General features: G+C 48.0%; 3 protein-coding genes across 44 annotated transcripts in view; 1 reads left to right on the top strand and 2 right to left on the bottom strand.

Annotated features, from left to right (window-relative positions):
- The first annotated feature begins 19610 nt into the window (after positions 1-19610).
- Chrac1 (chromatin accessibility complex subunit 1) lies at positions 19611-22999 on the top strand. The gene is given in 3 exon segments (NM_001134880.1): positions 19611-19769; positions 21780-21906; positions 22451-22999. Coding segments are annotated over 3 exon segments (387 nt in total). The 5' UTR covers positions 19611-19622; the 3' UTR covers positions 22564-22999.
- A 1757-nt stretch (positions 23000-24756) lies between these two features.
- On the bottom strand, positions 24757-111013 carry Ago2 (argonaute RISC catalytic component 2). Its single transcript, NM_001408918.2, is given in 19 exon segments — positions 24757-35824; positions 35974-36173; positions 37237-37338; positions 40342-40476; positions 42280-42474; positions 44735-44825; positions 48287-48446; positions 49999-50183; positions 52092-52225; positions 52889-53011; positions 53141-53260; positions 54159-54306; positions 55322-55409; positions 55817-55951; positions 57161-57297; positions 59325-59506; positions 64154-64274; positions 72927-73122; positions 110846-111013. Coding segments are annotated over 19 exon segments (2583 nt in total). The 5' UTR covers positions 110868-111013; the 3' UTR covers positions 24757-35715.
- A 21575-nt stretch (positions 111014-132588) lies between these two features.
- Positions 132589-144179, bottom strand: part of Ptk2 (protein tyrosine kinase 2) — a 214759-nt gene continuing 203168 nt past the window's right edge. For 41 of the 42 annotated variants that reach the window (XR_015623825.1, XR_015623828.1, XR_015623815.1 and 38 more), the window contains 3 exons: positions 139900-140055; positions 138495-138575; positions 132818-133743 (listed from right to left, as the gene is read on the bottom strand). Coding sequence is in view for 24 of the 42 variants with exons in the window: in XM_087555867.1 (XP_087411993.1) it covers positions 133531-133743; positions 138495-138575; positions 139900-140055 (450 nt within the window). In the remaining 18 variants the exon portion in view is untranslated. 42 annotated transcript variants of the gene reach the window in all.

Raw genomic sequence — 144179 nt, forward strand, 5'->3', positions numbered from 1 at the left:
ACCAAGCTGGCCTCAAACTCACAAAGATCCTCTTGCCTCTGTCTTCTCAGTGCCAGGGTTAAAGGCACGTGCCAACACACCCAACCTTCATTACTTTCTTGTAGGTATCTTCTCTTTTCTTCCTCTTCTGTGTCTTACTGACCTTTTCCCACCCCAGTATCCCATTACTTAGGGGCCCTCTGGAGGCATGGACTTAGTCACGTACATAGGCTGGCTCTGATTTTTTTTTTTTTTCCATTCTTACCCGAACATCTGGTTGAGAGGAGGGGCAGTGTCCTGAAAGCCACGACAAGCAGGCACCAGCTGCCTATCTGTCCCTAAGGCACTCTTCACCTGGAAAGTGGACCATCCCACTTTATAAACACAGCACTTTCACCTTGTATTCACACCAGTTCCCAAAAGAGTATTGAATAGAGGCGGAAGCTTTGACGACACCTATTTCTTTTAACGAGCCTGCGATGCCACATGACTGAGCGGTTTAAACTGGTATTTCCTGATCCATTCTGGAGGCTAAAAGTGGGTGGGCAGGATACCAGCAAAGTGAGATTGTCCGAAGGCACTTACTTTAACTGAAATGTACCCTTGCCATGGAGATTGTCCGCCTTTGATACATGTAGAATTTCTATAGCAATTTGATGGCATTGTTGAAGAACTGCTGGGTCTTAATTCTGCATAAGGATATCATTTACAATATGCAAAAGTAAGGCAGGACTTGTTACTAGGAACCACAAAGACCAATTCTTATTGTGTTTTATGAAGAAATGCTTAAATACATGCATCTATTTCCCCTACAGAAAAGACCTTGAAAGTTTAGTACACCATTGTAGTAAGTAATATTAAATTCTTTGTCCACACTGACACCGAATACAAGAAAAAAGCTGGGGTTGGGGATTTAGCTCAGTGGTAGAGAGCTTGCCTAGCAAGCGCAAAGCCCTGGGTTCGGTCCTCAGCTCTGGAAAAAAAAAAGAAAAAAGAAAAGAAAAGTTAAAAAAGAAAAGAAAAAAGCTGCCCCAAAGGCCTATATGTTAATTCTTACCATGAGGTACTGAGGGGGTGGAAACGTCACAACAGCGATTAGAGGTGGTTCCTTTAGGAGATCATTCGGATTAAGATCCTTGAGGTGATTAGGATTTAATACTGGTGACATTATTAGAAGAAGAGAAGAAGACAGACAGACAGACAGACACAGAAACAAGCACACTCCCAATACAGTATGGCGCTCTACACCACATGGAATGCTGCCAGCAAAGCCATCGCCAGATGGAGCCCCTTGACCTTGTCCCCTACTGTACTTAAGACAAACCTCTGTTCTCACAGTTTATCCATGCCTGGGTATTATGCCAGTAGCACAGCTGAAGCACTGATAGGACCCTTCTCTGGGTTCCAGACTGCTAACTTCTTGTGTCTTCCTAATGGACTGACTCAGCTCCCTCTCTTGCCTCTTTGAAGAATACTAATCCCACCAGTGAGGTCAGAGCCCTTCTGAACTCATCCCAGAGGGAATTAGTCTCAACATGGGAGTTCGAGGAGAACATGTTCAGGCCATAACAAGCTTTATCAGAAAATTCTGCAGTAGCCTGGGGATGTCGCTCAGTGGAGCAGTCCTAGACCCTGTCTGGGAAGAAGATAAGTGTGCAAAGAAAGAAGAAAAAAAAAACAAGAAAAGAGACAGACAGATGGCTCGGCTTATTTAAAAACAAACATCAAAATAAAATAAACTTTCACTGAGCCAGATGACTTGATCCCAGAACACACACAGGGAAAAACTGATTCCGGGAAACTATCCTCTGATCTCCATTCAGGCTTCAGGGCATATGTGTGCCCACACACACATTCACACCTTACACACTCAATAAGAATAATAAACTGTGTTTTAAAAAAAGACAAGAAAAGGCAGAATCAAACTGCATTCCTTCAATGTCACCATCTACTAAATGAGGGTGATTGCTCCAAAAGGCTCTTATTGGGACTAAACAAACTAAAACATAAGAAATCAATTTGATACAAAGGCAGATTCAGGCACACACACCCTATATAACTCCATAATAAGGTGACAATATATCTTCATTTGTCTGGGACAATCTCAGATTATCCTAGCTAAAGGTTTTCTGCTCAGATGATGGGATCACCTCATGCTGGATAAAAACTGTCAGCTCTCTGGGCTTCTGTCTCCCACTTGACCACATTCCCACCTCTCAGCTGGGCTTTCTAGTGCATAGGTTGAGGAGAGGAGAGTCTATTTAACTACCGCATTCATTCAACATTACCAAGTTTACCCTTGGTTAAATTTTCACAACTCTTCCCTCAAAATACTGCAGTGATGGGCAGGGGAGACGGCTCCCTTTCACAGGCATGAAGACCTAAGTTGGATTTGGCACCCTCATGAAAAATAGGCATGACAGAGTGTGTCTGTAATCTCAGCACTGGGGAGTCGGACACAGGAGGATCCCTGGGGCTAATGAGCTGAGTAACTTCCCCAAACTACACTGATGAAGTCAAGATTCACGAAGAGATCCAAAACATTAAGGTGGAGGAAGATTGTGAAAGACACAAAAGATTGACCTCTGGCCTCTACATACAGAAGCACCCACATAAACGCAACCACACATTATACTGCAGGCACACATAACATAGTGGTGAGGTTATCATTTATTGAACTCTCCTATCTGATTGTGTGCAATGAATGAGCTTCTCATTAAGCTCACTGTGTCCCAGCAAGGCAGGTTATTCTAGTTAAATACTCTTTATGACTTTTCTTCCGTATGGAGTATACTCTTTCTGACCCTTCTTCAGTGTGGAGTAACTGAGAAATAGCATATAGGAATAAGACTTTAAATTACACTGGTTTTATTGTCAATATGTTGGGTGGAAAGAAGCCACAGTTTTTAGTTTGATTTACTAACTCCTTCTTTAAGATTATTCAGACTCCAGTATAGCCCTTAAACTCCCTTAAAGTCCTTGACTCCCTTAAAGTCAACACTTAGCAGGCCCCAAAGGGGATAGGAACTCCACAGGAAGACCAACAGAGTCAACTAACCTAGACCCTTGGAGCTCTCAGAGACGGCACCAACAACCAAAGACCATACACGGACTGGACCTGGGCCTCCCTGCATCTATAGCAGATGTGCAGTTCAGTCTTCATGTGGGTCCTGAACAACTGGAGGAGGGACTATCCCAAAAGCTGTTGCCTGTCTGTGGGATATGTTCTCGCTGGGCAGCCTTGTCTGGCCTCAGAGAGGATGCACCTAGCCCCACAGAAACTTGAAGTGCCAGGGTAGGAGGAAAGGGGGTTGGCAGAAACCTGCTCAGAGAAGGGGAAGAAGAATGGACGGATTGTGGGAGGGGGTAGCCCAGAGGGGGGCAGTGGGATGTAAAGTGATTTTTTAAAGCCAACACTTAGTATCTGGATAAATAGTTGAGTGGTTAAGAGCACATACTGCTCTAGCAGAGGACCACAGTTCTGGGCCCAGCACTCATCAGGTGTGTCACAACTGTAACCACAGCCATAGAGAAGCTAACTTCCTGACTTCTGTGGCACCGGCGCTCAATGTGAACATACTGGTATGAAAACAATAGTCAATGCCTAAGAGGGATAATTTGGGGACAGGGCTCTCACGTAGCCCAAGTTAGCTTGAAACTTACTAAGTAATCCAGAGTGACCTTGATCTTTTGAGGTTTTTGCCTCCACCTCCCAGATTCAGAATTAAAGGTATATGGGAATCGAACCAAAGACTATATGTATGCTAACCAAGCGTCTACCAACTGAGCCCCACATACAGCCAAAGTCTTGGAATTTAACCCCAAAGTTAGTAGATCTAAACTCATTTCAAACTTCTCAGTGCCTCTGAGAGACAGCTCTACTGCCCAGGTGGATGTAAAGTGAAAGAAAAGGGCTCAATAGTAAATTAGCAGCAAGTTGGGTTGCTATGCAGATCTGGAGTTATGCAACTGCCGAGTTCAGAGGTGGAACCACCTGAAAGGTCCCTGGAGGAATGTATCCCCGTTTGCAAAACACTATCACATCAGACTTGAGAAGAGAGGGCAACACTGATGTGTCAGCCAAAGCATGGGCTCCTGGGGAAACAGGGTCGAAATCACAAAGCTGGTGTCACTCAATCCATTCCTTGAATGAACAGAATGAATGAGTGAATGAATGAAAGGCTATGTGCTACGAATCCCTATGCCAGGCACCAGCCGGCCAATCAACGACTTCACCTGCAGCACCGCCCCCAAAACCACACACCCCTCGCCACTGTCAGAGTTCCCTCCGACTGCTTGCAAACTCCGGAGTAGTGGATTACACACGCCTTTCTGAGTCTGCGCATGCTCTGCGGTGCCTAGGGGGAACAGATTTAAAAACGATTGGACGGGGGAAGGCAAGCTCCGCCCGACTCCGCCCACCCTGGCTTAGGTCCTATCCGCAGCCTAAGGCTCGCCTTTCCCAGCACCTCCCCATCTCCCGCCGCGCCCTGAGGCAGAACCTATCGTCAATCAGGTTGAGAAAAGAGAGGGCGTGGACAGGAAGTGACGCACGAGCGCCAACGGAAGGCGGGCGGCCGGAGCTTGTTGCCCTGGGAACTGAGCTCTCGACTACGTCAAATTCGCGTCATAGGTCGGTGGGCCTTGTACATTTTACGCATGCGCGGCCACATATGCGAGCGCGGGAAGAACACTAATTTAGGCCAAAAATGGGTTCAGGGTCGCCTGTAAAAGCAGCCCAGGTTCGGGGAAAAAGGTGAGGTGTCTGGCCTGGAGCTGCTCAGCCACCCAGAAGGTGGTGTAGGTGTCTCTGTGAAGTATCAAACATTTTTTTTTCCTTTTCAGACAGGAGCCTGTGTAGCCCTGGCTGGGCTTGAACTCCCTAATTAGCTGAGGGTGACCTTGAACTCCTGATCCCCAGTTTCCACCTGCGTGCTGAGACCACAGGCTTATATCATCATATGGCTTATATCCTATGCTGAGGATCAAACCCAGGACCTCATGAGCCTTAGCCAATCCCTCTTATCGATAGAGCTGCAGCCTCATCCCTTCCTGAGTTTGTATTCAAAACTCAGCTGTGCTGGAACGCTTCATTCTGGGTAACTTGAATGAATATGTGTTCACAGCCATTCACTCCTGTTTGCGTCAAAAGAAAAGAAAACATTGTTTTCTTTTTGTTTGTTTGTTTTGTTTTTTTAACCATGCCTTGAAGCAAGGTGTGGTAGTGCAAGCCTTTAATTCCAGCACTCTAGAGGCAGAGGCAGTTGGTTCTCTGAGTTCAAGGCTAGCCTGATCTACAGGATGATTTCCAGTACAGTCAGAATGACAGGAAACTGTCTCAACCAAAAACCTCCTTGATCATTGACCTGCCTAAAGTCGTATAAAAAGAATAGTTTTTCATTCCCAAAGAGATTGTTAATTTTGGGAAATACCTTGGAAACAATGTGTGCTTTCCAACTGTAATAAAATTGGTGTGAATTGTCAACAAAACAATTTTTCTCTTTTACCTAATTTATCATTCTCTTGGTATAACTGCCATGTTGTAGAAGCAACAGATTTTTGAGTTAATACAAAATAACCTTTTCACACACAGGAACTGTCAAATTATAGAATTTGTTAGTTAACCTTAGTATTACATTTGTGCTAAGGTTTTTTAACAAAGCAGAGTGCTCACTTGTAGAACCAGAAGTCTTGTCAAAATGTTATAATCCAATTTTTAAAATGGAATTTTACATCTTAGGGGAAAATATTAAAAAGTATTAGAAAATTTAAAAAAAAATCTTATTAAGGATTAATGGTAAGATCTGCAATTCCACATGTGACCACCAGATGTCAGAAGGTGCTAGCAGCCGTACTAAGAAAACAAGACATCTGGGTTGAATTAGGATCTAATTGCCTCAAATTGTCTCTGAAACCCAGGGTTTTGTCAGTCTGTCGGGGAGCCTGGGTCAGGGAGTTCTGGGCACATTCTGAGTAGACAAGCCGAGGAGGAACTCAGATTTAACTGAATTGGCAGTGGTTTAGTTCTTGAATAGTGATTCAAGATTCAGGTTATATTGGGCACAGTGGTACACGCTTTAATCTAGAACTATGGAGGCAGAGGCTTGCCAGTCTCTGTGAGTACAAGGGTAGCCTGGACTACCTAGAATCCACTATCACAAAAAGAAATACACTCAACTTTTTAATTACATTACTTTAAATTACATTGTATATCAAATGTCACATATATTAATATATAGTTGTATATTTATATATAACATATAATTAATATAATTGGAAATACATGCTGTATATGTGTGAAGTTATTGCCTCATGATTAGAATACTGATCTGTATACTCCCTATCTTAAATATTAAAACATTAAATTAAATTTTTCCTTTTTAGTTTTTTTCCTTATTTATTCATGTGTATGTGGGTGTGTCTGTGATATCTTTACAGCCACACAGCATGATCCTAACTCAGAGAACTGGCAGGCAGGTACCAGGAAAATGGCTCTCTGCTTAAAGTACCTGCCACACAAGTGTGAACACTGAGTTAGGATCCTGAGACACCATATAATGTGTTACAGGTGGGTGGCCAGCATGTAATGCCAGTCTCAGAAGCAAAAGCAAGGGATTCCTTGAGAAAGTTGCCTAGCAAGACTGGGTCTGGGAGCTGGGCTGTGGACTTCAACGAGGGACCCTGCTTCAACAAAGATGGCAGAAGAGGATCAAGGAAGATTCCTAACATCCACCTCAGGCCTCCACATGCACATGTAAGAATGTGTGACACATTTCCACACAGATACACATAGACATGCAACCCAGCCACATGCAAAGACATGGAGACCACAGCAGATACACATGGAAAAAGGAAAATATCTCAATTAAGGGACTGGAGAGATGGTTCCGTTGATCAAGTCTTTGCCCCGTGAGCATGAAGAGCTAAGTTAGATCCCAGGACTCACATGAAAAGCAGTCATGGCCTTGTGCACTGGAGAAGTAAAAGTGGAAGGATTCCGGGTATGCCCAGCCAGCTGGTCTAGCCAAAAGAGTAAACTAACCAAGCCAGCTGAGTCAGTCAGTGGGTTATCTCCAGAGAGGGAATGAGGATTAAAAAGAAAAAAGACCATTAGACAACATTGTAGCATGACCCCAGCCAGTTCTGAGGCTGAAGTGGATTTATTATTTTCCCAGTCTGCTTTTACACCATTTTAAATACTTGCAAATAATGTCAGGTCTAGGTTAAGGAACAAACAAGGCACTAAACACAAAGAGTCAAGGAACAAACAAGACACTTAAAGTCCCACAATCATTGTATCTAGGGGCTTTTCAGGAGGACCAAGAGATCTGAGCCTACTTCCCTGTCCCGGCCCAATGTCAAATTCCTGCCAAGTTTCTAGAAGCTGCCCCCAAAGCTCTCCACAGTAAACCCCTGGTCTCGAAACATAAGCTGAGGGTCATCTTCTGACCCCCATATGCAAACACACACACACACACACACACACACACACACACTCACACACACACACTCACACACACACACACACACAACAGAACATGTCACACATACATACAAATATACACATGTGTTTAATAAACACATCTTAAAACTTCCTGGCTCAGCAGGTAAAGGTGTTCGTTGCCAAGCCTAAAGACCTGAGTTCAATCCCCAGGACCCACATGGTAAGAGAGAACTAACTCACATAAGTTGTCTTCTGACCACCTCTGGGCACCTATGTGCATATAAATAAAATGTAATGAAAGCCTTTTTTGTTGTCGTTGACTAGTTCTGGGGTCTGAGGCTGAACTCGATGATGGACTACTACTGGCTGAGCACATAGGAGGCCCTGGGGTCTTCCCCAGTACCACAAAACAAACGAAAACAACCTTAACAGTTCAGTGCTGAGGGTAGGGCATAATGAGAGAGGCTTTGGACAGACTGTAATGAGGTCTGATCTACCTCTCAACTAGCTCTTTTTTTTTTTTTTTAACATCCCGCTCACTGCCCCCTTCCTGGTCATCGCCATCCCCTTCCCCCATTCCCGCTCCTCTTCTCCTCTGAACATCCCCCCATAGCCCCTCCACCTGCCCCCCAGAACTTCAAGTCTCTGGGAGGTTAGGTGCTTCCTCTCCCACTGAGGCCAGACAAAACAGCCCAGCAGAGTACATATCCCACAGACACGAAATCGTTTTCTGAGATAGCCCCTGCTCCAGTTTTTGGGACCTCCATGAAGATGGAGCTGTACATCTGGACATACGTGCAGGGAGGCCTAGGTCTAGCTCGTGGATGTTCTTTGGCTGGTGGTTCAGTCTCTGAGAGCTCCAAGGGTCCAGGTTAGTGGACTCTGCTGGTCTTCCAGTGGAGTTCCTATCCCCTTCGGGGCTGCAATCCTGTTCTTCCACAAGAGTCCCCAAGCTCCACCCACTGTTTGGCTGTGGGTGTCTGAGTCAGCTCCTGGGTGGAGCCTCTCGGAGGACAACTTGCTCCTGTCTGCAAGCATAACAGAGTATCAATAGTGTCAGGAATTGGCGCCTGCGCATGGGATGGGTCTCTAGTTGGGGCGGTTATTGGTTGGCCTTCTATCAGTCTGCTCCATCCTCCGTGCCTGCATTTCTTGTAGACAGGATAAATTCTGGGTTCAAAGTTTTGTGGGTGAGGTGGTGTCTCTATCGCTCCCTTGTGATTCCTGTCTGGCTGCAAGGGGACAGCCTCTTCAGGTTCCATATCCCCAATGCTGTGAGTCACGGCTAAGGTCACCCCATTGATTCTTGGGCTCCTCCCCTTCCCCAGGTCTCTGACTTGTCCTGGAGATGCCCCCCCACCTCATCACCCCCATCAGTTGTGGATTTCCATTCATTTTTATGGCCATCTAGCCAAACACAAAATAGTATACCTTCTTCTCAGCACCTCATGGATCCTTCTCCACCATTGATCAACTAGCTCTTGTCACTGGCTTCCAGCCTTGTTAGTCTTACTCCACACCGGTTTATAAAGAATTCCATTCTCAGTCTTGAAGGAAGGCCCTCCTCTTTCCTGCCTCAGAGGGGAAAAAAAATCAACCTTTAATGTCTCTTTTTTGTTATTTTTCATCAACTGACCCTCCCCATGCACGGTTCTAATTTGATTTTTATTGCTATGATAAACATCATGACCAAAAGCAACCTGGGAGGAAAAGATTTATTTATTTCAGCTTCCCTGTTAACCATCTATCCTTGAGGGAAACCAGGAATTTGAAGCAGAAACTGAAGAAGAGACCAGAATGGATTGTAGGCAGGCTCAGGTTTATCTGGCTTTGTTGTGCAGAGACATCGGCCTGTAATAATACTCCCCACAGTGGGTTGGGCTCTCCTACATCAATTAGAAAGCAAGCAAATGCCCTACACACATGCCCATGGCCAATCTGCCGGAGGCAGTTCCTCACATGAGGCTTCTATGGTTTACCAAGCTGAGAACCAAAATGATCTATTAAACCCTCATACTCACTCTTCTTGGGAATACCAATGCCCAGAGTTTGGGATTCACTTGGATCTCTTCCCCTAATGCAATCCTCCTGGAGAAGGTATCCTTGCTCTTTGGAGATGTGCCAGAATGTTTCTTTAACAATATAAAATCCAAAGCTAGGTAACTCTCAACCCTCTTCTGTGCATTAAAATTGAAAATACTGACCTTGCCAAGTGTTGGCAAAGATATGGAGAAACCGGGCTTTGGACTCACTGCCGAGGGAGAAGAAACTACTACAGACAGTTTAGGATAAGGTTCGGCAAAATTTTCCATCCCCCATGACCCAACCCCACCACATATATGCCCACACTAATTCCCACTTGGGTGTTTATTAGGGGAAAAAATATGGTTAAATGTTCATAGTAACCAGTCATAATGGCCACCAACAGGGGGGAAAGGCAAAAACAAACAAATGTTCAACAGGAAAATGGGACTACTACACAGCCAGAAAAAAGGACAAGTCACAGACATAGTCTATGATGTAGAAGACTCTCGGATGTCTAGTGAAGGCAGTCTGACAGGAAGAGATGACAAGTCCGTTGGTTTGATGCTCTAGAGAAGACAGTGCTAATCTACACTGACAGACAGGACAGGTGTGCCCTGGGCCCAGGTTAAACGCTCACAGGAAAGGAAAATAGACATTTGGTGGGAGGTGGGGGGCCTAGTAGGAATGTCCACATCTTTTTTTGATGTCTACACTGATGTACATGTTTGTCCAGCATCTCTGAGACACTTAAAATGAGCACATTTTGTTACATGGAATAACCCGTTCTGACTGGGTATGGTGGCTCCTACCTAGAATTCCAATATGCAGAGCTTGATCCTGGGAATCCTGAATTCAAGACAAGCCTGGGCTGCATATCAACAAGCAATATGTTCAGGGAATTACTGTGATCAAGCCCTTGCCCAACCTTTTCAAGACCCTTGGTGTGAGCTTGAGTACCACAAACAAAAGCCTACAGAATGGTGTCATCTATACCTGCCCATCTGTTCCTGTAAGCAGATACCTCTACCCTTGCTCCATTAGCCACTACAGATAGGAGTGAGATTGCTGGCCAAGATCTCCACTCCCACCTGGGACCCCAGAAGTGGGGAGGCTGAGGCAGAAGAATTGCAGTCTGGGACGGGGAAAATAACTCAGTCAAGAGTGTTGGTCATACGCACTTGGGAACCTGAGTTTGATCCCCAGAACCATAGACATCTGTGATATTAGACCTGGGAAGACAGACAGGAGGATCTTTGAACTTGCTAGCTAAGCTGGGCTGACTGAATTCAGACCTTGTCTCAAAAATAAGGAGTAGAGAAATTGAAGAAAGCAGCTGATGTTGACCCACCAGGTTGAACACACATGTTCAGAGGCACACATGAAAAGCTGAATCTAAAAAAGACTTCTACCAAGCAATCACCAACATGATCCCACCAACATGATCAGCCACCACCACTGAAAGAAGACATTTGTCAAGGGATTCCAGTGCAGCACTGTAGTGGCTATTCCTGGTTGTCAACTTGACTCTATCTGGAATGAACTACAGTCCAGAATTGGAAGGCTCACCTTTGATCCTGATCTTGAGGTGGGGAGACACAAGTTTCTGACCTGGATCTTGGTATGGAGATCTTGAGACAAAGTGCCTATGAATCCTAGGAGCTAAAGGTGAGGAGATTTCTGAGTTCAAGCTCACTTGGGACAAAGCAAGTCCCAGATCCAGGTGTGGTGGTACACACCTCTAATCTGGGACACACCTTCTGCTGGAGACTTATATAAGGACATTGAAAGAAGAAAGAGTATCTCTTTTTCACCTGCCTGCCTGAACCACTGGACTTCCATTCACAGCTGCTGCTGATCACTGTTGGGGAGTTGGACTACAGACTGTAAGTCATGAACCAACTCTTACTGTATAGAGACTACCCATAAGTTCTGTGACGCTGGAGAACCCTGACTAAAATAAGTAGCATATACTTTTAAATTCCTGTATGCATTCTTTTTTTCCATTTGTTTGTGGATTTGTTAGTTTGTTTTTGAGAGAGATTCCTGAAAATCATCCAGGTAGGTCTTGAACTCCTGTGCTCAGGGGGTCATCTGTCCTTAGCCTCCTGAGCATTAGAGCTACAAGCAGCACCACCACACCCACCTAGTAAGAATGGTGGCAGAATGTGTCATGTCTGTGGTTTCAAACTCTATTATACAGCAACAATAACCATAAAGATAAGTGATAAAGAAAAACAGCCTAGCCAAATGTGATGGCTTCTGTCTATAATCTCAGCCCTAAAGAGGCTGAGGCAGGAGGATTGCCAATAATTCAAGGTAAGTTTAGGCTACACAGTGAGACCCTAACTTCCAAAAACTAACTAACTAACTAACTAACTAACTAACTAACTAACTAAATAGATACATTTTATTTTAAAAGCAACACTTTAATTCTTTTTTTTTTTTTTTTTGGTTCTTTTTTTCGGAGCTGGGGACCGAACCCAGGGCCTTGCGCTTCCTAGGTAAGCGCTCTACCACTGAGCTAAATCCCCAGTCCCAACACTTTAATTCTTAATGGGCACCGAACACTATGGGCACGGAACATTTTAGTTATATTCTGATGATGGTGTTCCAGAGATCTTATACATAACCTGGTCAGGTTTCAAACTGGCCTTTGTTGTTGCTGTTGTTGTTGTTGGTGGTGGTGGTGGTGGTGGTGGTGGTGGTGGTGGTGGTGGTGGTGGTGGTGGTGGTTTTATTTTTCAAGACATGGTTTCTCTGCGTAGCCCTGGCTGTCCTGGAACTCACTATGTAGACTAGAGTGGCCTTGAACCTAGAGAGCCATCTGCCTCTGCCTCTGCCTCCAAGTTCTTGGATTAAAGGCATGCACTACCACCCAACCAGGCTTCAAACTCTTCATGTGACTGAAGATGACCTAGAATGTCTAATCTTCCTGCTTCTACCTCTAGGGCCTTCATACGCTTTAGAAGTTAATATTTGTTTTTATTTTGTGTATGTGTTCATGTCTGAGTGCACATGTGTGCAGGGGGAGTTTAGGTAAAAGCCAAAGGTCAATATTGTGTGTTCATGGCTTTGTCTTATTTCTCTTTTGTTCTGTTTTGGTTTTGTTGTTTTGAGACAAAGTCTTGCTACATAGTTATGGTGGTTTGAATGAAAATACCCCACAAAAGGCACATGTATTAGAATGTTTAGTCACCACTGAGTGTAACTATTTGAAAATTAAAGATTAAGGATTAAAGAATTAAGAGATGTAACTTTGCCAGATAGTTATGTTGGTGGTGGTTCATGCCTTTAATCTCAGCACTTGGGAGGCAGAGGCAGGTGGATGTCTGTGAGTTCCAAGACAGCCTGGTGTACAGAGGGACTTCCAGGACAACCAAAGCTATATAGAGAAACCCTTTCTCAAAAACAAAAGAAAACAAGACCAAAAAACCACACAAACAAGAGATTTGGTCTTGTCAGTGGGAGCAGACACTTTTCAGTTTTGAAAAATCCCACACCAAGCCCAGTTTCTCCTCCCCCTTTCCCTCTCCCCCCCACCCTCTCCCCCTGCCTCTTCCCCTCTACTACCTGTTGGTTAAACTGTAAAGCCCTCAACTACTCCATAGCATCATGCTTGCATGCTTCCCACCATGATCTTGTTGTACTAATCTTCTAACACTGTGAGTAAGTCTCCAATTAAATGCTTTCTCTTTTGAGTTGCCTTGGTTATGGTGTCTCCTCCCTACAATGGGACAGTGACTAAGACAGCCTTAGCTGGGATCTGCATGCAATTCACTATATAGACCAGGCTGACCTCAAACAGAGAGATCAGCTTGCCCCTGATAAAAGGCATGTTTAGCGCTCTCTCTGTCTCTGTCTCTGTCTCTGTCCTCTGTCTCTCTGTCTCTGTCTCTGTCTCTGTCTCTGTCTCTGTCTCTGTCTCTCTCTCTCTCTCTCTCTCTCTCTCTCTCTCTCTGTGTGTGTGTGTGTGTGTGCTCAACTTTGTGGGTCCTGGGGTCTAACTCAGATCGCCAGGCTTTTTGGAGAGCACCTTTACCCACTGATCTATTTGCCAGGCCTCCTATTTGAGGTTTTTGAGTCTGGGTCTCATACAACCCACTCTGGCCTGGAACTCCTTATGTATCTAAAAATGACCTCGAGTTGACCCACCTGCCTCTACTGTCCTAGAAGCAGAGACTGCAGGCCTACATCACCACGCCCATGTGTTCTCAGTGGACTGAGAGAACATACCGAAAACTCTCAAAAGTTACATCTTCATGTTTAATTCATTGCTTATAAATGCTGAAATCTCTAGCAGCTGTTGAAGTTAAAAACATTAACTTACTTGAACACATAGTTTTGAGACTTTCTAACAAGTTTCATTGTCAGTGATGTCAAACCAACCTTCATGTACTGGACCTTCAGTGTTGGTTAGGGTGGCACAGGAGTGAAGAAGGGCCTTGTCGGTATTTCACATGCATGTGCATGTATAGGATTACAAATTCCATTTTAATAAGTGAATAACTTTTAGACAAATAAAAGGGTGTTTTTTGAGGCAAGGTCTTAAGTCTTGGCACCCATTATGTAGACAATAGAGATCCCTCTGCCTTCTTGGTTCTAGAATTAAAGGCAGGTGTGTGCCCCCATGCCTGGAAATATACCAGTTTTGCATATTTGTAATATTCTGATCAGTAATCTTTTAAATTTTTTTAATTTATTTATTTTGTTTATATGTGTGTAAGTTTGTGCGTGTCATGGTGGTTATGGAGGACAAAGGACAACTTGTGGGACTTAGTTCTCCTGCCACTAAGTGAGATCCAAGAATCAGAATGTTGTCCTCAGGCTTGGTGTCAAACACCTATACATGCTGAACCCTCCTGCAGGCTTGGGATGGTTAGTTTTGATTGACAACTACTTGATTACTTGTTAGAGAAGCTCACCTCTGAGTATGTGTGTTTGTGTTACCAGAGATTAGATCTGCCCTGATCCGTGCTTTAATCCACTGAGAGACTGAAAATGTGAACAGGCTGTTAGGAGGTGGTGGAATCATGGGAGGTGGGGCTGGCTAGAGAAAGCTATGCTCAATCCCCTTCCTGACACCACTCTGTCTTTCCTGACCACCATAGGGTGAAAAACTCAACTCCACCACATGCTCTCAGGGCCACGATGGTCACCTTCAGCACAGGCAGGGACAATCCAACCAACAAGGGTCTAGGAATAAATGTAAACCAAAATAAGTTCTTTTTCAAACTGTTTCAGGTATTTGTCACAGACACAAAATGTCTTGGCAGACATACACACACATGGAATTGTCCAAGGACAAAAGACAAATAGTTCCATTAATTACAAACAAGTCCCAGACCAAGGCACAGGCAAGGAGAGTCCCAGAGCATCAGAGGGGCTGAGACCTCATCAGTAGGAGAAAGCTTGTCTTCAGTGTTTCATTGGTGGAAAAGAAGCCAACTTTGTTTAGAGGGAAGTTCCTGTTTGGGGAAGCAAAGACACAGAGACTGGCTCAGTGGCTACCTTTCTGTTTCTCCAAGGACAACTAAAAGCAGGCCTGGACACTCAGTACAGAGCCATATCAGCCTAGGAACAAGGAACAGGGATGTAGGAAAGGGGTGAGACCCACAAGAAGTACCTGTGGGGCAGGGGAGATACTCAGTGGGTAAAGAGTCTGCCATGCAAGCTCGAAGAACTGAGTTCAATCCCCAGGACCCACTTTAAAGCCAGTTGTGACAGCTTACACCTGAAGAGGCAAACACAGACAGGTCTCTGGAATTCTGTCAGCCAGCCTAAGTGAACCAGTGAGCTACAAGTTCATAAAGAGGCAGTTTCAAAGAATAAAGTAGAGAGTGACAGAAGACACCTGATGCTTAGATTGACAAGGTCCCATGCACACACATGCATGTGTACCTACACCCATACATCACAGTCATACAACACACATACACAAATAAATAAAAATAGATGAGCTCAGTCTAACTCCCGGATGTACCTGCTCCTGGTTAGAAGAGCTCAGAGTCTCTGGAACTCATGATAAATATCCGAGCCATGTGGGTCCCACAGTCCTTGCCACACTCAGCTCTGTCACTATCCAGAAGGGTCAAGGATGCCAGAGACAGGTGTCCAGGGCTAATTCACAAAAGTATATAAAGAGCATCTCAGATTTTTCTTTTGTTTTATTTTTGGTTTTTCCAAGCAGGGTTTCTCTGTGTAGCCCTAGCTGTCCTTGAGCTCACTTTGGAGCCTATATTGTCTTGAACTCCGGGATCTACCTACCTCTGCCTCTCAAGTGCTGGGATTTTCAAGGCATGCAACACAAATCTCAGGTTTACGAAAAGCAGAAGTCAAAGCATGGTGGTCTCACTGCTCTGTGACCCTAGGCGCACGGTGCAGGCCAGTGTTCTGTTACTCCAGAGGCTGGAGGAATCGGCTGAGCCTAGGAGGTCCAACCAACCTCAGCAGCATAGCCAGACCTTGTCTCAGGTCTTAACTAGGGGTTCTGTTGCTGTGGCAAAAAGCACCATGACCAAAAGCAACTCAGAGAGGAAAGGGCTTAGCCTCATTCCCATTACCACACCACAGTCTATCATCAAAGGGAGCCAGGGAAGGAGTTTAAAATAGGAACCTGGAGTCAGGAGCAGAAGCCATGGCGGAATACTGCTCCCAGGCTTGTTCTTCATACCTTTCTCTGCCTTTTATTCTTACAGGATCATCTAGCCCACCAGCCAGGGCCCTAGCACATCATCAATCAAGAAAATGCACCACAGGCTAGCCCTCAGGCCAATCTGTTTGGGGCATTTCATCAGCTGAGATTCTCACTTCCCAAGTGAGTGGGAAGCTCAGTGGTCAGGCTTAAAGGGTTTCCATAACTGCATTCTCTCAGGTTTTTCCTTCCTAGCTGCAGGGAGGTCACTCTCCTGAGCTAGTTGACTTTCACTCAGTTACTGGGACAACTACAGTGACCAAGAGCAACTTAGGGGAGGAAAGGGTCTGTTTCAGTTCTACAGCCCACTTTGGAGGGATGTCAGGGCAGGAACTCAAGCAGGAACCGTGAAGGAACACTGCTCATCGGCTCCCTTGCAGATCCAGGCTTAGCTAGCCTTCTTAGGTAACCGCCCAGGGAAAGGTGTTTTCCACAGTGGGGCAAGCCTTTCTATATCCATTATCAAATATTTCCATATATACACATAGACCATATGTTCTGGAAACCCCTCCATTGAAATCCCCTTCTCTGGTGACTGCAGGCTGTGCTAAGCTGACCGTTAAAACTAAGGTTATTGCAACCATAAGCTGTGAATTCAGCCTATGTTCCATGAATGTAACAGGCAGGACTGAAGGTAAATGACCTGCAACCCCTTCAGAATGGAAGCCCCAGAAGAAAAGACACTCTGGGCCAGCAGAAGCTTGACCTGACAGTTCAAAGTCTCTCCAGTGCAGTCAGAAGCCAGGCTGTTCCACAAGCAGTGTGGCTACCATCCCTACTGCAAATAGCCACTATGGCTGTCTTGTTTTCAGCAGACACTCCCTCTAATGACTGGAGATAACTCGAGGACCCGTTTTGCTGTGTCATGCTGCCACTGAAGTCATCTCTAGGTACCAATGCATCGGTTCAGAAAACTAGCCTCTAGATCCACTCAGTTTGGTTTGCAGCGCAAAGCCACAATAAGCACAGCTGTCTCCATAAATGTGTATTTAGGAGCACACTCTTAAACATGCTCGGTTGTAGCTGAAAGGTACATCAGCACAAGAATCTGCCCCTGAAGGTACCCGATTGCCTTGCTTAGTTACCAATACACACATGGAGGGAGGGGACTTACAACCAAACACTGCCTTCAAGAGTGTGGAGAAATAAGATCAAGAGGAAGGTGGGACACCACTCAGGAGTGAAGATGCTGCCTGGAGGTAAAGGCAGCTGCTTTGCCCTTGGCCTGGAGCCAAGAGCCAACTGCTCCCACTCTGAGTGTCTACTTAGTTGCTATCCCTAACTGGGCCCTCTGCAGGACCACCCAATGCCAGCATCTTCTAGCAAAGCAGGTAACCACGTATCCTCCTCCTTTCTCACTGCAGTCACATGTGCTGCTCTTGGTGACATAACTAGGCTGTCAGAAGCTCCCAAGTGTAGCCAGTGCTTAGGTGAGTCATTTGGAGGGTCAGAAATTAATGGGCAAACACTTCTTGGGAGTGAGAAGACTGAACTCTCTCTGGGCTCTTCACAATGCAGGGAAGTTAGCCCCTATGATGGTTAAGATTGTCAACCTGACAGAATCTAGAACCTAGTATCCTAGTTACTTATCTGCAGAGAGAATATCTTGCATATAGTATGGATGTATCACCTGCCAATTAAAAAAATGTATGGCCTATGGTTTAGGTGGGAAATAGAGGTAGGACATCTGACAGAGAGAAAGGATTCTGGAAGAGAGCCAGGTGGGAGATTTCGAGGGGAAGATATGATGAGATGAATGATACCTGAGCACAGGTAGCCAGCCACAGGCAGAATAAATGGGATGTTTTAAGTTATATCTAGTTAGAGAAGAGCCTAGCTATATGGTCAAGGTATTTGTTGTCTGAGTCAAGGTATATTATGAGTCTGAGTGTTATTTCTGGGAGCATGGGGCTAGGAGGAAGAACCAAGGCTTAACTTTACATTAACGTTTACATTAACATTAAATTTACATTAACATTAACATTACTAGAGCACAACCAAACGGAATCAAAGTTTGATACCATCAGTGGAAGAGAAGCATTCCAGTGTTCAGATGGGTGTGTGTCTGTGTGCCAACCCTCCCACTCATGCTGGGGAGGGAGTGGGGTTAGTGGCACCCCAGCTTCCTAAAACAGACCTTTTCTTGTCTGCCTCACTTGTGTGACAGGTAGCAAGTAAGAGACAGACAAAACTCATCTTGTTCTAGTGGCTTTCCTTTGCTTCAGATCTGAGAACAAATACCACTTTTCAGAGGCCAGCCTATCACACAGGATGACACTTCCCATTGGAAATGATATTCTTTCTCAGTACATCTGGGTGAACATAGTCTTGAAGGCAGGCAGCATGGCTACCTTGCTCACTGACTGTGCCTCTTTAAGCCTGACACTAACACTGAGCATGCGTTCTACATCTATGGTCTTAACCAACCTGAGATACAAAGTATCCAGGAAGAGAAATCGTCCCTGCTGATTGGACATGTAGAAATCTCTTATCACTGTTCCCTAACAGTCCAGCAACTATTCAGATGACATTCACAAAGTACTTATCAAGGGTACCCAGATGTAGGCCTTATATGAGAATGTGCCTAGGCTCTATGCAGCTACCTTATGCATTTAAAACACTTAAGCATGTACAATTTCAGTATGTGTGGGGATCTTAGAACCAATCCCCCATAGATACCGGGGGACAGTTGTATTTTATTATTGGACTAGGATACACTATGGTAAAGAAAGCTGAAACCAAATGTGATCCAACCTCTAACATTCTGCCAGCCTCCAACTATATTTAGTGCCAATTTACGAGTTTTTGACCTCTTCAGACTGCATTAACTTTATTTTCCCAAGTTCACTCCACGAATTTCATGTAGGTAGAATTTCAGTCTGGTAGTGTCATCTGCCATGGTGTCCCACTTTCTGATATTCTTCGACACTGCCCTCTGGACCACTACTTGATAGGATGTTTCTAATCGTCTTCATTCTACCTTGTCTCTGCATTCTATTCCTTAAGACACGGTCCATCTTCTTCAACAAGAGCTTGTGGGGCTAAACTGGCCTAGAACTCTTGGTGATTCTTTTGGTTTTGTGGTGGGACTACAGAAGACTCAAGGACCATTTAGTTCACCTGTCTGCTTAAGAGGTTAATCCCCATAAGCTTCAAGACATGGGTAGGGTTGCCTTTTCTCCCTATTCCCCTGGCCAAACTGTTTGACAATAAGAGTGTGGCTCATGCTTGCTGGCTCCCTCCAGAACATGACCTCATAAGACATTTCTTTTATTTTTTTCAGCTTTTGAAAGGACAGGTCTGTGCAGCTCGGGTCTTCCCGAAGTACTAAGACGCTTGAAAGCGCTTCTTCCGGGAGATTGCCGCAGCGTTTCCGAGGGGTTTTTCCTGGGCGCTGTCTCCCAGGCTTTCAGGCCACCGCGCTACACGGAGTCTGCGCAGGCGCGGCCGCGCGGGGCATCACGGGCCGCCCGGACGCGGAAGATGGCGGACTCGGTCGTGGGTAAGGACAAGTGCGGGGAACAGCGGCTCGTGTCGCTGCCCCTGTCCCGCATCCGAGTCATCATGAAGAGCTCTCCTGAGGTGTCGAGCATCAACCAGGAGGCACTAGTGCTCACGGCCAAGGCCACGGTGAGCGGCCAGCGGGGCGACGAGAGGGGCGGGCACGGGCACCAACCGCCCCTTGGGCTCCGCACACTCCTAGCCTTTGGTTGCCCTGCGGGAGCCGGGAGTCTTGGTCTCTCCCTGCGCCTGCGCATTACACACCCACTCTCCCGTGGTCTTAGCTCCGCCCACTGCGCCGCTCCCGCTGTCCTTTGCGCTGCTTTTGCTCTGCATCACTTCGCTCCCAGCGTTCTCTGCGTTCCGCCTACCGCGTCACTCCCGCCCTGCTTGGCACGCGTGAGGAGCTAAGTGCGGCTGCGCGAGTTGACCAGTGAGGAGGGCGTACTGTCTACTTCTTTTCTGTCGCTGACTTCCCGCAGAGTGATGCGAGGGTTCTCGAAGCATCCAGGACAGCTTGCAAGGATGTCTAGGGCTCTTCAGCCCTCAGGACTCTGGAGGTAGTCAGGTTTTAAGCAGACAACCGCTGGTCACAAGTTAGACTCTAGAGACAAATTATAACTGCACACCCCCCTCCAAACACATCACTTTGTTTCCTTATTTTTATATTTCAAGTCAGCTCTCAGTATTTCTCCTTACCTTGGAACCCTGTAGGCCAGGATTACCTCAAACTCAATCTGCTTGCCTCAGCCTACCAAGTGCTGCTGGAACCATACTCTGCTACCCTGGTCTTGGCCCTTCTGAGTACTGGGATGAGAATTTCCTGACACCACTCCTGGTTTAAAGTTTGGTCTTGTTTGTGGTAGACCGAGAACCTTACTGTTCTGAGACCCGACATGATTACTGTCTCTACATTCTTTTCCAGTCTCTGCTTCTAGAACATCAGTGCGTAGTATCTTTTACAATATTTTATAATATTGTAAAATTGTAATATTGTAAAATATTACAAAAGAAATACAAATCTTGTGACTACAACTGTCAACCTTAAGTTAGAGCCTGACAAAATACAGTTCCCCAGTTTCCTTGCATTGGTCCTCCAAAGCCAAATACAATGTTAGGATAACAGCCCCTTTTAGACAGTGGTGCATATTTACACGTAAACTGTACATGTCTCATTTCTAAGTCATCTCAGGATCATGGGATCAGGATTATTTGTGTGGTGCTGGGATTCACATTCTTTTGTAGGATTCTAGTGTTAGGACCTAAGCACTATGCAGACAGTTCTCTGATCACTTATTAGCTGAAATAATACTAAACCTTGGGGAAGGCTCAGTTTTACTTTCTGAGCATTGGGATCTCGTTAGTTCCACACCTAGAAGGTACTTGGGCAAAATGAGATGTCACCTTTCAGCCTGAGGTTGTTGGTTTTTATTATAGTTGTGAGTGAACAACTGACAAGGGATTCAAGTAGGCTGAAAATGTGTTCCTAAGACAGATAGGTGGCAGCTCACATCTGTAATAAAATCCTTTGCAAGCCAGATATAATTTGGTTGGTTGGTTTTCCTTTTATGGAGACATGGTTTCTCTGTGTAGCTCTGAGTGTCCTGGCACTCTGTAGACTAGGTTAGCCTTGAACACAGAGATAGGTCTGCCACTGCCCCTCAAGTGCTGGGATTAAAGGTATGTGCCACCATGCTCAGATAACGTTTTTGAGTGGTCTTTTACTCCGTTTTGTGTAGGCTGGTAACACCTCCTTATAACCCCTCCCCCATCCTTTTCAGACAACAGCTCGTGTAGCCCAGGCTGGCCTTGAACTTGATATATAGCCAGAGCTGCCTTTGATTTCCTGTGCCTCCTACCTCTGCCTAAATGCTGATAAGTATATACCACAGCACCCCCCAAAACCACTTGTAAAATATTTTTCATATTTTTACAGTCATTTGTAAATATTTATATTATACACTTCAGCTCAGCTGGGAAATGCCTGCTGCTTCCTGACTGACACTCTTGCTTCCTTTCTGATTTCATGTTTCTGTCTCCTGTAAATTAATTCCCTGTCATTTAATTGAGGAACCAAGATAATGTGAAGTATTAATGGAATTTTAAGGTTGTAAACTGTGTGATTTCTTGTTGGTTTAGGAGCTCTTTGTTCAGTATCTAGCCACCTGTTCCTACAGACACGGCAGTGGCAAAGCCAAGAAAGCGCTGACATACAGTGACTTAGCCAGCGCTGCCGAGGATTCAGAGACACTTCAGTTTCTCGCAGGTACTTAATCTTTGGGACATTCTGGTTAAAAAACAAAGAACCCTTGTAGTGGGCTATTCTCCCCTCTATTGTTCTGCTCGGTGCCTCGGTTTATCTGATCTGGCACAGGGAGTTGTTACCAGCCTCCATTTGAGCCCACTAAGAAGCCAACAGTACACAGAAGGTGCATCCATGGCCAAGCAGACTCACTGAGAGCTGGCTGCTTGTCCTGTTCCCCTGCACCCCAAACAAAGCAGCGGGTGCATGCAGCCATGGGTCAGACTCTGACTAGAAAGAGCTTCAGTCTAGCCCAGGGGCCAGTTTAGCCTCTCAGCTAGCTTGAACAGTGTTCACAAAATCAGGCCATAGAAACATGTTTACCAGTGTGGAATGCCCAGGAAACAATGCCCATTTCTGTTATTCTTCACCTAGAAGCACACCTGGATTTCATCTTGTTTAGAAGGTTGTCTAGGGTTAAAGGTGGAAATAATACATTGTAAAACTTGAATCATTGTAGTCATAGTTTACCATAACCAATTATTGACACCGTTTTTCCACTTTTAAGATATATTACCAAAGAAGATTTTAGCTAGTAAGTACCTGAAAATGCTCAAAGAGAAGAGGGAGGAAGAGGACGATGATGACGATGGTAGCGACCTTGGTGAAGTGCCGGCTTAGGCCAGCAAGAAGAGCTCTCAGCGAGTCCCGTGAGCACACACAAGGACACACTAGCAGCTGCGAAGTGGAGGGACTGCAGCGTTGTCTCAGACTTGCAACTTGTTGCATTCGCTCTTTCATTGGGAAGGACTAGACAGCAGCCTCCTCCACAGGCCCTTCAGTCACCTCGTCTCCCACTAGGAGAGTCCTGGGCAGATGGCACTGCTCTGGCTTTGGGTACAGCAGCACATACCACTGATCACACTGAACTTGCAGGAAGACCCAGGAAGCTCCATGTCAGCTGCATAGTCTTGTGGACAGACACTCTGTTCTCACAAACAGCTGCATGCATACTGTGCTGCCTTTGATTTTCTTTTTAAAAATGGACTATGCAGTTTTATTGTATGGAGATTTGCTCTTCTTTTTCCATTAAAGGTCTGTATGTATTTTACAGTAACATGCTTTATTGAAGTGGTTTTCAGTTCTTTGACATTTCACGGCGAGCATCTGGCTGGGATGCGATGCAGGTAGAATATGTGCTTAGTACGCACATGACCCTGGGACTGCTCTCAGCACCACAGCAAACAGCAGCAACAATAAGTAGCTGCCTCATCTCCTGAGAAGAGCCCCGGCTCATCCATCAATCACATGCAGTTGAAGCAGCCGTCCTCAGTGTGTCTTAAGAGTTCCTATAGCTGTGATGAGACACCATGACCAAAAAGCAAGTTGGGGAGAAAGAGGTTTACTCAGTTTGCACTCCCACATCAATGTTCATCACCAAACCAAGTCAGGACAGGAACTCAAACAGGGCAGTAAACTGGAGGCAGGAGCTGACGCAGAGGCCACATGTGTATCTATGTATATGCTTCTTACTGGCTTGCTCAGTCTGTTTTCTAAGAGAACCTAGAGCCACAAACCACATTGGGCTTGGCCCTGCCCCACTGATCACTAATTGAGAAAATGGCTTACCTCTGGATCTCATGGAAGAAGAAGTTCATCAACTGAGGCTCCTTCTCTTGCTTGAATCAAACTGACACAACCAGCCAGTTCACTGTGTAAGGGTATTAGACAAGCTGGGCATTGGGGACATTTCTCATTTTTTGTCTTATATATATCCAGTAGAATCATCTTATGGCCTATAAAACTAGACAAACAGTTTTATTTTTGTGTTTTAGTCTTGCTGTATAGAACCCTTGCTGGCCTGGTACTTGTGATCCTGCCTCAGCTTCCCCAAATAATCAGGGATAAGGGCGTGCCAGTCCTGTTGGCTGTTAATTTGTAGTTTGTTACAAATCAATACACGGACCACCCGTGGGTAGTATTTCCATGCTACCCATAGTTAATCTCTGCCCCTTACCTGCTAAGGACCACTATTTTCTCTCTCCCCTCTTCACTGGCTCACCCTGTAAGCCCTAGCTGGCCTAGAACTCTTTGTAGACCAGCTGGACTGGCTTTGAATTCAGAGATCTCCCACTCTGCCTCTGAGTGCTAGGATTAAAGGCAGCAAAATCCTCTCTGCCTACTTTGCTACATCTGTTTTTTAAAATGAGCCACTTCAAAATCCACTTTTTGGTGTACAGATTTGGTCATGTGCAATCACGTGACCACTATTAAGAACAGTTCTAGCACCCTCTTGAAAAATCTCTTGCCATCATCTCCATCCCTCCCCATGTTACCCTGGCAACCAGTGAACTGCCCTCTGCTCTGTTCACCCAGTCTCTTTCTACGGGGACAAAGCATTGCGGCTGTGATCACAGGTTTGACAGGACTTTTCTGCCATCTTGTTCCATTCATCTTAGGGACTCTCAGTTGCCTGGGCATTCTCAGCCGACCTCTCCATCTCTCCAGCACCATCTGCACACTTCTCTCTCAGGCACACGGGTCAAAATCAGTCTGGAGAGAGGCCTCCACGGACTGGAGAGCTATCTATACATTGTTTACCCTGCTCAGGAGAGAGCAGGCAAACAAATGAATCGGAACTCAGTTCTCACACCTCACACCACAATGTTCTGTCTGTGGGGCTCATCCACCACAAGTCCTTGGGTGGTGTAGAGCTCTAGGAGCCAGTCATCCTCCTTAGGGCACAGCCCTGGGCTCTGCAGAACAGGACCCACCCCCTGGGGAAGGTACACTGCCAGGAAACTGGACTCTGCCTGTACATTTGACAGCACTCTCCGGGGGACAGTGAATAACTGGACACCTTCAGAATAGGCAGCTGTAAATACAAGGAATTTTATTTTATTTCTTGCTGACATACTATGCGGCAAAACAAATCGACACCATACAAAATAACTTTATAAAATATCATTCACATCATATATCAGATTTACAGCATTCTGTGCATGTTAAGGGGCTACATGAGGTGGGAGGAAAAAAAAAAACACTATTCCAAACCTTTAGTGTTAGTTTATACACACAGTAAGAACAACAACATAAGTAGCTGTTAGGTTTCCCATGGATTTATTGCAAAAATAGTGCAAACTATTTAACCTAGGAAGCTGTGAAAACAGACTAGAAAGGACCCAGCTAAGCTTAATCAGGACAGGAGACGTGCAGTGTCTGAGCATCCGGCTTTCTTCACCAGCTGAGCTGTCCTGTCCATGCAGACTGCCCGACCAGGTCAGTGTGGCTGAGTGCTGAGAGAGAAAGCTGCGAAGGCCGCCACCTCCAGGCCAGGCTGCCAGTGTCTTTAGGGTCATGCTACTTCCTCAATGGACATCCATGAGGTCTGTGTGTAAAAATTAAGATGCCACAACTTTGCAATGGAGGTACCCACCCTTAGGTGATATGGAGAAGGGAATCGAAGCAGCATGAACACAAAAGATCTCAATGGCACGGCCCGCTGAGAAGCGAAGTACCCTTTTCCTCAGGTATGCTTGGGGAAAGATTCCTAATGGAGGATGACCTTTAGAACCACATACTGTAGGGGCGAGAAAACAAGGATACTAACTTTTTAGGTTTTTCTTCCAACAGACTACTAGGGTCCAAAAAGCATAATACCGGAACAAAATAAAGTAAAACATAACGATACATAGAAAAGCAAAACAAAACAAAACTAAAAAATCCAAATGCAGCACGCGCAGGTCTTGACTTGAGGTACCCATGTAATTTCATCACCTGCCCAAAGTACACGTTAGGTTAAAAGAAAATGCTTCCGGCAAGCCAGTTGTAGGGCATTGATTACAGAGAAAGTGCAACAGCTCTGAGCTTCATATTCATATGCAGCATACTAGAGGGGGATTTATTCTATAAAATATAGCTTAAGTGTCAACCTGATGGAAGGTTAAAAAAACAAAAACAAAACCCACACACATCTATAACTAGAATCATCTCTTTTTTTCTTGTTTTCCTTTTTTGAGATCCTACAAAGGGAAGGGGTGGGGAGCAGAGAAAGGAGGGGGCAGGGCTCCCCAGATCACCTTTTGGAGGTCTACCACCAAGTACAGTTGGTTCTCTCCTAAAATCCAGAGATCTCTTCAAAAGACTAAAACTATATACTACAGGAAAGACCCCTAAAACTTTGATCTCTTATTGGTATAAAATCAAATTCATAAAACTCCAAAATATTATGTTGCCTCCAAAGAATTATGGCAGAAAAGGCTGCCGTAGTAGGAAAAGTTGTAAACGGCCAACTATAAAGGCATGAAAAGCCATCCATCTCCGATCTATTTCCTTACCAGTCAGACCTCGGGCTGCCGCAGAACACGCATCCTCCCCGCCTCTGGCCTGGCCTCCAGACAGCCTCGAGCTTGCCCCCGCCTCTGCTCCTGGCGTTAAGCACCTTCACCGTGCAAACCAGGAGATGGGCTCGACAACAGTCCATTTGCTGTTTATGAAAGAAAGTCTTATAGAAAACATGCCAAAGAAGAGAGACACAGGCAGCTGAAAGAGCACAAAGTACTTGGGGGTCCGTTTTCGGGGTTGCCCCTTCAAATGGCACAGAAATAAAGTGACAGCTGTGAATACATGCACAAACCAGCTGGGGTCTGGGATGTGACATTTGCTCTAGGACACATTTCCCCGGTTCCCAGAGAGGGCAGGTTAGGATCCCAGCGCACTGTAGCAGTTGGATGGAATACTTGTGTGGTCAGTTGGGCTCCCCATTTGCAAGAGAAAATGACTATTCTGAATCTTGAAAATGCATTAGGGTTAACAGAAAAGGCACAAAATAAATAAAAATTATTAAAGAAACGGAAATGATGTTTTCAAGTTTCATGTGGAGTTAGTTATGTCCCACTGTTTGGTTACTTTTTCCAATTTAATTTGACAGACTTACTTAATAGCACCCAACTATTTAACTGAGGTAGATCCACATTGTAAAGAAAGCTGGGTCCCCTCTATTTTACCTCAAGATTGAAGATGCTTTTACCCAAACACAACTCTGTTGTAATCTATGCAGAAGCAATGGCAGCTGGCAGTAACTGCAGAGAGCTTGGCCGATGAGCAGGGTGGCGAAAGCTATGCCCCAACTGTGCTCGCAGCAGTCGAGGCTCATCTCAGAGCAGAGAGGAATCAGACATTTGAAGATAAGCCTGCAAAGGTCTCCAGATAGACTGCCACAGAAACGCACAGGATTGGTTTCATCAAGCCACCTGGGAGAGCTCAGGCGAGAGGGAGAGTAAATAACCCTGGTAACGGCCCCTTTTCACTCCACTCTTCACTCCCCACTCTTCACTCCGGAGGGAACACGTTAGAGTTAGGGTTGAGCATCTTGACAGTTGAAACTCTGTTTTGTTTGTTTGTTTGTTTTTTGCATACTCTGAAATGCACAAATTCACTATCTGATTAAGGCTTAGTTTCAGGCGACATCACTACTGGTATTGTGCAAGGCCTGCGCATCCTCACGACTCAGACTGGTATCAAACCAAAGACAATGACATGAAGCCTCAGAATTGGGTTTAGCAGATACTATAATTTTATAATTAATTATACAATCCATGTAGCAAATGAAAAATTATACAGATGGGCCAAGGGTTATAAATAATAGTTTACACAGAAACTGTCAATTTACAACACAGCACTGTGTGGTTTCTAAACCGCAAGCACAAGACGTCATCACACAGATCCACTGCACAGGTACAGACAGGTCCATGACATACAGAGTACCACCTGAAACAGGCCTTGGTAGCCGCTCCACTTCTCAGAAAGTAGCAAATGGTAAATGGATGGAATACATTTTGGTTCAAAATGTCTTCTGAAACGTTTGAGTGTGGGAGGAAATTAAGACTGGGGTAGGAGCCACTGGGGAACTTCTGAATTCATTTTTGGTTCTTTCTCAATTATTTTATAAAAATAAAATAAAACTAGAAAATTTGATAAAACCAAGGGTTAAAACCCCTCAAAATACATATTAGGCAGGCAATCTGAAGTGGAACGGGAGGTAAGAGGGTCGAGATTCGGGGCTATGGTCTCTTCCTGTATTTATGAGGCAGTAGCTGAATTGTTGCACAGAAACTTACAATTATTCTCTTACATTTTTTTAAATACTCACTTGCCTCTACAATTATAAAACATGAATTCATAACGTTATCAACTATACTGAAATTCCCTCTCTCAAACTCATGACTCAGATTTTAATTTAATGCTGAATTGTACCCTCTTGGAGTTTAATCACATAGGTCTATTTGGCTTTGAAGAGGAACCAAATTTGCTAAATGTGTTATCCGTCTGCAGTCTGCACAGGCAACGGCCTTTTCTATGCAATTAAAAAAAAAAAAAAAAAACAGAAAAACCAGACTGGACTACTTCCCCTGTTGAAACCAACCAAAGCAATGGCTTGACAGGGAGGAAGGATTTTATTAGACTAGGCACCATCCCTGACTTGAGAAGGTCAGAGATGAAAGTCACACCATGGGCACGTCAAAGCTGGAGTCCTATGTTTTCGGTGTAAGCGACACCACACCCAAGCGAGCAGTCTCCCCCAGTGTCATAGGACAGAGTAAGTAACAATGGAGTAACAACAACAGAAAAGCACTCCAAAACATTAGGACCAAGTAGCACCTTAGGCCCGAGGACTTCACACTCGATTCACAAAGACATGATTCCAATTCCCTCTAAGTCTACTTCCACTAGAACACACGGTCTCGCTGAGGGGCAGCAAACACAAGGCCAGCAAGTAGCCTTTGCCAGTGCCTGACCAAACCCCAGCAGAGGTGCAACTGCACTTCAGGGCACAGAGAACCCAGGATAGGACTGTGTTTCCACAGCCGCAGGCTACAAGGTGGCATCACAGTCTGCAAGAAAGAGTGAGGGCTCGCGGAGCTTCTAGGTAGGGTCACCTAACAACCAGCCCAGCATGATTCTGAAGGGACACCGAAAACAGACTTTCAAGAGGAAGGGCGGGCTGAGGCCACCTGCTGTGCAGGATGTGTCACAACCTGGAGTGGCCATTACAACCTGTACAGTTTCTGCTTTCTGTCCCGTTTGAGTACTCACTCTGCTGATGGCTGCTGTGGGTGCTCTTGTGACCTCACTGATGTCCCAGAGCTTGAAGATGCAGGAGAACTGAATGAAAAGGGCCTCCGCCACCTACTGGCTGGTGGCACAGGGAAGAGATACGGTCCTTAAAGATGCTTTACCTCTAAATGAATTCAAATAAAGGCAGCTCTAAGCAAAGCAGGAGCTCGTTCAGCCTTTTAGCCCTCAGGAATGGAGAAACTAGAACTGCCAGGCCTTTGGAAGGTTTCAGTGTTCTCACTTCCACCAGTAGAAAGAAGTGTTAGCTGAACACTGCAGTGGCCAGGGCTCCTGCTGGTTTGGTATCCTTCACAAGCCTCTTGAGTGGGGAGGCTGCCTGCCTCTGTGCTGGTGCCCTGAGGCTGTGGCTTACACCACCACACCTGGGTGTCACCCTAAGCATAACATATGTAGCACCCTTTGCTTCCTGGGATTTTCAAATCCCAGCCAAATCAGAGTCCTAAGTAACCCTCCATGCCTCCGGTTCTCCACACAGAGAAATATATGTGAGGGATTCTAGGGGTACTGAGCTGTCCAAGTCGAAAGAATGGAAGATGTCAACCCCCACCCACGCAATACTACAACGGGGTGGGGGTTAGGGCACAGAGATAACCTAGAGAAGAGTGCCCTGCCCTGCCCAGCCAGTACCCAGGCACCTGCCTCATGACACGGTCCATCTGCCCCTCAGGCTTCCCTAACCCAACTAATGGAGGGATCTAGGATCGTATGCTGACTTCCCAAGGAAACTTTAGGAGGAGGGAGCCCGAGGGGATACAGGTGGAACCATGGTGTAAAAGGATGACCTTCTGGACAGCAAAGTGGACAACCACAGGACAGCTGGTCAGAGGCGGTGGGTCCCCATGACAAATCTGTTAAGTTAGACCTGCACTGCCAAGACTAGAGGGAACTTCTCCTCAAGCAGAGTCCACTGCTCCTTCCAAACGGAGCACGGAGCCTTCCGTCCTTCACTTTCACAAGGGTCCCAAGGTCAGCTATGCCTGCGCTATCTGAATCCATGAATCCATGCAACTGCTTAAATACATTATCTGCACAAGAGTCGGTGTTTAAGCACCTTTATGAGTTTATAGTGTATAAAAAGGGAGGAGAGAGCAGGGAAGCCACTTTCAATCCATTCATAAGCAAAGCAGGGTTAAAGATGCCTTCTTACATTATTAAATAGGAAAGCAAAACCAGGCAGGAACAGACTATCCCCAGGCTCAGCCACGGGTGGCTCTGCACAGCCACGCCCACCAGCGTGGAGGGTGTGTGCTCCCCATGCAGAGAAGCCCCCTCCACCAGCCTCTTGGATGCTAGAATCTTGTAGCTGGGTGGTGCTGAGGAGTCCCTGGTCAGTGGCAGCAGAGCCGCCGCCCCAGGTCACAGTATGGCACACACGTTTTCAAGCCGGAACCGAACAGAGGCGTTCACAACTCAGTTTATTCAGGCGATATTTTGGCTATATTCAGTGTGGATAGCGATGATGCTTCAGAGCAAACACAAATCTATGAGAAGTCAGAGGTAGCTTTTATGCATCTGTCTAAAAGGTTTTAGAAACCACCTTCTGTAGTGATTTGGCTAAGCCGATACATTCAACTTGAGACAAATAAAATGGCTGAACAAATCCAAAGACACAAGGTGAGGGCTCTGCAATGGCACTGACACTCATACTCTCACACTCACACACACTCACAACACTCACCTCTCTCTCTCTCTCTCTCTCTCTCTCTCTCTCTCTCTCTCTCGGTGGTTTGAGTGTGATAATTCCTTTTGTTTCAGACACTGGGTACCCTGACCACAGACAGTTCATGTGGGGCTAAACAGAACACGTACTTCGATCCCAGCAGGCTCACAAGGCATGAAGGGCTGCACTAGGCTTCAGGTCTCCCATGGATGGACCACAAATGACAGTCTGACAAAGCAGTGATCACAGCTTTAAGTTGAAGGCTGGCCCACGAATGCTGCAATGGCCTGTTAACACCGACTGGGCTATTCATATGCTGTCCAAGCTCACAAAGACCACACAGAACGAGATTGACATGCTTTGGGGGGCAGGCCTTGCAGATCACAAGAAAATTAAATTAAACAGACCAAAGTGTCACAAAGACTCCTAACTAATATGTTAGTTAACATTCAAGCCTTCAGGTCTCGAAGAGCATGCTGTCCTGTATAGAGGGGGAGAACTTCTGGTCAGAGTGTGAGACAAGGCTAGCCCACAATGCTCGAGAGAATAGAGCCCAGTCCGCACACTCTAGCATATTAATACTGAAATGTGTGTTGGGAATCGCAGAAGTGAGGCAATGTCCCACATCTACATCACTCTTGCCACTGTGAATCTGTTTACAATCACTTCAAATGAGTACAGCAGATAGGGAGTTGGACACAAGAAAGAAAACTGTCAACACTCAGTGCAACTTACAGGAGTCAGCATGCTTACAACAGGGCGCTCATGACAAGAGTTGCATGTGCTCTGTCTATAGTGAGCCAGCCAGCATGGGTACTGCAGGGAAGGGCTTAGAACATAAACAAATGTCTGTATTCACAAGTGAGGCGTATGAACACCAAGGAGTGTCGCGTCTACTCGGGCACATTCCTTATCCCATGGGTGTGAAAGATGAGTCAGGGAGAGGTCACAGAAAGGTTGCTTATGGCTTGTCTGGGGCCACCGGATTGTCCACTGTCTGCGTAGCAAAATGCCCATGGAAAAAATCCTTGTAACAACCCAAGAGGTCAGGGCTACGCTAAAGGACCCTGAAGGCTCCTGTGACTGACCAGTGCTACCACCACAGGGACGACCAAGAGAAGCCACCCAGCCCTAAGGCCTCCTGGACACTCAGGGGTCCCCAGCTGCATGACTCGGGGGCTGGTCTACCCTTAACACATTGTATCAAATATAGAATTTGATTGAAAAACTGCTTGTAAAAATAAAATTCAAATCACCCTGCAGATCAATGCAAAAGCATACTGCTGCATCTATAGGAAAAACAATTCATCCAGAAAAACTACATCTGTGGCTTCCAAAAATAAAGCATTAGCAAGCCTGAAGGTAAACATTGGGTCATTTATAAAAGTGGGGGGAAATAGTCTCTACCATGTCCATCAGGTACCACATGCATTGGGATAGCCAGTCAGCTAAGTCAAACCAGAGCAGGAGAGGAAAAAAAAAATAAATACAACATTTGCATTTAAAAACAACAAAATACAAGACAACGGAAAGAAAAAAACCCAAAAACCCACCCAACCCCACTGCAGGGGCTGTCTTTCTATCAAGCGCTCAGTAACAGGTAAACATCAGGAATACAGGTGTTGGGCCAGCTGCAGACAGCACGGAGCTAGCAGTCACCCCACTGGCAGTGCCCTGTGGCCTGGAGGCCAGCAAGCGGGTGGGTGTGAGGAGTGGCCAAGAGGCCAAATCTGGAGAAGGCAGAGCAGACCCAAAGTGGTATCAAGTGTGCATGTGAGGATTTCCCCAAATGGGAGAATGAAGCCAAAACCAAACAGCCGCTCTCCAGAAGTACAGGTGTGCTCGGTTTCAGAATCAGTGGGGACTAGGACAATCTAGGCTTATAACACGCAGTGACGAGGGTAGGAGTTTTGCTAGTATCACTAAGGGCTAATCTACAGAATGGGGCCTCGATGTCTCCCTAGAGTTTCCCATCGCTTCATCAGCATGGGGGGAGAAGGGAGGGGACACGACCTGCTGCATGGTGTACACAGTGGTAAAGGAATGGAAGTCATGATGGGTTTTTAAGAGTGAGTATCTTACATTGTACTAGGAAGAGTGCCACTGTGAGAGAGTCTAATTGGGTAGCCTCTCTTAAAGAGACAGGCACGTCCTAGTTTTCCTTCCAAATGGATACAGAGCACAACAACATAATCACATTCAGTTTGCTTAAAGCAAGGCACACCTTACTTAACAGTGGGGTTGGGAACACAGCTAGCACGTGGGCAGTCTTCAAACTTGGCCAGGTGTCACCTCAGGAGATAACGGCACCTGTCACCAGTCTTGGGTACAGGTGCGGCAAAAAAAAAAAAAAAAAAAAAAAAAGCTGGCGCCTGCAGAAGGTAGCTGAACTGCTACCACACTGAGGTCTCACACGGTCTCAGAACGAATGGTGATAATAAGGGGAGGGCAGAAGTTGGGGGAACAATTATTTACCTGAGAAACTGGAACTATAGCCATTCACAAGCTCTGCGCCATCAGACACGTGGACGATGTGCATCTAACTCAATTAGGACATTTGGTCTGGGGGTACATTTCATATTAAAAGTGTCACAAGTAAGCATGGGCTACTACAGAAAGTCCTTTCTGCAAGTACTTTGGCCCATCAGAAAAGAAAACTTATCCTTCAAGATGATCAAAACAAAACTTCCAGCTCAGATTTTCCCCCCAGCCCACAAGTGTTCCTCCGTGTGAGAGCTCTCATAGGGCTTCCTTCCTGTTCCCCTGGCATCATGGGGGACGGCCTAAGAAAGCCCACAGAGCCATGGTGGTGGGTGGGTGGGGGTGGCCTCAAACACAGATACCCAGCTGGCTGCAAGGGCCAGGTCCAAGAAGCTGGCAGCAGGCCTGAGACTCTGCACTCTAAAAACTCACTTGCATGACTAAGATCCCGTGGCAAGGGGCTGAAGCCACACCTTAGGAACCCATGGTTCTAAGAATGGCTGAAAACCATCTCAGATTCTAAAAGTTCACTAGTTTAACCAGTTCTCCAGCCTGACCATGTTAGGTGAGCTGAGTGTTTTTATATCCTTTCGGAAACAGTTTGAGAAAGTGCCACTTGCCAATGGGATAGCAGGCAGTCCCAGTGCTTCTTAGACTAGGGGTCTGTCACTTTAAAAGATTTCTAAAGACACAGCAAGAAGAGACTACTGTCATTAGTAAGACACCCACATGCATACACAGACGCACACCTGCTGAGGGCGTGACTTCCCAGGTGACTGCGCCCGCCCTTCCCACCAGCCCCAGTGCAGACGGGTGAAGGGGTAAAGGTGGTACTGTGTCCTCTAGCATGAGGTGCCACAGCTGGGGGAGAGGGTGGGCACCCTCCCCCCACCGCAGGGTCAGAGGTAAATGACGCAGAGCTGGGGGATGAGGGCCGTCAGCAGGGGCAGAAAAAACCCACAGAGCACAAAGCAGCACAGAAGAGAAGGCTCGTCTCCTTCCGGGAACTTGTCTGTGGAACGGACCGGATGCTCACGCAGCTTCGGTACAAGCACAAAAAGCCCCACAGGACACATACTCAGAGGTGGCTGCTGCCATTTGCAGAGCCACTCGTAGTGGCCCCTCAGTTCAATGGTCTCTAGGCTGGCAAACCCACATTGGGGCCCAGAAGCAAGCCACACCCAGAGCAAGTCCGTGCCTTCCCTGCTGGCCTTGCCCACCGTCAGCTCCTCGGCATGTTCCAGTCCTACCTGCCAATCCCATGCCGGCAGAGCCACTGTGAGCAGCTCTCTCTCCACTTCAGTGCATAGATCCTATGAAACCCACCTTCCATAACTGCACATAGCTGAGAGCAGTGCACGCTTACGTGAACTTGTTTCCCAGCCATGGGAGAATAAATAAATTCCACTTGTGCTTCATCAGCTGAGCGACACACACGGACGAGGCAGGGAGGACGGCAGATTACTGGCAAGCACACTGTCCTTCCCAGAGGTACAGGCTACACAGTCCACACTGGGGGTGGGGAGGGAAGAAGGAGGCATCGCTGTTACGTGAAGCCAGGTGCATATTCCTCTACTTAAGCACTAAAAGCCACAAGAGGTGGACTGTCTCCAGGCTCCACAGCTCCTGGTACGTGAAGCAGGTCACAAGAAGCGCCCCTCGTCAACAAAAGGGAAACAGCATCTACCTACCACATTAATACTGCAAACCAGATACATATATTCTTCTCTTACATTAAAGACATAACAGTGAAAAAGGATTGTACTGTATCTATCACCACAGACCCGTATTCTTTAGAAACTTTGGAAAATAAATGTCACAGTCCTACAGGACAAATCTTATGATTAGACTGTCAGTATATTGTCTTTTTTCTCTTTTTAAATAAATTTTTATCAAAATGGCACTTGTCTGCCAATCTCTCAAACTTGTCACTGCCCTAAACACACGTGACCATCCCCTTGGCCACTATGCCTTCACTCAGGCCTCGAGGGCAGGCAGTGGCCAGCGAGGGACACTGTGGATACCTAGCAGCCGAGTGCCCTGGGGCTGCAGGGTACATGGCAGCCCTTAGCACTCAACACTGGTGACAACTTCTAGGGCCAGGCTTTAAAACCCCAATGGTAATGGTGCTGCTTTCCCGCTCAGAGCCTTCACAGCTAGTTTGAGCCCATCGATTTCATTGAGAATCAGGTGTTAAAAACAAGTAAATCGAATGACCAAATAAATTAAAATGTTTTAAAGCCCTGAGAGTTCATAGACTGGTTTTAGGACATTTTGTTGTTTTTTGCTTTTAGGAAACGAGACTCTCAGTGAGCAGCTTATAGGTTTGGCAAACCACGTTTCCTACAATGGGGGTCTCATACAGGCCTGTAGCTCAAAATCCAAGTCTGAAATCTGGGACGGAAGGCATTCTGGAAAATGGAGGATCTAATAAAACCAAAGACGTCTCATGTTCGATGCTGGCTGTCACGGAAGGGCTGGGCATCTGTTGGTCTGAGTGTAGCTGGTCTCGTGTGAATCCAACTTGGTACACAATCGCTAAACAATACAACATGTCAAGCAAAGTACATGGTGCGCAGTGTGTCCTGGTGGACCTGGACCGCCTTGGCCAGCGCCTGGTGATCTCGCCCGTTGCTCTGCCCAGAGGTATGGCTTCCTTCAGCGCTGCGGAGACACAGGAAAGAAAAGGAGAAAGAGTGCAGTCTTTCCTGGACACCAAGTGAGTCACTGGGGCCAGACCAGTGTACGGAAAGCCCCCAGCCCCCAGTGAGAAGCCAGCCTTGTCTACCCCCGCCAGGCGTGCTGCCACTCACCTGTCATGTTCTTTATCCACCAGGTGGTACCTGGCTCGGAAGGCCACCAGGTGGGCATAGTAAGCTGGCGCAGGAATTGACACAGAGCGTGTGCAGCGCACGTAGGTGTGACACAGCTGGTAGGTCAGAATCTGAAGCTCATCAGAAGAGAAACGATTGTCATCCCAGAGCACGTGGTAGTGGGAAGGACGGCTTGTCCCCTGAGAGAGGTTAGAGGGCCACAAAGACTCAGCGTGAGACCTTTACCAAGAACAAGGCAGGCAGGCATGGTGGCCTGAGGAAGGAGGAGCCAAATTTGAGGTCGTCCTTGACAGAACATCCTCTCTTCATCCCCCACTCCCTCTAAACGAGCCTCACAGCATTCGTTTAGGCTGACCTGCAACTCTCAGTCCTCCGCTTCAGCTTCCTACGTCACTACATCCATGTTGAGTAATATTAAATGTGGCCGTGACTCAAAATAGCCAGCAGAGAGGATTTTTAATGTTCCAACACAGAACAGGTGAAAGTCTGAGATGACTGACGGGAATAAAGGGTGTTTCACCCTACCATCAGCCTCATCATCATACATCGTGTTCAAAATCACACTACACACCATACCCCATAAATACGCATTTGATGTAGCAATAAAAAAAGAGAGAACATTTTAGAAGGAGCTGAGCCAAAGACAATGTCCTCTGGGTATATTAGGTATTCTACAATATTTCATTTATAATACCAAGAAAAATTCCCATCAAAGTTATGTATTAACATCCAGAAAGTGGGAGTTGAGAATATCTGATACTTCTCCTTCCAAAGTCTTCTGCAAGGGAAGAGTGGCATTCACTCGGCAGAAACACCGCTGACTCCTTCCTCCCTGCCACTAACTGGTCTTCAAAGACCTCACTCTACCACTGGGAAGATGGCACAATGCTGCTAAAGAACATGCCGGGACTTCCTTGTCCTGGCATTTTGTGTGTGGTCAGCAAGCAGCTGAACATGAGCCCCCCCCCCCCCCCGGCTCCACCACAGCAGCTTCCTGGGGTCCCACCAGCACAAAACACGACGCACCCCTTGGCCTTGACAAATCACTGTTCCTTACACCTTGCTTTCACCACACCCACTTCTACACTGGTCCCTCCCTATCTCTTCTGGATCCCAGGCGAACACTCACCTCTCCTGGCCACAGAATGAGCTGGAGCCCCCATGAGCTGGAGTCATAACACACCCCAAATGTATGACACCATCACAAACATTCCAGACAGTCAAAGGAGCCTTCCTCCTTACCTGGATGCCAGCATGACTGCACAGGTAGAAGTCAAACTCAGTTGGGTGGGTGATCTTTGTGTCGACGGTTGTGCCTGCTGGGATGTTCCCACTCTTTCCAACCTGCAGCAACACAGAGAGCCAAGATGGTGGGCAGTGCCAGCAAGACGGCAGGGGCACCTGCTTCTCAGCACATACAAAATCTGGTAAGTACCAGCCATCTCTACAGCTAAACTTGGGCTGGGGTCATGGTTCACACTGCATCCAGATGCTACAGTCGAGCATGGTCTGCTTACTGAGGGATCTGCCTGAACAGGCTCCAATAGCAGAGGCTAGGGTCCAAGTCTCGGTGTGGCCAAGGATGAGACCAACTCCATATGCTTCCCCCTCCACTTCCTAAGTGCAGGAAGTGAGTTGTACACTAGCATGTTCAGCTTAAAATATTTCAACCAGCGAACGGAGAGAGGAGAGGGAGAGAGGAGAGGGAGGGAGAGAGGAGAGGGAGGGAGAAGAGGGAGAGAGGAGAGGGAGAGAGGAGAGAGGAGAGGGAGGGAGAGAGGAGAGGGAGAGAGGAGAGGGAGAGAGGAGAGGGAGAGAGGAGAGGGAGAGAGGAGAGAGGAGAGGGAGGGAGAGAGGAGAGGGAGGGAGAGAGGAGAGGGAGAGAGGAGAGGGAGAGAGGAGAGGGAGGGAGAGAGGAGAGGGAGAGAGGAGAGGGAGAGAAGGGTGGGGAGAGCCCCTCTGGTATGGTCACTTTCTACTCTTGTTAGCACAAGCAATAAATGCCATGAAATCCTTTTATTATTTAGAGACAGGGTCTCACATTTAGCCCAGGCTGGGCTAGAACTCACTGAGTGTTACACACTGGACTCTACTCAAGACAATCCTCCTGCTTTAGCATCCTGAGTGCTGGGATGACAGGCATGTGTCACTATGCTCAGGTAAACAACTCCTATTCACAATCTCCTAGAGCACTCAGGCAATTTGTTTTGCCGGGATGGAGACAGAGAAGCGTCGGTTTTGTGTTCCTGGATGGTTATGATAATAGATCTGTATGCCATCACCAGCATTGCCTCTAACAACACCAGGATCTGGGTGCCATGCCCTTTGGTCAGTCCTCCCAATAGTCTTATCCTTGTGGGTAGGGCCAGGGAAACAGATGGAGACACAACTCAGGGCTAGCTTTGAGCCAGGCTGTTTGGCCTCAGACTCTCTGTCCTGGATCTCAGGGTCATGTGCCCAAATCTGTCACATTTAGTGTTGTGATGTGGGTAATAACTCCTTTCTAAAACTGCACAAGCCTTTTGTTGTTTGTCTGTCTTTCAAGAAAGGCCTCTGTTCTATACCCTAGACTACCCCTGAACTTAGGACTCGCCTGCCTTGGATACGTGAGGCTAGGGTTGCAGACCTGTGACAGGTCTTAACAAAACATTACTCCTTGAAGAGCTGCTGAAACTTGCCTGCAACTAAACTCAAACTATGGAACTCAGAACTTGGGAGCTGGGTCAGTGGTTGAGGCACTTGCTGCTCTGGAAGAGCACGGATTTGCTTTCCAGACCCACATGTTCGCTCACAGCCATTCACAAGTCTAGTTTCAGTGTCAGAGGGACTGGATACCCTCTTCTGCTAAGAGTTCACGCCTTTACCATTCTCAGTCACATTTTGTGAGGATTCACAGCTGAAGGTCTGTGTGGGAAACCTGCCCATAAAGCTGGATCCTGCGACTTCTGGCATGGGTTGCTTTTAAAAAAGAATCTTTGGGTTTAGCTCCAGAGGTGAATTTTGTAAATATACATAACTCCATAAGCATTGTGGTGCATTTCAGACTTCACTAGCTGAGAGTCACTATCCAAATAAATGGTACGGCCTGCTTCCCTGGAGTACCTTCTCCCTCTGCCTGGGCATCCGAGGAGGAGACAGATTTAATCTACTTCCTCATTACTGCCCATCCTCAGGCTGCAAGGGGACGCCAGCTTCAGGAGCTGCAGCTTCCCTTCGTGGTCTGCAGAGCAGAGCCATTTCTCATTCTATAATACATGCGCTCAGGTCTCCAGTCTGAGCTGAACTGGAATAAACCATTTGGTTGTGTTCGGCTGTGAGTGGCTCGCTGTCTCCATTCTGTCTTTAATGCGTGAGCAGCGGCAGCCAAGTCTAAGTGTCGAGCATTCTCAAACCTCATTTGCATAACGATCAAAACATACGGTTAGGTTTGGAAACCACCGGAGACTTCTGGTCCTTCCATGCGAACCCCGCACTTGCAGCTCTCCTCACCCCTCTCTCCCATTCCTGCCTGTTTCAGGTTCCAACAGAGGTGTGTCACAACATCTACCCGTGACACTATTCATCAGCTTCCCTTGGGAATTCTGCAAGCATTTGCTGTTGTTTTCTTCTTTTCCCCTCTTTATGTCATTTTAGGATGTAACACTGGGGACACTGGAGACCACGGCTACAGTAGTTATTGGTAAATGGTTTCTTTCTTTGTGGTACTTCACAACACTTATAAACAAACACTGGCTTACACTGGAGACCACTGGGCAGAGCTGAACTGTAGTGACCATCTTGCAACAGTGTGGTGATCCCAGGCCTGATGGATCTGGGCCCTCAGTGCTGGGTTCAAGGTCTGGTAGATGACTTGAGGCCTTGACCTTCTGGACAGCCTATGTCTCCCAAGCTGCTGCCTTTATACATGGATGTGTGCCTTACTGTACCATTAGAAGCACAGAACACATTTTTTCTAGGTCTTGGGAGATGGCTTAGTCAGTACAGTGCTTTCAGGCCATGTAAGCACAAAGGCCTGAATTTAATCCCAAGAAGCCACAAACCAAGTGCACACTCTTACAATCCATGGTTGCAAAGGCACAAACAGGATTCCTGGGGCTTACTGGTCATCCAGCCCATCCTAAGGATGATACTTTTGGTTTGTCTTCTGGTCTCTACATGTGTACACTCACATACATGTACACACATGCCCAAGGACCCTTACCTTTCTCCAAATGAAGAGCATGAGATGTGTACATTCCCCAGAGTCAGAACCTGGACCCTCCTCCCCAAAGCCTTGCTAGACACCTGAGCCCAGGTCCTCAATGAAGAGTCTCCCCAGATTGTGGGAGCCACAGGGCTATGACTCACCCGCTCATTCTTGTCTGTGCAGAAGAGACGTGTGTGGTGCCGCTTCTGCACCACGATGAATGTGATCCCTGGCTGATAGTCCTTCTCCAGCTTTATGCAGGCCTCTCTGATGGCCAGGAGCTCATGGTGAAGAACCTGCAGGACAGAGGCAGGCGTCAGATGCCTCTTGCACACTGGAAACAGCTTTCCCAGTTTGGCCCACACTGGGTCAGGTACACCACTCTGACTTCTGACAACTGGTCTAATTTCATTCTGTTGCTGCGTTAAAAACACTGACCAAAAGCTTGGGTCAGACTTGGGAAAGAAAAGGGTTTAGCTAGCTCACATTTCCAAACCGTAGCCATCACCGAGGAAGTAAGGGAAGGAACAGAACAGAAAACAAGGAAGAACACAACTTGCAGGCTTGCTCAGCTAACTAGCTTGCTTTCTTTTAGTTTTGCTTATTCTGACTGGCCTGTAGCTCACTATGTAGACAAGACTGCCCTGAATTCAGAGATCTACTTGCTTCCACATCCTCAGTGCTGAGATTAAAGGCATGCACCAACATTCCCACCTCAGCTAGCTTTCTCAGACAACCCCGAGGCCCACTTGTCTAAGAATAGCGCTGCCCAAGTAGACTAAGCGCTTCTACATCAGTGTGAGGATGTCCCACAGACATGATACCAACAGGCTAATCTGATTGAGACGACATCTTAATTGAGGCTCCCCTTTTGCAGGTGACTCTAGTTTATACAGATTTGACAATAAAAATTATGGTCATGATTTCACATATATAGGGACCAAGGGCACACAGGTTCTAAAGTTAGAAGGTACACAAAACTGCTTAGTTTGGAATCCATAATGTTCTCAATGCTCACAAAAGAGCAAGATGAAGATGTATGGGCTCGGACACCAGGGCCATTTGCCACTTGCTGCTTACTGAGAGGAAAGGCAAGAAATGGAGCAAACGCTTGTCTGAGTCAGACCAGAACTTCCACCAGAGCACAGAACCCCACAGTACCCAGAAACACCCCCTCCTCTGTCTGTCAACTGTGGGTCCTGCACTGAAGATCTCATGTGAAGAGCTTGGTACACAAGTACCAGAAATAGTGGACTTCTGTTGTCAGGATAGCGTCTCCCCACCTTGCTCACCCTAGCCTCAAAGTCTTGGCTTGGACAATTTTCCCACTCAAGTGTTCAGAGGAACTGCATCTATCTGAATCAAAGTCTTATTATTCTGCCCTGGCTGGACTCAGAACTCAGAGATCTGCCTGCCTCTGCCTTCTGAGTACCAGGATTAGAGGCATGTGCTACCATGTCTGGCTTCCCTCGGATTTAACAGTCTCAATCAGTATACAATGGTTCAAAAATTAGAATTCTAGTGCAGAGTTGCTTTGTGGCGATTCTAATATTCTCTGAGGGTTGGAGCTGAGAATGGCAGGTCAGACCTTTCTATAAGAGAGAAGCACTGGACGCCCTGAAGGTTGGACTGGGGGGCAACACGGCTCCACATCATGAAAGTACATTGTAGAGGCTGTCACCAGAGCTCTTGCAGAACACAGCACTAGAGGCTTGGCCAGAAAGAACAGAGGGGGATGGTGTACTCCCAGGGCCCGTGAGTGTCTATTCTGAAGAGGGAAAGTTGCCGATTCTGCCCTAAATGAGGCAAATGAGCATGTACTTTGCTGCATGCCTGTGGTCAAGGCAGGCAAGTAGATTCTCCAGCACTTAGAAATGCGCAGGGAAGGTGAACTCCTCAGTCTGCCTGCCTATTCCCTGGCCTGAGGTTCTATTCTCACCCAGGTCTCCACTGCCCAAACTTATATCCAAAACTTCCCTCCTGCCTTCCCCCATCATGCGCCCTGAAACCTCATATGGCACAGACCACACCACCATCTGCCTTCTCCACTCTGAGCAGCCAACTGACAGACACAAAGAGGACGGTGCAGAGCGGCTCACCTGCTGGAACTGGCCCTCAGAGACGCCGTCTCGGTAGAAGATGATGCGGGTGGGCTTGAAGCGTGTAGATTTGTAGAACTGAATGAGCAGCTCTCGCACCATAGCAGCCAGGTCCTGGATGATCTCCTGTCGGTGCTGCTGTACGCGCACGGTGGCACAGTAGCGGTTGGGGTGTGCGTCCATGCTGCCCACGACCTGTGGGACACACAGTCAGCAGGGGACAAGGGCTCCAGGGGTCCCTCTTCTACGGTCCAGCTAGAGACTGATCTGTAAAGAAGCATCTTCTCCCAGTGTTCCTCATAGCAGAAAGTACTGCTAGGCACCTTCTGAAGATGGGATACTTGCCCCATGGTGCACAAGGAGGCGGCAATACTGAGCCCTACTGTGTTTATATAAGGTATAAGGTAGCTGACATCTGTACAAAGAAAGCAACTGGGGCTGCCTGTAGATTTTCAAGAGCAAACACTTCTTCAGACTGGCATGTATACATCTAAGTATGCCCAGACTTAGATCCTTAGGAAGGTCACAGCCCCTTGAAGCAACCTGACTGTTCATCTAAAGGAGCAACCAGAGGACCAATCAGAGCGCCATGATGCTGCCAGGGTTCTGAGGTTAGGGGGCCAAAAGTAAACTGACAGCTACAGCTAGGGCCAGCCCACTCCCAGGTTGGGGAAGGCACTTCCTTATTCCTTGAAAGCATAAAGGGAAGGGCCCTGTGTCCCTGGGAAGCAGGTGACCAGCAACTCCTCTGAGAAGTTCAGAGAGTAGTCTCCAGGCCCTTCCAGATCCCTTGTTGAAGAAATAGTTCAAGTTGGCATAAGCAGAAAAAAGTCAACATGAACAGAAACCTGTCCTATTGATTGAGAATCGTGGGCACCAGGAATAAACATAGATTTCTGTTCTTTGGAATTTAATAAGCCAGGCTCTGATCTTGGTTGACAACTCACCCCCCGTCTGGTATCAACTTAAACCAAAGCAGCTGTGTAAACTTAGGGGTTTTGCTGATAGGATCGTCAGAGGTGGCAAGACCCACCCCGAATCTGAGTCACACCTCTTAGTGGCAGCCTTTTCCTTTTTGCCTGCTTGTTGTGGGCAAGTTTGTCTATCCTGTTACTGCAGGCAGATTCTGACTTAGACCGAGACAGGCAACTCTCCAGGAGTTCTCCTGGACTCCAGCATCAAAGTGGGACTGAGGAGAAACTCAGCTTTGTGGACTAATTATTCTTGGCCTCTGTGTTTTAAGACTATATCCCCCTAAGCCAATCCAATAAACTATGTGTGCCTGGGCCACTAATGCACTTGCCTAGGCCTCCAAAGCCTGCAGAGAAGACCTGCACACAATGAGCCATAGAAAACAACGCTAACGATGATCAGGTAGAGTCAAAGGTGGCAAAAGACCTGGGCCAGACGAACTGCATTGGCTGTGCAGGTCCTGTCTGACATTAGGGATCCCGACTCTAGATCCCACCTGAAAGCCACACCCAAGAACTATGCACAGCACACATGATACAAATGGGGTCTTGTCCTATATCACATCCTACATTCTACCCTTTAAGACATTATAAACAATGATGTTAAGTCTGGTCAGCACCTACTGTATGCCAGGCACTGAGGCGACTGGAGCACACGAGACAAAGCCCAGAAAGATTAAGGTTAATTACAGGAGGGAAACAGCAGAGACTGGCTCGATGCTAAGGCTCAGCTGGGTGTGAGGCTGGTACTGCCATGCTGAGTGCCAGGTATGGGAGCCCACTCTAGCCGAGGCTGCGGCCATCTCCAGGCTGCTGTGCACAGGGCCTTTTGGTTCCATTCCCCAGGTGAGCACTTGGACAATCATCTGGAGACTGATTGTGTAGGCATTTGTGAGGAGAGGATCCATGGTTCAGACAAATGATCCACAAGAGCTGTTGTTTCCTTTCAGATGCTCAACTACCCTGGCCCCAGAAACCTGTATGTTCCGACTAGAGGGGTGGTGAGAGGACACCCTTTGCACTCTGCACTCCAAAGGGCCAAACCCTATAGAAGTTCATGCCTGGCCACCGTACATGACAGGGCAGTCTTCTGAGAGCCAAGGGAGTGGCCGGCCAAGGCTACCTTGATAGACACGAAGCCAGAGGTAATGTTCCCATCAGACGCAACACTAACATCAGGGTAGATGGCAGCCCACACACTTACGACATCATCAGCATCACCCCATACACCTATGACATCATCAGTATCACCCCATCACCTATGACATCATCAGTATCACCCCATACACCTATGACATCATCAGTATCACCCCATCACCTATTTGCCATTAGATCATGATTAGACCAACCAAGCAGGTAAGTGACTTCCATGTCTTTCTCCTTCACACACTACTGCAAACAAACCACAGACACTTGAGGGGCAAGGGTCCCAACCAAGCAACATGACATTAGGAGAGATGCCACAGGAAACCGCGGACACTCACGGCAGCAATTGAAGGTTTCTTCCCATCCCCAGCTGGTGGGTGGGTGACATCGGCTCCCAGGAAGATGACAGGCTGCTGGAACACTGGAGGCCTACAAGAAAGTGGGTGTTTGAGGCCTAGGCTTGAGACAACGCATGGATGTCTGACAACAGAAGCTATTCCTCTCCCTGTTTGGGAGGCAACCCTTGCTCTAACATGGCATTTTTCAAGAGATCTTCCTGCCTCAACCTCAGTGCCAGGATAACAGGCATGTACTACCACGCCCATCTGGTTTATGCTGGGCCTGAACCCAGGACCTTATGTATGTCATGCAAGCACTTTACCAAGTGAGACAGCCCCAGCCCCCAACAGAATCTTTATCCTTAAAGATACACACAGAAAGCCTACTGGATTCAAACAATGATGTCTGCTATGAACTTGAGAAAGAGGCCAGGAAGGCAGGACTGAGAGCTGAGTATGCAGCTGGCCTGGCTGGGTACTGGGGGTGCCTTTGTTCAAGACCTTCTACCTCCATAGGTTACTCCAGGGTCTCACCTGGCCATGACTTACTCTGTTCAAGTAGCATCTTGAGTAGTATTTTTTTTTAAGATTTATTTATTTACTTTATGTATATAAGGATGCTGTAGCTGTTTCAGACACACCAGAAAAGGGCATCTTAACCCATCATAGGTGGTTGTGAGCCACCATGTGGTTGCTGGGAATTAGACTCGGAACCTCTGGAAGAGCAGCCAGTGCTCTTAACCATGAGACATCTCTCCAGCCTGCATCCTGGTTCTTAACCACAGGGTACATTCCCAACTCCCAGCACCCTGGCCACCTCCTTTCGTGACCATCGGTTCTGGCTGGGCTGAGACCTTCAGCCTGAATGCTCACTGAGTGGTGGTATGTGTGTCGAGGGAAGGGGACATAGAGAAAGTGATAGCCCTCCATGCAGCACCCAGAAGTCCACCAGGCTTGTCCTGACTCCTGCATTGTAGGGGCAGCTTCATCTTTATTTCCATGGTGACTGCTCTTTGAGAAGTGCACACCAAGGCTGGCGGCACACCTCCACACCCATTTGACACCAGAAAACTTTGTGGCTGCCACTGATGGCCAGAGGATAATGGTATCAGCATGGCTATCAGGAAGGGGTTTACCCATCCTGTCTGTCTGCCTTCCTGCAATTTTCTTGCCCTTTCTCCCCTTTGTTTTGACACAGTCTCACATATTTCAGACTGGTCTTGGACTTCGAGTCCTGCTGCCACAACCTCTCAAATACTGACGTCATAAGAGTATGCCTCCGCACTTTGTGCCAAAAGAAACTTGATTATTCAAGAGGTGTCCCGAGACTATCACAAAGAACCAAAAGACAAGGTGACACTGTGTGCAAGGAGAGGAGGCCAGAAGGGCATCTTTCTCCCTAAGTATGTGGAGTCCAGATAATATTCTCTGTGAGACCCTAGGTCATGATTTGTGAGGTGACTTCACATTTGTGTGAAGACTGTGGCACTCAGAGGGGAGTGTGTCTATTGCACATTGCCATCTCCCAATCAAAGTCAGGCACAGTGGAGACCTGTGTGTGTGTGTGTGTGTGTGTGTGTGATATGTGGTGTGTGTGTGTGTGTGATATGTGGTGTGTGTGTGATATGTGGTGTGTGTGTGTGTGTGTGTGTGTGTGTGTGTGTGTGTGTATGTCTGTGTCTGTGTCTGTGTCTGTGTCTGTGTGTGCGGTGTGTGAGACCAGCAGGATTTCTCCTCAGCACCCACTCAGGGTAAAACTATGTAAGAAAGAATCCTATGTGTTAAGCATGTGGATCCATGCAGTCTTTCCAGGGAGAGGAGCAAGTGTCCCTTTCATCTCCATTGTGGTTGCAACCACCCCTGGGGGGGGGCCCTGCACCCAGCCTCAGACTTAGGTGCCACTTCTCAGACACAGGTAGTCTGTGGCACTGTGGTCCTGCCAACCACACTCGAGATGCCTGTGCCCCTTGGCCTCACTCTCCCTGCTGAAGGTGAACTGAGTAGTACACCCAAAGATCCTGATCACTGCCCTGCCACCCCGGCCACCAGGTACAGCCATGTAGCAGCTGTATTTCTACATGGGTGGATGTGACAAATGTGTCACAAGCCAGGCACACCTGCGCAAAGCTTCCCATGAGCCCAGCCTGCTGGTAACTCCCAGGTTCTTTCTAACTCAACCCAGCTGCCATGGCAACAAGCTTTCCCTTTCAAGGTCTCCAGTGACTTCCCTATCACTGGGTCCAATCATCAGACCACACAGTGCGGCATATTGGCATTTTGTGATGCAAGACATACTTCCTTGGGTGCCATGACTCAAGTGCCTCCCCTCCTTGCCTTCTCTTCTCTCTATTCCCAGCATCCCTGAGCTTTCACCCTGGGCACAGGGCTCAGATCTCCTTGGCACTCACTCAAGGATGCTCACCCATCTCATGGTTCCTGTGCTTTCCCAGAGCTCAGTGCCCCAGCCCAAGCTACCCCTCCTTCAGGAAGGGCCCTGTGTTTGACACTAACTAGACCAAAAGCCCAGACAACCAGCTGCCTTTCCTCCCCTTTAATCTCTCCAATCTAGTCCACCGTCCTTATCTCCAAAGATTCAGGGCTCCTCAGCGCCAGTCCCCAACATCGGCCTGGCAGAGACTGACACAAGAGGTCTCCCAAGTCTGCTCCACCTAAAGCCACAGCCAGCCCCCCACGGCACAGGCCTGCCCCTCATTCTCAGTTTCTACAGACAGTTTCCTCAACCAAAGCTATCACTGTGAGGGCTGGAGAGATGGCTCAGTGGTAAGAGCACCGACTGCTCTTCCAGAGGTCCTGAGTTCAATTCCCAAAACCACATGGTGGCTCATAACCATCTGTAATGGGATCTGATGCCCTCTTCTGGTGTGTCTGAAGACAGTTACAGTGTACTCACATACATAATAAATCTTTTTTTAAAAAGCTATTACTATGACCACTCTCTTCTGCCTCAACTGCAGGTCCACTGTTCAAGGAGGGGCAAACAGTAACTTGGGCCTTGACCTCTAATACCCAGGGTAGCATATCTGCCTTGGGTGAGGAAGACACAGTTCCGCGTCTCCATCCCTTAGCCTTGTGGAGCATGTTGGCAGCCAGCACTTGGCCTAATAAGTTCCTGGACCAGGCAGAGGACCCATCAATTGTGGCCCCTACAGAGAATTTCTAGCCCAAGTACTATGATCTTAGCAGCAAGCTACCAGCCCTGGGTGAGCAGAGTGGGAAACACTAGAGTCTACACTGCAGTAAAGCTCCAGGGACCAGCTGACCAGACTTCCAAGTCTGTGGAAGCCCATTTCCTGACCTGTCCTGGGCCACTCACTCTCCTTACCCTCCAGTGGAGATTGCTGGCCTTGGCACAAAGAGTGGGGTGGCAATGGCCCCACACCAGCCTTCAACTATTAGGGAGCCCAGTCCTAACAGTCACCCATCCCCGATGCCCCTGGCTCTGAGGGGTCTGGGACTTATGCCCACATGAACTACCTGTGAGTACCTCTCTACTGAGCCAGCTGGTGTATGTGCAGGGTGTGGCCACCTCACCTGCCCTGTGGCAGCAGGATGTTGTTGACTCCTCCCAGTTTGACATTGATCTTTAAGCAGAGATTGGATAGGGTCTGTGGCGTGGTCCTCTGCACGTTCTTCATCTGGACACACTGCGTGGCCATGCCCAGCACCGTGTCTCCCACACGCTTGACTTCCGCTGTGGAGCAGAGGTGCACATGTCACAACATGTCCCAAATAGAAGCAGCTGTCCCCTGCCCCGTGGACTGCACTGGTGCGGGGCTCAGCCATGGCAGCTGCATCAGGCGCCTGCAGTCGGCCTGTGCACGATGCTGGCAGATGGAGGGCAGAGCTCCTGGCTGAATCCTGCTTTAGTGCTGCCAGGCACCTGTGCCTGTCTCCCTCAGGACGGGAATCTGGAAGCACATCTCACACCAGCCATTTGTGATCTGGGGCCCAGGGTGGGGTGAGCAGAAGCCGGCTATAACTGAGGCTTCATCATTCCTCAGCAGAAATGACACCTCATGTTAAGCAAATGCCTGGGTAGCTAAAAATAAAACCACCGGCCTCCTCAAAACCCTTGGCAAACACAGAACATCAAAGTGCCGTGGGGATCCACACTCCTCCATTTCCAGATTCCTTCCCGGAGCAGCTGGTCATTGCTCTAAGGACTGTTCTAGAAACCCGGACCCCAGGGACAATGCTCATTCCATCCAAACACCACTGCACGAGCAAGCCTGCTTTGAACCTGGAGGGGGAAAGCACGGCGGCCGTGGGTCTGCAGTCTGCCTGTGGTTAGACAGGACAGACCCCTACTAGTAACAACCATTAAGAATCCCAGTTGCTTTCTGACTCCTGCACCACCAGATCTCACACCAACACCCTTTTGCTGAAAGCCTCTGGGGACGGACAGCTCTCACCCTGCAGATCTGTCGGTATGACCGCCCTGCCCCGCTGAAGGCCTCCTGAAAGGAAGGCTGTACCTGATTCATTCCCTCTTCTCTCAGCATCATTGGGCTTCTCCACTGATGAAATGAGCAACTACCGTCTAACCAACAGAAACCCAGCCTTGTCTGGGCTGGTGGCAGAGACCAGACGTGCTGACTGAGGCCTAGGGAATCAAGAGTCAGTGGGGCCTCCTCAGGGAACACTGGCATAGCAGGGGACTCTCTCATCTGCCAACACTCCTGCCACAGCATGACTATCAAACCAACCCTCAAGTCAAATTATGGGCTGTAGCTGGCTGTTGCTACTTCGTGGTTTCTTTTTTCCCCACCCTTTATTCACTGGTCTCCCCCCCTATCACTAGATAGGAGAGAAAGGATAGTAGGGACAGAGAGACTCCTGAATCCAATTTATTTCCTTTTGTTTCTATTGACCATGACCACTAATAATCTGCACCCGACCTCCCTAAACGACCAATAACTACAAACGCCATCTCTTGGGGTGTTGGTGTCAAAACAAAGGAGAACATTTATCCATTCCTAGAATTCCAAACATTGGGCAACTGCAGAAACTATCTGCAGCTATGGGCCACCGGGACTTGCTAGATACCTGGGACTGGGGCCTCATTCAAGACAACAGTGACAATGGCCTGGAAAATGGACTAGAGTAACCTGACCTCCCTCTCCCCTTTCTCAGGCTCAGGAATGAACCCACCACTCAGTTCAGTCCACACAAAGGGGAACAAGCAAATCACAGCCACTGGAACCCCCTCGACTCCCAAAGGCCTACAGATGGCTGACACCTACCGTACACAGGAGTCTTGCCAGGCAGGATAACCACCACCAGCTGGAGACCAGCGTATGTGTTCTTCAGGTGTCGGAACATGGGTTCCACACTGTCTGCCCCCTGTGCGTATTTACAGAAGCAGGGCTGACCCTGGATAGGCATCCCAGCATCTCTTGAGATCTTCCTCAGTTGCTCTGTGAAGGACCTGAGGGGAAAAGCCACTTGGCTAAGATGTACAATATATGGAAAGGAAGTCATATCCTTTCAACCAGGGGTTCTGAATACAGTTTAATAAAGTCAAAGGGGTGGGGAGAGGATTTTAAGTGCTTGCCTAGCACGCCCAAAGTTTGATCCCAAACACTGGATATTGCAGGTATGGTAATCTTAGCATTTGGGAGGAGAGGCAGGAGGATCTATAGTGCAAGGTCATTTAAAACTACACGATGAGTTTGAGGCTAGCCTGAGATACACAAGATTCTATCTAAACAAAGCAAAAACAAACAAAGAGAATTATGTTTTTTATTTGCTTTTGGTAGCTTAGACTGGCCTCAAACTCAGGATTCTGCTGCCTCACCCCTCTGGGGGCTAGGGTTGGGGGATAGGCACCATGCCATGCTAGAATTTAATCTCAGGCATTAACCCATGAAGGGGGTGAGTGCACCACAAACCCATGGAAGGCCCAGGGATAATTGCTGGGATAAAATGGCAGATATAAGTGCCTGCTTGCTGCCTTTCTGTAGTGACACAGTATGGCTCTTTTGGGCCACACAGGCCTACTAAGCAACTCTGTTAGGGCTCTGGTAAAATAAGGGACACCTTCAGCTGCCGTATGGGTTTTCCCTGCTGTTCTGGTGGGTATAGCTTGACCGTGGAGACACAGACCCAGAAGGAAACAGAACAGGTGGCAGTCAAGCAAAGCCAGCATTTGGACTGCAACAAGACTCAGGGGGCTGAGAAGACTGGCTATGTTCAGAGTAAAAACATCCAACCAGCAGCCAAGGTGAGGACATTTAGTTCCAACCTAGTGGAACAGAGTTCACCTCCCATGCGCTGCACTTACAGAATGCACATATGTGTACCTGCAGTCACACCATCAACAGGTAGGTGTGCCTGGGGATAGAGACCAAAAATAGAAGATGGGCAGAAGTTGGTCAGCATCTAGCCTCTGCTCTGACTTTTCTCTGGGCTCCTGGCTCGTTCTCTCAGAAGCACAAGCAAAAGCTACACCAGTGTAGAATGACAGCCTCTATCCAGTGAACTCAGCCCTGCGTAAGACAGCTTCACCAAATAGCCTCTTGTTGGGGTGGTAGTGTTACAGCTATTCTCTGCAGGTTTTGGGGTGCCCCCTTCACTGCCCCCAGACAGGTAAGAACCAAATGTCTTATTTCCCCTCTAACCTTGGAACACGAGTAAAAACCCTGTGAGCTCTAAGGTACAATCTTGTTGGCACTGGTCAAGCTTAGTTACTTGCCACTGGCCCAACACTCAGTGTTCTGGGCAGAGGAGCGGGCCTCTGCAGCTCACTGTATCAGTCCTAAGCTACAGGGAAGGTGGCTGGGAGCAGTTAACCCACTCCTGATGGGTGAACTGTAACCCGTCCCTCCCCTGGAGAGCAGCCACTGAAGCCCACCACAATACTGACCTCTTCTACTGTCGCTTACCACCCAGTTTTCAGTTTCACTTCTCATTTAATTCACTGAAACGTCACAGTAGCACCAGCACAATGGCTTAATGAGAAAAGGGGGCACCTGTAATCCCATCAATAGCGGAGGCAGAGGCAGGTAGATCTGTGAGTTCAAGGCCAGCCAGGGCTACATAGTTGAGTTCTTGGACAGCCAGGGCTACAGACAGAGACAGTAAAATGTGTTGTTTCTACAGTCTGAGTCCACCGACTATGTCCACCCTCTGCTTCCATGGCGACTGATTTATTTTAACTCAGGTACTGTTTTCTCTCACAGCTAACCTTGGCCTCACCACATTTCATAAATGGGAGTCACCGTGAGCGAGTGCTCTCTGTTAGAGAAAGGCTGCCAGCCACTGGTGTCGGAACCCCAGTGACCCATCTGACTAACAGAAACAAGGCCAGGCACATGGAGGCCTCAGGCAGGCTTACTTGAGATGGACTTCTGTACACTGGCGCTGGGGTGCAAAGCAGGCGATGGCCCACACCTTGATCTCGATGCCCGTGTGGAACTGCTTGTTTCTCATGTCCCACACACCCTGGACAGGGGTGGCAATCGCTTTGTTCTGCAAATACAAAGTAGTTCAGTGGGGAACAAATGAAAATGTTCTTGCTGCTGGCCCTCCTGACCACAAGGACTCCTAAAGCACCACATCACAACGGGTGTGTTGTCTCCACGTCTCTAGCATTCCTTAGCACTATAAGCAACCCCCACAACACATGCAGAATGGTGGGTTCTGAATGGACGTGGCAAGCTGGATGAGAAATTAACAGGAGCAATGATGAGCCCTAGATGGGTAGAGTGAAGGGTCAGACGGACGGGTGAATGTGGGGAATAAATGAGTGGATGCGAAGGACGCATGAGTAGAGCTGGATGAAGGTACCAAAGGATGGGTGAGTGGATGAGGTTGAGTGTGGTCAGATGGATGGATGGGAAGGGACAATGGGTGAGCAGAAGGGTGGAGAGGTGGAGGGATGATGAGTGGAGTGTCACATAGATGGATGGGAAAGCACAGATGGATGGGTAAATAGATGGGTAAGAAGAGTCAGACGCCATCTCCAAAAACTCTTCTTTAACAACAAAGTGAACTTAGAAACACTGAAAACAATGTGTGAACTTTTAGAAGATGCAGGAAGGTAGAAACTTGGGTCATGCACAGGCCAATGGATGGGCGGGCGGGCGGGCGGGCAAGCTCATACATGCACACATGCCACCTGTCTGCACTTACCCTGCCCCCGTAGAGGATGGAGGGCGGCTGCAGAACCCGCCCTGTCACATCTGTCATCTCATCTTTCACCATGATCCCAAATTCACGAACATACGGGTCTGTATTGAAACTTGCACTTCGCATCTTGAGTAAGGAAAAAGAGGAAGACAGGTCAGTGGAGGCCATCTCTGCTCAAAGTACAGGCATGTGTGTTGGGGGAGGGGGAATCCTTGAGTACCCCATTCTGGAGAAACCCAGGGACCCAGTGCTCACCAATTTGCTGATCTCCTCTTGCCGATCGGGCGCTGACCTGGCAGTTGCTCTGATCATGGTTGAGGTCTGATTGTCTGTTAATTTTTTTATACATCTCTGTCCAGCAACTATGTTACAGACCTACAAAGAAAACACATACAGGTCAACACATGAACTGTGCCTGTGACTAGGGGCTATAGGGAAGGAGTTTTCAGAGGCTGGGCACCCAAGCCCGAGCCCTGGGTAGTGGTGGAGTCACTCTGAAGCCTACCGTTCACAACAGAACTTGTAGGTGACCCCCTCGGCCTTGATGGCACTCTGCTGGGCTTGATCTATACATAGTGAGTGGTTCACATCTGTTGTGCTGGCTAATTTAATGTCAATCTGACACAAGCTATAACCATCTGAGGGGAGGGAACCTCAACTGAGAAAATGCCTGCATAAGACTAGGAGGCTGTAGTCAAGCCTGCAGGGTATTTTCTCAATTAGAGATTGATGGGAGAGCCCATCCCATCCTGGGTGACGTCACCCCAGGCTGGTGGTACTGGGCTCCACCAGAAAACAATCTCAACCAGCTTTTGGGATCAAGCCAGTAAGCAGCATTCCCCCCCGCCCCCCCAAACACCTGCATCAGCTCCACCCTCCAGGTTTCTGCCCATTTTGGGTTCCTGCAATGATTTCCTTAGAAGCCGAACAGTGATGCTGAAGAGTAAATGAAGTTTACTCTTTCCTCCCCGAGGTGCTTAAGGAAGACATTCATTATCCCAGGACCTGAGGCTGAGACAGGTAGGACCTCTGAGCAGGGAGGGGCAGCCTGGTCTACAAAGAGAATTTCAGGCCAGCAAGGGTTACGTAGGATCTAAGTAACACTGTGGTAGGTAATCCCACCCAAGCTGCTAATTTCATTCCATTTTAGGGGAAGGAATACACAAGGGGGACAAGTCTCAACAATGCGTGAATTAGCTGAGTCCTACACATCAGGGAGGCTGGGCTGATTTGGGCTTCTTCTCCCCAGTCGGTAAGTAGTGCAGAGACTTACCTCCAAAGGAAGGTAGGTGTGTTTCTGCTCTTGTCCAACTTGTAAACATGGGAGGTGGGGGTAGCGCAGAACCAGCTTGTGCCTGTCCTTGAAGTACTGAGCCACTGTACACTCCACTGTCTGCCCACTCTCCTGCTGCAGTGGGAACCTGTGGAAAGAGGTGACTCAGGAAAGAACTTTCCAGGCTCCCTGGACACTGGACCTTGCCAGGGGCGAGCATCCATGTTGTGCAGGAAGCAGATGCTTCAAGACTATTCAAGAACCCCTCAATTCTCAGGCTGCCTACAGGTGTTTCTTCATTTCCCAGACCCACGCAAAGCAACACAGCAGACACCTAATACTGGTAAGGTGACACCCTCTGCTCCCCTGGGTGTGCGGGATTTCTTTGTTGGAATGTACACTTGTTTGTATAAGATGTTTTTACCCATTTTATGTATATGGGCATTTGTCTGCAGAAGAAGGTATGGGATGTCTTAGGACCACAGTTCTAGACGGTTATGTGATATTAGGAAGTTGAATGAAGAACTTCTGGAAGAGCAGTCAACGTCCTTAGCCATTGAGCCATCACCCACCTTCCACATTTTTTCCCTAAATCATTTTGTGGGCCATACATGCCTTAAACCCCAGCACCCGGTAAGCAGAGCCATCTTTGTGAGTAGTTCCAGGCTAGCCTGGTCTGCACAATTGAGTCCCCGACTTAAAAACATAACAGAACAGGGGCTGGAGAGATGGCCACTGCTTTAAGAAACTGGCTGCTTGCAGGGGACCCCGGTTTGATTCCTGGCATCATACAGTAGCTCACAGCTACCTAGAAGTGCCACTCCAGGGAATCTGATGCTCTCTGCTGACCTCCACAGGGACCAGGCACACACGGTGAAAAGATACATACAGGCAAAACAAAAAAAAAAATCAACTTACTATACTTTAAATGCGTGTGCACACGTGTGTGCAGGTACCATGGGGGCACATAGGACAGCACTGCAGCTGGAGCTATGGGAGGCTGTAAGCTGCCCAACATGGGTGCTGGGAGCCAAGAGCAATACACACTATAATCTTAACCACCTAGTCATTTCTCTAGCCATGGAGTCCATGTGTATGAGTGTGAGTGAGCCACAGAGGCCGGCCTGAGACTGAAAGGAGGGCTGGCTGTGTGGCTGCCTTACGTTTGGTGACTGGCAGGCCGCCGGGTCACATTGCAGACACGGTATTTCCTCTTCATCTGACCACAGTGCGTTATCTCCACCTTTAGACCTGGGGACAGACATCAGGTATCAGAGCTACTCTTGTTACACACTTACAGCCCAAGGCACACACGGGAGCTTTGACCACAGGCCATGAGGTTCTCGAGCTGAGGAGTAAGAAACGTGGACTGACCACAGAACATGGTGGCTGGATACGCCTCACGCAGAGAAGCCTTCTGCCAGGAAAACTCAGTACACGAGACTTGGGTGCCACTACCACCCTTCATGGTACCTTACGTTTGTGGACCAAACAGCACACCCACCCACACGGTTGTACTCATTAGAGTCATGGGCCCTCTCTGTGCATGGGTCCCAACTGACTCAGAGTCTGTCTCACGGCTCACTCTGCCCACAGCCCGCACCTGCCCCAGGAGCGGGGGTCCCACCCCCTAGCCTGTGTGCAGGGTGGTTCTTTACCTTTAATTTCTTTGGTAAACTTTACCCTTTGGGAATCTGTCAGAGGTTTTTGTTGTTCTTCAATACTTTTAAAATCCAACACTTCACAAACAAACTCGATCACTGGCTGTGCCTTGTAAAATGCTGTTGCTGATACTATGTGCAGGAAAAGGAAGAGACAAGAGAGTTTAACGGAGGCATCTGGAGTAATCCATACAACTAATCAGTAGCTGCTCAGGAGGCCCAGGACCGCTCTTCCTCTGTGGAGCGCCCCTTGACGTCTTGATGAAAAAACCAATGTCCACTATGCCCATGGCTCCACACTCCAAGGGAGGCACTGACCCCAGAGACTCCATGCTTCCTCTAGCCATGGGCAATGGTAGGGGATTGGCTGAATCTGAAGTGACTAGAAGAATTACAGGGGTCTTGAGCAAGTCTGGCATGGTAGGGGGTGTCCAGGACCTTGGATCGGGTCAGGTTTTCTGGCCACCTTCAGCTAGAGGTGTTTCTGAAGTGTTCCGTTCATGCAATTCTTTTGCAATCAAGGTGCATCCGACTGAGATGTGCCCTCCAGGGCCTTGCTGGGGATACCTGTAGGAACTTACTGCTCCTGCTGTCAGTCTCTGCCGGAGGGAAGAGGACTCAGCACAGAGTATGACCTCGAGGCTCCTGAAGCACGGGAAATAGGGGGACGACAATGTCCCCCTATCATTGAAAGCTAAATGGATTGTGAGGGCTCTGAGATAGCCAATGACATTTCTGGAGGAAGTCAATCCCCGGGGGTGTGCCCTTAGGAATGCACCTTGTCCCTGGCCCCTTTCTATCTCCTCGCTTCTTGCCACCATGAGATAAGCAGCTATGCTCTGTCACAGCCTCTTTGCCATGGTGCTTGGCTTCAGAATGATAGCATGACTTACTGAGGACTGAGAACTCTGAACCCGAGTTAATCTTTACTGCTTTAAATGGTTTCTTCTACGTACTTGTCATAGCAATGATAGGTCTAATACACTCCAAGGTTGGAAGACCACTGGGCCATGGCCACCCATTGGCACCTAATAGTGCCTTTTCCTTAGTTCAAGCAGGGGAGAGAAGGAAGGGTGTGGCCCCAGCCCCACACCCGGGGTGCTCCAGTAGTGCAAATGGCCTAGTTAGTACAGGTAGCTCTCCAGACTGGCTAAAGGGTCCCTGGGAGTGGAGCACTCCAAGGGCTTTGATGCCCAATTAGGAACTACCTCGACACCAAAGAGATGATCAACACAGGCTGGTGTCACCTCAAAGCCCTGCATGCTTTCAAACCTCTGCCCATTTCAGTGGGGGCTGCATGGGCCCCGTCCACCCTGCAGGGAGCCCATGGGCTTCTCTTACCATCGATGTTCAGCATCATTTTCCAAAGAGAAGGTCGGACGGACTGATGGAAGCCAAACCACACTTCTCTGCCCCCTCCCAGAGGGTTGGAACAGCCTTCCGATGCAGTGAAGAAGGAACGGCCAACAGGGGTGTACCTGCAACAGGGATAAGCCCTCTTCTAATCGGGTGAAATAGCTCATCGTCCCAGTCTAGCAGGCATACCTACGCTCAGAGACCGCTCTAGGTTTTCTGCTTTAAAGTCATGTTCCTTACATGGAGTGGTAGCCTGCATTCCCTGTGCTAGCAGTAGCCCTATAGACTTAAAGACTGTCAAATGTTCAAATACAGAACTGACAGAGTGTAAGGGGCCAGGCTCATGGCTTGGCATCAGTGTGAGACATGCCCCACTATACTTCTAGCTCACAAACTCATCACTCCACACATGCAGGGCACTTTCCTTGCCAATCTCGAAAGGACAGAGTTAATAAGGGAGCAGGCTCTGCCTCCTGCTGGGGCCCATGGCAGATCTAGCTGGTCTTCTACTCTCCCCCTCATCCTTATTTCCATCGTTCAGTGCACAGAGCTGGCCACATCCCTTCAAGTCTTCCTCATCCAGGGTTGTGCTATGCAGGTAGCAGCAGTTCAATGCTAGCTGGGTAGAATCCTCGTGGCTACCAGGCAGAGGCAGACAGAGCAGCCCAGCTCTAAGTCACAGGGTTGCCATTTCTCTGCGTGGCTGTGGACCACCATGTAGCTCCCTGTTTACTCTAGCTTCTTTCAATGACAGGAAACAGAGGCAGGAGGCTGTGGACAGCTCCCTGTTTTTGGAGCCTGAGCTCAGCTGTGAAAAGATCCAGAAGGCCTGCAGGCCAGTTATGCACACAGATGACCTGAGCTACAGACCGCCTATCTGCTGTAGACACACCCTCCATGCACCCTCACCTACATCCAACTACATGTAGGCAGTGTCAGCACCAAAGGTGGGACACAGAGGTGGCACTGTGCTTGTTAATGAAATCACGGAGTGTGTCCTTTTTACTTTCTGCCTGTGCTTGTTAATCCTGTTACATCTTGACACTCCTGATTGTAAAAATGAGTGGAAATAATCCAAAGGAATTCAGGAGGAGGAAACCATAGGAATTCCCGCTGCTCATCTAGAAGTATAGACAATGTGTCCAGAGAGATGGTTCAGGGGGTAGGGGTGTTGGTAGCCAAGCCTGGTGACCTGAGTTCCATCTCCAGGATCCACATGGTGGAAAAAGGAACTGACTCCTAACAAGCTGTCCCCTGACCTACACACACACACACACACACACACACACACACACACACACACACACATGCACGCACGCATGAATAAAGTAAATATTGGTTTGTCTTTTAAACTATAGGCAAGATTTTATTAATTGCCATTTTAGGGTATTTCTGTACCTACCTGCCTCCCCCCATCAACACTTCTTAGCAGAGAGAAGCAGGACAGGGGCCAGCTGAGCGGTGACAGTGAGCTCTGGGTTAAAGTCTCCCTATGCCTAATGTGTAAACACGAAGCCAAAGGAACACTCAGTTTTCCCCAGAGCACAGAGGAATCAGTCGCTGGGCCTAAGCACGCAGCTCTCTTTCGGATTCTTACTTCTGATGTCGTAGGACCATTCTCACCATTCCTGAGGTCCTACTATGTGCTCTGTGTGAAAGCCAAGTTCAGATGTAGCTCCCTAGCCTTGATGCCATGTGCTACTGGTGCAACACTCTGTTTGGCAACTGGGAAGATGACAAACCACTGAAATGATCTTGTCTCCTGCTAGGATAGCAAAGGGAGGTCCTCTAATGAAGCGGGCTGATGCCTTGAGGCTGGACATTGTCATACACGCTGCGGAAAAGTCTCCCAAGGATGGACATTAATTAAGCATAGTGTTGGTGGCCAGTGTGCTGTCCAAGAGCTGCTCCAGACTGCACAGGATTGTGTGAGTTCACAGCCAGAGAAGTAAACCTTCTACATACACCGAGGCAAGGCCACTAGTGACAGCTCTAACATTATCACCTCCCATCGCAGACTGTTTGCCCCACAGGCTACATGTGTGACAGTCACCACTGGCTCCTCCCTGCCTTGGTCAAGGTCTCAAGCTTTCTGTGAACACTCAGCTCCAGCTTGTGGTCTTTGTCCCCACCCACCTGAAGCCCTCACCTCATGGATGGCAAGTGCCTCATGACAACGTCCAGGGCCTGGATCGTCTCGAAGGGGACGCTGGGCAGCCGCCCCGAAAGTGCATCGTGTAACGCCTGCAAGCTCACGCAGGATACCCACTTGATGGATACCTTAAAGATGCGATCTTTGCCTTCTCCTGGCAGCGTGACCTCCAGTTCCACCTGCCAAACCAAAGCACAAAGGTCAGTATCTCCCGCACACATGTGTGGAGGTCTACGGTAGGTGTCTTCCTCAGCGGCTTCCCACTTTGCAGTTTCCATCTCTCTTTGAACCTGCTGCTTATTGATTAGGCTAAGCTGATTAGGCAGTGAGCCCAAGGGATCAGAACCTGGTGCTGAGGACAGAACTCAGGTCCCCATACTTCAGGGACAAGCTCTTCACCCAAAGACACACTTCCCCAGACTCAGTTTTCTTTACTTTTAACAAATGTGCAATCACACAGCTGTATGAGGTCAGTGACCAGCATACGGACACTCATGACTCCCCAAAACATGCCCACTTCTCCCATAACACTTGTTCAGTCTACCCAGATCTCAGTGTCCACAGTTGAGTCACCACCATCTATGATAGTGTATCACGACTGTGGCCTACAAACCAAGCACTCAGGCGATGCTCAAAGTGGCTGTTTTCTGTTGCTGACAAGCCCCAAGGGGTCTGGAGTACTCTATCCTCAGGATGGGTTCACTTCACCCTGCTATATGCATCGCCACAGACACTGAGCTGGCAAACAGTCCAAGGCCCCAGGGCCAGGAAAAGGCAGAAAGGGGACTGGGTTTCAGACTGGCCAATGCCACTACCCAGGAGAAACAACTCAGATGTGTGTCCAGAACCCAAGGATGACTGGCATGGTACCAATCAATCTAGGTAGGGTGAACTGGCTATAGACTCAACCTCTGAGGACACGGACACCGAGCCATGCAGCCCTCGTTTGGACAACTTTGCAAGAAGAAATCAAATTGAGAGCAAATTATGTACATTTTGGAACCTCACACCACTAAGAAACAAAGAGAGGAGAAAGCCACACCCTGACACAAAGAAGCAGTGTCTGGGGGAAGTTGTGAACATACAGGAGCAGCTGTGTCTTCAAGGTCTCCCTGTCCTCAGCTGCAGGGCCATTGACCCCCATCCCCATAGAAGAGTGATGGCGCCAGCAGGTGTCTGGCATCACAAGCGCTATGCTGGCCAGAGGGACAGCTGCAGGGCTTGGTGCCATGCATCCTTTTCTGACAGGGACATACAGGTCACGTCCTGTTTCAATGCTGCCTAATGGGCTGCTGCGACTTTACATGGCAATCTTCTGGGAAAACAAGTCACCGCCTGTGCTGGATAGGCTTTTTGGTTTTTTTTTTTTTGTTTGTTTGTTTGTTTGTTTTATTTTGTTTTGTCAACTTGACACAACCAGAACCACCTGGGAAGAGGGAACCTCAACTGGCTTGTGAGCATTTTCTTAACTAAAGATTGATGTAGGAGGGCCAAGCCCACTTTGAGTGGAGCTTCTCTTGGGCATGTGGTTCTGGGGTATACATAAAAGCAAACTGAAGGGGTTGGGGATTTAGCTCAGTGGTAGAGCGCTTGCCTAGCAAGCGCAAGGCCCTGGGTTCGGTCCCCAGCTCCGAAAAAAAGAAAAAGAAAAAAAAAATATCTAAAAAAAAGTAAACTGAAAAAGCCAGTAGTGGTTCGTGCTCCTTCTGGTCCCTACCTTAGTCCCTCCAGGTTCCTCACTTGTTTCCCTCAATAATGCACTGCATCCTTTTAGTCTAATAACCCCCACCCCAAATTGCTTTTGTTTTTATCCCAGTAACAGAAATTAAATGAAAATAGAAATTGGTATCAGAAGTGGGGTGTTGCTCTGACAGACCTGACCATGTTACTCTTTTGGAAGGTTTGAATAGGAATGGTCCCCACAGACTCACGTGTTTGAATGCTTGGCCCATAGGAGTGGCACTATGAGGAGATATGGCCTTGCTGAAGTAGGTGTGGCCTTGTTGGAGGAAGCATGTCACTGTGGAGGCAGGCTTTGAGGTCTCCTATGCTCCAGCTAAACTCAGTGTGGCACACAGTCTCCTCCTGCTGCCTTCAAATCAGGACTGTACAACTCTCAGCTCCTTCTCCAGCAACATGTCTGTCTGCATGCTGCCATGTTCCCCACCATAATGATAATGGGCTAAACCTCTGAAACTGTAAGTCAGCCCCAGTTAAGTGTTTGCCTTCATAAAAGTTGCCTTGGTCAGAGGGTCTCCTCACAGCAATAAAACCCTAAGACATCAGGACATGTAAACCTAAGTAAACCTTTTCCCCTCCAAATCATGGCATTCTCCTTCTTGGATATGGTATTTATGATCAACACTTTTATCAGAACTAGTGCATTTGTGAAGTGTGCAGAGGGTTCAGAAGTACCCTGGCAGGTGACAAGGCAGAGATACAAGCCTAGCAACATGTCTCAGGTACAAACACCACAGGGACCCCTTAGGGATGCCCGTGGCTGCCTCCTGAGCCTCCCTTCCCAGAGCCCACTGGCTACTAGCCAGGGACTCCCACGAGCTGGTCCACAGCCACAACTACTATCTAGGAAGGGGATATACTCCACTCTCCCTGGCCCAGGAGGCAGCAGCTCAGAAGCTATAACCTGCAGACAGCTGATAAAAGAAGGTGCGGCTAGACACAGCCAAGAACAGCCAGGGATAATATATCAAACATGGTTTTGGTGAAAAGAGACTGAGGGTGTCAGTACCAAATTTAGAGCAACCAGCATCTAACTTTTCAGTTCTGTCCCATGTCAAAGTGAAGCCATGGGCTTGGTAGACACAAGTACTCTTGGCCCCAAGGAGCTGTTTTCTTCCCACATGGGCTGGCAGCAAGGTGGACGCCTATGGAGAGCATGAGCTGAGCTCTGGGGAGACTGCTCCTTAGGAAGGTGATGTACACACAGTAATATGACCATATCAGACATCACAGTCCCCACTGAGCACTAGGTAGAGGCTGAGCTAACAGATTCAAGGGGAGTCCTTTCTTACTAAGAGGACAAAAAAGAAAAAAACCGAAGACAAAGCTTTGCTGGTAGTAAAACAAAGGGAAACTATTTTTGATTGGCTCAGAGGGAGAACCTCATGCCAGCTTGTCTGAAAACACTGACACTGGTGACTGGGATTAAGTTGCAAGGGACTAACTGCCATCTCCAAATGCTCTGTGTGTGGGCTAGCACAGGCAACTAACTGTACCCATTACACCTGCCAGGGACTTACATGTCTGGGCAGTGGGCAATGGGCTCTTCAAACCATGCTACTCACACTGCAGTGTGGGACTGGAGAGGGGCACATGAAGCTCCCAGATGCAGGATGAAAGCCCACACTGCAGCTGGGACCTGAGGTGTACCACACAGGAGAGGTGGGGCTGCCTATCCTGCCTGCTGCATGCTGCACTCTGCACTAGAAAGGTAGCTGGGCTGACAAGGTGAGGAGGCTTTGTTAGGCCCCATTACTAGGAAAGGCACACACACTCCGTCTCTGTTCATTCCAGTCTGGGCTGTTAGCTCAGATTATCTACATCTGAGCATCAGAGACGCCCCATCCCGCCTTCAAGACATTTCTCTTCACGCTCCTCCCAGTGTCTAATTATAAATTTGTACCGACAAAACTGTGAATAAACTCCTTATGCTTTTCTTTCTTATAGAGCTTTAAATAAAAACAAATGTGTAAATTAAACACAAAACCTTAAGATCAATAAATCTCCAATTCACAGTACGTGAATTTGCCAGGGAGAGCCTGCTCAGTTCATTCACACCCAGTCCTGGGATTTCCTCCAACTCGGAACCCTACGCCCATTATCCGTTCCTGGAGTGGCAGTGACAACCCACGTGCCACTGGGGGATGGGGGTTGGGAGATCAGAACACGACACACAGAGCTGTGTAGTCATTGGCCCTCTCCCTGCCCTAACAGTGTGTTCCTGTCAGCCTGGTGAGTCGAAGCAGAGCCACCAGGTATGACGACTGCCTGGCTCCAATGGGAATACAGATGGGCACAAAGGAGGCAAGACACACGGTCACTTAGCAACGCAGCCTTTTTTTTCAGGCCTGCAGGAAATGTGCCATCCCTTCATTCTCAGACTGTCAAAGTCTGGACAGAAGCTTTATTACTTTTTAAATAAAGTCCCGATAAGGCTAAAAATAATAAGGGAAGGTAACTATTTTCTATGGTTACCACACCAGGTTGATTCATCTTCTTCCTCCTCACTCTAGAGGAGGATACTGCAGCACATCCGCTTTTACACACACACACACACACACACACACACACACACACCACACACCCTCACCACACCACCTCATACACACACACACACACCACACACACTCACACACACTCACCACACCACCTCATACACACACACTCACCACACACACTCACCACACACACTCACACTCACACACTCTCTCACACACACTCACACTCTCACACACACACTCACACTCTCTCACACACACACTCACACTCACCACACACACTCACACACATTAACCACACCACCTCACACACACACTCACCACACATACTCACACCCACACACACTCTCACACACACTCACACAGTGTGTGTAGTGGTCTGTGGGTTGTACTTGGGAGTGTTTTGTATTTGAGCAGCCTCACTGCAAACCTCAGTACACCCCACACACCTCATCATGAAGCCCACACAGAGCAGCCACCCATGCCTCCCAGATGAAGTGATCTTCTACATCAGAGGAAAAAGGAACCTTGAAACATATCTGAATCTCACCCAAAAGCTAGACTGGGCCCCAGCACACGTAGCCTCACCTTGTCCCTGCCAATTGGAAGGGGCATAGCTGTGTACAGATTCTTCCGTCCATCAAACACTGGCTTCCGGTCCCCGAAGATCTGGGTTTTAAAGTGCTGGACCATGTGCTCCACTATTTCCCTAAAACAGAGAAGTCAGGGAGATGTCAGTGATTGAGGGCTGGCACCCGTCTGGTACAAACCAGCTTTGAAGGTCCTTAGGAAACCAGGGGTTCTGCCTGCTATGTGACTCTCCACCCTCTTCTGTGGGGGGAGGAAGAAAAAAAAATCAACCTAGAACATGAATGAAGTGGGCTTGTCTCATTTCCTGGTCACACGAATGTGGGAGAACGTTGTAACAAGTTATGCAGGGCAGAGAGTGGATGCTACCATAATGTCAGAGTGCCCAGGTACACTCAAGGGTAACCAGTGTAATTTCTGTCTGTCTCAAAGTTGTGGATTGGACACCTCTGTTGTGAGGTTGTGCCCTTGGTAGTCCACAGACGCCACGTTTTACATTCACAGGCATGATGTGCAGACATCACCAACCTCTTTCCTCCGAATGAAACCCCTCACCCACCCTTCCCTGAGGCAAGCAGAAGGTAGTTACAGAGACAGCTAGGAAGACGCCCTACTGACGAGGCTTGCCCCAGGCAGGCCCCAGGCTCCTGACCTTACTAAGCTGTTAAAGTGAGCCCTCGGGATCACCTGGGCAGTCTGTGCTCCAGAGCAGCCGGCGTGCAGAACCACGAGGTCTCAACCTCGACAACAGGGAGCAAATGGCTCCACCTCTCAAGAACCTACAGGTCACAGCACCGTCACCATTTTATATGCAATGGTAAGAGGCCACCGTGGGAGCCCTCTTCTGCACCCTACTTCCCGGCCCTTGGGAACTGCTGTGCGCCAACTGGCATGTACCTGTTACCTTCCCTACAGTTCTGAAGGTTTCTTGATTTCTACTTATGTAGGTTTATGTCACTGCCTTCTCTTTGTGACACACAGTTAAAAGTTTGCTCAGGTCGCCTCCCACCCCAGCCTTTCCAGAACACTATGAACAACCCAAGCTTCAATCTGAGCTTTTACACAGACACGTTAATATTTTTATACTGCTCTTCTATTCCGTTTTTTGAAAAAAGCTTGTTTTCTTTTTAATCACGTGCATTGTGTGTGGGTGCGTGCAAGTACAGGGCCTGTGGAGGGTGGAGGATCCCATGAACTGGAGACACTGGTGTTGTTAGTGGCTACTTCGTGTGGGGGCTGGGACATCTAACCCTCCTGCCACAAGGCTCACTAAATTTTTTTTTAAACTTAGATATGTGGAGACGGATGTAATCCTACTGTGTATCTTAAGAAATATGACCTTATTACTATATACAGTGGAACCACGATGCCTATAAATGTATATATTATTAAGCTATCTATAACAACAGCCGGGTAAGCCAGTGATTACATTCCCGGTGTCTCTAAGGTTGGCACCCTGTACCTATGCTTTTGAGATAATCACTGAAAACTACAATACCAGGGCAGAGGGCATGTAATATTCTTACTTTTACACATGTACCCGACTGCATTCTAAAACCACTTACACAGACTATACCACAGGAGAGGCTCAAGTCAGGGCCAGGAGGAGAGGGGCATGGATGAGAGGGCACATTTCCTTCAGTAACTGTATTTCGTGTGAGTCTAGCATGCTCTCAAGCAACATGGGGCCTCGCTCTCTCCTGAGGGCTGGCTGTATGGCTCTCCCACTAAGGCAGGCAAGAAGGAGCTTGAGGGACATATGACCTTGCCAGAGGGTGGGCTACACAGGACTCACCATGCTAACAGTGCTAACAGTGACCTATCTCTGGCCATCAGAGACTCCATGTTGGGCCCATCCTGGCTTTCACACAGACTGCTGTGCATGGAACAATGGGGGAAAGGACAAAGGCAGGGGCAGGGTGGGGGCAGCAAGGCACGGTTATGCCTGGGACACGGGGAAAGCACTCAGCTGCCTTCCCCTGAGTCCATTCCACAAGCTGTACTGATGGGCTCTTCTCCACAAAGTGTAAATCCTAGGGGGACACAGCATCACCACACAAGCGCAATGAGGCAATGGCTGCTTCGGGGGAGCTCCCACAATCTGACACAATAGTATTTGAACATTACATCACTTTGACCATCATAATCTTGAATCTGGACCCATTTAAAGCCCCCCCCCCCGCAATTAACAGTGTAATGAAGAACATTAAAGGTTTGCATTTTTAACCAGCCAGGAGCTCTCACAATAATTTCCAAGCCCAGTGGGCTGGCCCTTGTTTCAGTCTGCGGCACCCAGCCCCCTCAGTTGCTGAGAGACTGAACTGACGCAGTTTCTAACCATGGCAACCTCAGCTCCTTACAGACGTGACGCCGACGGGAAAAGAGCAGCAGAATCCGTAAAACACCACGTGACCACTGCCAGCCACATGCCAGTGCCTGATGCAAGCCCGAGTCAGGCCTCCTTTCAGAAAGGGTTTCCTGTATGCTATGGATGGCGTGACAAGAGCCTCATGGGAACCACAAAGCCCAGGCGACAAGAGAGCCTCTGCCCGACCTCTCCAGTCTAGAGGGTGTATGCTACAGCATGGAAACCAACAGGTTTCTGACCCAAGACGCCAGCAAACTGACACACCCACTTATCAATCTTTATTGAAACACAAAAGACCTGGAAAGACCCTCAGCACTGACCGGTTCAGCACAGCCAAGCCAGACCTGTGGCTTTTGTGCAGAAATGTATTTGCTGCAGGAGCACATTCATTAAAAGGGATCGCACTGATTCTAACATGTTCTAGGCACACTGTTCAGCAGGCTAAATTAATCGAGTCCTAAGACACTCAGTGTCCTCCAGCTGTGACAGGAGAGGGTGCACCAGCAAAGGGCACTTTCTTCACCCTGGGGACATCAGTCTGCAATACAGATCAAGGCTCTCCCTCAATGCACTTGGCTTTAGAATTAGCCTCTTGCCTTAAAATGTACAGAGGAAATGGAAGGCAGCTGCTTGGGGATTAGGGTGACGGGGGTGGACAGTCCTAGCTTCACATTCACTGTGGTTCTAGAACAGTTTCAAAGCCACAGCCCGGGAGATCAGCAGAGCCCAGAGCTGCAGGGGTAGAGATTTCTATGCCAAAAAAGATGGCAACTGGATAGATTTCCTCAACAGACTGCACCCCATAGGTGAGGAAGATTACAGCGTGTGGGTGTGCGATTCAGCCACAAAGGTGGGTACAGCCTAAGGGAGATCCTGTGCTATGACAACTTGTATAGAGAGGCTGTTTATAACACAAATGCAAAGTTGGTGGTCACACAAACCAAAAAGAATCTTCAAGGGGTCTAGGAGATGGCTCAGTCAGGCAACTGCTTGCTGTGGCCTGAGGGCCTGAGTTTTGATCACTATGCTGGAGAAACAAAGACAGCTGGATTCTGGGAGCTCCCAGGCTAGCCAGCCCAGTATAATCTAAGCTTCAGGTCCATGTGACAGACCCTGACACAGAAACAAGGACAGCAAACACTTGAGGAATGACACAGAAAGCTGACCTCTGGCTTCCACACACATTCACTCACGCATGCACGCACACACGCATGTACACACCATGTTTAAAGGAAAGCAATAAAAGTTATCCCAATTCAAAAACACAGTATTTTGATTCTTAGCTCACAGCCCCCTTGACATAAATTATCCCTGGCCTAGGATGTGTAGAGCAACAATTCCGAAGGGGGAGAAAGAGGCTTCAAGAAACCAAGGCCAGTATTGTCTCACACATCTCAAAAGACTAAGAAACAGGACTTACAAAAGAGCACACTGTAGTCATATAATGGAAAATTACTAAAAATAAGGATATTAATAGTATTAAAGCGTTAGTCCAGCAGTTAAGACTGATTGCTCTTGTAGAGCTTCCAGTTCAATTCCCAGCACTCGTGTGGCAGAGTACAACTGTCTGTAACTCCAGTCCCGGGGAATGCCACCAGCACTCTGGCCTCTCTGCTGGTTCTACGCATACAGGCGGTACACAAATACACAGACCCAACATTCATACGTATTAATAAAATTAACTTAAAAAAAGATGACAACACGTGAACTATTGAAACCTGCCTTTTTCTTTTTTCTTTTGTGTATGTGCTTGAAAGAAGTCACTGTGTAACCTTGGCTGGTCTGGAACCTGCTGTGTAGACTGGTCTGGCCTTCAACTTAGACATGTGACCAAATGTTGAGGTTAAAGGCATGCACCACCCGCTTGATCTCAGAAACAAAGGGTGTTCAACTGCTAGGACCCACACCGTGGCAAGAGTGAACTAACTTTTCTAGGTTGTTCTTAGACCTCCACACCCACACTCCAGGATGTGTGTGCTCTCTGTCTCCCTCACAGACAGACACACATGATAAATAAATGTAATAAAAGCTTTAAATTTAAAAGCTGGGTTGGCAAACCAGCCCAGTGGTTAAGTTGCTTACCACCCAGCGACCTGAGCGTAAACCCTCACCGTCACATAAAGATCTGACTCTACAGGGCAGAGGCCTCGAAACTGGAGTGGGTCTTCTGCCTGGCCTCCTCGTGCTAGGATGACAAGTGTGAGCCCCATCTTAACTTGTAAGTCACATACAAGTAAGAATTATCAAATATAAAGGGAGATATCGCCCAATTATACGATGGTTAGTTTGTCATTAAGACAGGACAGTTAAAAGCATGGTGTGGCAGTGCAGCCTGACTTTAATCCCAGCATCAGAGGCAAGCGGATCTCTGTGAATTCCAGGCTAGCCCAGTCAATACAGAGCTTGAGGCAGTCAAGGCTAGAGAGCAAAATTCTGTCTCAAAAGCAACGACAACAAAAAGACACAACAATCAGAGCCAGGGAAAGAGCTCGGTGGGCGAGGTGTCTGCTGCAGTTCCTGACAACCTGAGTTCTATCCCTGGGACCCACACAGTGAAGGAGAGAATTTCTACAAATTAACCTCTGAGTGTGTGTACACGTTGGGGGGGGGGGGCGCTCATGCGAGATACACATGCATATAAAAGACCAATAAATATAATTTTTGAATATTTAAAAAACAAGATACAACAATATTGAAAATACATCAAACACAGCAGAAACCCCACTGGCAGAAAGGCAAGTCCCCATCATATTTATGGGGAAAAGACTGTAAAGGGTTGAGTAAAATTATCAGCCACCTCCACCCAAGAGCAGAGCACACCTGTGCCCACCACAGGGAATGTTTTTCACGAGAGAATCACAGCAGGGCTCCATGCTCTACCCTAGCACACTCTTAACTAAATGGAAATCAAGCTTGCACAACACAAGGGAGACCAACTCAAGAATAGCTTACGTGCAAAGATGTTACGTAAAAAAGAGACTGAGCAGAGGGAAGAACAGAGATCAGAAAAACAGAAGGAAAAAAAAAAATCAACAAAGCATAATGTTTGTTCTGGGCAGATGACTAAGCTGCGCCCCCTTAACAAACCTGGTTGGAAGAAAAAACAATTTAAAATACTTGGGGTGAAAGGGGCTTCGTACAGAGCCCATAGACACTAAATATAAAAACTGTGGAACCTGGCACGGTGGCAGGCATCTTTGATACTTGGAAACCAGAGGCAGGCAGATTTCTGAGTTTGAGGCTTAGCTTACTCTGTACAAAGAAGTATATACATAAACATATACATTATGAACAACTTTTTACTAGAAAATTCCATAACTTTGATGACAAAATACAAACTACCTAAGTGTGTGCACCCAAGTGCATGCACACGTACACATACACACACACACACACACACACACACACACACACACACACACACACACAGGGGGATGGGTGTTAATCCTGATATCTGAGGGAAAAAATTAAGCTGTATTAAACAGTTCCTACAAACATAGATCCTAGCCCAAAACAGTTCCATGATAAATCGAGGAGATTTCTAACAGCAGAATCACACATGTTTTATGTGTATGAGGGCATGTGGAGGTGGAGGTCACTTGCCTACAGTATCTTCCGTTGCTCATCACCCTCCCCCTTAAGACAGGCTCTTGTTGGCCAGGCTAGCCTCTCCTGCCTCCTCCTCCCACAATAGCATCACGTCACAGGGATCACAGACATGGGCTCCCCTGTGCAGCTTCTGTGGGCTCTGGGGATTCAAACTCAAGTCCTTAAGCCTCATGAAAAGAGCTTACTCAGCAACCCACCTCCCAGGCCTGAATCTCACACTTTGCTCTTACAGTGGGCAAAGAAGGAACACTTTGCAACTTGCTGAATTATATGTTATACAACCCTGACACAGAAATCTAAAAAGGCAAGGCAATTACAGATTTGCACCCCAGACACAAATTCACAAAACCAGTTCTATACAGAAAGAATTGTGAGTCTCAGAGATGTATAGCTCATTTTTAAAAACACACCATGTGTTAGTTTGAAAAAGATGACAAGATTTGACCAGCAATCAACTCAGCAGTGACAGAATTTAACTGGCTGGTGGCCACTAGCCTCAGCAGATAAGGATAAGAACGGTCTGAAATCCTTTAACTAGTATTACATCTTAAAGAGGAATGACTGCTGATCAATTAAAATCAGTAACAGGACGGGAGTGCTCTCTGCAAGGCCCACGCTCAATATCCAGCTAGATTTTCTCCACACTGCATTAATGAAAGTAAAATATAAGACTCACTGTAAACTAGAAAGAAAGAAACCAAACACTCGTCATTAAATATCACGTTTAAGTTGGGCTGGAGAGGTGGCACCATGGTTAGGAGCACTTGCTGTTCTTCCAGAGGACAAGGTTTGGTTCCCAGCACCTACATGATGGCTCCCAACTACCTCTCACTCCAGTTCTAGATGATCTTATTCCTTCTGGTCTTCATGGGCATCACATGCATGTGGTACACAGACATACACATAGGAAACACTTGTACACACTGTTAAATGATCTAACATTCATAGTCAGGTAAAATTCACCCTGACAGGTGTACGAGTCAATGATTTAGTGCGTTGGAACTTAAACATCATTCCACCCATCTAAGATTGGTAGATGCCCATGCCCCCAGATAAACCTCTGTACTCCCTGGCTGTCACTCATCTGTGTCTGGAAAATGACATTTTAAGATGCTAGCTACAAAAGCAAAGAATATAAAAATTTAAATTCAAACCTAACCTCTTACTGGAACTCTCTGGAAAGCCCCCACCCCCTTATTCTCTCTGTTTGTTTTTTGTTTTGTTTTGTTTTTTGTTTTTTGTTTTGTTTGTTGTTCAAAGCAGAAATCTAGATTTGGAAAAACAATCTCAGAGAAGTCAGCAATGTGAGATTCCAGTCTAGAGTTAAGGCTGTGCACTTGCCTAGTATGTGTCCTGCCCTGGGTTCAACCACCAGCTCCATACATTAGACAAGCTGATGAGTTATTATTGGTCTGAAGGGAGACCAAAGCAGGGACCGACACACCACATGCATGGCTGACTGAACCTCCCTTTCAAAGGTGTCATGATAAATAGATAGACACAGAAAAGCCTCTACAATACCTCACCTCATGCTGCACACAATAAGCAGTTCAGGATGGAGCACAGATCTCAACACAAAAGCCCAAACTACAACTCTTCCAAAGAAAACAGGATCTTTATGACCTCTCTTGACACAGACTTCCTAGGGATGACGACACCTGCCATTTTCAAAGTTCATAAACTGAACTTCAACAAAACTTGGAAGTTTTATTCACTAGAAGGCACTATTTTAAAAAGCAAAACAAACAAAAACCCGCTAATACAAGAAAGCAAATGTCAGACTGGAGGAGAATATTCCCAACAGACTCCAGATCATCCAGAACCAAAAGACACCTACGAATCAAGACAACAGGGCACGAGGCGCCAACACTCCTCATGTGTAAAGGGGAAAGTCATCAACTGTTACCAGGGTGAGGGGTAAAGCCACAGCAGCAGCAACACACACAGAAGAGCAGCACAAACCACTCAAAAGCTGACAAGCTGTGGGACAAACCAGTCCACTTTGATGGAGACAAAACCCGGCACCTGCCTGGGACACACCGGGTGGATACCCAGACAGTGAAGCCCACTCCTCACTCTGGCAACTATGAGGAAGGAAGACCCATGTCCATTCAGAGAAGAAGAAAGAAGAGGGTTTTCTTTCATGGAGCTTCGTAACCTCCCAAGTGTTACCAGTTAGAAGAATGGGTAAATTATCAGTCACTGAGGGCTAGGGGGTTTCTCAGTGGATGGAATGTTCCCATGAGAACCAGTTCAGATCATTAGAACCCATGCAAATGCCAGTTAGGTGTGGCAGCCACTGGTGGAGAAAAGACAGCTCCAGAGCAAGCTAGACTAGCTTAACAGAGAGCTCTGGTTTAAATGACAGACCTTACTACCATGAGGTGGAAAAGTGAGCAAGGAAGATGCCCAACCTCAGGACTCCACACACGGACATGGACCTGCGTGCGCACATCACACACATACACAACAATTCAATGCAATACCCCTTAATACTAAAAGTAACTACTACAATACATAGAACACAGAGAAATCTCAAAAGACAATTCTGGACCAAAGAAGTTGAGGTTACATGGCTTCTGTAGGCAGGACATAACATAAGCTGACAAAAGGTAGAACTATGTGACTTAACGGTCAGCCAGGCTAACCTGAAGAAGATGCTGGCTACACGCGTCTATTACAACTCTGGAGTGGGTCATTTACAGTGTTGGTGCTCCACTACACTCAAATTGTATCTCAATGCAAAACCAATTAAAAATACATCGTAACAACCTCATGGGAAAGGTCAGAAGATACCTGTTCACTCTCCGAGGGCATTTCTCAGGTTTGATGTCCAATTCATAGTGATAGATGTCAATTTTGGGGATGTCCATTTCAAAGAAATTGGCCTGTAGTTTGATTGTTCTCCCGGTGGTGCCGAAATCCGGCCGAGGTGGAGGCTTGAAGGCATATCCTGGGATGGGTGATGTTGTCGGAGCAGGAGACGCAAGAACTAGAAAACAGTAGGGAGACAGCAGACATCAGAGTTAGCAGGCTCGGTTTTGTCCCTGAGAATCATGGTGCACCCTAAGCTTCCTGTGCCCCTTGGATGCTGAGGCCCGCACCACCATGGGCTCCATCATCACACTTTCCCCTTTGTTCACACATCCCGACCACCGCATGACATCCCCGTGCAGATCCACTTCATCACAGGGACCAGCCGGCAACTCTGCCAACTGACTGCTGGGGACTTTCATCTCGCTCACCCAGGCTCAGAGAGTTCGCACTGCGGTCTAGCTCCTATTCCGACAGTATCCTAGCCCTTCTCAGGCCAGGCAAACCTCGCTTCCCCTGCTCTTCCCCTCTGGCACCGCCCCTCCGTGCTCCCCACCTGGAGATCCCATGTGACCATGCACAACCACAGCAAGGAACCTTTGGTAGGCCCAGGAACGGTTTCGACACCTCTGTGGCTCTCTAACACCTTCCCGGTATGCCCAGGTGTATGCTAGTGTCCACCCAATAACTCGGCCTTTCACATTTCTAACCAGTGTCCCAATCTTCTTCATTTCCTTTATTCTTACCCCAGGATACTGTGTTGCCATCCCAAGGTCTGAGAGGGTACAAGGGAAGCCAGGGCACACTGAATGAACTCTGACACTGTGCAAGGAAGCAAGGGAGACGGAGTCTCTATAAGGTACCCTTAGCAATCAGAGGCCTGGGTCCAGACAGCCCAGCTTTCCTGCAAATGATCACATATCGAGTTCAAGCATCACCCCCCCATGCCCCACACCCCACGCCCCACGCCCCACGGCCCCAGCAGCATTCACAGCACCTGTGCCATTTTGTGACTTCCATAGGCTATACGGGCTCACACAAGCTCAGGCCGTGGAAATCCCCACTCAAGAACCTCACCCCAGCAATGGACCAAGCTGCTTTGCAGAGGTGGTGTTTTAACACTAAGCCAGCCATCAACTTAGGGTGCGCTGGGGTGAGTCAGATTACCACAATCGTTCAGTTTACCTGTGCTGTCCATGGGGAATTGAAGCCCTGGAATAGTGACTTAGCAGTAAGGAAAGCAAGACCCACCAGACCAGACTTATCTGTGACACAAGCCATAAATGCCAAGGCAAAGGTACCCCCGATACTTTTCAAGTCCTCAAACCCTGCCTTGCTCTACAGTCCCAGCCGGCCTGGAAGTCACCAGAGAACAGGCTGGCCTCCAACTTACAGCTACTCTCCTGTGTGTCTCCCGAGCACATGCATACTGTGACACTGTTGCCTACTTTTGCTGTGGACATGGGAAAGTGTCACATGAACTCCAAAGCCAGTAGATGACGAATAACAAATTTAGGAAAAACACAACTACGTATTTGTTTGATAACAGACCACTTGTAATTTTCATTTAAACATCCTGTTTCAAGAGATAAGCCGCCTGCATTTTTTTTAAAGATTTATTCATTTATTATGTATAAGTACACTGTAGTTGTCTTCAGACACACCAGAAGAGGGCATCGGATCTGTTTACAGATGGTTGTGAGCCACCATGTGGTTGCTGGGAATTGAACTCAGGACCTCTGGAAGAGCAGTTGGGTGCTCTTAACCGCTGAGCCACCTCTCCAGCCCCAGCCGCCTGCATTTTTAAAACGCCACAATGCCCATTGACAATCACTGGGAATAAACACTCCACCAAAAACAGTACTTGCCAGCTGTCTCGGGAGTCCCAGGCTTGCTCACTTTCTGTTTTGTTTCTCCAAGAAAGCTAAAGAACCACTTAGCTGAGCAGCGCAGAAGTGACGGAGCCTCTCGTCTACACTCACTTGACTTCAGAGGTAACATAGTTACAGATTTGAAAGCAGGCACTCAACCACCAGCCCCCTTAAGGCCCGAACGTGTCAAGGAGCCTTAAAAGGAGGAGAAAAACTGTTCTCCTCGCATGGGCTTCTCCTTTCTGGATGAGCGTCACCCAGCAGGAGGAAGTCAGTTTTCATTAGCTCACCAGGACACCCACTACCCTTCCCTCCACAGACCTTGATCGGGACACAGACTATCCAGATAAGCTCAACAAACCTGTCCTTCAGGTCAAAAGAAGACTTAGCAAAGAACAGCCAATAGACTGTGGACCCTGCTCTTAGGTGGTCTCCACTGCTCCAAGTAGAGGAAGGAAGCTTAGAACAGGATCGGTCAAACCAGAGTCAGGAAGCTCAGACACTGTGAGAGCCAATGATCAGCTTAAAAAGGCGACAAAGGAGCACAGCCCAGGACCCTCTCTCCTGTCACAGTTGATGTGGCCTCAGCACCTAGACCTGGCCACAGTTTCTTTTCAGACTTTCACTTCTCAGGTCACTGGGAAGCCCACCCCCGATGGCCAGCTACTGGAACTGCAGAGTATCACTAGCTGGCTGGGGCTGCAGGAGAATTAATAAAGGGAACAAGGAAACGTGAAGCATAATTTCACAAGATACTGTTTCCATTACTTCTGCAAAGAATGACAAGGCAGTCACTTCATAGAAAGCCACGGAGAACAGAAAATCATATTTTGCTCATACAAGTTCTCCGGCCTAGACCTCTTCCTAAGTACTGTGATCCCGTGATCCCTCTTCTGAGACACCAGAGGCCTATTTTTATCACTCCCGGGGAGCCCCAAGTGCACACTGCCAAACAAGCAGGAGGTTGAGACCCAAAGCCCTGGAGAGAAGCTGGCTCCCCATGAGCACAGAGCTCCTAAGAGAAAGGAGATCAGCGAAACAGCTAAGCTTGTGAGGTAGAGACTCTGGACCCCACAGTAATGTGCCAAGCTTGAAGAGAGGAAAGGCGGCACACCCCCTTCAGCCCTTTAGTCTGACACTGACGATATTGAGATTTAAGTGAGGGGAAGCATCAAAGACTCCCTGGTGACTGGCCCCACCCTCTCTATACCCCAGGCATAGCCAATGTCCTTTCTCCCCCAACCCTCCCCCCATAGCACCCAGACACTCTGCTTGGCACCTGGTCTCCTACCCTTGTTCTGCATGTTTCCAGCTGCCTTCTCGGGAGGCCCGGGGGAGGGGCAGTGCCACCCCTCAACCCCTGGATGATACATCCACCCAGATCCACTCGCTCCCTGGAGAGGGTTCCCTGGCAGGGAGACTCCCAGGACTCAGTCCCAGCGTGATGCCAACAACAGCGCAGGCACCCAGTGTTTGCCTACTTGCTGATCACTTAGCACATTTGTTTTAGAGCTCCATTTTTAGAGCTCCATCACAAACAGCGAAAGGGAAACACAGAGAATGAGTAACCGACTTCCTGTATGAGCAACTGCGTCCAGGAGACCAAAAGATCTGCTGTTTGTGACAGATGCCAAAAGAGGCCTAGCCTGCCGCAGTACAGGATGGCCTCAAAAGTCCCAAGGCACATGGGGGATCTGCACAGGGAGAGGATGCTAAGACCCTTGCCCTAGGCCGACCACTCTCACACCTGGCACATAGCCCCAGCCTCCCTCTAAGAGACAGTGCTGCACTCTGGAAACATTTGCTAAGCCTGTGTGCTCAGTTTAGGCACAAACACCAGCTTCAGACAATGAACATGGAGTGGAACCATCAGGAACAGGGTACTAGGTCATGGGCAGGTCCTGGAAGCAACATACCACACACCTGTAGGCTTGGGATACTCTGGGTCCCTGGCACAGATCTGACCTCAGCCTCCCACACCAGGACTGACAAACAAACAAACAAACAACAAAAGGCCCACCCAGCCCATTCCTCCTAGGGCAGTCAGGAAGTGGGTGGTAGACAGATTGTCCCCTACCCAGGAGCCCTGCTGCAGGATGGTGACCAATGCTTGGCCACAAACCACTACCAAGGAAGGTCATGGTGCCTTCTGGAAAAACCTATACTCCCTCTCCTTACAGGCTTAGGGAACAGGGGTCCAGGCTGCCCTGTGCCCTGCTCCTCACCTGGCCTGACCCCCTGCACAGGCCCTCAGGAATGTTCTTAGCCAGCCAGGGACCAGTGAGTGAAGGGGCCTGGCTTCTACCCACAGTAGAACTGAAGCAGCGCCAGTACTGTGTAATACACCTTATTCTCTTCAACCTTGATAATAAAAAATGACAGAAGACAGAGGAAAGTAGAATAAAACCGCAGAGAAAGTCACCACAAGACAATCCCTGTAAAATGAGCCTTCTAAGTACACATGCCCCAGCTAGACCTGCCCGGGTTTTTCCACCCCAACCCCCATCCTTCCTTTCACATTATACCCATGCCCAGAGCCTCCAAACTACCTTAGTGTTTTCCAAACTCCCCCTGGACCACAGAGTCTGGGCCGATGCCCCTGAGAGAACACACCTCTATCTCCCTTCATCCTGGGACAGAAACCAGGCCCCACAGTGGGAACTCCAACAGCACCCTCCCTCAGTGCTGACCTGCTCGTCTTCCTGGCCTGTCTGGCTTAAGAGACAAGCATAGGCCATCCCTGTATGGATGACACCTTCTGGCACCAGTGTGCCGTGGACACAAGGAACCAATGGGAGCTAGAGGCTGCGTGCATTCTGCGGGTCCCCCTCCAGCTACCCTCACTCCAGCATTCCCTCCCCACACTGCAACTCCACACTGAGTTCTGAGACTTTCTTTCCTTTCTTTCTCTTCTCCTTTCTCCCTTTCCTTCTTCCCAGATGGTCTCGTGTAACCTAGGTTAGCCTCAAACTTGCTTTGTAGACAAGGCTGACATTGAACTCCCGATCTTCCTGCCTCTAGCTTACCAGTGCTAAGATCACAGGTATACATCACCACATCTATAGAGTGGGGTTTGAACCCAGGGCCTTCTAATGCTAGACCAGCTGTCTATCCCAGCCCAGCATTCTGACCATCTCTCCTTCAGGATGAATGAATGCCACACTCAAAACCTGGCACCGCAAGTCATCCCGGGAAAGCTTAGTCCTGTCTGCCCCAGTACCTGTCCTCGACACAGTATCAGGTGGCAAGAGGCCCAGCTGGCCCGTGGCCACCACCCTTGCTAGCACTGTAGTGTGTTCCCCATCGCCCTCAGGACTCTGCGGTTATGTATGATAAAGAAGTCCTTTATTTTGTATCACATATTAGATTTGGTATTTTGATGGCTTTAATTCAGTATGACTCATTTGATCTATCAGCCTATATATTTTGTTTCTGCCATGAAAATCATTATTCTAGAAAAAATTCCCACACCAGCGTCACCAGGCTGACAAAGGAACTCGTGATCTGAACATGTGAGAACCAGCTTCCCTGGGTCTCTAGGCAGAAGCTGGTACCCAGATCCTGAAAACAGTAAACCTGCCCTCAGACTGACTATGGGGGATGAGCAGGTTAACTGTTTCTCTCTAGGGGCCATTCAGAAACGGTGGCACTTGCCCTCCTGAGGCAGGAGCAGCTGGGAAGTCAGGCCAGCACCCTGCAGACATGATAGGGGCTCTGCTATCTCCATGGCTGCAACAATGTGCGTCAGTTCACCATTTACCACTGCCATGGCAACCAGCCTCTCCTGCGTCTGCTCATCATGCAGGCTGCTGGCATGGGCGGCATCAAGTTTGAATCAGGAGACTGGTGTCCTGAGGAGGCCTGACAGTGGCACCTCCACATGACATCCTGGCATGCACACACATGTAGCTATCATGTGGCCCTGGGACACGACACTAGGCATTCCATATGCTCTCGTATGCAAGTGTATGGGCCCATGTGGAGACAAACCACTCTGGGAAGTGTGAAAGCAGATGGATATGACTGTCCAGAGATTTTCTATAGAATTAACCATAGGAGTGGGGGTGTGCACTCACAATCCCGGAATGCAGGAGACTGAGACAGGAGGATCATGAGTTAAAGAGGCTAGCCTGTGCTACCTACATAGGGAGACACTGTCAACTAGGAAAACAAACAACAACAACAACAACAAAACCCCCAAACAATAAAACAACAAAAACGAACAATTGTTCAAGGGCTCGAGCGATGGCTCCCAGCACCCATACAGGGCAGCTCACAAGGGCTGCAATTCCAACTTCAGGGGCACCTGCTCTCCCAGGGCACACAAAGACACACAGGCATGAACAACACACCTTTTTAAAACAAACCTTCAACCTGCTCAGCTAACACAACTCCCGCATCCCCACCCCCATGGTCAGGCTTTCATTAAGCGCCTACTGTGCAGCAAGCATGCATCTTGCTGCCACTGTATACCTGTGCCAGCTGAAGACCACAGGTGTCATGTGACAAACCACACGGAGCGGAGCAGGAAGTCACCTGGGAAACCAGGAGAAAATTCCCACCCCTTGCTTGCACAGTGTGCTGAATCATCGGCCAGGTTCAGGTCTACATGCACAGAGACATAAGGGGCTACTGAACCCCAGATCTGAGGGGTTCAATGGGAGTTGGGGGAAAAGGGAAGCATAGAGGACAGCTGCCACCCTTCCCAGAAGGCTGCTTCCTGTCACCACCCACCTGCTGAAAGCAGTCTTGCCATGACATCTAAGTATGAGCTGTATGACCTTTAAACAGAACAAAGGTTGCATGACTTCACTCCTGGGTGACTTACAGGAGGGAGTGGGCGTGGGGGTAGCTGCCAGTAAAGCACTTGCCAAGACAGCATGGGGACCTGAGCTCAGAGCCCCAGGGCTTATTAGAAAAGCCACTTGGAGGGCCAAAAGTAACAGATTCCTCGGGCTGGTCTGCCAGTCTAGCCAATTGGTGTGTGCCAGGTTCAAAGACACTGTCTTTAAAAAAATCGAGACACCTGATGACAACCTCTTGTGTTAACCTGTCCACACGCGTGCACACACACGCGCACACACACTCCTTATGAAAATTCCCACCACACACAGTGGCTTAAGAAGCAATGACAAGCCAGATGTGCTGGCTACAGCCTGTATTCTAGCATCCTGAAAGCTGAAGCAGGTGGACAGCTGTGAATATGACATCTGTGCCATACTAAATTCCAACCTAGCCAAGCAACCCCAGGGGGAGTGGAACCCAGGGCTCTTCCTTCAGGACCCAGCGTAGCCAGCCCCAGGCATCCATGGAGGGAGATGGAACACTGCGTGATTGCACAGTTCGTTCCAGGGCTGGGTTTCAAAGCAAGTACCTTTGAAGGCACACAGCTCCTCTGCCTTGTAGAACTCTGTGCTTGCGCTGAACACTGGCCAGAAATTATGAATGAAAAGAATGTGACACACAGCCAGGAAGCTGAGTACCGTGCCACACCCTGGGCCACGCCAGGCATGGACACCAGCGCCTCTCTGCCACGGTCAAGCTCACACACAGGAAAGTGTCTACAGACTTTTTCGGGTTGGGTGGCTTGCCTGGCTTGCCTGGGTTCTCGGCTAGGCGACAGTCAGGCAGGACTGTTGTCCAGGCCCAAGTTGGACATTACAGGCCCCAGGACAGATCTGACAGCTTGCAGGAGCACAGACTGACAGTAGGTTCTGGAGACTCAGGATGCAGTACATAGTTGACAATCCGGCTGTCGTGCACATGCCACCCACACTGACAGAGCTACGGTAAACACAGTCAGTCTTTTTGGACCAAGAAAGAGATGCCTAGAGTGTGTACCAAGAATGGAGCCAGGGCCATCTGCTCCATGGCTGGAGAAGGAACCATGCACCGTCAGCAGAACTAGTGTAGAACCACTGTCGGGGAAGACTTGGGTAACCACCAACCAGTGAGGACTCCAAACCCAAAGCCTGCCCTGCTTCAGGAGCGCCTTTCAACACAGGAACACTCAAGCTCACGTCTGCCTCGCATCTGGCCAAGTACGGCTTGGACTGGAACCGTGCTTGTGGTCAGACACCTCCCATCCCAGTTCTGACTCCCACGGCTTGGCAAACTCGACTGTAAGCCGAGCAAGCAGGCAAGGACATGAGAGGGTTTAACATAACCGGAGCAGGAAGGAGGGAGGGAGCTTTTGCTCTTCCAGGTCCTGGCTCCGGGTCCAGACTTAGCAAACACTGCTGAGATGCAGCTGAGAAAGCTACGGCAAAAAGGGTGACCATCCTAGCACTGCTGGCTGTGACAGTCTTGACCCTAGGAGACTGACCACAGAGTGGTTACTGGTGTGCCTTAGAATGGGATAGTTTGATCTCAGAAGCTGTTTGGGGCCACTACAGAATTTAAATGTTCCAGAGTACACAGGCTTGGAGACATACAACCAGGAATTCCGGCCACCACCTAATGTCCTGATAAATCTCTTGTTCCTATCACAAGGCCCTTCAGTGAGGTCCTTTCTCCTGTGTAGTGGGGAATGAGGCTATCCCTCTGCCTGAGAGGAAAGGAAACAGAGACCGTTCTCTAGAAACCTGCCATCCTTGAACGTTACTAGCTGTCTAGGAGTCTTTTGCTTTGATCACACCTGATTTAAAAAAAAAAAACCCTCTGGGAAATCTTCTATTGTATCATAACTCGTTTGGGTGAGACAGGAAGTGAGGCCCTTGGGGAGCAGACACTGAGGGGTGTGAGGGTGCTGGGTAGGGGAGGTTTCTCTGAGGGGCCCAGACGGTGCAGTACTACAATTGCTCATGTGGCCCTTTTGGTTTAATGAGTAATCAGCTAAATATATGTTGACCTTATTTCAGCAGGAGATAGGATGTGCCATGTGAGTGCAGGGGCACACGCAGCTCCGGATCAGCTGTGACAGTGACACCCCATGCGTAGGTCCGGCCACTCATTTCATCTCAAACTGAAACAGCTGGTTTACAGTGGGTTTTCAATGGCTTTTGTGGTTCAGTATGAAACTCCAACCATGAACCTCTTTGAGAAATGGCCCCCAAACCCATCTCAAAAATAGTTTTGCCTAGTAAATTCTGAGCCGTCCCCTCACAAGTTAAACACAGGCCCAGCAACTCTTCCTCTGCACTATTCAAACTACCACACCAAAGAGGAGCTGCTGAAGAAAGTTGGCTTCGGGGCCAGCTACCCATAACTGCACCACTGTCACTCTTCCTGATATAACTGCCACAAGGTGGCCCAGCCACTGAGCACCTGCTTAAAACTGTCCCACAGTGAGCCTTGGGGTAACTTGAGGAAGCTGAGCAGAATGTCTCACTCTAGCTTTCCTTAAGTCCGGAGTCACCACACTTTATGATCCTAGGGTCAGAGTCTGCCTCTTACTAGACTGTAAGCAGCCTGATCATGAGACCTGTGTCTCTTTATGCACAACTGTGGACTGGTTGGATGCACAGGGAAATAAAAGTAGCTGATGTCAGTGGCCATAACAGTAAAACTACTGATTTATAATCCAACACTGCCAGTCTTTACAGGGAATCCCAAGCCTTCGGGAGGGACTGTGATTCTGCACAGTCAGCCTCTTCTCAGGTGAGGCAGGGGCGCTTACACTTTCCAAGGCTTCAGCATGTCTACGCCTACTCAAATTCACTTCATACCTCTACGTGCTTACTGGCATGAGAAGGGCCCGGGCTCCTGGGCCAAATGGCAGACCCACTCCTAGTAGCAGACTACAGACCAAAGTGTGAACTATTCCACAGCCTCTGAGGACTGTCATAAAGAAAGTAGATCTGCAGACAATGCCTTTATGCAAAGAAGGGTCCTCATCCTTGGCAGCTGACATTAAAAAAAAAAAAAAAAAAAGGACTCAACTTGACAGCTGTAATTAGCAAGGGCAGCTCTTGCTGGGTGTGAGGTACATTTCTGTAACCCCAGCACCTGGGAAGTGGAGGCAAGAAGATCAAGGTTACTCTTGGCTATCCAGCAAGACTCATTCTCAACTAACCATGACAAAGCTCACAAAAAGGAAATCGTGAGCAGCCACTGCTCCCTTTCACAAAGAGAGACCTAGGAATACTCCCAGCTCGAGGTCCATAGTGGGCTGGTTCAAACTGCACGTTCCCGAGTGGGACACACGAAGGTTCTTCATAGTTACAGTCCTGGGGAGATCCTGGTGCTTTCCAGCTCCTGGGACCCTGTCCAGCCAGGGGTCCTGCTCTTCCACCCCAAAGCCAGGAATACCGCCAGGTCCAAAACCCCACTCTGGGCTCACACCATGGCTAGGGGAGTTCACAGTGGACCTGCACAACTGAAAATACAACTGTGTGGAAATAACAGCCCTGCCTAGGGCTGACTCCCTGGCCAGGGGTCCACATTCCACCCGAGCTCCTCCATCTACTACTAGGAAGATTCCTCCCCGGACTTTCCACATGCATGGTACTTAACCACTCTCTGAGGAAGAGACAGAGCCACCCCATTTGACACACGTCTCACCAGACACCTCAAGGGAAGAGGCTGCCCACACTGCTGGCAGCCCGGTGCTGCTCAGGCTCTGTGAGCTGCAGGGTCAACAGGGCGGCAGCCGTACAATCCTGTTTTCTGTGCTGCACCCCTCCTGCTAACGAGAGGGCCAGCCTTCACCTACTAAGGAGAGTAGTGTGGTTCAACTTTGCTTGTGCTCTATCTGCACATATTATCAGCATTAATAACAACCAACAACATGGCAGGACCAGGCCTGGCCACCACTGTTTGAACTCCTTTTTGGGAACGTGTCTGTCCAACAGCAGTGTGCATAGGTTGGACCAGGGCTTCCTCACCACTTGCTTCCCAGTCTGAGCTGAGGACACACAGAGACCTCAAACTTGAATCTCTACCAGGCCATGACCAGTCATCCACTGGAGTCTGCTTAAGTCTGGTTCTCCTCACGATCTGTGAGACTAGATGCATTTTAATAGAAAGACAATCGGGAGAAAAATGCTACCCCAGAAACCGGCAGGTGTGAGCTGGAGCTGCAGTTGTGGCAGGGCACCTGAGCAGATGTGGGAGGTCCAGAAGGAAGAGAAAGCAGGGTGCCCCCCTCACGTCTCAGTTCTACCACACAGGTCTGAGACCAAGCCTTGGCCCTCTGCCTGTCTTGGAAAGAACGAATGTCATATTTTCCATTGAGGTAGCAGAACCTATGAACATCTACTAACCTACTCAACACAGGCCCTTTCTCAAGCCAAGGCATTACCTACCACCCAGGAGAACTGGCAAACGGCCCTTCTGTCGGGGACATCTTGGCAGACAGCAGTGCCAGCCAGGGCCCAGGCTGCAAGGCTCATGCTGTCCTCTGATCACCTGTGTGCCTCAGAGCTCATCACGCTACATGATCTAACATAGAAAGGTGAGGTGGGGGAGGGGTGAGACCAGCTGCAGGAAGGGGGCACATGTCCCCCATAGCAGTAAGTAAGACACTGACAGTGTCATCTCAAACCTCCACCACTTGCCCCACCAGAGTCAAGTCTCACAGAGCAGTTTCCCCAATTTGCCAGCAAACCGCAGAGAAAAGCCAGGCCCTAAAATGAACTGCTTGTTGTCCATCATGCCTGCTGTCACCAGACTGAACTCAGGTGCCCCTCCTTTTCTCTTTCAGGCCAGATACTAAGCCCCACTTCCTTGGTTAAGTCAGTGGTGGGTGTCTCCATAGCTTCCACCGTGCCTTGGACCACACTAAACTGCCCGGACCCCAGGGCTGCTGAGTTCCAGTGTGCCCCTGGCAAGCCCTCTGTGCTCTGCGAGGCTGACTTCCTAGGAACACCTGTACCATGGGAAGCAGCCTCCAATGGGTAACTGAGGCAGCTGTCACCTCTCCTCAAAGCCCTCTGGTACCCAGAATTTCTGCACACCATATCCACAACCTGGGTTCTCCTGTGCAGCTTCCTCTACTGTGTTCAACCTGCTGATATGAACCTGGAGACATACACTCCTCCCATGACACTGAGCCCAGCTAAGCAGGGTGGTTGGTTCCACAGCTTGCTGCCTATGGCCCCCATGTTAATGTCATGCAGGTAGGCAGACTTAGTAAGAACCTGCTCCGAGAGAACCATCTTTTGACAACCTCGACAGTGTCCCACAAGCCCACAAAGCCATTGCCTAAAGACAAATTCACTAATAACCACAGTGCTCTGGGTACACTGAACTTGTCTCCTGGACATGGAAGATAGCTCCGTGAGATAGTCTTTTGCTACCACCACATTATGGGTGTGATGAATTGAGAAACATTACGAAACAAGAATGTGGTGGCACAGGCCTCTCATCCCAGCACGCTGGAGGCAAGCTGATCCCTGTGAGTTCGAGGCCAGCCTGGTCTGAGGAAGCACACTCCTTGTGACTACTCAGGAGGCTGAGGTGGGATGAGCACACTTGTGCCGGATCTCCCATTTCCTGTGGTACCTCAGGGCACACCAGTGTCCTTTAGGCACACCCCCAGCAAGTCCTCCTACTGACCTCTTCTCCCATTCCTCCCTCCGACTTTGCTTCTGACTGCAGGATGGCAGCAGAGCCCGCAGTCACCCCTCACCCAACCTGCACCTTCCTGCCTGCTCTTTGGGGGAACTGTAGATACTTGACCATGTAGGATGACATCATTCAGCTGAAGGCTGGTACAAGATAGAACGGTGCCTGTCATTGGACAAGAAGGAAGGATGGGTGGGGAAAAAAGTCTGAGGGAAGAGGAGGAGACTGGAACGGAAGGAGACTGGAGAAGAAGCCGTGGAGAAAACACGGAGGCGGATGTTAAGATTCCACTCTGTACCTTTACAGGTTGCTATGAATGTTCTTAAGGGATGGATGTGTACAGAGCTTTGTATGTCTAGGTGGGCAATTACATCTTATCAATTAGATCAGAGGTTATTGTGCTGTGTGCTCTTTTTTGTGGCAAATTAAATTTAAGAGAGTATGTGGCGGCCAGAGACACTAAGCCACCACGGAATTGAGATGTATATTTCTGGCATGGTGACAGCCTGCCTTAGGAACTGGATGGGTAGAGAGATTGTTGCCAGGCTCAGAGAGAGGCCTTCGGCAGTGTGATACAGGATGGAGCAGAGCAGGTGAGACGCTTTGCTGACTGAGAATTAAGATATCTACCAGACACCTTGGGGCGCTGTGAAGCCGGACCTAATGGGGCAAAAGGAAGTTTTATTATTTATAATTTTACAACATGATCAAGGAGCAGCCTTCTGCTTACAGACTAGTGCTCATGCTGGAAACACCCCGTCTATGGCAGGTCACTCTCAGCAGCACACAAGTACAATAAACCTGTCTCTTCAAAGGAACAAAACCAGCCAAGACCCCAAAAGTTTGAAAGAAAGGCACAGACCCCAGGGGCATAATACTGTCCAAGAGCAAAGAGAAAATAATGCTAGGCCTACGGTTACACATTCAGGGCTTTCTGTAAAGAACATCAAGCCAGCCACTAGACATCCACTGCAGAACAAAAGCTTAGATCCCATCAACTGTCCATGCCTCTCTGTCTCCTAATCCACTCGTGTCCTCCCAACCCATAATGCGAATAGAGGTGCTCTTGCAGTAAGTAAGTTAGAGCTTCAGTTTAACCCCTACCCACTCAAGACAGTTGTGGTGGATTGAATATGCTTGGCATAGGAAGAGGCATGAGAAGGTGTGACCTTAATGGAGGCAGTGTGGCCTTGTCAGAGGAAGTGTGTCACTGTGGAGGTGGGACTTTAATGTCTGAATGCTCAAGCTTGGCCTAGTAGGAAACATATCCAGTCTTCAGATCAAGATATAGAACTCTTGGTTCCTCCAGCACCAAATCTGCCCACACACTGCCATGTTTCCCACCATGATGATAATGAACTGAACTGCTGAAACTGTAAGCCAGCCGTGATTAAAAGTTTTCCTTCCTTAACAAGAGTTGCCATGGTCATGGTGTCTCTTTATAGCAATAAAACCCTACCTAAGACTACAGCCATAGCTGGCAGTCAGATACCTGTGTTCTTCAGCTTCTTCTCCTACAACCATCCTCAAAAACCAGAATCTGTAGGGCTGTGTTCAACAGGCAGCTCTGCCCCAATATAGCCAGGACGGGATCTTCTTCAGCCACAGGGTTTCGAATGTTCCGTATACTTTGACCACTCCAGGCCCATGTCACTTGAATCTCTCAGTGGCCTACTCTGTGTTCCCACTAAAGTGACCAGTCAAAGCCTGAGTGACATCTACACTGGCTAGCTCCAAGTCCCACCGCCCCCTCTCCAAACAGGCAAGGCCTCTGAATCTGTGTCACAGAGATACCAAGACCCCACGACAAACAGTTCCACTCACCATGTGCCTGTCATGGCGACAAATCGTAGGCACCACCACTGGATCTTCCCTTTTGCCTTCCACACTTAAAATACCAAAGAGAGTCTAGAATGTGCTGAATGTATTCAAGTTCCCTTAGTGGTGAGGAAGAAGGTGGGCAGAATGCCAGCTGTGGAGAGCCACAGAATGACACTCAAACCCTTTCCCTCCAGGCTGAAGGCACTGCAGTTCAATCTGTGAGCAGCTGCATGGAGTACAGGATGAGCCTGAGTACCTTTTGTGCAGGAGAAGTCAGCCAAGGCTGAGTATGTAACTCAGTCGGTAGAATGCTTGCTTAACGTGCACAAGGCTCTGGGCTCAACCCCAGTATTGAAAGAAAGCAGAAGGGAGACTCCTGTGTTATGGTGGACCTGTGCGACCCTCTGAGACCACCCTGTCTACAGACACAGGAGAGTCCTTGTCTAGAGGAAAACTGATGCTAAAACTGCATAGAGAACATGCTACTCCTGCTTCTGCTTGTGGTAAAGAGCTCCCATAACACGCCAAAGCAGGACCATTCACTATCCTAGATGAGCTAGGGTGGCTGTCATGTGACCTTCAGTGGACGGCTTACAAGTACGGTGTCTTGTTTCAGGAGCATTTCAATTGCAAGAAAATCCTCACATTTGTCTTAAATTACAATAAACAGAAATACCACTTCACACTCAGAAGACAGAGCACATCTGTAACGTTGAGACTTTCACACCTGGAATAGTGAGACACATATCCATGATATTCCCTCCAGACAACATTCAATGTTCCTCCCACCAAATATAAGAACTGAAAAACCACAGTAGCCACAGCTTTGTCCAGGGGAGTGAGGCTTCCCTTACAGCCACCCCACCGCCACCCATCGTAGCTCAATGGGTCCTGTGGAATGAACACTTCACTTTAAGTCCCTAGGTTGGACCTAATACAGCCCCCGGAGGAGCATCTCAAAAGCAAATTTAACAAGTGACAGAAAACAGAAAATGTCCTCAATTTTCCCACCAGCTATTTGAAATGTCACTTCTAAATACTGGCATCCCATAGAGGGCAATTTTTTTTCCTAGTCAGAATAATTAATTAGGGAGTAAATTGTTGAAATCAAGCAGATACAATCCACAGGGCTGTTTGGCCTCTTTAATCGATTCCTTCCTGAGGACAGACAGGCTTGCAATTTAAAATAAATTAAAGCTGCTCCCCCATTCCTCAGAACACTGAAGAACAGCAGTCCTCCATGCAGGTGGTTTCAATTCTGGGCTGTGCAGGAAGCAGGCCCTGACTGCTGTCCTTTAAAGGACCTTTATGGCGTTCCCCAATAGGCTCTAGCAGAGACACATCTTCACAACTTCATACATGAGTACTATATTTACATCATGTCCACCACGCCCTCTTCCCACTCCAATTCCTGTGTCCCGACTCCTAAAATTCTCACCCCCACATACCCCAACCCTCCCCCAACACACACAACCACCACACCCACACATACACATACCACCACACACACACCCCACCCTGCTAAGCCCATTTATTGTTGCTTGTAACAAGTGTTTGGGGGTGACTGCCTGGGTTTGGATTCCCTGTGAGAGCTTGTCCCTGAAGACTGACTGACATGAGGCAGTCATGAGTTGCCTGTGGTTCTTCATCTCGTGGTGGGCCTTGTGAGCTCTTCAGCTTCATCCCTCCACATTCACTCCCCTGGCTCTGCTTGGCCACACGGGCAAGCCATTTCCTGGCCTCTTCACTCTGCACTTGAGCGGCGCACCCATGCTGTTCCTACGTTGGAGCTTCGGGCTCGAGGGTAACACAGGCCTGCACATTCCTTCCAAATTCAGGTGACTTCCCTTGGACAGTGGGAGGTGCACTAGGGCGGTCATTCCACGGCCCTTAGGGACATGTGGAAGAAACCTGCTGGACAAGACCCCATCTTCAGGGAGGCGAGCAGAGCACCAACTGTATAGATGGGCAGAGGGAACTGAAGCCGAGTGAGTCACTTGGCTGGCCACTGCCCAGAGGCCTGAGGAAGGCAGGCACAGTGAGGAATGTGATGGCGTAAAGGTACACTGGGGAAATGGGACATTTGTAGGCAATGGAGCATCTGCATGGGGCAGCTTTCTCCCAGTTGGGAGGGATCTCTAAGAACTTGAAATCAGTGTCTGGAGAGACGGCTCAGCAGTTGAGAACATTTGCTTCACTTCTAGGACCTGAGTTTAGTTCCCAGCACTTACAATAGATGGCTCATACCCACCTACAGACCCAGCTTCAGGGGTCTGATACCTCTCCTGACCTCCAGGGACACACCCGCACACACACACACACACAATTTTTAAAAAGATATTGGGGGAGGGGGAGAACTTAAAAGGACATTGGCACAGTGCCTAAGAACAATGCTGGAGGCTTGAGAGCTTATTATGTGTGCAAATACTGACTTAAACAAACCCGAGAAAGGACACTTTCAAGGACATGGGACACCGGAGTCCCCAGTGCACAGCTGATGGCCTGCCACAGGTGACAGCACTATGGTTCCACTTTCAGGAAGATTCTGCCTCTTTGCACACACATGCAAATAGACATTTATAAACTATATGACGTGGGGAACCACCCAGTCCAACCACTGCAGGCAGGGAGACACATGCTGGCTGCCCTGGGGCTGGCTAGAATTCCTTCTTCTTGGGCTTTATGTCTGCATACATGTTGCTTGAAAGGCTTTTGTTTGTCTATTTGTTGTTGCTATTCCAGGCAGAATCTACCATGCAGCTCAGGCTGCCCTTCATAGCCATTCTCCTGCCTCAGTCTCCAGAATTGCTAGACATGCATCACCGTGCTACTACCTCTGTAAACAGTTCTTGTTCATTTTGTTTTGAGACAGGGTCTCACTATGTAGCCAGGGCTGGTCTAGAACTTGCTATGTAGATCATACTGGCCTGGAACTCAGAGGAATCCAACAGCTCCTGCTTTCCACTGTAAGTAAAGGCTGCTACCACCATGCCCAACTTGTAACTAGTTCTTAATACTTACAAATACTTGCCAGCAAATGAGGGAACCCAGATGGAAAAGAATGGGATTACCCAGGCACAGAACTGAAGCTGGTGAGGATTCGCCGAAGACTAAGTCAAAGGATTGTGTGTTGAGGGGCCACAGGAGGCTGCAGAAAAGCACAGGAATGCTCACCACAATGCTATGTTCACAGAGTGGTGCACAGATCTCATGGGCCCAGCTTTCTCCAGGGCAGGTCTATAGCTGTCACTGGTGCTACCAAAGCCACTCACCATGAATGAGCACCTCTCCCTTTGAAGCTTCAGTGAGAGCTGCTGCTGACCTCACATGCTGGTCAAAGCTACACCCAATCTCCAACACGGCTCCCTTGACTATGAATCAGGACATGGAAAGGGCCTATGGCAAACTCAGCAAGGAGGAGAAAGGCTCAGTCTGCCCAGCAGCTTCTACCTCCTAGGAGAAGAAAGACAACAGGAAACCTAGCAGGCCCATGCAGAAAAAAGCTAGAGGGAGAGGCCCTGAGGACAGCATAGCAGTCACGGACGACTGTCCTATACAGTACAGGGTCAGCTCACTTCTGCTGAGCTTCCTATGCTAGCAAGGGAGAGCCACTAAGCACAAGCAGCACCAGGCACCGGTCAGAGCATGCTGCTCCATTGTGAGCCAGCCAGGTTCAGCGCCACAGACTGCCAACGCTTGCCGTTCCCATACTTACCTACCAGAGAAACAATATTGAAGCCTGAATTCTTGCAGAGCACGGACATACTGTGATTCACCTCAAGAGACCAGACAGGTTCTGATGACCCAGGACAATTCAAAGTGCAGAGGGACTTACATGGGCGAAGTGCAATTCCAACCCCCAAGACCACAAACAAACAAGGACCAACCATGACACACACTTCTTGTGTTTCCCACTCAATATGGAAAAACTGCCAGCCTGGCCCATGGGTCCCCATAAAGTTCGTTACATACTTGAAATTCCAGCAGGGCTTGAAGGCTAACAGCTAACTTCCAAACTGTTTAAAAATGTATTTGGAAACAACCCAAATGTCCCCTGACACAAATGGAAACAAATCAAAGTGTGTATCCCTACCGTGGACCTGCATACTCAGAGGAGACACTAGTCCATGTTGCCACAAAGACCTTGCAACACAAAGGGTCAGCAAGGGAAGCCACGTGCCGCAGGTTCCACATGCATGTGCTCATGCATACATGCACACAACACACAGAGTCTCCTGAACAGGTAGTGTACCAAGGCAGGAGCAGGTGGACTGGGTGGGATGGAACCAATGGACGACAGGTGACCAGGTGACCAGGTTTTTGTCCTTGCCTCTGGATGCTGGAAGACCATTCAAATGAGTACACACGGTAGCACACACAGAAGGGCCATCTGCAGACCCAGCTGTGGTTACTCTTGGTTGTCAACTTGAGGCCCTGGGAAGAGGGAACCTCAGCTAAGGAATTCCATCAGGATGCCCTGTGAGTGTGTCTGTGGGACATTTAATTGTTGATGGGATGAGGGCCCAGCCCACTCCAGACCTTGGCACTACTGGCAGGTAGCCCTGGGAGGTTTAGGAAAGGTAGGTCAACAGAGCCTGGAAACAAGCCAGGAAGCATCGTCCTTTATGGTCTCTGCTTCAATTCCTGCCTCAGTTTTCTTGGGGATGAACAATATATAATCTATAAACCAAATAAACCCTTTCTTCCGCCGAGTTGCTTTTGGTCATGGTGTTTATCATAGCAACAAGAACCAAACTAGGTCAGGAACCAAGGAGACAGTGTCCTTTCTAGGCTACAGGTCAACTCCTCTGATGCTGGAGCAGGTCAGAATTCACCAGCAGAATTCACAGCCTGTTCTAAAATGGTAGAGATGGCTGGGAGCAATGGCAAACACCTCTAATCCTAGTACGCAGGGAGCAGAGCGATTTGTGGGAGTCGGGGTGCCAGCCAGGGATATACAGTGAGACCCTGTCTCAAACTAAGTACATTAAAACTGAACTAAGGTGAAAGTGGAGAGAGGCTCATCCCTGCACCCCCCTGTCAATCCCAGTGGCCTCTGGGCTGCTTCATGGAGAGCAAGGGGAAAGAGACGAAGACCAGGCAGAGTGGACAGTGAGAAGGTTAGTCTTCACTGTGACTGCTAGATTTGGAGTCACTTAGGAGACAAATCTCTAGATGCATCTGAGGATAGCAGAGATTTAGTGAGGAAGAAAGAAACACTCATGGCAAACATGGGTGACATTATCCCTCAGCCGGGGTCCCAGACTGACTAAGAGATGACAGTGAATATTTGTCTCTCTGCTTCCCAACTGTAGGTGAGATGTGAGCAGCTGCCTCGGGCTCCTGACACCACGCCCCACACAGATGGACTATACTCTCTCAGAACACGAGCCAAAAATCCATCTTCCCCCACGCTGCTTTTATGTAGGTATTTCAATCATATCAAAGAGAAAGCAACCAACACAGGACACTTTTCCATTGCCCACAGACACTTAAGTCACTCTGGGCACTACCAGCAAGGGAAGAGTCACCTCTCTTGGTGAGTACCCCAACTGGAAGGACTGAACTGTGAGAGACTGCCATTTACACTACCTGTGAAGGTGGAGGCTTTCTTCACAAAGCCATAGCTCCTAGCAGCTTCTCCACAGCTGGCTTAAGCTGCCTGAGCTCCACAGGAGGTCAGCAGACAAGGGCAGAGTGTTCTCCATTTCTACCCAGCTCCCTGTCATAGAGATCAGCATCCTAGGGGTGTGTGTCGGGGGAGGGGAGTATCTCACAGGGAGGCATAGTGGGGATAGGAAACCTTCAGAGTACAGAGCAATGGCCTACGGGCCTTCCACACACACGGTCTATACAGCAACTCTACACAGTTAAGGTTAAGACTTCAAATGAAGAAACAGCTTGACTACAGGGGCACAGTTCTAGAACACTCTGGGATATCACACACACACACACACACACACACACACACACACACACACACACACACCCCTACCTTTCTGGAGAGGGAAATCTACAAACTTAAGGTGCTCCTAATTCAGTAGTTCCATGGCCACGGAACCCCAAGGGTTCCCCAAGATGTAAAACACTGATGCACCAACATGTGCTGTGGTTAGTACTGGAGACTAAAGCTGCAGGGTCACGGACATACAGCTATTCTGAACCCTCAGCCATAGGGCTTCAGACCACAAAGAAAGCAAACTCACCCCAGGATGTCCAGAGACACACAAACACCCATGTTGGTAAATAAACACCCCAGTAATGGGAGCAGATTACTTCTTTTTGAGTTGTTGCCAATGGGGTCATATAGACTGCAACCCACCCAGCCCTGCTCCTCAATCATTATAGGCTATTAATTACCATTGCTCCTGGTTACCCCCGAACATGTTGGTAAGATCCTATTGCTGAAGATGTACAAGTCACACAACATGGAGACATCAAGCTGCTACTCACCTGGAAGCTTCATCCCTATTGGCTTGTATTCATGATGCTAAAAGGTACCCAAAAGAGTAAGCCTTCATATCCCATAGCTGTGAACTAGGAATTAATTGGCCATCGTAAGTTGTATTGACTGCAGGACGAGCTGGGCCTGCTGGTGCAGTAGCGGCACACGTGTTAAGGGAATTACCAACCATGTTCTGATTAGATCAGAGGGCCACCCCTCGAGATGGAGCATATGCATGGCACTTCAAGGGGCCCTCAGAGAAGCTCTACTTGCAGGAGATGGCAATTCACAGAGAACCACAACTGGTTAAAACTCAGACTGGAGTGCTCAGTTGCAAACCAGACATTCACGCCTTCACCCCTACCCCCTCCCTGCAAGGCTTAGGAATCTTTGTGTTAGACGGAGCAGAAAGATCATTCAGAGCCAGAGGCGGTTTACAACACCAAGGAAACCAAGCCACACCAGGGCAAGTGTGCACACGGGCTCGCAGCAACTGTGACAGCATGCACATGACCTACGCAAGCTCCTGTCAAACTGAAGCCCATCATAGAAGTGAGGAGGTAGGTGCCCAGCACCACCCCTAAGTGAGGAACTACTGGCATTTGATTGCTGCAGGGAGAGGGAAGGTCAGGTTTCTTTAAGGGTGTAATCTGATTGGGTGAACACATTCAATGTCAGCGAAGCGGCCCAAACTGGACTTGATGGGGGTGTGGGGGAACAATCTTGAAGCTGGATGGAAAGAAATGGACAGTGGAAAACATGGTAAAAGAAGGAAAATTGTAGGAGATTCTCAAATTAATAAAACTATTGCAAAGGTAAAAATGTTCCACGGCTGGTGGTAAAGGGTCTACATTTGTTCATTAAATGGCAACATGCAGTCCAAATAGACTGTTGCTATGATCCAAGGAAAGCACCAGGCCTTAAGCATTGAGCCCATCACCTCCCTTTCTGTAGGAGACAAAGTCCCACTCCTAGCTGAGGACCTTTTGGCATCTGATTGCTGCTTCTCATTAGTCTTTTAAAAAAGAAAACAATATGGAGGCTGAGGCAGGAGGATCAACAGTTCCAGGGCATGAGACACTGTGTCAAACACACATAAACATTGTGTGCACTGGGCTGGAGAGATGGCTCAGTGGTTAAGAGCACTCACTGACTACTCTTCCAAAGGTCTTGAGTTCAAATCCCAGCAACCACATGGTGGCTCACATTGTGTACACTGCCTACAACTCCAATACAGGGAGGTGCAAAGCTAGTGTCATCTAATTTAGTCTCAAAAATGAACACACACACACACACACACACACACACACACACACCCCACCCCACAGTAGCCCTTTGGGAGAGGGTAGGGCTGGTTTTGGGCGGAGCAGCACAAGCCAGAAATTACTATAGCTTCAGTATCCCTCATCCAATTGGCTTGGGACCTACACTTGAAAGGGAAGGGGCTGGGGGCAGGGCAGGATGGAAATTATGGTAGCTTGAATACCCCCTCATCCAACTGGCTTGGGAGAACTATTTCCAACTTCCAAATATCTGTGCTATGTAAGGAGCCATCTTGGGGATGGGACCCAAGTCTAAATGCAACATTCGTATTAATACTCCTGCTCAGATGACTTTTGCTTGGACCCTATCGCAAGGTCACATGCACAATTTTCTCAGTAGGACTGGAGCCTGAGGTCTGAGTCGATAGTTGCAGGGTCTGGTATCCACATTAGCAATACATCCTCAGCAGGGCACAGCCCACAGATCTATGAGGCAGGCTGCTGTCTTCTGTGTCCTGCATAATGAATGCCAATCACAGCCCTTTTGGGGGCCAGATCTTAAGAAAGCCCCACCACACACAGACACACACACACACAGACACACACAGACACACACACACACACACAGACACACACACAGACACACCCAGACACACACACACAGACACACACAGACACACACACCCAGACACACACCCAGACACACACCCAGACACACACCCAGACACACGCACACAGACACACACACACAGACACACACACACAGACACACAGACACACACACCCAGACACACACCCAGACACACGCACCCAGACACACGCACCCAGACACACGCACACAGACACACGCACACAGACACACGCACCCAGACACACGCACCCAGACACACGCACACAGACACACGCACACAGACACACACACACAGACACACACAGACACACACACACAGACACACACCCAGACACACACCCAGACACACACACCCAGACACACACCCAGACACACGCACAGACACACTCACAGACACACGCACACACACGCACAGACACAGACACACGCACACAGACACACGCACACAGACACACGCACACAGACACACGCACACAGACACACACACACACAGACACACGCACACAGACACAGACACACAAGCTACACAATAACTCACATTACATTTTTCTTTCTTTTTTTTTTTTCTTTTCTTTTTTTCGGAGCTGGGGACCGAACCCAGGGCCTTGTGCTTGCTAGGCAAGTGCTCTACCACTGAGCTAAATCTCCAACCCCCATTTTTCTTTTAAAAACTGCCTTCCATGTAATGTTTATATTAATATATATTTGGCTTGTTGCCTCTTAAAATAGATCCTTTTTGCATGGTTTGGTGTTTTGTCTTGTCTTGTTTTCCTAGACAGGGTTTCTCTGTGTAGCCCTGGCTGTTCAGGAACATGCTCGGTAGACCAGGCTGGCTTCAAACTCAGAGCCGCCTGCCCCTGCCTCCCGAGAACTGGGAATGAATGCACCCCCACACTCCACTCCACTAGTCTTGGTTTGGTTGGTTTATTTTGAGACAGGGTTTCACTAGGACTTCAATTTTGAAGTCGTCCTGTCTCAGCCTCTCAAGTCCTGGGGTCATGGACATGTGTGTCTACACCCAGTATTAAGGGGCTGGGGAAACTCGATGATGGAGCAGACTCTTTCTCCGTGTAAGGTGCTGGGTCTTAGGAAGTGAATGTGTGGCACACTGTACCCGGAGCCTCTGGGAGGAAGCCACCACCTGACACTGAGGGTCATGAAGGGCCACCTTGTTAGTCACGGGCAATTACCACAGCCCAGGGGCTTGCGAGCCATTCAAGCCTTGCGAGTCCTCAGACTGAGCCAGTCGTCATCTGCTGAAGCCAACATAGGATGGGGGAGGGTCTGGGGTGCTCGGGGCATCTGTGCCAGCTCTGGATTTTCAGAACCCCAAAGCTAGGGACCAGGCACATATCCTGCCCTGGCTTTTGAAGTTTGGCAAATCACTGTGTCCTCCACGGTTATCTGGTTATTACAGTTTAAACAGCCATTTATTGAGTGCTTAGCTCAAGAGACAGTAAACATTGTTCACTTCAAAATACATAAAATCGCACCAGGGAAAGTCGCTGAATAAACAGGGGTGCCTCTGCCCTCAGAATGGGCAGACAACGCTCTCCACCTGGCAGCCAGGCTCCGGGTTAAAGGGCGGGTTTATCACGTACCTCACTCACCAGGCCTCAGGACCTGCAGGATGGGCCAGGGAAACCAAGGGCTGTAGCCCACATCTCATAGCAAGGTCACTCACTCACTGCCTTCCTTCTCTCGGTTTTTCGATGTTTTTAGTTTAATCGTATAAAAAGACCAAAACAAGACAGAAAGGGCTGGGTGGGTGCGTGGCCCAGTTAGTAGAGCACTTGCCCTGCTCTTGTGAGGCCAGACCTGGGTCCCAACACAGAACCATGAAGCCCCTGGGAGACAACACTGGCACCCTCCTGCTCTAGTCTGTGGAGCTCCAAGGCCAGAAACACACAACTGGACTAGATACAAATGGCCCCAATGGGCCACCATCCTACCACTTAAAGGGTCCAAGCCAGAACATTCCAGAGCAACCTACAGAAGCAGGCTCCCAGCCCAATCCCCTGACAGAAAGGCAAGACTGAGCAACAGACACTTTAACCCTCCACAAGAGTGTGTGACAGCAAGCTTGGCGGCGGCAGCAAACCCTCCAGGGGTACAGGCCAAGAAAAAACAGTTCCTGTTGCACTCATCAGGCTGCTGTCACAACAAAACCAAACCGTCACTTAGAATTCAAAATACCAACCTTAAAAGAAAAAAATTCAAGTGTGTGGTGGTGGTACAGGCCTTTATTCTCAGCATCTGGGAGGCAGAGGCAAGCAGATCTCTGTAAGTTAGTTCCAGGCCAGCCTGGTCTACATAGTGAGTTTCAGGCCAGCCAGAACGACATGGGAAGACTGTTCTTTTTTTTTTTTTTTTTTTTTTTTTTTGGTTCTTTTTTTCGGAGCTGGGGACCGAACCCAGGGCCTTGTGCTTCCTAGGTAAGCGCTCTACCACTGAGCTAAATCCCCAGCCCCGGGAAGACTGTTCTTAAAAATAAATAAATAAATAAATAAACAAATCAATCAATCAATCAATCAACATCCATTTGCTCTTTAATAAAGACCCTGGCGGTCCCAAACTAGTTCCTAATATGGGTCCTGTGCTGCGGGCCTCACAGAGGTCAGATGGGCAGGTCCAGGGCATTCCCTCTTTCAGGAGGCCTTGGTTTATGAGCCAGGCTGACCTGGTGAGAGACAGATGAATACATTTTTGGCTCACTACCCGCCTCAATGGTTTGCATTCCCAAACGAAAGACACACAATCAGCCTTATATTTTGATGCCTCAAACAGCACAGTAGCTGGGCCACTGTCTAACCTCCATGATCTCCCACTGGTAATCTCGAGTTATTACTTACTAATTTTATGTTCTATCTGTCTGTCCTGGATCCAGTTGGCTGCCCAATTGGGCTGTGCTCTGGACCCTGCTCTCCTGGCTCCTTCACATGGTGGCCATGCCTCTCTGTCCTGCATTCTCAGACAAGGCTTCTCTCCTCTCCTGTACTCTGCACACACGGCGGCTCCTTCCCCTTATATGTCTGACTCACATGGTCTCCACACTGCTAAGAGACTCCACGTTGTTCCTAGGTGCCCTGCCCTGTCTTAGACCTGGATTGAATTAGAATTCATTACTGCATCACATAGTCACATGTCTGCTGTCTTTTCCATGGCTTTGTTTAGAAAACAACCTTTGACAGCATCTGACCAAATTTCTGCAAATTCACATGCAAAGACAAAAGGTGGTATTCTTGTTCAAATAGGTTAGAGGAGGAAGACTCCATTACTGTCCTTCCAACCAAGATCCCCATCTCCAACTCTGAGCCGTTTTTAGGACATGATGGAAAATTCTAGAGAATGCGGGGAGCCCCGCTACACAGGAGCTCAGGAGGTTCTCTTGGTGGGGTTCACAGGGCATCATCTTCAGGTCCTGTGCCCCACAGCCCAAGTCAGCCACCACCTCACCAGCACCCAGACCACAATGGCATTCCTCAGAGGAGCCATGACACCTCTTCCTACGCTAAACTCACAATCGCAATTAAGAATGTGTGCCACACAGCACACCTCCACCTAGGACTCTGCAAAGTCATTCACACTGGCTCTATGGAACAGTGTGACCAGTGGGACACCTATTAACCAGAGCCCGTGATCAACTCAATAGTAAGAACAATCAGTCCGCGACTCCATATGACAACTACATATTACTAACTGGCACAGACAAAGTACAAGGCACAGTGCTAATTATTCTGATGCTGGAGGTAATTTCATATGAATGCATAGCAATTCCTTGTAATAACAGTAAGGAGAGCTATTACTACTCCCACTTTACAGACTCGGGAAAAACCCCAGGGAACTGAGTACCGAGGGAAGCAGGGCGTAAGCCTCGGAAGCTAACCACTTTCCTAGGGTCACTCCAAATCTGGGACAGCATCTTCCCTTCCTCGCCTTGGATGCAGTTCACATCCAGAAAGGAGTCACTTAAAAAGGTGCAGAGTGTTTTAGCATGGCATCTCTGTGGGCAACCGCTCTGCTTTCAGTAGTAACCAGTTGTCCTCCATGTGTTTAGACCTCCCAAACCACAGATACTCTTCTCTCAGTAGTAACCACGCCAGATAGCAGGCAGGCAACGTGGAGCCCTCCAGACGTGACACTGCAGCATCACCCTCAATACATAAGAGGCTGCAAAGAAGAGATTCCCAAAGGCTGGCAGGGACAGAGCAGGAACTAAGAGAGGCGCTGAGCACCGTGATGGATGTTAGGACCAATCACCATGATGCTCCAGGAAAGGAGGCTTCACAGAGCGGCCTCAACCCTGTGACATGCTCCCATCTGACCCAAGCTCGGCTGACACCAGCTTTTTTATTTCATCTCCTAAGTTCTCTGAAATGAGCACACATACCTCTTGAACATGAAGACCAGAAAACACCAGATCGAAGGCCACATGGCTGTGGGGGCTGTACACGCTCGGGAGACTGTGACATGTTCAACAAAGAGGCCACGGCACCTAAGTGCCACCTCTTGAGAAAATGCTGCTAACTTCCGGGCCTCATCAGTGCCACACAGAGACCAGAGGACACATGCCAAGCTACACAATGACATGGGGCAGGTGGCTATCCCTGGCCTCAACAGCTACTGTTGCCAAGTCGCCAACCACAGCTTGGGCACACACTTGGTGGCAACCGATACTCCTAGGACAACACCACAATGGACTGCCCAAGTCAGGGCTCTCAGCCTCTTCGCGGTTCCGATTTCTGCCACCACACAGTGGCCCCGTTACTCTCAACTACAAACTAGTCACCTTCAGCCCAGGGCAGAGGCCCTCACACGATGACAGTGGCCTACAGCAGTGCACAAAGCACAGTTCAGATGGCAGCTGGAGGGAGAACAGAGAACAGAAGAGGCATTAAGGATGGTGCAGGTGACAACCCATGAGCCATGAGGGCATCTAAAGACTGTGTGTCACACCTAAATGTGACAGGCAGGATCATGAGAGACAAGACAGATGGGAAGCCTACAGCCCCACCACACAACCCAGGGATAATGCTGGAAAGGGCTAAGGACTCAGACGCTTAAAGTACAGAGCTCAGCCTGAGCTAAGTGAGGTCGGGGAGCTGGACCACACGCCCATGACTTTCCTGCTGTCTCTAAGGTGTTACATGGAGAGCACAGCACAGGGCTCCCAGGTGAGTCCCAGCTACACTCTCTGGAAGGCTGCAGTCATTTCAGGGATTAGGAACCTATGCTTGGTGCTCAAGGCCTGGTTTCTGTCCCCAGCAGGAGGGAAAAGGATGAACTTAGCAGGTGGGGGCAGGTGGGGCTGCTCCGCCCCTGACACAGCATCAGGCATGGACAGGCTTTTGATTTTTCTCCTCTACTTTGCTGAACATTTGAATCTTTTTCACAACTAAAAGCCCCTTACCACCATTTTTTCTCCAGGTTCATAACAGCATAGCCAGTTTCTTGGCGCGCGGCAGCCTCCCAAGCGCTGCTGCAGCCACACCCGTGAATCCATCCATCCCAACCTGGCTCCCCATTCTTCGTCCTGTGAGATGGAGCAGGTCAGACCGAAAGTCACCTTTCTCTTCTGTCCTGCCTCCTTCTCAGTCCCCTCAGACAGAAAGCTGTACCTGGCTGTACCTCCTACTCTGTGAGGGCCACTTGCAGTCATCCACGCATGTGGGAGTGACCCATGGTTCCCATTTGTGTTTGGCTTTTCACTGGTGGGCAGGAGGCAGCTGCACAGGACTAACAGCAAATACTCAGACCCCAGGACCCAGATCAGGATCCTGGACTCTTAGAGTCCCTCCATCACTCCTCTGGTGTCTAGGCTACAAATTCTACAATGTGTCCTAATGAGATAAGTGCACTTTATCTCTCTTTGGTCCATCTCCAAAGAGTATGTAGACTTCACATTTCCCACCAGTTCTGAGGGCTAAGGTGGGCTTACCAAAGAACATCACTTTCTAAACTGGGCCTGCTGGTCCACACCTGTAATCCCACAACTCAAGAGGCAGAGACAGAGGTTGGGGCTGGAGAGATGGCTCAGTGGTTAAGAGCACTGTCTGCTCTTCCAGAGGTCCTGAGTTCAATTCCCAGCAACCACATGGTGGCTCACAACCATCTGTAATGGAATCTGATGCCCTCTTCTGGTGTGTCTGAAGACAGCTACAGTGTACACATATACATTAAATAAATACATAAATACATATATATACACATTCATACATTCATACATAAATCTTAAAAAAAAAAGACAGAGACAGGAGAAATCAGTTTAGTCTGTCTTGGCTACATATTCAGTTCAAGGCCATCTTCAGACAAGATCCTGTTTCAACTTCTCTTCCCACTTATAACAAAAACCCCTTCACTTTCTAAACCTGTGAAATGCCACTGAAACCTGGCAAGGCACAGTGGCACTTCTGTATGATGACAGCAGGTAGAGGAAGTGTAAAAAGTTCTCCACCTCCCATACAGGGTAACTATGAAAACACAACAAGCCACAGAAACCTAGACACAAGTGTTCAGAGGCCCATACTAACCACAGCTGGAAGGAAGACCCCAAGGACACAGACAGTGAGGGAGGGGAATCCACACCATACGTGCTACATGCTAACAGAAAAGGAAGTTCAGAACTCAGAGTTACTGTGGAAAATCCCTTGAGCTATGGGTTCAAGATCAGCCTGGGTAATTAGTGAGAACCAACTGAGAAAGGAGATTGAGGTTGGGGAGAAAGGCAGAAGGCGAAGTCCTGGTGCATGCTGAAACAATCTTCACGGCAGATTGCTAAGCCAAACACCCAGACACAAAACACCGCGTATTCATGACTATTCATAAGGAAGGTTCAAGTGAGGGAATTCAGAATCCAGTCTTGGCCTCCAGAGCCTGGCAGGAGGGCATGGGGTTAAGAGCAGGCACTGGAATCTGTACACTGGAGGGTCACCGTGGGTGTGATGTGGCCTGACTTCTGGTTACTTTGTGGATTCTTCTTTCTTCCACTCTTCTTCCCTTTCAACTCCCTAACTCTAGGTAAGAGAGAAAGAAAGAGGGAAAGAGAGAAAAAAAAAATTCTCGAATAAAGTCAGGGGTAGGAGAGGGGGCCTCATTAATTAGTGTCCAGTTCCTTGGAGGCAAGTTCGATCTTTGCCTAAGACATTAGGATATCTAATTTCTCCTCTTTGCTTACGACTACTTGACAAATGGCAACAGACACTACCAACAGCACCCAGCCACCTACCAGCCCCTTTCTTTGGGGCTCTGGCATTTATATACCCTCTGAAAAGTCCCCAGAATCCCAAACATCGCACACACGCAGAAACTATCTGCAGCTGGCAAGCCCATGCTCCTCCCACAACGAGGCAATCATAATCACCAGCTGTGGACACTGAAGCAGCCCCATAGCCCACACCTGAGATGACAGACAAAACAAACTCCCATAGTTCTGTGGTTTTAAAAAAACCCCAAAGTTCTCACTATTTGAGAACTTTATTTGGGTGTTGGTGCGTGTGGACGGGGACAATCAGATCTCCTCATGCTGGATACAGGCCGTTATGATCCTTCCACTGTGGGCACTGAGAATGGAATTCAGGTTCTCAACAAGAACAGCACTAACCACGGAGCCATCTCTCCAGCCCCTTAAAGGGTTAACTGTGTGTTATGTAAGCTAGTTTTTGAAAGGCTGTCATTTTGAAAGTACTTCCCTGCTCTCAAGCGGCAACCTTTTTCTTCTCCCTGTTGATAGTGCAGACCCACTTGAACCAGAGGACGGCAAGATACCCACTGCACCGAGTCCTGCTGGGTCAGACTAGGGTGAGGGCCAGGCAGGATCCACCACAGTGCCAGTGGGCGCTCCAGGCGCCATCCCAGAGGCCAGGACTGGAGCGATGGCAGCCTCCTGCCCAGGGTGTGAGGTTTATGCATAGGGTGGATGACTTGACAAGATTTGTAACACATGACATTCTGCCACACGAACTTAAAAACACCTCGCTCAATAAAACTGTGCAAAAATAAGACAAAAACCACGTTTCAGATAAATGTTCTTTGGAGTAACACTTGGTACCCACAGCGAGCTCTCGAGGGCTGATCTTGCACGCCCTGGGGCGGGCATCTTCGCTCCACCCTCTCTGTGGTAGATGATAAGTGTCCTACCCTCTCTTGAGAAGTGAGGCCCAGGGCTCAGTCTCCCACGAACACCGAGGCAACTCCTTGCCACCGCAGGCAACCAGGATCCTCTAGGGAGGGGTGACCCAACAGAATGAAATTCAACTCTCTCCAGAGGTCAATCTAGTTCTGCATTTGCTTGACGCCATGCACACACATGCACCACCACACTCTCAGCCATGCATGCACGCGCGCGCGCGCGCGCGCGCACACACACACACACACACACACACACACACCCCACCACACTCTCCTCAGCATCTCTTCCACTTATTTCACAGTGCTGTTTTTTTCAACCCCAAACCCCACCCCCAACGCCACCATCCAGGGAAACCAGGCTCTCAGCCAGGACTCCCAGAGCCCATGGACCATTCTCCAGATCACATCCCCAGCTAGGACACCTGTTACGGTCCTGGTCTTCACAAAAGGACGTGCTAGCTGTCCCCAAGCCTTGTGGCTTCGGGTGCTTAAAAAAGCATAGCACTCTGACCATAGCATTTCTGGAACTCCTTAATGGTGACTTAACCCTAACGCTCAAGGACAGAGCAGACAAGCTGCAGTTCAGAGCAGTGGGCCTAGATCACACCTTGAAGCATTTTCAGGAAAGAGGGACAGGTAAGCAGACAGACAGGCAGATGAACTTAACCGTTTGGGAGATCTGGCTTCTCTTCCCTCTCTTAGACTGCCTGGCAGGCAGGGATGATTTTCTTGGGTCCATCCAATCCAGGCTTCTGGGCCAGCCACACTCGGGGCAGCCGCAGTCTTGGGAATGCTTGCGACTCCTTTCTATCTTCTCAGAACCCCTACTCACAGCCCTTGGCAACAGAACTCACCTGGGAATGTCCCGGGTCTTCAGAGTGCAGGTGGGGAAGGTGACCGAGTGCCAGCTGTGGGGGCCCAAAGCCTTATCCGCTTCATCCGACTTTTCCAAGCTCACACCCAGCCCTCACCGAAGCTTCAGATTGCCCCTCAGCACTCGGAACCACCCACCCTCAGCCCAACGCCTGCAGACCGTTGACCTTAGTTCACCACTGGCAGAGCACGAGTTAGGACACCATGAAATCTGGCCTCTCTTCCTGCTGTGGCCATGAGATGATTGTCTCCTGACAGTTGTCCTGATGAAGGTACAAACTCAATGGCTATCCCGCTGGACCATGTGCTGGGTTCACTCAGCCTTCATGAAGTCCCACAGAGACTTAGTGCCTAATAGGATGACATGGCACTGGCTCAACTCCTGTCACCCCCACAGTGGTGTGAATGAGAAATGTCGCTGGTTGTGGCCTTGTTAGGAGAGGCGAGTCCCTAGAGGTGGGTTTAAGAGCATAGACTGTTCTTTCGTTTCACTGTGCTTCATGCTGGTAAAGGTTTGAAAATGTGAGCTCTCAGTTTCCTGTTCCTGGCGCCATGCCTCCTCACCATTATGGACTCTGACCCCCCTAGAACCATAAGCCCCAAATAAACACTCTTCTGTAAGCTGCCTTGGTCATGGCGCTTCATTTCAGTAAAACAGAAGTAACTGTCACAGCCCACAACCCACCGCCATCTCCTTCCCCCAGGTGAAGAAGGCGGGGAGAGCTGACAGAGCTGATAGAGAGCTCCCCATGACTCGCCCAGGGAGCCGGGGGCCTCCCCCACAAGTTCTGTCAATCCTCCCACAACCATAAGAAAGGGTCCATGCCTAGAAAGATGAGTCAGCGGTTAAGAGCACTGGCTGCTCTTCTAGAGGACCAGGGTTCAAGTCCCAGCAGCCACGTGACAGATCCCAGCTGTCAGTAACTCTGCCCAATACCCTCACACAGATATACATGCAAAACATCAACGCACATGAAATTACTAGAAAAAAGGATAAACAATACATTTTAAATTAAAAAGGGGGCAGGGGTCCATGGGTCACTCCATTCAAAGTGGGTCCCAACCAACCAACCACCTACAACTTTTCTTTCCACTCCCATCCCAGTGTGGCTGGCAGCTCCTGCCCAAACACACATGTGAATAAGAACTGTTGGAAGACCGGTCAAGAGCCTGACCACCCAGTGCCTCAGCTCTTGGGTAACAGTTTCTGCCCAGGCCTCCTCCCCCACAACATTCTCTGACCCCCACAGATGCTAACCTGGTCTTCCAAGGTCCCATAGTTTCATGTCCTAGGTCCCAATTCCTCTCTCTCTTTAAACCATTGGCACCATCCAGCTGCCTAATCCCCAAGTCAACTCCTCACTCCCTCGCTGCCCAAAGTGACTCGAGCTGCCCTGGCCACTTGCTCTCCAGTGACCCAGTCAAGATGCTTCCAAGGACTCAGCTTCAAGTGAGGCCCTGGGAGTCAGGACCAGCAGAGACAATGAACCAACCACACGTGTGCAGACACACGGAATACACAGGGAGGCGGAGACTTTTCAGTGATCTCTGCATCGCCGTAAGACGCTGCTCAGTCTTAAATATGTCTAAGAACTGCCTGATGGGAACTCACACCAACCACACGGCACTTGCAGGCAACGGTGCAGTCCTAGCTCTGCAGGCTGGACTTCAACATGGACTCGGGCGGGCCCTGGCCGGCTACCTCGAGTAACCAGCAATCCTGACAGAATGCTCTCAAGATGACTGGGGGACACATGCCTATGACTTCCCTCTAGCCTGCACCATAGGGGAAGGGAAGGAATCCCAAGTCACAAAGCCCAGAGGGAATGAGCAACCTGGGCAACATCTCCCAAGCTCCACAAGGAACTGAGACCCACGCAGAAGACCAATTCACCACGCATGCCTAAGAGAACAGAACTGAAGTGGATAAACACATTCATCTGTCCACTGCTCCTTCTTCCTATGGGAAGACCAAGAATGGAGTGCCCCAATGCTGGTCCAGTGCCCAAGACTCAGAAGCACCTTGCTCCTGGCAGACAGCAGAGGGCCTGCTTGGGGCATCTCAGGGACACCACACGTGCACCTTCAGGCAGCAGGAGGGCCCCAGATGCACTGGCTGAGAAGCAAGTGGATGCAGTCGGGCCTGTTGAGCCCCCAAGCCTGACTTGGGGATAGCCCTCTGGGTCTGCCTGCAGTCCCAGTCCCTCACTTGACGGGAGAAAGCTCCCAGTTTAGATGAAGAATGCTGCACAACTCTACAGAAAAACAGATAGGAGAGTCCAGTGTTTGGTCTCAAAAGAGGACCTTAGAGGTAAAAAGGCAAATTGGTTGTAGGTAGAGACTATGTCACCAGAGCTTCACTCTAACCATCCAAAATGAAAGGAAGGCATAAGGCAGCAGGCTGGGTCTGGGCCAGCCTGCCTTACTGGCCTTGAGATAGTGTGCTGGTGGGGCAGAGCTGCACGGTGCACAGGACAGTTGGGGTAGATAAAGGGAGAGAGCACACAAGACAGAGCATGGCTCCTCCACCCACACTGGAGCCCAGAACACGGGAAGGAAAAACCCACCTTGGGCAACAGCGTGACCCTGGCTTTGACTTTCTATGTGTTGAATGGCATGTGCTGAAAGTGTAGAAACAGGCCATGTAGAAGTAGGCTACTGGGCTGGAGAGATGGCTCAGCGGCTAAGAGCACTGACTGCTCTTCCAGAGGTCCTGAGTTCAATTCCCAGCAACCACATGGTGGCTCACAACCATCCGTAATGGGATCTGATGCCCTCTTCTGGTGTGTCTGAAGACAGTGATAGTGTACTCATATACATTTTTTAAAAATGAAAAAAAATTTAAAAAAGGCTCCTCCTGCTGCAACTATGAATTTCACAAAAATTTTGCGAAAGCCCCCTCAGGTGATGGAGTCAGAATGGACCCGAACTGGTGGGTCTACCACCGAACAGGAAACCAAGCGGAGAACTCTGAAGGGCAGGTAGATAGGTAAAGCTGGTATGGTGGCATCCAGTTGATCTCCCATAAGGGGACATAAGCAAACTGAGAGCCAGCCCAGGCTAGATAGTAAGATGCCGTTTCTAGAAAACAAAAGCAAGAACGATTTAGAAGACAGGAAAGCAAATGTACACGTTCTACTAAGTCCATATTCTAACATCAATTTTAGGGGCTGGACAGATGGATCAGCAGTTAAGAGCACTTTGCTGCTCTTGCAGGGAGGACCCAGGTTCAATTCCCAGCACCCACACAGAAACTCACACCTGTCTGTGGCTCTGCTTCCAGAAGATCTGATGCCCTCTTCTGGCCTTTGGGACAATGTACACATGTGGTACACATACATACGTACATACATACACCAACATACATAAATACAAATAAATCTAAAAAGCAAGCCAATTGCTTTCTGAAGCCAAGAGAACTAACGACCCCCCTGGCATACCAACAAAAGTTGGTAGTACTCATTATGTCCCTTCACCAGCCCATCATGGTGACCTGTAATCCCAAGACTCAGGAAGCAGAGACAGGAAGGTGAGTTAGAAACCCACCTGGGCTATACAGCCCACCCTGTTTCAGAAAGGGGGAGGGGGGCGCTTGACTCCCTGTACTCTGTGCACACAAACCTGTGGGTGAAATGACAGGTTTGGAATGTTTTAGGATGTAAAAGGGGGGAAGGGACAGCTGACAAGGTGGGAACACTGACAACTGCAGGAGAAACAAAATCCTTTGACACCTTGCCTTTTCATGTTTGTAAAATCACTTCCCAGCAGAACCTTTTTAAAAGAAATCTTGTGATACATTTCCCACAATAACGATTCATAAAATTAAAAGAAGAGAGGAAAAAGAAACATTTTTATCATGCTGGAACCCCAGCCTCTTTAATTGTAAAGAATAAACCCAATGGTGTTGACAGAGAAAACTCAAAAGTTACAAAATGTTGCTTCTTAAGAATGTGTAAGTCAAAGCTTTTACATCTTTTCCCCTGAACACTTATTTAAATCCCTTCACAAGCTCCTGGGGGGAAGATTTCCCACAAGTGCTCAGCCACCCGGCTGTGCCTTCCAGCTGTTGGCAACGCTTTCCCTGCAGCACACAGGCCGCCAGGCAGCAGTGGTACCCTCAGACAAAACTGTGAATTGGGGAGGAGGGTGGGGGAAGGGGCTAACTGCTGCCATTGGAGACCACAGAGAGTAAAGCGATGATCAAAGACGCAGTCGTGATCCGCAGCTCTCAGTCGGGTTTCCACAGTCTCCGAGGTTATTTTGTAGCAAATATTCATAGGCTATAAAGCAGGAGCATCTCTTTGCAGGAGGCAAAGCTCCTCCCAGACAGTTTAAGATCCTTCGATGGGGGAAACCCCACCTAGAACCCACTATCTAGGAAATTTCAGGGTGGGAAGAGAATTTATCTACCCTAAACCACTAACCTTTTCCAATAGGAAAGAAAAATCTGTGAGGTTCTGAACCTTGGCCCCCAGTGCTACTAATCTCACACATGTAACAGTATTTGTAACAGACACAATGAGAACCCACTGTGGATTCTATTTTTAAAGTTAATTTACTAAGTATTTACTTCCCATCAAGCTCGGAAACAGCAAAACTTGGTAACTTTTCTTTAATTCAGATCCAATGGCCTTCCATTCTCCTAAACTTGGAAATATGGAGTCTCTTTGAAGGATGGAGGTGGAGGGGTTCCTTGTAAACAAAATTAAAAGCCTTTGTATGTGCTATGTGCAATAAAATGGAGCTGCACTCCAGCCTTGCAATTACAGCACACTGGCCCACCTGAAACTTGGGTTCCTTCCCAGCCTGCCATTAGCCAAGAATTACCCTACAGGCATCTCTTTTCTCACCCAAGGCTTTCTGGTTAGAGGGGACTGTCTCTCCCTTAGGCCACAATGCGGAGGCCCACGCAGCAGCAGCCATCTTCAAAGCTGCCAGTGACCAAAATGAACCGGTTGATCCAGGCTACCGCATTCTTTTTGAAAAGGCAAAAAAGATGCCCTCGCGGAACACATAGTAGGCTCTTCCTTTCCACCCTACTTGGGAATTCACTGGTCTAATCCACACCAAACAAGTGCTTCCAACAGTGGGGTCAAGGTCAAAGGGACTGGGAAACCATTTCTATAGGAGTGCTCAAACAGGTTGTCCTAATGCAGGCTCCCGGATGTTAAAGGGTTCTTAAACCTCTCTGAGCCTCCACTGCCTGTCTCCAGAAAGGCCCACTGTGGCAAGCTGAAAGGATCAACACGCAAAATAGAGAAAAGCATGGCCTCGTCTCCAAGAAGATCACTAGAAACTGACACTCAGGAAAAACGTACATATTCGGAGTTAATGTTTGCTGGGTTCCTCCACAGCGCTGAGCTGGGGGGGAGGGGGGATTCCCAATCTGGCAGGAGGCTGCCCTGGTCATTTCGCAGGGGACCTCCAGACCCCAACATCTGCCTCCAGGACCCGGACACCTCCCAAGCGCAAGGTTAAAAGGGTCTTCAAATTACTGGGAAGCCCTTTAACGCATTTAGAAGTTGGTCAGTGGGCATTCGAGGAGCCCTATGACATCAGGAGAGGAGGCGCACTAGGCTCCGGAGCAAGCACCGTAGGGAACCCGGGAGGATCTGGGAGGCTTCCAGACCCCACAGTGAAGAAGTCTGGGGAGGCCCCAGGGCCGAACCACTAGGTCAGGTGGGCAGCAGGGAGGGCCCGCGGGCGCCAAGTACAGCCTGGCGGACAAAGGGGGGCAGGCTGAGCCCGAGCAAGCGGCGGGGCGGCCGGGAAATGGAGCCACGTGCCTGGCGGGAGAAGGCGAAAAAGCCTCCCAACACTTGTTTTCTCAACCCCGCGAGTAAACCGCCCTCCACTCTGCTCGAAAAGCGGGGTGGGAAAATACGTTCGTGTTTTTAAGTTTTCTGGAACTTTTCCAGAGAAACGGGCACGCTGGTGGGAAGGGGTGCCACGGCGGCCACCCGCTCCGCTAGGAAATCGCAGGGCGATTAGCACTTGAATGGGGAGGGCGGCTGCCCAGCGTGGAACTGCGTCCAAGCAGACGATCGCGGTCCCGGGGCCCCGGGGTTCGGTTCCCGACCCGTCCAGCTCCCCGCCCCAGGCCCCGCATGCTGGGCCCCACAGCTATGCGCTTGGGGACAGAGGGAGGAGCGCTGCGGGAGGACCGAGACCCGTTGCAGGCCGGGCCTGGGCCCCCAAACACGTCCGGGCCGCGCTGCTCCGGTGCACTGGGCCTCCCTGCCCCGAGGCCCTACCCGGCTGCCCCGAGGCTACGCCGCGGCCCCACAGGCTGGGCCGCCCTCGCCTGCCCCGCCCGCCAACCGCCAACCGCCGCGGCACGAGTGCCGGGCGCCGCGCGGACTCACCGGGGCCGGCTCCCGAGTACATGGTGGCGCTGCCGAGGGCCGCGGCCGAGGGCCGGCCGCGCGCTCCACGGGCCCCGACGCCGCGAGCCGCGAGGACCCGCCGGCCGCTCGATCCGCCCCGGCGCGGCCGCCTCGCAGAACAGGTTTACCCGACGCGGCCGGGGCGGCGGGCGGAGGCGGCGGGAGCGGAGGGGGAGGGGAGCGGGAGGAGGGAGGGGAGGAGGAGGGGCGAGAGGGACGACGAGGGAGGGGACCGCGGGGAGGGAGGGAAGGAGGGAACAGCGGGGAGGGAAGGAGGGAGGAGGCGGGGAGGAGGGAGGGGACGGCGGGGAGGAGGGAAGGTGGCAGGGAGAGAGGGGGCAGGGGAGGAGGCTGGAGGCGGCGCGCGCACGCGGGGCAGCGGGATGGGGGGAAATCGAGGTGGCGGCCCCCCGCGTGGTTGCCCTGAATGAGGGACCCCAGGAGCGACCCGGGGCACACGGGCGGGAGACCCTTCCTCCGGCCCAGCGAGGCGACGTCTGGCTTCCGGGCGCGGCCAGCCCAGCACTGCGACCGGAGTCGGAGTCCTCCCGCGCCGAGTGGCAGAGCCCCGGCCGCGTCCCGCCCCTGCACCTCGGCCTGGCTCTTTAAGTTATTAACGAAACGGCGACGGGAAGCTAGCTCCCCACCCAGAGCTTGAACTTGGACGCGGCCAGACCCGTGCGCGTGACCACACCGCCACCTCCCGGCGCGGCTCGACAACCTAGATAATCCTAATAAAGCACCAAGGAAGCACAGCAAGTTCAAGATGAATTTTATCAGCCGTCAGGGAGCAGATCTAGTCGGGGCTCCCCGCTTTCTGGGCTCAGAACCCCCAAGTTCTGCCCTGAGGCCTCCCAGACGAGCATGCTCTGTGCACATAGGCCCTTTCCCCACTTGTTGCTGGCACGTGCTCCCAGTTGTCTCTGGCACCTTTTCTATAGAAGAGGCAGTGTCAGCTCCCGCCTCACCCTGTACGCTTGACAATGCCTTCAAAGCCCATGCTGAGGACCCAAGCAAACAGGGTCCTACTGCAGGGACCCCAGCATCGGGGTAGGTTCCATAGCCTGTGCAGTGCTCAAAAAATAGTCCGAGGAGCAAGAAAAGCAGCGTTCCTTCCAATAAACATGGAAAGGAGGAGAAGGAGGAGGAGGAAGGAACTAGATAAAGAACTGTGGGGTTGCCATCCCAGCTACTCAGAAATCGAGGAAGGAGGATGACAATGCTAAATCCAGTCTAGGGTACATAGAAGAAAGCCTTGGGTACCCCTTCCTCCTAAGTGGTCGACACAAACGGGTAATTAATCATACCTAGCCCTTGTGGCCAGCACTTGTGGTCCCCACTGCTTTGGGATGGAGACAGGATTTGCTGAACTCAGGAGAGATTTTTGCTCAGAACCAGCCAGGGCAACAGAAAACTAATGGGAGGGGAGGGGCCGTGTTAGATTTTACTCAGCAGTAGAGCACTGTCTGAAGACCTATGAGACGTTGGGTTCCCTCCCAGCATTGACACCCCCCCACACAAAGTCATGAAGTCTGTTTGGGGGGGCATGGGATAGGTAAGTTGCCAGGCATCAAGAAGCCTTGGGTTCAATCAACACCACAAAAAACTGAGCATGATTACACATGTGTTTCTGAGCACAGGGAAGTCTGGGTACACTGGGCATTAGTGCGTATCACAGGAAAGATGGACACCGTGTGCACTCGCTCCAGAGTGGGATGAGAAAGATAGAAGAGTGTGTCTGCAGCTGGGATCCAGTCAATGCAGCTAAGTGCAGCAGTGTGCTTGATCCTGAGCCAACAAGCCAGCATCAGCCTGGCAGTGTGACTTCATTATTGCAAGAGTCCCTAAGCCAGGTGTGCTTCCAGGAGGCTGAGGCAGTATAGGAGTCCCTGCATCTAAGGAAGGGAGGGAGAGGAAAGTCCCAAACTAGCAAAACTTAAAGTAGCCCAGCGATGCCTTTGTATGTAGCCACCATCCTAAGAACAGCCAAGTAGTAGCTACGGTGTCGAGCTAGCAGGCAGAGCGGTGTGGAGCAGCCCCTTTGGGTACCTGTGGTTGCAGCGTGCCATTCCAGGAGCCATGTTTCAGTCCAAGGCTCACAGCTCCTGCATGACAGCGTAACACTAGGACCTGGGGGAAAAGCTGCAGGCTCTGCAGTAGGATGGAGGCTGGGAAACTTTGTTTCCAGGCAGGGTAATCTCGGGAAGGGCTGGATAGTGTCTCTGCTGAGACCCATCACTGCTCTCTGCTGGTGGAAGGATGCCATTGCTTCCTGTCTGTCTCCTTCCGCAGCCTAGTGCGGGGGCTCACAGCAGTAGGATTCAGAGTGCCCTTTTCCAGGATACAGCCATCCTCTCCTGCAAGATCTGTGGACCCACAGCCCAAGCCAAGGACACCATCTCTCCAAGAAGCCACCTGTTCTGTACACCCCGCCTGCAGAGCCTTCCTACTGCCTTCTTTCTGGCCTGCAAGCTAGGACTCAGTAAACAATGGTGTCGTCTCCACTCATGCCTAGAACCTTCTCCAGTTCCCAGTGTGGCCTGGCACGTGGCATTGGAGGTCTTGGCCCCTTCCATCACAATTCCCACTCTTGTGTTGAGGCTCCTGGTGCTATATGTAGCTATAGGCTCAGGCACAGGCTGAGCCGATGAAGCAGGCCAGTCCATAACTTTGCACTCCCAGTTTTGATCAATAACGACCAGGAAAGAGAAAAGGGAGCCTGAGGCATTGCACAAAGCATGCTCCAATGCCATGGGGCCTAAAGGATTCAACCTTAGGGGCTATTATTTCTTTCAAGTCGGTGTGGTCATATTTATAATTCTAGCACAGAGACTAAGGCATGGGGATCAACAGAAAGACCATCTCAAAAACAGCTGGGTGTGGTGTGGTGCATGCCTTTAATCCCAGCACTTGAAAGGCAGAGGCAGGTGGATCTATATGTGTTCAAAGCCAGCCTAGTCTACATAGTTCTAAGCTAGCCAAAGCTACACAGACCTTGTTTCAAAATATGTATTATATATTAATATATTTTAAAATATACATTAGAAAAAAAAAGGAAAGAAGTCAATTTGGGAAGTACTGAGTCAAACAGCACTATTGTTTACTGACTGCAGTCCTCAGAGTCTTTGGCAAGGTTTGAAGAATTCTCCTCCTGGAGAGAATCAGGAATAGTGCATTAATCCATCTTCTATTACCGTAACTGAACACCACAGCCTGAGTAATTTAGAAAGATCTGGAGGTTGGTTTAGCTCAGGGTTGTGGGACAGCCTCGGAATCTGCTCACCATGCAAAGAACCCAACCTTGGGATACCACAGACAATATGTAACCTGTCCCCAACACACTTGTGCACAGAGCCCTCTTGTCCTCAGGGCCACACTAGAACTTTCTGTAGCCCCCTCTGGCTTTCATATGCTAAGATTCTTGGCATAAACGTGGTGGCATAGGCCTTTAATCCCAGCACTCTGGAGGCAGAGGCAGGAAGATATCAGAAACCAGCCTAGTCTACAGAGTGAATTCCAGGATAGCCAGGGCTACACAGAGAAACCGAGTCTCAACAAACAGAAGTGTTGCTTACAACTGACAGTGGCAGCATGCTAATTCCAACACTGAGTTCCACCAGCCTAGTCTTTATAATGAGTTCCAGGGCTACATAATAGAGAGACCCCATCTCAAAGAAACAAAAGAAATCAGAGTAAAGTGACAGAGTGGAAGATGTTTGCACACTATTATAGAGATGTGATACCCAACAATGTATCCTTTGTTTGCATGTAATGTTTCTCCAATGATAGAGAACACATCTGGAATATACAAAGGTCTAAAGGAAATAAAAGTAACAACACAACAGGAAAACTGGCAAAAAATGAGACACTTCAGAGAAGAAACTAAAGGATCAACAGATCTGTAGAAAGAGTGCTGGGCTCACGGGCAGTCACAGTGGGCACTACTACAGACCCGCTGGTCCTCAATATGGGACGAGGTAATGGCGTGAAACCTGATCTTGAGCACCTTCCCCATCACCCAGCCCACAATCATCCTGTGTCACTGCTTAACCTAGACTGCCATCCCTGTCTCTCCCCTCCCCCTGTAATCCCTCCTGAAATGAGCTCCATACAGGGTTGATCCCTCCTCCTTACAAGGTTCCACACTTTCCCAAAGACGTTTGACTGTGTCTTGCAGCCACAGGGGTCAAAATGAACTCTGATATATCTACCCGTCACACACTTCAGCTGTGGGTTGGACCATCCTGCCCTTCCTGTATGGTAGGGACAGCTAACCCACATGTAGCAACCTTAACAATAGCAGTCATTACCCTGCAGGGCCAGGCCACTGCAGATAGGCACTGATGGGGACAGGAAGAGTCATAGCATCTGTGTGGGGCTTGGGCCCTGTGTTTACCCCGGTGATGGGGTGTGAAGCTCAGCCCCTGTGTGGTCATGCCACTGGGAGTTCTAATCCTGTATGTTCCGTGTGCCCAAGGCATGGGAATGCTGTCAGGGTTGGGAATACAAAACAGGCCAGTGGATGGACCTGGAACATAAGCAGACACTTATGTTGAAATCTAAACACTGAGGGGGTGGAGGCTTGAGGATCAGGAGTTCAGGGTCCCCCTGGATTGTATGGTAAGTTTGAGGCCATCCTGGGATATATGAGCTCCCAGCATGCCTGTCAGGCAGCTCAGAACGCCAGCTCTAGGGGATCTAACACCATGTGCATAGCCTCACAGATACATGTACGAATAAGAATAAAATAGGTTTGGTTTTGTTTTTCTTGAGATGGTTTTTCAGTGTAGCTCTGGCTGTTTTAGAATTCACTCTGTAGACCTGGCTGGCCTTGAACTCACAGAGATCTACCTGCTTCTGCTTCCTAGGTGCTGGGATTAAAGGCCTGCATCACCATTGCTTTGCATATAATAAACCTTCAGAAAGTTTCACTTTAAAAAAAATGAAAAGAGGGAACTGGAGAGATGGCTCAGAGGCTCAGAGCACTTGCTGCTCTTCCAGAGGTCCTGAGTTCAATTCCCAGCAACCACATGGTGGCTCACAACCATCTGTAATGGGATCTGATGCTCTCTTCTGGTGTGTCTGAAGAGATCGACAATGTACTTACATAAAATAAATTTTAAAACAAGATAGAAAGAGTCCTGCTCTGTCTCTGGACAAGCAGACTGAGTAGCCTGTGGCAGACTTCATGGGTCCTGGGCTTGCTCTGTCACAGCGAATGCGGCTGTGAGATCTAGGGGCTCAGCTGCATGTTCTAGGAGCGTCTGCAGGCTCTTCATCCACAGGTGGGAAACTGAGGCAGAGGGGCCGTGCAACCGGCTCTGAGCCCAGCTGCCTGCTCTAGAGAGCAGCACTTCCTCAGAGGCTCTGGGGCAATCCTCCCAGGAGACCCTGTCTCTAGTCTCTTCCTGAATCTAGGTCTGAATGTACTTGGTTCATTCATAAACTGCTACACATTAAATTGACACATAAGGTGTTACATTAGTTTCAACCCTTACAAAAGGATAAGTTCTATTGAAAAATAAAACTATTATCACGGTAAAGAATGAAGGCAGATGGGATGTGAATTTCCTGTTACTCATGATCCTTGAGGCTCTACTCTTTGATGTGTAGACTCCGACTGAGCAGAGTTTAAGCTCGGGGAACTTTCATACCTGTTTTATCTCCTCAGAGAGTTTATTCATCCGAAGACCACGTGCTCGTGGTGGCATATACGCACAGTCACAGCACTCAGAGGCAGAGACAGGAGGATCTCTCCAAGTTACAGGCCAGCCAGACCACCTAGTGAATTCTTTTTGGGGGTTGGGGAGAAAGGGGTTTCAAGACAGGGTTTCTCTAGCTGTCCTGGAACTTGCCCTGTAGAACAGGCTGGCCTCAAACATAGAGATGTGCCTGCCTATGCCTCCCAAGTTCTGAGATTGAAGGCCTGTACCACCATACCCATCTTACATAGTGGATTCTAAGCAGAACCAGTCAGATGGCTTTTTTAAAAAAATTATTTATGTTATGCATATGAGCATACTGTAGCTGTCTTCAGACACACCAGAAGAGGACATCGGATCCCATTACAGATGGTTGTGAGCCACCATGTGGTTGCCGGGAATTGAACTCAGGACCTCTGGAAGAGCAGCCAGTGCTCTTAACCACTGAGCCATCTCTGCAGCCCCGGTCAGATGGCTTAGTGGGTAAATATGGAACAGTGAAAGGTGCCCTGGTTCCAGGTTGAGGAGGCTTGAACCCCAGAGACCCTGAAGGGATGGTAGGCATTTCGACTGACTCCCAGGAAACCAGGCAAGTCACTAGCCTGCAGCCCTCCATAGATTTGTGACCATCAGTCACATAAGGGCAACGTCCCAAGCCCCTCCACAGGTAGAGGATGTGAGCACAGGTCATGTAGGCTCAAGGCAGATCTCCATTATAATGAGGTGCCTAAAGGCCTGGAGGCTTAGCCCCCTTTTCTTCTCAGACATTCCTCCCTGCAAAAGGTATTTAATCTCAGGCCCACGCTGAGAAGTGGGGTACGGTTTTACTCATCCACTTTCCACCATGACAAAAAATGCCTTAAAACCAGGGACTGCCTCTTTCATCAGGGTCGCTGTAGGGAGCTGCAGAGAAGAGAGAAGGCCTTCGCCTATAGAGCCAGTCTCCTGAAGAAAGCCTCACTAAAGCCTCACTAAAGCCTTACTGCACTCCCAGCGACAACTGCCAAGCTCAAGCCTATCACCATCTAGTCAAGGACTCTTCCCCTCAGGGCCTTTTCCCCCTCAGCCCCAGGCTATATCCAGCTCACTCAGTTCTCAGCTCTTCTGCCTGGATACCCAAGAGCCTGAGAACCCGATGGCCCCAGCCTCCTTGCAGGCCCGAGGATGTCCAAGCCAGCTCCGGCTGTGTGCCCCTCTCAGACTGCAGCTCCCCACCCCTGGGGCGGTGTCCCATGGTTTCCCACAGCCCGACACCCACCCGGTGGTGGTGTGGCATAAGTTAGGTCAAACTTCCCATGGTGAGCAGACGCGGGACCCCATTAAACCTACAGGTAAAGATTGCTGCCATGAAACCTGATGACCCGAGTTCAACCCTACACCCAGAGTGGAAGGAGAGAACTGGCTTTTTCCAAGTTGTCCTCCGACTTCCACACATGAATCATGAAAGGCATGTGTACATGTGTATTGCACATGCATGTACCAATGCACAACAACGTAACACAACATATATATTTTTAAAAGCTACAAAAAATAATGTATAAGGGTTGAGGCCATATCTCAGTGGTAGAGTACTTGCCTGGTATGTGTTAAGGCCTTGAGTTTAATCCGTGGCACTGAAAAAAAAAAGTGTGTGTGTGTGTGTGTGTGTGTGTGTGTGTGTGTGTGTACGGGCAAACTGGAATCTCAGACTTTCCTGCAAGGCTCCAAGTACAAGGAAAATAGTTGATCTGTGATCAGATGTATATCAGTGCACAGCTGGGTAAACAGATGGAAGATTTGGATACAAAATGACCCAATCACTGGCACTGTTGTCTTAACTGTAAGTTTGACTACAAAGATGCCCAGGTCACTAGTAAAGCACAGTCTAAAGGCCTGTGTAAAAGTCTAAGGTGTCTAGACCACCCACCATGGGGGTCCTGGTGGGAATGCCTGCAGGGAGGTGGTGCAGCTGTGCTGGGAGTCTGGGCCACCAGTGTGATGCTGAGGCCTGCATGGTACCTGTCTGTTTCCTGTCAGCCATGAAGGTGAAGGGCCTCCACTAACACACCTGCCACGTGGAGCCAAGCAGCCGTGGATCAAGCACTCCAAAATCATGAGTCAAAAGACATCTCTCGGGGCTGGAGAGAGATGGTTCAGCGGTTAAGAGCACTGACTGCTCTTCCAGAGGTCCTGAGTTCAAATCCCAGCATGGTGGGATCCCATGCGACCCCACATGGTGGTTCACAACCACCTATAATGGGATCTGCTGCCCTCTTCTGGCATGCAGGTATACATGCAGATAGAGTACTCATACATAAAAATAAATCTAAACAAAATGAAACAAAACAAAATCTCTCCTCTCCTAGGAGGCTTCTGTCAGGAACTTGGTCACAACAGGCTAAAGCTGACTGTTACAGTCACAGACAGTACAAATTGAATGGAAATTCATGTCTTATCTTTCTTTTCTCTCCTTCCCTCCTTCCCTTCTTTTCTCTCTTTCTTCCTTCCCCAGTGCTGGGGATTAAAGTCAGGAAGGGCCCAGGACATGCTAGATTACTGCTCTATCCTGAGCCCCAGTCCCAGAAGTAACAAGTTTCAAAGAGAAAACAGAGGCCTTTTTTTGTCCATGACTTTAAGAACCCAAGGAAGGGCTACCGATGAGCTGCTGGATGGAGGGTCGTGCACGTGCACACCCCCCCCCCCCCCGCTCCTACCACCTCCCACCCCATGGGTTTTTTTTTTTTTTTTTTTACTGTTCTTTGCTCATTGCTCATCTTTCCTACATCAGCACCAAGGGAGCTACGGGACCCAAATAGCAGGTGGCACTGGGAGGAAGTTATATCAAAGTGAGTTCTCAGAACGCTTCCAGACTAAGGCCAGAACCCCAGGCAACCTCCTTCCAATAGCTGCAGACACAGACCTAAAGCTGGCTCACTGGTGCACTCCCAGGGCCTGGAAAGAAAAAGAGCTGGAAACCAAGCTTGGATATTTGTAAAAGAAGGGAAGTGACTTCCCTGCCCCATAGCCCAGTCCTCCCTCCAAGGCACCTGTGTGGCTACGGTGGCTTGAGGCTGTACTCAGAGGCCTGTATGCCGACGCCAACCTGGCCTCAGCTTTGGTCCCACCGATACCAAGAGCAGCGTCCCCCTTGTAGCTATGGGCCCAGCCAGGCCTGAGTTGCTCATGGAGCACTGTCCAGCTGAGGTAAATACAGCTGCCCCAGCCAACCAAGCAACCACCAGCCAAGCCTCAGATGTAGAGTCAAAAGCGTTGTTACATGAACTAGTACAAACCACAAAGGGCTTTTCGCAGAGTGGGGACTGACAAATTGACTTTCTCATTTAATCCAGTCCATTGGTGCGGTCCTGGGGATTGAATCCAGGGCCTAGGCAAGTGCTCTACTGCTAAGTACATCAGAGCTCTGAAACTGACAGATTCACTCGAAGATTTATATACAACTGCAAATGACATCAAGGCATGGTGGCTCAAACCTGTAATCCCAGAACTGGGGAGACAAGCAGGAGGACTAAGATCAGTATGAGTCAAGCCTGGGCTACATAGCAATCACCCGGCCAGCTTGGGCTAAGCCAGGATGATCTTAGTAAAACAGAACAAAGTGAGAAACATACATAAAATGACTTAGAGGGGTCAGAAATACAATGCCTTGAAAAGGGACATGAGAAGGGGACAGGAGCCCTTGCCCTGGAGTCTGGTGACAATTCTATCTAGCAGAGTTGGGAAATGGAGCTTAGCTAACTGCTTAAGGCCTTTCTCCCTTCCAAGCTACAAACCTGTGAAATTCTGTAGGAATCTCATCAGAAACCCGATTCACATGGAAAGGGTACACACTAAGACCCTTGTGTAACCCTACTGGGCTCCTGGTTTCACCTCATCAGACTAAAAATCCATCCAAGGTATTCACAGACCCTTATCTTGCCCATCAATAAACAGAGAGAGCAGGTGGAGTTCTATGAGTTCAAGGCCAGCCTGGTCTATAAAGCAAATTCCAGGACAGCCAAAACTACACAGAAAAACCCCGTCTCAAACAAAACAAAAAAGGAAAGGGTGTTTAAGCAAACATTTGAGGTGGTCTGCATGGCTGATGCTGAGTCACTGCCTGGTCTAGGAGAAGCTTGGGCACATTTTACTTGTTCCAGTTCTCCCGTGGGAGGCACACCACTTCCCCACCTGTGGGGGGAGGGGGTCTCTCTTCTGAGTACCTTTCTCTTAATTCTCTTAGAATGCCTACAATCCTAGCACATGGGAAGTAGAGACCAGAGGATGGCCACAGGTTCCAGCCCAGCCAAGGAGTCACATCAAGACTGTCAGAAAAACAAAACAGGAACATTTCAAATGACTGCCATCTTTTACTCCCTAAGGCTGAGATAGCCTGGGGAATTGGTGTGACTAGGCATGTAGAGCTTGAGAGTGTGAGGCCTCTGGCTCTTCATACCATGTAGACATCAGACTCTGTTTCCCAGTGCCCCAGAAGCTCAGTTCCCCCAATCCTTTCTGCCAGGCCTCACAGGCACCCTTAAAACTGGCAGCAGTTTGCTTTGTGAGGAACTGAGACCCCTGGGCCTTCTGTGAAGTATTCTGTGAACGCTGAAATCTATTCAGATGTGGGGTTGGTGAAGTGGAAACCAGAAGCAAGAGTCACATCTTTCCTAGGCACCTCAGCTGCTCTCAGTTGTGCTGGGCTGCCTGTGGATGCCTCACATCCTGCTGCTTTTTTTGAATAACAGACCCTTGAGGACATGGTCACCTAGCAGCACCTGGCTCCCACGCTCCACAACACAGCAGATGGAGACGCACTTACATCTAGCCATCCACCTTTGTACAAGCCAAGGCATCACTGTGTTGCCATAGAAACAGACACTCTGTTCCTATGCAACTGGCAATCAACCTCCACATACAAAAATGCTGATGAGCTTCCACAAAAGCAGGCATTGGTGACTCTTGGGTGTCGTCCTTCTAGCTGGTTACATCAATTATCCAGATGGGCTGGGCTGCTGGGGCTATGGTGATGATTACAGTTTTCTCTATAATCACTGAAGTTCAAAAAAGAAGTGAGGGTCAGGTGGTCTCCCCAAAGTCAGTGACCCTGGATAGGGAGCCCAGCAAGGTCCCATCTTTGGTTCTCTAGTCCTCCTGGTGATGACTATGTGAGGTTCCCTTGAGCCAATGTGAGAAAGCAGTGGTAAACCCACCCAGGTAAATCCACCACGAGCCAGTAGCCAACAGGCCTACAAGGATGCAATGTTGTAAGCCAGGAGTGGAGGTGGTACGTGCCTATGGTCCCAGCACTTGGGAAGCTGAAATGGGTTGCTGTTTGAAGCTAGCTTGGGCCACACTAGGAAGTATAGGTTACATGGCAAGTCCTTGTCTCAGAAAAGGACACTTCAAAATCAGCCTGAGCCTCACCATAAGATTCTGACTCTAAAAAACAAAGTCCAAGGGCTTTGTGATGGGCAAGCACTCAACAGCTTTCCCAGAGGAGCAGCTGTGACTGCAGTTCAGTTAAATGACCCACACTGGCTATTCCTAGGTGAGGCCTGCGAAAGGACAGGCAATGTGTATCATCACACAGTGCAGCAAGCAAACTTGAGAGACACAAAGAGGAGTGAAACAAGTCACTGTTGTCTAAAGGTATTCACTTGTAGTGGCCCAGGCATTTGATCCCAGAACTGTAGGGGCAGGCAGATTTCTGTGCATTCTAGGCCAGCCTGGGCTACATATCAAGTTCTAGACAAGCTAGGGGGACATAAAGTGATCCTTTGTCAAAATGTTATTTTACTATCACACAACAGAACTGATCCCTAGAAGGTGTCCTTTGACCACAGGAACATAGAATGTATACACACAAGTACACAGGTATACACACACACACACACACACACACACACACACACACACACACACACTACATGTCAAATATTTTAATTTTCAAGTAAATAAGGGGATTGGAGGTAGTTAGTTCAGCAGCAGAATGTTTCCCTAATGTGCCCAAGGCCCTTGCCTTCAGCACAACAACATAAAACAAAAACCATGCCTAGAGGAACATATCAGAGGTAAAGGCAGGCACACACCCGTAATCCTAGCATGTAGGAGGCAGAGGCTGACAGGTCTCTGAGTTCTAGGTCAGCCTGGTCTACACAGTGAGTTCCATGTACCTAGAGGCTACATGGGGAGACCCTGTTTCAAAAACGAGTTGGAGGCAGCTGCTGGAGAGACAGCTCAGTGGTTAAGAGCACTTGATGCTCCTGCAGAGAACACAGGTTTGGTTCCCAGCACTCAGATAGTAGCTCACAACCATATGTAGCTCCAGTTGTAGGGGACCCAGTGCTCTCCTCTTACCTCCATGAACACCAGGCACACATGTGGTACATACTGCATACATGCAGACAGGGCATTCTTCTACATAGAACAGCTGTAAAGAGGAAGTAATACCAACCTGGCACAAGATGGCTCAGCAGGTAAGGGCATGACCTGAGTCTGATTCCCAGAACTGACAAGGCAGAAGGAAAATATGGTGGACAAACTCATTCTCCGGCTCAACATGTCACACACATACACTTACACAGTCAAAGTCTTTTAAAATATATAAAACAAGACATGTGAAATACACCTATTTTATTTTTAAAATTTATTTTAGAGATGCCTGTTCTCTTCCAGTTGAATAAGTACAATGAAATCCCATGAGTGCGACGTGTGTAACAACTCCTTTGCCAACTTTTCAGGTAAGAATCTCAGCACTTGGGAGGCAGGCCAGTCTCCAGGTTTGAGGTCAGCCTGGTCTACACGCGGAGCTCCAGGACAGCCAGGCTACACAGAGAAATCCTGTCTGGAGAAAAACAACAAACCAAAAAGGAGTGCACTGAGGTGACTCCCTAGGAACTCACCCTGGCCAGGGAAACAGGTAGGCTAACTACAGATCTTCACCTTTTTCTCCAAATCAGATTTCTTCTGAATCTAATCCCCTAGTTTCATCCCCATCTCCATAACAAATCCTCAATTCTATAATTGGGGCCCCTTCTCTGATCCCATTCCCAGGGACCAAGCAGATCCTGGTGAAATGCACCCTTCATCCTTCCTGTGGACCCCCTAACCACCTCTTTATGTTATCCCCATTCCTAATGTCAGCTCCTAATATAGAGAGACACAACCACAGTGTTGCCACACTATCAGGATCTCAGGAGACTTCTACCAGGCAACATTTCCCTAACCTGAAGTTCATGCCTTCAAAGGTACAAGCAGCACACAGAACACCAAATAGATTAGGCCTCAGCATATGTGGTAAATGAGATGCCCCTCCCCCCACCCAGGCTCATAGATTTAAATGTTTGGTCACCAGGGCATGGCATTATCTGAAAGGATTAGGAGATGTGTACTTGTTGAAGGAAGTGTGTGACTGGGGTGGGCTATGAAGTTTCAGGGGCCAAAGGTAGGCCCGGCGGTGTCTTCTCCTGCTGCCTGCAGATCTAGGTCTTCATGTAGAACTCTCAACCATGTCTGCCTTTGTGCTGCCATGCTCTTCATCATGAGAACAATGGACGGAAACTCTGACACTGTAAGCAAACCCCAAGTAAATGCTTTCTAAACGTTGCCACGGTCATGGCGTCTCTCCACAGCAACAGAACACGAAGCCAGCACATGATGATCAAAACACTAAACATCCAGAACAAAGGAAAGATGTCAAAGGCCGCAAGGGGAAAAGGCCAAGACACATGCAAAAACAGACCCATTAGAATCACACCTAATTTCCCAGTGAAGACTCCAAAAGCCAAAGGGCCTGGGCAGATGAGATCACAGAGGGCGGCCCAGACTACTATAGCCAGCAGAACTTTAAATCCTAGCAGAGGGAGAAGACGATCCATAACAAAGGCAAGTTTAAGCAATGTATATCTACAAGTCCAACCCTACAGCACGTGCTAGGAGAACTCCAACCTGAAGAGTTAACTACACTCAAGAGAATACAGGGAATAAATAACCCCAGATCAGCAAATCAAAAGAGGGAGACGCATACCACCACCACCACCACCACCACCTCCACCACCACACCACCACCACTTCCTCCACCACCACACCACCACCACTTCCTCCACCACCACCACCACCACCACCACCACACCACCACCACTTCCTCCACCACCACCACTTCCTCCACCACCACACCACCACCACTTCCTCCACCACCACCACCACCACCACCACCACCACCACCACCACCACCACCACCTCCACCACCACCACCACCACCACCTCCACCACCACACCACCACCACTTCCTCCACCACCACCACCACCACCACCACCACCACCACCACCACCACCACCACCACCACCACCACTTCCTCCACCTCCCCCCTCCTCCTTTTCTTCCTCTTCCTCCTCCTCTTCCTCCTCCTCTTCTTCCCCCTCCTCCTTTTTTCTTCCTCCTCCTCCTCTTCCTCCTTCCCCCCCTCTTCCTCCTCCACCACCACCACCACCTCCTCCAAAAAAATACCAGGAATCAACACACACTGCTTACTAGTAACTCTCAACATCAATGGTCTCAATTTCCCAATTAAAACAAACACAGACTGGGGTTGGGGGTTTGGCTCAGTGGTAGAGCACTTGCCTAGCAAGCTCAAGGCCCTGGGTTCGATCCCCAGCTCCGAAAAAAAAAGAATAGAAAAAAAAAAAAACACAGACTAACAGACAGAATGGGAAATCAGGATCCATTTTTCTGAAGTGTCCAAGAACCATCTTAACATCAAGAATAAACATCATCTTAGGGTAAAAGGAAGGAAAAAGATACTCTAAGAGAACAGACCTAAAAAAGCAAGTTGGTGTAGCCATTTTAATATCTGGTAAAATAAAACTTCAAACCAAAACTAATATGAAGAGATCTAGGACACTACATACTCATCAAAGAAAAATCCACTAGGAGAGCATTGTAATTCTTAACTTCTATGCACCAAACACAAGGGCACCTAAGTTCATATTTCAATACCACACCCTTATCTAGACAAAAACTAAACCAAAATGCTGGAACAAACTGGCATCATAAACCAAATGGTACTAACAGATATTTATAGAACCTTTCATCAAACCCAAAAGAATATAGCTTCTCTGCACCTCATGAACTCTCCAAAATTTACCACATACTCAGACACAAACCAAGTCTCAAAAGATACAAGAAAATTAAATAAACCCCTTCATCCTATTTGACCACCATGGATTAAAAGTATCAACAATAGAAACAATAAAAGCTTATAAACTCTTACAAACAAAACCGAACTCACCAATAAATGAAAAATGGGTCAAGACAGAAATTAAGAAAGAAGTAAAAAATATTCTAGAACTGGATGAAAATGAATACACAATATATGCAAACTTATGAGACACAATGAAGGCAGTTCTAGAAGCAAGTTCATAGAAATAAGTGCCTATATAAGAAAATTAAAGAGATTTCATACTAGTAACTCAACAGCACACCTGAAAACTCTAGAAAAGAAAAAAATCACACCTTAATGGAGTAGACAGAGGGAAAAAAAATCAAACTCAGGGCTGAAATGAATTAAATAGAAAGAACAACAAACAACACAAAGAATCAATGAAACAAAAAGTTGGTTCTTTGAGAAAATTAGTAAGATCGACAAACTCTTATCCAAATTAACTAAAAGGTGGAAAGAGAATATCCAAATTAATAATATTATAAATGTTCAGCAGAACATAACGACAAACACTGGGGAAATCCAGAGAATCATAGAACATCCTTCAGAAAACCTGTACTCCATTGGACAATCTAAAAGAAATGAATAGTTTTCTTGATATACACCACTTATCAAAGTTAAATTAAGATCAGATAAGCAATTTAAGCCGACCTTTAACACCTAGTGAAACAGAAGCAGTCATTAAAAGTCTCCCAACCAAAAAACAAACAAACAAACAATCCCCCCCAAACCCCAGGGCAAGATGATTTGAGCACAGAGTTTCCAAGAGGAGTTAATGCTGATATTCCTCGAATTATTCCACAAAATAGAAATAAACATTGCCCAGTTCATTTTACCAAGACAGTTATCCTGATAACCAAAACATGTAGAGATCCAACAAAAAAAGATAATTACAGACCAATTTCTCTCGTGAACACAGATGCAAAAATACTGCAAACCAAATCTAAGAACACATCAAAAAGACCATCCAACATGATCAAGTAGGCTTCATCCCAGAGATATACAGGAATTGGTCAACATATGTAAAGAGATAAATGCAATTCACTATATAAACAAACTAAAAGATAAAAACCACATGATCATCTCATTAGATTCAGAAAAGGTCTTTGACAAATCCAACAGTTTTTATGATAAAAGTCCTGAAGAGATTGGGGATACAAGGGTCATATATCAATATAGTAAAGACAGTTTACAGCAAGCCCATAGCCAACATCAACTTAGGTGGAGATAAACTCAAAGCAGTATTACTAAAATCAGGACAAGATAAGGTTGTCCACTCTCTTCATACCTATTCAATATAGTACTAGAAGTCTTACCTAGAACCAATAAGACAACTGAAGGAGATGAAGGGGAGACAAACTAGAAAGGAAGAAGTCAGAGTATCTTTATTTATAGTGATATAATTGTACACATAAGTGACCCTAAAAATGTCACTGGGAAACTCCTTCAATTGATAAACATTTTCAGCAAAGTAACTGGATACAAAATTAACTCAGAAAACATCAGTAGCCTTCCTGTATACAAATGACAAACAGACTGAGAAAAAAAATCAGGGAAAAAACCACCTTTCATAATAGCCTCAAATATCTTGGTGTAACTCAAACCAAGAAAGCAAAAGACTTGAGGACTGAAAACTTCAAGTTGCTAGGCTGTAGTGGTGTAAACCTTTAATTTCAGCACTCGGGAGGCTGAGTCAGGCAAATCTCTGTGAGTCCAGGCTAACCTGGTCTTCAGAGCAATCAAACTAACCAGATAGATAGATAGATAGATAGATAGATAGATAGATAGATAGATAGATAGATAGATAGATACATACATACATACATACATACATACATAAAGATATGCATGCATGCATACATACATACACACACACACACATATATACATACATACATACATACATACATACATACATACATACATACATAGTGACAGCTCATGCTGACAAAGATGTGGAGTACAGCAAGGGCTATACAGAGAAGCCCTGTCCGAAAAAAAATAAAGCAAGCAGGCAAGCAAACAAGTGACAAAGATGTGGAATATGGGGAACATTTATCCATTGCTGTTGGGAGTACAAACTTGTACAGCCACTATTGAAATCAGTGTGGTGGTTCCTCAAGAAGAGGGGAATTGATCTACCTCATGATCCAGCCATACCACTTGGGCATATTCCCAAAGGATGCTTAATCCTACCACATAGACACTTGCTCAACTCTGATCATTACTGCTCTATTCATAATAGAAAAAAATGGAAACAACCTAAATATCCCTTAATAGAAGAATGGATAAAAAGTGTGATACATTTACAAAATGGAATATTACTCAGCCATTAAAAACGACATCATGAAATTTGCTGGTAAATGGATGGAACTAGAAAAAAATCCTGAGATAACCCAGACCCAAATAAATATGGTATGTATTCACTTATATGCAAATATTAGCTGTTAAATCACTAATAACAAAGCTACAATGTATAGGATCACAGAAGTTAGGTATAGAGTAAGGAACTAGGGGGACAACTAGATCTCACTAAGAAAGAGAAATGCAATGGATGGATGGATGGATGGATGGATGGATGGATGGATGGGAGGTAGCTGAAATTGGAGGATCAAGTAGGTAGCAGGAGAGGAGATGGAGATGAAGAGGGAATACAGGTAGGAAAGATACCTAAATTAAGGATCATTTGAGGGGTAGTATGGAAACCTAGTACAGCATAAGTTTCCTAAAACATATACATATATGAAGGTGAACTAAATAAAATTGCCAAATAATGGGGGAGTAGAGCTCAACTGGCCACCAAATGAAGCATCCAGTACTGGGATTGGCTTACATCTAATTGAGTTGTTGGTCAAAGGGGTACTATGGGAATTCCCAAAGAGTCCAGGCTATTGCTAAGACTATGACAACACGTACACAACTCACTGAACATGGAGAAGTCAAGCTGGTGTCTATATAGAGCCTTCACTCCATGTTCTAGTGTTTCTGCATAAGACCAAAAGAAAGACATAGCCACCAAGTCAGCCACAAACCCTTTGATCAACAATGGTGTCCTGCCTACAAGATATGCTAGTGCAATGGTGGCACAAAGCTTGTGGAGTAACCAACCACTATCTGATTTGACTGAAGGCCCACTTAAGATGGAACCATATCCAATACTGCTTGGGTAGCCAAGAACCTGTGACTAGACAGCTCAGAGATGTAGGATAAAACCAAATACTACTGTTCTAAAACAAAAACCAAAACACAAAGCAATAAAATGACTCACAGTTGACACTCTGCTGTACTCAAAGACACAAGTAACTTTCTTGCTCAGCCATCATTAGAACTTTCTCCTGCAGCAGCAGATGGGAACAAAAATGGAAACCCACAGACACACTGTGGAGTAGAGACCTTAGAAGCATCCCATTTAGAGCTGAGTGTTCCATCAAATCCTTCCCCTCAGGGCTCAGGAAACCCAATGGAGAGGAGATGAGATTATAAGTCCCAGAGGGAATGAAAGATACCCAAAAAACAAGGCCTTGTCAATGCAAGTGAAGCTCATATGAACCGAGACTGAGGTAGCACGCACAGGGCCTGCATGTGTCTGTGCCAGGTCCTCTTAGTATACATTATGGTTTCCAGATCAGCGTTCTTTATGGTACTCCTAAGTGTGCAAACAAATGAGTCTCTGATTCTTGCGCCTTCTCTTAGGCTGTTGGTTTGTCTTATATAACTCAGATGTGATAGCTTTTTGTTTTATCTTATTTTATTTTGTTATATCAGAGGAAGAGGAGGAGTTAGAGGAGGAAAAGGAGTTGGAGGAGGAGGAGGAGGAGAGGTTGGAGGAGGAAGAGGAATGCACTGTAGTCAGGTGTGGTGGCTCACACCTGTAAGCTTCACCACTCAGGAGGCTAAAAAGTGCTAAAGAAGGCTAAGAAAAAGAAAAAGAAAAAAAAAAAAGGAAAAAACCCTCGTTGCATAGGAGACCCATGGAACAAGTCAGCAAACAAAACAATACAGCCACCATTCAGGAAGGCAGTGAAGTTCACAATATGAACTGGAAAGCTCTGAGGTTGCCAATGTGAGCCTTCATTTCTCTTGACTGGATCACAAGTGGTTTGCCCTCATGGACAGCTGTTGTCTTGGTGGGCAGGCAGGATCAAGCAGAGTCATTTGAAGACTTGAGGGCCAGATGAACTTTCCACCTGTCCATCCTGCTCTGAATCTAGAGCCAGTGAGGGCTATGAGTGGCTTCCACATGGCACCGCCAGCTCCATGTTCCACATCTGTCCTCCAGTCAATCACTGTTGCAGCACCTGCCTCCACCTGTTCTCACAGCCAAGGTGTCTTTATCTTCAGGGTGTATGGTTTGAGACTCACCTGTGACTGTGTTAGAAAAAAAAGCAAGGGAGCATTGGAAGTTGGAATGAGGCGAAGGTGTCAAGTATGGTGAACCATCACCTACTGCAACCCGAGAGGTCAGTTCAACTGTCTCCTTGGCACATCTGGCAGAATCTGGAGCATTGAAGGTCATAGCAGGGGCTAGCCTTTGAGGGATGAAGTGAAGGACAAGCCCTTTTGTGCATGCTATACAGACATCCCTATGGGGCCTAACCCCTAGCTCATGACTGCTGTCTTAAAGTTGAAGAATGGACTCTGCAGAAGTAACAGCTCAAAAGACTGGCAATCCTTGGTCCTTTTCTCAGATGACTTAAATGTCATATGTCCAAAAAGGAACAAGAGTTTGCTCTTGGGAGTTACATGTTTACCTGAGCATTTGCTCCACGCTCCCTGGGGCTGTGTCACTAGCCTCCTTTTTCCAGAGTCCCAGTTCTGTTTGGTCTGGATTTGTGGCTCAGAACAGGAAGAGTCTGAGAGACAAAAGCTAGAAATTCCCTTAAAAAGTGACCCATGTACAGACAGCTTCCTAGAGTTTGGATAGACTATTACCACATACTGAAAGATACCCAAAGGGAATTCAATACTTCAAATTCATGGCTTTTCTTTAATGGCTGTGTGTGTGCGTGCATGTGCGTGTGCGTGTATGTGTGTGTGTCTGTTCAGTTTTTTTTTTTCTGGTTCTTTTTTTCGGAGCTGGGGACCGAACCCAGGACCTTGTGCTTCCTAGGCAAGCACTCTACCACTGAGCTAAATCCCCAACCCCTGTCTGTTCAGTTTTTAAGTTAACTTGCATGAATGTTTCCAGGCAGGGCTGACCATTTGTTGTTAGATAACCAATTTGTGTGCTCTTCCCTGGGGATTTCTCCTGCTCTCAGCATTCCTTGGTTACCTGTAATTCTTTGTGTAGAGTTGAGGCCTTGTGGTCTTTCCTCTATCCATTTGGTATGTCCACTGATGGCATCCTTGTTCACATAGCCATGTTAGTGAGACTTCATGTGTGTAGCTTCTCTGACATTCCTAGGAGACAAAATCCCACGAGAAATCCCTACTCTGGCTCTCAGTCTTTCTGCACTCACTTCTGTACTGATCTCTGAGTCTGAGCCTTTCGCTCAGGGCTTGTATTATATTTATCTGTTGGGACTACCTCTCGTCCCTCCCCACTCTGCTCAGTCATGCATTTCTGTGATAGTCTCTGTTGCATAGAGAGATTTCCTTGATGAAGGGAAAGGACTAATCTGTCTGTCTATCTATCTAGACAAATGCTTAGAATATATATAGTTAGGGATCATATTCATTTAGTAAAGTGGCAGCTTTAGGTTCTCCTTTAAGATCCATGACTTCACTAGCCAAGTTGTCTTTTTGTTTCCTTTTTTTTCCTAGACAAGGTCCAATTATATAGCATTGGCTGGCCTAGAACTTGCTATGTAGACTAGGACTGTCTTGAACTCAGTGACCTGCCTGCTTCTGCTTTCTGAGTGCTAGGGGCTCTGTCTGCATTTTTGAATCCGGACAGAATAAAAGCAAGACATAGTGACTTATACACTGGAGAGGACTAGGCATGAGGACTGTTATGTGTTCCAGGCTAGCCTGGGGTACAAAGTGAAACCATGTTTCAAAAGATCAAATTGAGCTCAGAGAAGGGTCGCAGAAAAAAAGGGGAGGGTTGGGGTAGGGATGGGAGTGGAGGGGTGTTCTAAACTGAAATCCCTTTCCAGTTAGTGACCCAGGGATGCTGGCTTGGTGTTTATAAAGGAAACTTTAGGTGCAGTAGAAAAACCATTGTTATGCAAAAGATCAAATTGGAGCTGGTGAGTTAGCTCAGCAGGTAAAAGCACTTGGTATACAGTCTGACTGGAGTTTAATCCTTGGAAACCATGGTAGATGGAGAGAACTGAGTCCTAAAAGTTGATTCTGTATGAGGAATAAACACACACACACACACATATACACACTCACTCACCCCTCCCAAAAGAGTAATAAAGTTCTAAAAACCAAACCAAGCCAGGCATAATATTGTGAATCTTGAATCCAGCATCTGGGAGGCAGAGGCAGGTGGATCTCTGTGAGTTTAAGGCCAGCCTGGTCTACATTGTAATTTCCAGGATAGCTAGAGCTATATAGTGAGACAATATCCCTGGGGAAAAACAAACAAACAAACAATCTCTCTCAACAAAAACAAAAAATCCAACCTTCTTAAAAAAAAAAAAAATCAAGGCAAATGAGGACCATCTATGACTGACAGAATGGACAGGCAGGTGAGGCTGAGCTATTGTCCTGGTGGAGTCCTCCACTTGTACACAAGAAAAAAGGAAGAGACTAGTGATTCTCGAGAGCTTCTGTAAGTGACCATTTCTCACAGATCCACTGAACAATTTTAACTGATTTGAAAGAAAAGAATCTTCCTCCCCCATTAAAAAAAAAAGGCGACTGCAAAGCAACCTTTCCTGGCGCCACCTTTTTAATAGGTCAGAGTAACTGTACAATTTATTATATTCTTCCTGAGAATAATTTATATCCCCAACAAACTAAAGGGAAGGTATGCTCTCAAAACCACCTAACAGAATGCATGGTGTAACAACTGGACATCTAAAGAAAACCACATCCCTGTTTGTCCTGCGGGATCCTCCCTGGGAAGACAGACGCAATGAAGATCAGTTAGCTCCAGTGGCTGTAAGAGTCAACATGGCTTTAATCATTCTTATAAATTATATAAAAATGGAGAACAGGGATGGTCCTGGAACTTCTTGATGTAGTTGGGAGTGCTCTGGTACAAAACTGGCACAGAATTCTGAGGAGGAAAGACAAGTTTTTGTCAGTTCTAGAGATAGTTTGCAACCCAATGCTTCAGGATCCACAGGAAAGAAGGTGAAGACAGGGAGGGCAGAAGTTTTCTTTTGAAACCACTCATTCTTCAAAATATAGCTTTTATGCACTTTCTCTATAAATGAGATTAGCATATTGCAATTCAGTCTGGACAGGAATTCTGGCAGGAAGGATAGCCAGTCTCAGTGTCTTGGGAGCCCTCCCTCCTCAGACACTTCTCTTCCAATTCGAAGTCATGGTCAGTATGAATTACCACTTCTAGGAACATACATCCCAATTTGAACACCAAGTATATTTTAAAAGCTTCTTAATGTACAATCTTCATTCTCAGAAAAATGCCACATTTTGGATCCAGAGTTTTCTGAACACTATTTAGAAAAATAACAGAATCAAAACCATGTATAAGTAGTTAAACTTATACAAGAGAGACTTTCAGCTAGCTGTCATCAGTTGGAGCTGTGAGTGCGGGCGACCGAGGACAAGGTTACTTCCTCGCTGCTGGTGGAATGCTAGAGAAGATCTCCCAAAGGGCAGAAAGCCATGTTCAATGGCCAGTGGCTCAGTGTGGCCGTGTCTGCCCTAGCATTTTCAGTCTCGCTTGATCAATAACATCAAGTAGATTCTTGGCATCCACAGCCAGGGCGTGAGCAGCTGTCAGCATCTGCTTCTTGTACTCCTGCTGAAGGCTGGTCATGACATACTGCTGCGCCAGCTTCATCTTGCTGATGAGCTCACCCAAGTCGGAGTTCAGCAGCTTCTGTGCCATCTCGATCTGGAAAGAGAGAGAAGAGAGGGTCAGAAGAATGGCTCTCAGGCACTGGTCCTGAGTCTGTCTTTGGGTCTCCAAGATAAAAAAAAAATATTTCCTTTGAATAAACTTTCCTTAGAAGTAATAGGTGGACAATGCCTTTAATCCCAGCACTCCAAAGGCAGAGATAAGACAGATCTCTGTGAGTTCCAGGTCAGCTTAGTCTATATAACAACTTCCAGTTTGGTCAGAATTACAGTGAGGGGAAAAAAGGGGCAGATTTCAATAGATGTGCAATCTGCCTGTCCAGTTTGGAAATTCAGCAACTGTGTCTTGTGTGCTTGCATGGATGCACACATGTGACTGGCAGCCTTTTCATTTCCATGCCCTCATGCCTCCATGACTGCACACTGTACTTGCTGTGTACATTCTAACCTCAGTGTGTGGCTAAGAATTTACCTCATTTTATAGACACAGAATGTGACAGAAAGAAACTGAAGTGATCAAGTTCAAGCACGTACACTAACACGAACAACTGTAATACTAAGTGACCTGAAGTGGGCCACACACAGGATAAGGACCAAGGTCATGCCGACTCTGGATTCCAGGTCTTTTCTTTCATTTCTGCACATATGTGTGCGTGCATGTCAGATGTGTACAGGTGACTAAGACGGCCAGAAGAAGGTTTCAGACCTCATGGAACTTGGGTTACATTTGGTTGTGATTTGGCATGTTGGTGCTAGGAACTGAATGAGGGACCTCTGCAAGAGCAGCCAGTGCACTAAACCACTGAGTCATCTCTCCAGCCCTCTTTCTATGCTTTCTAAATTTTGTCTTATTAGTCTAATGATTGGCTTTCAATAGCTATTGTTCTCTATTGGCGGTATCAGGGTCACCCTCAAGCCACTCTGTTGGGGTGGGCTGGGCTGGGCTGTGGAGCCCATGGTGCCTTGCAAGACTCACAGCTCTTCCTGCTAATTTTTTTTTGTCGGGGTGGGGGGGACAAGATTTCTTTATGTAATCCTAGAATTCCCTACAGATCAGGCTGGCCTCTGACAGAGTTGACTGCCTCTGCCTCTGGAGTACTATGATTAAAGTCATGCACTACTGGACACAGCTCTTCCTGCTTATTCAATGAGCGGTGACATCTGCTCTTTTAATGATCTCAGGGCACTGACCACTTAGTGCTGTGGATGAAGGGGGAATTGGACCTGACCTTCAGGAAGCTCCTGTAACTCAATGATATAGAGACCACAATACGTAGCACACAAAGAGGCAGCCAGCCCTCTGTCTGAGAAAGACCTCACAGAGGACAGCTAGATTTGGACTAGATTGTACAAGTAGATCAGCTTCAACTACAAGGGCCATGCCACACTGACCTTCATCTTGCTCAAGATACGTACAATTGGCATCAGCGAAGGACACAATACAGAGAACTGTTCTAGAGAGATGGCTCTGATAGCACAGTGTTGGTTGAATGGAAGAACAGGGACATGGCAGGCATCCAGGGGAGGTGATGGGGCTTTGAGAAAGAGACAACCTAGAGTTTTAAGAACTGTCTGTAAATGCCTGTGCTAAGTAACTCAAAACCAATTAGGGGGCTGCCTACTTTTCACTGGGCTCTGAGTGGGTGTCTATGACAAGATGGGACCTGAGTGTTGGGTATGTCGGGTGATGCCATTGCCTGGGGAAGAAAAGAGGGAAGAGCACACTACTACTACTGCAGCACCCACTTGGTAGTGGCAATCAGAACCTGGGCAGTGCTCCAAGGAAGCACAATCTTGGGAGTACCAAAATACTCAGCTATGTACGCAGGGATAACTTCCAGGGAGGAAGACATTAAAAAAAAAAAAAGAAAAGAAAAGAAAAGAAAAGAAAAGAAAAGAAAAGAAAAGAAAAGAAAAGAAAAGAAAAGAAAAGGCAGACCTCTGTAGCTGTCCTGGAACTTATTCTGTAGACCAGGCTAACCTCAAACTCAAAGATCTGCTGGCTTCTGCCTCCCAAATGCTGCAAATAAAGATACCACCACCTGGCAAGGTAGACATTCTTAAGAAGACAGAAGATGGCACCATGGAGTTGGCCATGCTCAAGAACAGCAGAAGAGTCAAGGTGGAGTCTAGGCAGAAGTGAATGAGTAAACTCTGACCTGGTTGGCCCCTGATATTTCTAAAGCAAGTCACTGCAAAGAATGGGGCTGAGCAGGCTGCCTGGCAGGTAGGAGAGGGGGCAGTGGAGGAGGGAAGCAGGATGAAAGAAAGGTTCTTTTAATATCACTCAGTAGAAACGAATCAGCAGCATTTCCAATCGTAGCTCTGTCTGAGCAATTCCTCCAGCCCCACAGAGTACCTACAACAGGACTCAACACTGCCTATGCAGTGCTGCTGGCGGGAGCTATCAGGGAATCACCTATCAAGACACACATGTACGCTTATAGACTCCTTCAGCCTGGGTTACTCAAAAAATGCCAACAGCAGCTGAGTGCAGCAATGCATACCTGTCATCCTGGCCATGGAGAGGCCAGGGAAGAAGATTTCAAGTTCAAATTCCAAGTCAGCCTAGACCATATAGTAAAGAAGTACTTCAAAAAGCTCTCCTATAATAGTGAGACCATAGGTATAGAGCTTCTGACATTCCTAGGAGACAGCTTCATAGCAAATTCCAAGTTCCCTAAACATGAGCTGAACAAGGATAGGATACCACCAGTAGATATGCTAGTGTGGATGGGCAAAAGCTCACCAGGTCTCAGCCCTATGCAAAGTTCTATAGGCAACCAAGGAATGCTGAGAGTAGGAGAAATCCCCAGGAAGGGGCACATTGATTGACTATTTAATACCAACTGGCCATTCCTGAAAACATACATACAAGTAACATTATACAGACTGAGCACGTTATATTTATGTATTTAGGTATACAAACACATAAATGCACATACGTATATAACATCAATTAAAGAAAAAAAAATGAGGCAAAGAGAGAGAAAAAGAATAAAGCTTTCCACACTCCAGAAGTCAAGGCCATATAACAGGAGCAGCCAGACAACTTTCAGATGATGAGAGGTTACACAGAAATGAGTTGGCAGCACCATTCAAAGCAAACGACCCAAGCTGCCCCTACACTACAGGCAACAAGCCCTGAGCACATCCAGCGGGGTAGGGGCTTACAGCAATCAGAGGCTCAGAGCTCACTGCTGTAGGGTAGTGTCTTAGTTAGGACTTTACTGCTGTGAACAGACATCATGACCAAGCCAACTCCTATAAGGACAACAATTCATTGGGGTTGGCTTACAGGCTCAGAGGTTCAGTCCAGTATCATCATGACAGGAACTTGGCAGCATCTAGGCAGACATGATAAAGGAGGAACCAAGAGTCCTACATCTTCATCTGAAGGCTGCTAGCAGAATACTGGCTTTCAGACAGCTAGGATGAAGGTCTTAAGCCCACACTCTACTCCAACAGGGCCACACCTTCTAATAGTGCCCACTTCCTGGGCCGAGCATATACATACCACAACAGGGGGGTACACAGAAGACCATCTCTGTTATCAGGAAAGATCCACAGGTATTCATTGTTAAGGGGGCACAGGTGAGAATAGACAGCAGGGAGTGTAAATGCAGATGTGGGTGAGGTGGTGACTGGCATGTGACACTTATACTTCAAACACAGGATGTCCGAAAAATTTTTCATTATTAATCCTGAAATTTTTTGTAAGTCTGAAATTCCTTTCAGAGTATAGAGCAAGTGCAGTTAACAGCACTGAGGACTCTTCCACATGTGCGTGCTCAGTCCCAGCAACCACACGGCAGCTCACAGCCATCTCTAACTCCTGTTCTAGGGAATCCAACACTCTTCTGGCCTCCCAGAGTGCTGCACACATGCAGGCAAAACACCATACAATGTAAAACTAAATTTAATTAAAGAAAAACCCAATCAAATGAAAATTCCAGGCAGGACAGGTTGAAGAATAGTGAATGCTATCATAGAAAAAGGAAATGGAAAGGTGGAGGAGGGTTGAGGTTCCTTTTATATAGAAATCATACAAATAAGACAAAAGGGCTGGAGAGAGCGCTCAGTGGTTAAGAGCACTGACTGCTCTTCCAGAGCTCCTGAGTTCAATTCCCAGCAACCACATGGTGGCTCACAACCATCTGTAATGGGATCCTCTTCTGGTGTGTCTGAAGACAACTACAGATAACAAATAAATAAATCTTAAAAAACAAAACAAAACAAAAACTCACAAATAAGACAAAAACCACTAAAAAGGTGGCCAATGACAGGCACGGTAGCAGCTGCTTGTAATCCAGCAGTCTGGCCAGTGGAGCAGGAATATCAGGAATAAGTGTACTTAGTCTGGGCTACACATGACTGTTACCAGGGGATAGTATCTTGGGTAAATTTTGGGTCCTTAGAGCAACTGGAGACACTCTGCTTCAAGAGGACTTTCATATCTCCTTTCCAGGGAGTACTACCACCACCTGGAAATGCCAAGACTTATGAGGTAAGAAGATGTGAGGCCTGCTGGGAGGAAGGTGGTAACTCAAAGAGTTCCTTCTAAAGGGTGTGTGTTGTCCCAAAACTTGCCCTCTCCCTCTCCTTCCAGACTACTGTATGTTGTTCCATCTGTCATCCTGCCTCTCTATAGTACAGAAGCAATGGAGCCAGGAGCTCATAGGCTGAAATCTTGCAAATGAAAGTTGTATTTCTCAGGTACTTTGTTGACTGGGCCAGCATTGCAACTGTCTTCTAGTATGTCCTCCTTCCCCTAGCACTATGACCTACCTCTCGATGGGTGCTGGCTGGAAGGATGGGAATGGTCTCATCCACAGTGGCCAGTAAGGTCCGCAGGGCCAGGCCAACTTCCTAAGACAAGAAGCAGAGCGGGATTAGGACACATGAAGACATCAGGCCAGTACTGATATTTTCTCTCAGGAAAGTACTATACTGTTTGCTCTCTGCTAATTGTAAAGACATTTTCTTTTTCTTTCAGACACGGTATGACTCTACAGCCAAGGCTGGTCCTAAATTCATTATAATTTTCCTGCTTTAGCCTCCCAAATACTGAGATTACCGGTTTGAGCCACCATAAGAAATACATACAATTCTGTCTGTGCTTGTGTACTGGCCAGAGTTGGAGGTTACTAGGGTTGTGTTCCTGAAGATTCAGATCTGACTATCCTTTGCTTTCATGCCCAAGGACAGATGCTCACATCAGCAGATCCCATAAGCAATGTAAAATTAACCCTTTCATTTTGTCCCACTGAGCCTCCAGGCAGATTATGGTATCCTCACAGAGAAACTGACAAAGGGCACATCCTTCTCCTTGTGTATTCAATTTGGCTAATGAGAGATTCTCCCTGCCGGGAAGCTGTGGACCTGATTTGGGAGCATATTATGAGTTTTACTCAATTCAAAAATATCCAAAAGTTGTAAAGAAATGGCTTGGGTGTGGCATCCTCCTGTAATCTCAACAATTCTGAGGATGAGGAAGAAGGGCTGCTTAAAGTTTAAGGCTAGCCTGGGTTATATGCAACATTGTTTAAGAGAGGAGAGAAGGAGGGAAAACAAGAGGTGGAGAGTGGGAAAAGTATGCCCCAGCATATAGTAAGCCAGGCATGAGCTCATAAGTATGGTGGCTCATACTTGTACTCCCGTAATCCCTGCACTTGAGAGAATAAGGACCTGTTGAGTTCATACCCAGCTAGACTAAGCTGTATAGTGAGATATTACCAAGAAATGAGTTTCCTGCCTCTTCTATCACATGTTAGGGCAGCAGGTGTATGTTATCATGCTATTTACAGGACACTAGGGATAGAGCCCAGAGCTTTGCCCATGCTAGGCCTACTATCAGAGCTCCATTCCCAATCACCCTAGTCCCCCTCTTGTGTAGCACTCAGAGATCAGGCTGGCCTCAAACTCAGAGATCCGCCTGCCTCTGCTTTCCGAGTGCTAGGATTAAAGATGCATTCCACTAAACTTAAAAGCAACACTAATTAGAAGATTCTACTGCTTCAAGATATTCCCAGCCGAGTGCTTGCTGATAGGAGCAAGTGAGAGCTATGGCAATTCCTTAGGATGCTTCTCAGTTACACTGTCAGCATCTAGTGCCTTTACATTCAAAGTACCAGCTCTGGCTTCCCTGGGACAGAGGCCATCCCCACCATACAGAGTGACCACCACGTTTTACCTTCACCATAGGGACGTACTCTTCTGGAGGAGCTGGTTGGATTTTGCTGGACATCTCAATGACAGCCTTCACTAGGCCCGTCACATTTTCATATACCTTGTCATTGGATCGGTCAAGGTTGGCAGTGGGAGGGGGGCTGATTTCCTGGGGCTGAAGCTGATAAAACAGAAGCTGGTTAATTCCTGCTCTCCAGGACAGAGTGAGGTATCACCACAATTAAGTTAGAGGATCTTTAAAAGAGATCAAAGCAGATCAAAAGGTAATAAAATTTTTTTGTGTTCAGGACATATTCAGTTTGAGGATGACAATAAGGCAAGTCATCCAAGGGAACACATGAGGCAGTGATGTCGTCTAACTTTGAGCTCAGTTAAAGTATTGAGAAGGAATGATATGTACTAAAGTCTCGAGATTCAAAGAAGCAATTAAACATCCCAGACTCCCAAGTCACTCTCAAGGGAAACAAGCCACAGAATGTATAACCAAGAATCCCTCTGATTTTAGGGAAAACTACCAACACACCACCGAGTGTTCAGACACTTAGCATCAGTGCTAAACTCTCTGCTGCTTGCAAGTCCTGCTCAGTTTTGCTGTCTTCACATATCAACAGCAAAGTGCTCTCTTCATGATGATAAAGGCAGACTCACAAGTGCCTGTTTTAGGCAGACTTCATTTGCTTGCATAAAGCTACTCATATTCAAATGGCAGAGAAATGACCTCCTGCCAGTTCTATGCTGACAGTTGGGCTGGCAGGGAATGAGGATGAGCTATGAAGCTTCAGATGTAAACATGTACCTAGGACCTGTGCACAGGGAAGCCACAGATACTACCTATTGCATCCTGAGTGCTGAGGGCAGAATGATACAGGGTTCCTAGGAAAGGCTGAGTTCTGTTTCAAAATTCATGTTGTGTGTGTGTGTGTGTGTGTGTGTGTGTGTGTGTGTGTGTGTGTGTGTGTGTGTGTGTTTACAAAGATTAAACTGTATAACAGCTATCAAATTATAGGTCTGTCATGGTCCTCAGGCTACACCAGGTTTCTGGATGCCTTGGTCAGGTATACTAGGACAGATAGCTATGTCTAATTTCACTGCAAAGTTGGTTATGTACCAGTCTCTGGAAACTACAAATACTCTTTTTGGCATCTGTCAGTCATGAGAGGTGCCTCCCACAGGGCTATCCACATGCTAGTTCATCAGAGTCACATGCAGAGAACGGGATGTGATAAAGCAAGCCAGACAGACACACAGATATGATGTGCTTACCCTCCACGGCTATTGTCGAACAGAGGTGAGGAAAAGTTAAAGTAATTTATCAGAGAAAGGGAAAAAAGAAAAACAATGTTAATAAGGCAGCAGAAAACTCCAATATAACACATGAGCAGAACACCTGGACACTAGCTACAAGCCTGCTGTGTACTCTCTGCTCACTGGCTGTCAGAAGTGCCTGTGCCTGCTATTGGCTCTTTGCACAGCACATTACCAGAGCTCTGCCATGCAACATTCATTCCCATGAGATAAATGAGGACAGCATGCAAAGCCTGTGAGTGGCAATGGGCAGTCGTGCAAGAGTCTAGCGAGCAAGGCTCTGTGTGAGCAAGGCGAAGGGCATGTGCAATCAGTAATCTTCCACCTGACTTCCAGGAAATGAGGGAGAAACCACACTACCCATCACTGCGCATAGTTTCTCAGCCTTTGAGTCCTTGAATCTTAGGCAGCGTTTAGCCACACTGTCTAAGATGGACTTATAGCCAGGGGCTATGTCTAAAGACCTCAGAAGCTTATTTTTAACTCTCTTTCTCACACATTTTTGTTGTTATTTTGTATGTATACATTTAAAAATCTTTTAAGACAGGATTCATTATGTAGCCCAGGATAGTCTCAAAACTCTTGATCCATCTGTCTCAACATCTCAAAACACTTGGGATTATTGGTGTAAATCAGGCTAGCATTTTTGTTCTGTAAATTGGGTGGCTTTGGTGTTTTATCTCCTTAGTTCAACCCCTAGCTATCTTATTATGAATAGACTGGCATGGGAAATGAAACAGCCTGCTTCCTACAGACCTGTCTAAAAGCCATCATGCCACCATAAGCCCCAGAAATCCTTGAGTTTAGAGGTGCAAACACCCAGAGATTTCCTGGGCACTGACGATCACAATCTGTCTCTTCACAGCATGTGTTTAAGCTGTACCAGCACAGAAAGATGGGTGGGCTTCTTGGAGGGGATATCTAAAAAGCATTTATCAAGATATGAAGTAACTCTGTTTAGTTCAAGTAGGCCAATGGAAACTTAGTTTAAGCTGCTAAAAGCCTTTCTTCCTTTGCATGCTACCCTTGGGTCAGCCAGTCATAGGAAAGCAATGCCATGATGCCTCTAGAACCCTGCATAGTGGTATACCATAAATCAGAGCTTGGTGGGGGAACATCTATTATAGATATTTTACTGTCCAGAGTTTTGATTACTTAGAAACTCCTGGGCTGTCAGGTCGTCCCCCCACCCCCAAGACAGCCAATTCCTACTCTACTTAAAACCCAGAGGAGGAAAAATAAGACATGTGAGCTCAGTGCATGCCTAGCATGAGCACTAGGAAACAACAGAACTATGCAAAGTAAAGCCCACAAAGAACACTGGAGACTATTTCTAGTTAAATGTTATTTGAGTGAATGACACATACTCAAGGCAAACATTTTCACATCAAAATATTGTTAAAAAATTAAAAACCCAATATTGTTCTTTTAGGATGGATTTAACTACCTGTACTAACCAGATAATGAAAAAGATATATACACCAACTTTACCTAGATGAAGTAAATCTATTTTACTCACAAGATTTCTCCTCATGCAGTATCATATTTAAGGGCTGGAGAGATGGCTCAGTGGTTAAGAGCACTGACTGCTCTTCCAGAGGTCCTGAGTTCAAATGTCAGTAATCACATGGTGGTCACAACCCTCTGTAATGAGATCTGATGCCCTCTTCTAGAAGTGTGTGTGAAGACCGTTACAGTATACTTATATATAATAAATAAATCTTTTTTTAAAAAAAAGTATCCTCAGATACATGTTCATGATGTAAAGTGTCAGGATTTCAGATCAACTGTTCATTATAACACGAGAGGTCTGCTCTTGTGGCTTTTGAGGACAGTTCACTGCTCTAACTTTTCTTTTCTCTTTTCAAATTTAAAGACACAGTATTAGGAAGAGCTGTGTCTTTGCTGCTTTCTTCTCCAAGAATAACCAGTGTTGCTGACAGAGTTACTGAGAAGCTACCTGGTTTGACGGAACTGACAATGGCTAGTAGGTGTTTTAGGTCCAATCCCCTTGGCAGGGTACCCTAGTCTAACTGTTTTTACTCAACATAACTTATTGTATGCTAATTTGTGCCACAGTGAATCCCTGCTGCTCGTGCTACCTTATGAATGCACACAGCAATGATGCCCCCAGAGCCACAGACCAACCTGCACTGAATATGGGCAAGCTGTGTGCTCTGAGATAACATCACACCACTCTTATCACTCTAGGAGAGGCCACTTTCAGTGTGCAGTTCAGGGTCCTTGGACAATGGCATGCTGCTTCAACCACTGGCTCTAAGTAATCATGAATAAACAGCTCCACTTCCGTGAACCACAGTTACCTAGTATAAAAAATGTGACCACTACCAACCTTGTGAGGCTGATGGCAAGGATAGAAATATGGAAGCCTGTCACTACAAGCAGCAGAGGGAGCACTAAATAAATATCCATATGCATCAGATTTAGTCTTTTTTTTTTTTTTTTTCCCGGAGCTGGGGACCGAACCCAGGGCCTTGCGCTTGCTAGGCAAGTGCTCTACCACTGAACTAAATCTCCAACCCCGATGCATCAGATTTAAGATGTCATCCATTCACTTTGCACTTTTTTTTTTTTTTAAAAGACAGAGTCATGTTACAGAGCCCAGGCTGGCCTTGAATTCAATCTTTCTGTTTCTTCCTGAGTGCTACAATGATTCATCATTTTATATGTCTGCATGACTGCACTCACATGCATAGAAGCCAGAGGTCAATCGCAGCTATGGCTCCTCAGGTGCTACCCATCTTGTTTTGAGACAGTTGGATCCTTTATAGCTCTGGCTGGCCTGGAACTCACTTTATAGTCTAGGCTGTAATCAGAGATCTGCTGCCTCTGACTGCAGAGTACTGGAATTAAAGGTGTGTGCTACCGTGTCCATCTATCTTGTGTTTTTTAGAAAGTGTCTTTTATTGGGACTTAAGGTTTACTGATTGTGCTGGTGTAGATGGCCAGTGAGGCCCA

The sequence above is a fragment of the Rattus norvegicus genome, chromosome 7, assembly GCF_021556685.1.
Source record: "Rattus norvegicus strain SHRSP/BbbUtx chromosome 7, alternate assembly SHRSP_T2T, whole genome shotgun sequence".
Lineage (NCBI taxonomy): Eukaryota > Metazoa > Chordata > Mammalia > Rodentia > Muridae > Rattus > Rattus norvegicus.